This window comes from Rhinoderma darwinii, chromosome 13 (genome assembly GCF_050947455.1).
Source record: "Rhinoderma darwinii isolate aRhiDar2 chromosome 13, aRhiDar2.hap1, whole genome shotgun sequence".
NCBI lineage: Eukaryota > Metazoa > Chordata > Amphibia > Anura > Rhinodermatidae > Rhinoderma > Rhinoderma darwinii.
In genome coordinates, this window is record NC_134699.1 from 13,198,987 (window position 1) to 13,332,572 (window position 133,586).

The following is a 133,586-nucleotide window of genomic DNA, read 5'->3' on the forward strand; positions in this document are numbered from 1 at the left end:
AGAAGCGTCTCCCACTCTGACGAACTTGGCGCGTCCATGCATTACATACCATTTGCTGCTGAGGAAATGTGTGGCTGCCTGTGGAGAATCGCTAGAGGGGGAAAAGAGGAGCCGGACTTCCAATGATTACTTCAGTGTCCTATCCGTTTTTTTTGCGGGTAGCATACTGAACCATTCATTTCTATAGGGACATGCACATAAAGTTTTGTTTTTTTGTGGATCTGTGTGCCCGTTCTTCAAATTATAGAACAGGTTCCTATTCTTGTGCGTATTTCGGTCCGTCCCACTGAGTGTAGTGTATGGGTCCGCAATCTATACGAACAGTACATGGAAGCCACTAGGATCCGTGTTTTGCGGTCTGCCTAAGGCCTGATGCACACGATCGTGAGGGTTTTTACTATCCGCAAATACGGATGCACATCCATAGCCGTCCGCAATTGCGAAAGCGTCCATAGACTTCTGCGGGAGAGTCCGTGCCGCAATTGCGGACAAGAATAGGACAGGTTCTATATTTTGCGGATCATTTCTACGGCCCAGACACACATTCAGAAATTTTCCCCCCTCTGTTCAGCCTCCGACCCCCTGATGGACCATGGAGCGTCAGGTTACGTCCCACTAATCTGGCATAGGACTATTTTGTCGCACGATAGATAACTGCAATTTCCAAACCAGTGTGCCGGATTAGCGGAATTTCCCTATATGTAAGTGTAGGCTTAGGGTATGTTCACACGGCCTATTTACGGACGTAATTCGGGCGTTTTTGCCCCGAATTACGTCTGGAAATAGCGCCTCAATAGCGCTGACAAACATCTGCCCATTGAAAGCAATGGGCAGACGTTTGTCTGTTCACACGAGGCGTATATTTACGCGCCGCTGTCAAATGACGGCGCGTAAATAGACGCCCGCGTCAAAGAAGTGACCTGTCACTTCTTTGGCCGTAATTGGAGCCGTTATTCATTGACTCCAATGAATAGCAGCGCTAATTACGGCCGTAATTGACGCGGTGTTCAAGCGCCTGCACATGCCGTTACGGCTGAAATTACGGGGATGTTTTCAGGCTGAAACATCCCCGTAATTTCAGCCGTTACGGACCCCCGCGGTGTGAACATACCCTTAGATTTCCCCATAGAATAAAGAAGCAGGTTACACTTCACAAAAACAAAAGCTTTTTTTATTAGAAATGGTTTGACTGTTTTCAGCAAAGAACAGAGACGATTAAATAGTTTGCGGTCAAAAAAGCGTAATTTTTTCCCTTTACAAGTAGACGCTAATTACACAAATTAAGAAAAATAATATTAGCACAAAACACAATACAATGGTTACATATTTTCTTGGTACCAGCCCAAGATCGAAATACAAAAATGACATTTTTTTTTTAGCTTTGATGTTTAATATTAAAAACGACATAATAGACGGACATAATTCCGCCGCAGTTTATCGTCCTTGCCACGGCCGCAAGACATGGACACTCCATGGCTCAAGTAAACCAAACTGCAGTTTACTTAGAAGAATTCAGGTCTTCCGACCGTAACACCGATGCTAAAATGCGTCCAAATTACAGCCGTCTGGATGGTCAGGCAGGAGACGGGGTAAATGATTAATTAGCGGTTAATTAAATAGAACGACAATTGCTCAATATGTTATCAATGTAAATACGGATTCATCTAATCGATGTAAATCCATAGAAAACGCATCTTTTCTCTTCTACGGGCACCGACACGTGAGTGAATATTAGTGTTGACGATGCATTGTCAGCCATGATGTCGAAAGATGGAGGCCATTTTTAAGTACGCTTTTAATGTAAGATGGCGCTGAGAACTATAAGCCGTATTCATCAGTTAACCAGAAAGCATTGTGGGAACTTAGTGGACAGTTACACAATTAGAGCTCAGCGGTTAGGTCACATGACTGACAGCAGAGTGGCACTAAACTGCCGTCAGTTTCCAAGGGCAACCAGTTGAATTTTGGGAAGAAGTAATAGACAAAAAAACAACCATGAAATTAAATAAAGCAAAGCATCTACAAAGCTACGCATCATTTTTATTTCGATTTAGGCCTCGTGGACATGTGCTGGAGGCCGTATGGAGGCAGATGGAGTCTCCGTGGCTCGGCACTATGTGTGATGCAATATGTATAGTCCCGGATTTGTCATAATCCAACAAAAAACATCCATAGGCCTCCGTATAAATTCAAAGTCATAGGTACTGTACAATATGGCCCCATTATAAAGTCCATGGGGACAGTACTGCGGCTTCAGGTCGTACTAAGTAATAATACGTTCATATGAATGAGGCATTTAAAGGGGTAGTGCAGCCTAAACCATTGACCACCTATACACTGGACCCCTATCGATCACTACTGGACAGGTGATATATGTTTTAGGCCGGTACACCCTCAGAATTTTGGTTCAAAATAAAATTGCCCTTTGGATAAAACTAGAGAAGATAAAAAGTGTACGAGATAATCATAGCAACCAACCAGATCACTGCTTTTATATTCTAATGAAAGCTGGAATCTGATTGGTTGTCCGAATTCAAAAGTGTCTTCGGTGTCGTAAAATGCAGTAGATGATTTATAAATATGTCGCAAGTCACCCCTGCTAATTTCTAGGGCCCACCCGTGCCAGTTTTAACGTATATTAAATAAGCCGTTTCTCATTTTTACATAGCCTATAAGGGAATGCAGAGTTAGGGTACGTTCACAGGGTCTATTTTCAGCCGTAAACGCCCCGAAAAGCGGCTGAAAAATCAGAAACAGAACGCCTACAAACAACTGCCCATTGATTTCAATGGGAAATACGCGTTTTGTTCCGACGGGGCGTTATTTTATGCCTCATTTTCAAATAATGGCGCTTAAAAAGACACCCCGTAAAAAGAAGTGATTGTCACTTCTTGAGCCGTTTTTGGAGCGGTTTTTCATTGACTCAATAGTCAATGAAATGGAGCCCCGGTCAGGACCCTCATAACCAGCGGTTACATAGTGCGTCTCTCTCTGGATGACCTAGCACATCCGTATATTGATTTCAATAGGAACTGTGTAATGCTCTATTTTCCCTGTGGTGGCGCTGCAGGGAAATTGAACACTTCCTGCCGGGTTCTTCTATAAATGACAGCAGATATTGCGGGGTATCCTGTGATCAGATTACGAATTTACAAAGCAGACAACCCCTTTAATAATCTCCACCACTGTCACCAGTGTTTACCATGGTGGTCATTTCTGTAACCACTACCGATACTGTAGTGCCCATCTGGTGCTATGGCAACTAGGACGCATCTTGTGTAAATAAACGTGCGTTAAACATTAATAAGGTTACAATGGCAATAACTGATTTCCCAGCTGTTTACACAGAAAGGATTAGCACCCACAGACTGACTAAAAATGGCACCAAATATCAGCAAAACAAGTGTCATGTCGCTTCCACATGACGAGGACGGGCCGGCGCAGACCCACATGGTCCTCACTACCGGCGCTCAGCGTCTACAAACGCCAACACACGACTAGATTAATCCAATGTGTAAAATTCTGCAGAATTGGCCGTACTATTTATACCCCGAGCGCTCCGCTGTATTCAATGGAAGATTATGGGGGGCACACGCTTACCGACTCAATATAGAACATTATATTGGACATGAAATTAGAGCATTCGCCCCTTAGGCTAGACCGTTGTTTTCGTTAGTCTGCTATCCGTTTTTTTTAGGATATCACACTAACCCATTCATTTCTATGGCCCCATGCACACTACCGTGTTTTTCACGAATCCGTGTGGGGGCCGTGGGACATATTCCTGTCCGTGTTTGCGGCTCCGTTTCACCCATTCAAGTGTATCGCGAGGTGAAAACCACAGACGGCTCACGAATGGCACCTGTGGGCTGTTCGCGTTTTGCCGATCGGTTGATTACCGACCTCAAAATACAAACGGTCGTCGGTCTTGGGCCAAGTTGGCAAAAAAAAAATCGATTTAGCCATTTCTTTAGCCGGCCATACACAATAGATGAAAGTCAGACAAACCCGACAATCTGACGTGTATGGGGGCCTCCCGATCATTTGGTCTCACGGGTTATAAACTGCTGCCAAAGGGTCGGGCAACAGCTCATTCTCCTCTACCCGCTCGGCCAAGCAGAGCGTGCACATTTATGGTCGGCCGAGCATGGGTAAGGCCAGCTTTAGTCATATCTATTCCTGAGAAAGCCTGGCGCAAACCAATTGGGCAGCCATTTAAGCTCCCAGGGAAGCTGGCATGGTGTCATATTTGTGGTCACTCAGTTTTTCCAGAAGCGGGGTTCAACCAAGAACTTGAGAGGGCAAGCCCTGTTTAGATCCCTCATCTTTAATCCAGAGAGACTACAAAGAGTGTCTCTCGCATTGGAGGACCCAACAAATCCATGCATTACACATACCACCCACTGATTTGAATGAACTATGTAATATTTCATTTCTCCTGTGGTGGCGCTGCAGGGAAACTGAACACTTGCTGCCAGATTCCACCACAGATCACAGATGATCGTTGGAAGAAACGGGACACCCTGTCGGGGAACTCTTCTAACAAAAAGGAATTGTCCGAACTGGACAACCCCTTTAGGTTTCAATAAAAGGAAACATAAAATAGGACACACCAGGGCCAGCTTACCTAAATGTGTGCAACTTAGAGACAAACATTGCAAGTGGTAAAATGACATCACTTAAAATACGCACACAAGAGGAACGGTGTCCCCAAATAAGAGTGATACTTCCCTTTAAGAGGTCACTAAATGTCAAGAACACAATTCTAGTGTTGCAAACTGTACTGCTAAAATTATTCAGGAAATTCGCCCCTCCCCCAATACAGATGTGCCCTGTCCGCTCCTGTCCTTTGACTATTCGTGTCCGCAGCTTATCAAAATAGATCAATTGCAGAAATTCAAAGACTTTTTTGGGGGTTTTGGGTGGGCAGACTAGTGTAGCCCGCTATACTAATCTACCTGGTAAAAACACGAAACCTGACATTCTGTAAGTATCGATCATTTTTCCCATTTATATGGTTTTCCGGGTTTATATAAATAAATCTTAATCACTGTATAGATGAAAAGTTCTACAACTTTCTAATAGACTTTGTGTTTCAATTCCTCACCATTTTCAAGATATTTGTTTGCTGTCAGTGAATGAAAACAGTCTTGGTTACAGAGGCAACAAACCAGTGCATACTAGTCCTGCTCTCATTCGAGGGTTTGCTACAATTGTATCTGGTCTAGGCAATCTTCGACGAGTGGAATACATCATCATCGTCTGCAAAAAATTGCTGGTAGTTTGCTACAGTGTATCAGCCTGAACTCTATTTAGCTCATAGAGCATTGGCCTAGACTGGATACAATTGTATCCACCTCGGTTCAGAGCAGGACTAGGTATGTACAGGTTTGGACTCTCCGAATATAAATAAGAGTGTTTTCATTCACTGACAGCAAACATATCCTGAAAATGGTGTGGAATTAAAACGCAAAATCTATTTGTACAACTTTTCATTATAAAGTGATCAAGTGTAAACAGAGCCCTAATCATCGTGTAATACTTCACTGATCCAAGGCTTGTTAGCAGAAAGCGCTCTGATACATTGTAACGAGCCCTGCAGCTGCTTCAGACAGATTCGATCAGGACAGAATTCCAGCCTCTGGATGTACAAAATGAATGTTCCTATTTACTGCCAGCAAGTAGAGATCTTGAAAATGGTGAGTAAGTGATACATAAAATATATGTTAAAAGTTGCAGAACTCAATTAACCCCTTTTAACTGGGGAATTTAGTATTTGGAAAAAAATATATAACTTTTTATATTGAAATGGGACAAAACACTATTCAGGCTGTCTCTATGAATATTTCCTACATAAAAATAAACCTATGTGATTTAGATTACTAGCGGACAGTAATCCCCTACTATCCCATTGGCGTTCAATGTCCTCCTAGAGGACATACATGGTACTGCAAGATCTGATAGGAGAAGAGGGTGAGAGAACAGATTGTGTCGTATGCAGTAATACACCTAGTAAAAAATAAGATGGACGGTGTATATATATATATATATATATATATATATATATATATTTACAAACACAACATTTTCCCTTTAAAGTAGATATAGCCTGTGCAAAGCTTGTAGCGGAGGAAGCGTCCACACTGTGTGCATAGTGGTAATCAGTCCGGTGGAGGCTCGGCTGTCCTGTCTACCGGATCATACGCGTCTGGTCAACAGCACCTGTGATCGGCCTCTGTTGATTGTCTTCGAATCTTGAATCCCTTCCCAGTGGCAGCGCTGGCATTACTGGAGGGTATCCGTCTACCTAAAAGGATAAGCAAGAAGTTCGTTACTACTGCACCAACTCTGTTATTCCAGGAGAGCGGAGTATCTTCTATAATAATGGCTCTCCAACTTGTGAAACTACACCTCCAAGCATGCGGCTGTCAGGGCATGGTTGGAGTTGTAGTTTCACAACAGCTGACAAGTTATAGACTGTTGTTCTATCATAGATGGAAACCATCAGTTCCTATCCACCTCCCCCCCATTAACGTTGCATTCCTCTATTGTGGTTTAAAAGGACAAGTGCACCATTTTTCCTGGCTCCAATGCATCTAAAATAAAGCAATGTTTCAATAGTCTTACAAATCTCTTACCGTTTTGTGTACACAGCTCCTATGCAGACCTATGTGGAACCAAGATGATTCAGCTAAGGTTCAAGCCCAAACAAACCCTATGTGTAATCTTATCCTACCATGATTTATTACTCCTCTGCTTCAAGCTAGCCTACCCCTGAGCACTGTAGAAACATGTGTGGGTAGGAGGTCAGAGGAGGTGGGTATAATCCACACCTCACATGTTATATATCCCAGATGAGGCTTCAGAGCTGCATTTTCTCCCAGAAATCACAAGTGGCCCAGCCATGTCAGAACAATAGAGAGAAGGAGTAGAGGCGTAGGCACACAGGATAGAGCATTGAGAGAGCGTGCTTCTCAGGGAATGCCCACTAAGCTCTGAACTTGCAGCTCATAGGGTCAGTGGAGAGGGTTCACGTCACTATGAACACTGCGTCACCACACCGGCACCATCACACAGAGGAATATTCATATCCATACTGAAAACCATTCACGTAGCCACTTACTAATTTCTAAGAAGAGCTCATTGATGTTGATGGCATTCTTGGCACTGGTCTCCACAAACACAGCATTGATAGCGTCAGCATAATCCTTGGCATCTTTTTCCAGCACTTCTCTAAAAAAAAATGGAGGAAGAATAGATATGGTGTCTGTCACAGTTTACTCTACTTTAAGGACACAATTTAATGTGTGATCATGGGGGTTTGATCCTCACGATTTGGTGAAAATAGTGCCGAATACAGTGCCACTCACATCCATGTGGTTGTGTCTGGTACTGCAATGCAGCGTGACTGTGGCTGAGCTGCAATTCCAGACATAACCACAAGACATAGACTGCAGGCTGTTGGTTCTTGTAGTGACGAGGCCCCTACTTTCTGTGGATCAGTGGGGGTAGTGGATCTCAGACCCTCACAGACAACACGTTTGTGGTATATATTTTTTTAAAGGACCAATGGCATAAATAATATGCGGTGTTCCCTGATACACCTAATAAGGCTAGGGTGCTCCATGCGTTAGTACCCCCATAACTACTTCCATACCTCCATACTTGAAAAAATTTGCCTGCTGCCACCACTAGGGGGCTGATCTGCTGTATAGTAAAGACGAGACTAGTCTGAATAGGAGCACCTCAACCCAATTTTCTCGGTGTAGCGAAATTATTTATTTCCTGCTGCATTTATAGAGCAAACATGTGCTGCAGCGCTGTACACAGGTTAGGCTTCGTTCACATCTGCACCAGGGCTCCAATCCGATGGAACGTCTGAGCTTTCCGTCGGAATGGAGCCCTGACTGACACAAACCAGAGATTTCCGTTTGTGTCAGTCAGGGTCCCGTTCCGACGGAAAGTCAGAACGGGACCCTGGCGCAGATGTGAACGAAGCCTTAGAATCGCTCACAACCATCCCTGTCTGCAGTGTGGGCCAATTTATATATTGCTATGTTTTTGATATGTGGACATAAACCCACAGAAGCAAACCCAATGCATTTGCTCTTAGTTAGATTCGAACCCAGGGCCTCAGTGCTGTACAATGCTCTTGTCTATTTCAGGCCCAACACAATATAGACTGTTGTATAATACAGCCAGAAGTCTGTAGTCAGAGGGGTGCTTACTAAGGCCTGTTTCAGACGGCCGTGTTCAGTCTGTGAGATACGGACCATATGTCGGCCGTATTTTCCAGGACCGAACACAGTTTAGCGAGCCGGACTCCTAGCATCATATTTATCCATGATGTTAGGAGTCACTGCAGGGACTCACAGCATTATGGATGAATATCATGCTAGGAGTCCGGCTCCCTGAACTGTGTTCGTTCCGGGAAAAACAGTCGAAATACAGTCCGCATATCATGGACCGAACATGGCCGTCTGAATGAGGACTTACAAAGTATCAGCTGTCTTTTATCTGGTTCAGATTAGAAACAGAGTGATCAGACTAAGGCCCTATTCACACGACGGGCATTCTCTAGGAACAATAGACCCCAAATGGGGCTATTCACACGGCCGATTGTTTTGACGGCCCGAACCGGGCCATCAAAAAATGGAACATACCCTATTTTGGGCCGTTCTCCCGGTAGTCTATGGGGCTGTGCATTCTGCCGCTCGCGCTCTCCTCCTCCTCACAGTGCGAAGTGCATGTGAGGAGGAGGGTATTGTGTTGCTCCCTGTAGGTGCTGAATCCTCAATCCCCGGCCACAGCTTCGGCCGAAGCTGTGGCCGGGAATTCTACTCCAGAAGAAGTCCCTGACTCCACTGTCTATATATGGACAGTCACGTCAGGGACTTCTCCTGGTATTGTCGCCTACTCCTGAAGCAGAATCCCTGGCGTTGTGGCCGGTGATTCCGATCCAGAAGTCCCTGACTTCACTGTCCTTATATAGACACTGAAGTCAGGGACTTCTCCTGGAGTGGTGCCCTATGGAAAGGTAGGGGGGGTGCCATCTATGGGGGGGGGGGGGGGGTGGCGGCTATCTACAATGGTGCTGTGTAGCACTACCTACATGGGGGCTATGTCGAATTACCTACAAGGGGGCTGTGTGGCACTACCTACAAGGTGGGCCGTTGCAGTATCTACAGAGGGCAGTGTGTGGCATTATCTACAGAGGGCAGTGTGTGGCATTATCTACAGATGGCAGTGTGTGGCATTATCTACAGGGGGCAGCGTGTGGCATTATCTACAGGGGGCAGCGTGTGGCATTATCTACAGAGGGAAGTGTGTGGCATTATCTACAGAGGGCAGCGTGTGGCATTAACTACAGAGGGCAGTGTGTGGCATTAACTACAGAGGGCAGTGTGTGGCATTATCTACAGAGGGCAGCGTGTGGCATTAACTACAGAGGGCAGTGTGTGGCATTAACTACAGAGGGCAGTGTGTGGCATTATCTACAGAGGGCAGTGTGTGGCATTATCTACAGAGGGCAGTGTGTGACATTATCTAAAGAGGGCAGTGTGTGACATTATCTACAGAGGGCAGCGTGTGGCATTTGCTACAGAGGGCAGCGTGTGGCATTAACTACAGGGGGCAGCGTGTGGCATTATCTACAGAGGGCAGTGTGTGCCATTATCTACAGAGGGCAGTGTGTGACATTAACTACAGAGGGCAGTGTGTGGCATTATCTACAGAGGGCAGTGTGTGGCATTAACTACAGAGGGCAGTGTGTGGCATTAACTACAGAGGGCAGTGTGTGGCATTAACTACAGAGGGAAGTGTGTGACATTATCTACAGATGGCAGTGTGTGACATTATCTACAGAGGGCAGTGTGTGACATTATCTACAAGGGGGAAGGTGTGTGGCATTATCTACAGAGGGCAGCGTGTGGCATTAACTACAGAGGGCAGCGTGTGGCATTATCTACAGAGGGCAGTGTGTGACACTATCTACAGAGGGCAGTGTGTGACACTATCTACAGATGGCAGTGTGTGGCATTATCTACAGAGGGCAGCGTGTGGCATTATCTACAGAGGGCAGTGTGTGACACTATCTACAGAGGGCAGTGTGTGACACTATCTACAGATGGCAGTGTGTGACATTATCTACAGAGGGCAGTGTGTGACATTATCTACAAGGGGGAAGGTGTGTGGCATTATCTACAGAGGGCAGCGTGTGGCATTAACTACAGAGGGCAGTGTGTGGCATTTGCTACAGAGGGCAGTGTGTGGCATTAACTACAGGGGGCAGCGTGTGGCATTATCTACAGAGGGCAGTGTGTGCCATTATCTACAGAGGGAAGTGTGTGGCATTATCTACAGGGGGCAGCGTGTGGCATTATCTACAGAGGGAAGTGTGTGGCATTATCTACAGAGGGCAGTGTGTGGCATTATCTACAGAGGGCAGTGTGTGGCATTATCTACAGAGGGCAGTGTGTGGCATTATCTACAGAGGGCAGTGTGTGACACTATCTACAGAGGGCAGTGTGTGGCATTATCTACAGAGGGCAGTGTGTGGCATTATCTACAGGGGGCAGTGTGTGGCATTATCTACAGAGGGCAGTGTGTGACACTATCTACAGAGGGCAGTGTGTGGCATTATCTACAGGGGGCAGCGTGTGGCATTATCTACAGGGGGCAGTGTGGCATTATCTACAGAGGGCAGTGTGAGGCATTATCTACAGAGGGCAGTGTGTGGCATTATCTACAGAGGGCAGTGTGTGACATTATCTACAGAGGGCAGTGTGTGGCATTATCTACAGAGGGCAGTGTGTGGCATTATCTACAGGGGGCAGCGTGTGGCATTATCTACAGAGGGAAGTGTGTGACATTATCTACAAGGGGGAAGGTGTGTGGCATTATCTACAGAGGGCAGCGTGTGGCATTAACTACAGAGGGCAGTGTGTGGCATTTGCTACAGAGGGCAGTGTGTGGCATTATCTACAGAGGGCAGCGTGTGGCATTAACTACAGAGGGCAGTGTGTGGCATTTGCTACAGAGGGCAGTGTGTGGCATTAACTACAGGGGGCAGCGTGTGGCATTATCTACAGAGGGCAGTGTGTGCCATTATCTACAGAGGGAAGTGTGTGGCATTATCTACAGGGGGCAGCGTGTGGCATTATCTACAGAGGGAAGTGTGTGGCATTATCTACAGGGGGCAGCGTGTGGCATTATCTACAGGGGGCAGTGTGTGGCATTATCTACAGAGGGCAGTGTGTGACACTATCTACAGAGGGCAGTGTGTGACATTATCTACAGAGGGCAGTGTGTGACATTATCTACAGAGGGCAGTGTGTGGCATTATCTACAGAGGGAAGTGTGTGGCATTATCTACAGAGGGCAGTGTGTGACATTATCTACAGAGGGCAGTGTGTGGCATTATCTACAGAGGGCAGTGTGTGGCATTATCTACAGAGGGAAGTGTGTGGCATTATCTACAGAGGGCAGTGTGTGACACTATCTACAGAGGGCAGTGTGTGACACTATCTACAGAGGGCAGTGTGTGGCATTATCTACAGAGGGCAGGGTGTGGCATTATCTACAGAGGGCAGGGTGTGACACTATCTACAGAGGGCAGTGTGTGGCATTATCTACAGGGGGCAGCGTGTGGCATTATCTACAGAGGGCAGTGTGTGGCATTATCTACAGATGGCAGTGTGTGGCATTATCTACAGAGGGCAGTGTGTGGCATTATCTACAGAGGGCAGTGTGTGGCATTATCTACAGAGGGCAGTGTGTGGCACTATCTACAGAGGGCAGTGTGTGGCATTATCTACAGAGGGCAGTGTGTGGCATTATCTACAGAGGGCAGTGTGTGGCATTATCTACAGAGGGCAGTGTGTGACATTATCTACAGAGGGCAGTGTGTTGCATTATCTACAGAGGGCAGTGTGTGGCATTATCTACAGAGGGCAGTGTGTGGCATTATCTACAGAGGGCAGTGTGTGACACTATCTACAGAGGGCAGTGTGTGGCATTATCTACAGAGGGCAGTGTGTGGCACTATCTACAGAGGGCAGCGTGTGGCATTATCTACAGAGGGCAGTGTGTGGCATTATCTACAGAGGGCAGTGTGTGGCATTATCTACAGAGGGCAGCGTGTGGCATTATCTACAGAGGGCAGCGTGTGGCATTATCTACAGAGGGCAGCGTGCGGCATTATCTACAGAGGGCAGTGTGTGACATTATCTACAGAGGGCAGCGTGTGGCATTATCTACAGAGGGCAGCGTGTGGCATTATCTACAGAGGGCAGTGTGTGACACTATCTACAGAGGGCAGCGTGTGGCATTATCTACAGAGGGCAGTGTGTGGCATTATCTACAGAGGGCAGTGTGCGGCATTATCTACAGAGGGCAGTGTGCGGCATTATCTACAGAGGGCAATGTGTGACATTATCTACAGATGGCAGTGTGTGGCATTATCTACAGAGGGCAGTGTGTGGCATTATCTACAGAGGGCAGTGTGTGGCATTATCTACAGAGGGCAGTGTGTGGCATTATCTACAGAGGGCAGTGTGTGGCATTATCTACAGAGGGCAGTGTGTAACATTATCTACAGGGGCCAGTGTGTGGCATTATCTACAGAGGGCAGTGTGTGACATTATCTACAGGGGCAGCGTGTGGCATTATCTACAGAGGGCAGTGTGTGGCATTATCTACAGAGGGCAGTGTGTGGCATTATCTACAGAGGGCAGTGTGTGGCATTATCTACAGAGGGCAGTGTGTGGCATTATCTACAGAGGGCAGTGTGTGGCATTATCTACAGAGGGCAGTGTGTGGCATTATCTACAGAGGGCAGTGTGTGGCATTATCTACAGAGGGCAGTGTGTGGCATTATCTACAGGGGGCAGCGTGTGGCATTATCTACAGAGGTGTAGTGTATGGCAGAAAATTTACAAAAGAAATGTATCCGTTTTTAAAACGGACAGGGAAAAACACGGATGCAAAACAGGTCAAAATCAGCCGTTAAAAACGTAAACACGGCCCAGAACGGAAACGGATGCAAAACAGCCGAGAAAAACAGACCAAAACGGACGTTTTTATCGGCCGACACTCGGACCCTGCTGTGTGAGTAGAGCCTTAGGGCAACCCCTCCACTACTGTGCCCTGTACTCCTCACCTGACATCATTCAGGTCACATTTGTTCCCGGCTATTGCCACCACTATGTTAGGGGGTCCATGCTGACGTAACTCTTTCACCCAGTTTTTTAGTGTTGAGAATGTTTCCTGTAAAAGATACAATGATTTTGCATTAGTTATTTTCTTTTCAGCTCGGCCTCATATACTTGAGCATTATTTACAAAGCCATTGTCCAGAGTTAGAAAACATGTTTTTTTTCTTTCAGAAACAGCGCCACACTTGCCCATGGGTTGTGTCTGGTATTACAGCTCAGCTTCTTTGAAGTGAATGGGGCTGAGCTGCAATTCCATTCCTAACCTGTGAGCAGGTGTGGCACTGTTTTTGAAAGTAAGCAGCTATATTTTTCCAATCCTGGACAACCCCTTTAAATTTCCGTGCCACTGTCAAAACCGGAAAAGTCAGTCTTTTTAGGCGAGTGCTCCACAGCAACATATGTGTCATTCATAGTTGTGACAGTCGCACATGTGACTCTCATTCAACCACCTGACTCTTTTCTTCTGTTTTTGTTTTTCATGTGTCAAAAGTTAATTTCTTTCCAGCAACCAATGAAAAGTCTCCAAATGCAACTGTTCTGCTGCGCCAAAGTTAAATTATTGTGTACACATTACATTTCTATGAAGGCCTCTGTCACACGACAACACAATGAACACATTTCGGCCAAATGTGCATGCAGTTTTAATAGAGCATAGGAGATAAGCAGCTGCCAGACACATTTGGCGCCGCTTATCTCGAAGGAAGCAATAGTGTCAGACAGCTAGATTGATCCTGTCGTATCCTTGTTCTGCCTGATGGCAGTCCTATTCCAGGACCAAAAGACATATTAGACTGTCAAAATAAGGACGGACCCCAAATACTGAATAACCAGAAATACCCCGCATGGCGCAGCCATTTCCCACCTCTTTTGTGATGTCATAGACTATGATGGCTGCCGCTGATCCTCTGTAATACATCGGCGCTAAGGCTCGGAACTACATTCAAAAGAGAACAAACCAAATATAATTATCAGACATTTATCCCGAGGTCTTGCTGTTATAGATGAAGTTATATTATTATTAGCAGTGATATTACAGTCGCGGTCACACGTTGCCAGCACCCAGGTACATATCGCCGCAGATCGGAAAGCTCATATAACTCACAGTTCTCCGAGTGCAGCCGGCAGTATAAAGAATGGAGGTTTTTGTTCTGGTTGCCATGAAGGAAATTACCCACTGTCTACACTGCTGGCTGCAACTGGGAAGCGGCGCAATTTAGAAATAAGATTTAGCAAGCGTATCCGATTTGCGCGCGTAAAAAACGTTTCTACATTTTATATCCGCGTGCGTTGTGTATGAGCATCAGCGTGCTTTGCCTGCGTTTTTCACGTTTTTTTTAATTATTTCTCTGCTTTTCTATGTAACTGATGTCGTCCATGTGCTGCCCGTGGTTTTCACGCTCCCATAGACTTCAATGGGCAAGTAGGTGCGTGAAAACTCATGTATGTCTGAATAGCCCCATTGACATCACAGTTATTTCAACGCACAGCCCGCGGACGAGTATTAGGCTCGTCTGAATGAGCCCTTAGAGCACCTCTAACTGTGATTGGGCAGGTTGTTGATGAGAAGAGCGCTTTACCGTACACCGAGTACTTACCCGCTCCTGCCCAGCCGTGTCCCATATAAGAAACTTGTGCAATTCATTCTGGTACTGTACGGTCTTGGTCATAAAGGAGGCTCTGGAATAAGGAGGAAACATAAACCGGACGAGAAATGTATTGTTATGTGTGACGTATACGAAAAAAATACCATTATATCATATAAACCAATAATACCAAATATATCTCCTGCCCCCACCATCTCCCTAATATGTTCCCATGATCGTCTCAGTAATAGTAGCATTTCTGGTGGATTTTTCTATTAAGGTTGTTGTACCATCTGGACCTAAGGGTCAGTTCACACGGAGGATATTGAGTGGCGTGGCCCCACCGCAAAATCCGCCGCGGAATTATTCTTGCCGTCGGCAGGAAGATTCCTCCTCTCATTGACATCAATGGGAGGTTCAAGCAGAATCTGCCAGAAGATCGAGCAGGACGCTTCTTTTTCCCGTTAGCTGAAACAATCAATCAGCTAGAGGGGAAAAAGAAGCGTCCCATTGAATGAATGGGAGGCGGAATTTTGTGGCGGAATGCGGCGCAAAAATTATGCCGTGTGAACAGAGCCTAAAGGGCTGTCCTCTGCTTGAGCTCACCTTGGTATTACGGCTCATGCACACGACTGTTGTGCCACTCGGGCCATTTTTGACGGCATCCGAGTGGCACCCGATAGTCTTCACGGACCCATTCACTTTAGCGGGTGAATCGGGTCCGTGAAAAACGGTCCGAGTCTCCGATCCGAGGAAAGATAGAACATGCCTTACCTTGTGCCAAAATCAAAAAATATATTAAACATCTCTCAATAGTCCATTATCAACGGACTCTTACCCGATAGTGGGATTGATGTTGGGATCAAAGCTGTCTTCTACAAACCGCCAGACAATGCTCGATTTTCCAACACCCGTATCCTGAAGAAAGAGTATGAATAGTCAATGATCGATAAAGCTTACACGATGCCCCTATGACAAGGCTGCCAGGGCACAGGACAGGAGGTGTTGTCAGTGGGACAACGACATAGAAGAATTGTTGAATAGTCGCTTTTTAATCAATGATATCGAAGAACGTGAATACGGTTTTGATATGTAGTCATGCTTTTAGGGTATGTTTACATTTGCGTCGTGGTTTCGGTGTATAACGGAAAGCACACAGGGCCGAATTCGTTCTATGATAGAGAACACCGGTGCCTGACAGACCCTACTGACTAATAATGGGATCCGTTGAGTTTTGGCAGAAAAAAAAAATTCTCATCAAATCTGACGGATTCTGCAACGGACTAAGGATTCACGGCGAGATTTTGAGTTGTGGTAAAATCTCAGTATTACCGCGAGCATGTTGCGACAACATGGTCGGAAATCCTGCGACTTTTTTCCCCGTAGTAAAACTTTGAACATCCAAGCAAGTCGTGGTGATATGTGATTGTACCACAACTAGAAGGCGATCTAATGCCGCCATGGACCCCCCGCTTAATCATGACCCTACTCAGCCGGGCTGTATTAGGCACGGCACCCATCTTCTGACAGGTCTCAATGATATTTAGGGGTGAACCTTCATTGTAATATGGATTGTGAGTGCAGTGTGATCTACATGGTAGAATTAGATTCAATTAAATTCAAAGATGGCCGACCTCCTCGGCCAATGAGATAAATGAGCCAAATGACTACGAAGTAACTACCCTATAAGCGGCCATTGTTCCCTATAGATAATTGTTATGTGGGAAAAAACAAGCCTTGTTGTCCATATCAACCAATCACAGTGCAGCTTTCATTTTTCCAGTGCGCCCTGTTCACACAGCGTTTTTCAGTGCGTTTTTTTACGCGGAAACCGCACCAAAAAACGGGTGAAAACGCCTCCCATTGATTTTTCCACTTGCAAGAAAAGGAAGCGTCATGCCCTTTCTTTGGGCGTTTCCATCTCTGACCCTCCATTGACATCACTGGGAGGCAGAGAAAGCGGTCCTTGCTGCGTTTTTTGCCCGCGACACTCAATGGCCACGGCAAAAAACACAGCAAAGAGAGTGCAGGCAAGTCAAAATCTGCCTCTAGATTTTTCCGCCTGCAAAAAAGTCAATGTGAACAGGGCCTTAAAATTACTTCAGGAATTTTGAGGCAGATTTTGACCTGCCTGCAAATTCTTGCTGCGTCTTTCGCCCGCGGCCATTGAGCGCCACAGGCAGAAAAACGATTTCAATGGGAGGTCAAAGGCGAAAACGTGGCATGCCGCTTTTTTTACCGCGAGCAGCTAAAAACCGCCGCAGGAAAAAACACGCCTCTCATTGAAATCAATGGGAGGCATTTCGGAATTTTTTTTTTACGCCGATTCCGACACGTTTCCGCATAAAAAAACTCGGTGTGAACTGGGCCTAAGAAATGAAAGCAGCGTTTTGATTGGTTGCTATGGGCAACAAGGCCAGATTTTCTTTTTTGATAAATGAGGCCCAAGTGTCGGAGAAATCAATACATTCATACAGTCAAAATTAGTCAAAAAGTAGCGATGCAGAAGTCAAGGTGGAAATTCCCTCTAAAAATATAGTGAACCAATTTATCTGCCCGGGGTTATAGAAGTTTTAAACTTTACTATGAGCGGTACCACGTTGAATAGAGCGGTACCACGCATGCCCGGCCGCCGCTTCATTCAAGTGCCCCCAAGGATTCTAAAGCGATTTTTTTTTTCTTTTTAGGGTGTTTGGTGCAGCTTTCTAATTGAGACTTGTATTAAAAATGATGACATTTTTTTTCTTTTTGAGATACAGCTGCTTTGTATTCTCTATACACAGCAGCTGTATCTTGCATTGAGACCTGAATCCGCCAGGTTAGCGGTACTGACGGGTTCATTGTCAGCGGGTCAGAGACACGCAGGTTCCACCAGTTATGAACTTAGATGTGATCGGTAACACTTCGATCTGACACGCAGGAACCGCCGACCTGACGTATACACAATTCAGCGCTAGATACAGCTGCTCTATATACAGGATACAAAGCAGCTGTATCTCGAAAAGTAACAATTATTTTTAATAAAAGTCCCAATTAGAAAGTTGCACCAATCACACGGACACACATTTTTATAAAAAACAAACATATCTATATATAAAAATCGTTTTCGAAGGTGTGCATAGTCTTTAACCTAGATGATACGACTCGTCGTCACTTGACCGGCCCCGCTGTACTCTCTATAGCGAGTACATGGGGCTGCTCCAAACGTAATGGAATTTCAGCAGAAATTTTCGTTGAAATTGCGTTGAAAGTAGCAGACTTTCCGCTGCGGCAAAAACTGACCATTTCCTGCTTTTTTGATTGCAGAAAATGGTGCGGATTTTGCTGCATTTTTCTCAATGCTGGGAGATGGTGACATCTCCTCCGGAGCTGCAATTCAGTCCACTTTCCGCAGCAGGAATTGACATGCAGTCCAAAAAATAGGCACCCACTTTGCTGCTACTGTATTCTCCACAATTTTGGAAGAAAAAAGGGGAACAATACCGCTACGTGTGGACAAGCCCATAGAGTACAGCAGGGTCAGTCACATGGCGAACAGTCACATCGTCATCAAAGAAGACTGTGCCACTAGATTTCCGGTCCCCCGGCGGCGCTATAAAATCTATGAAAATCTCAGAATCCGCGTGACGGGGAGCGGAATGTATATTAGCGAGTGTACCACGCACTGCAGGGACTACACTGATTTTTTGGTCCCCGCATAACCCCTTTTAAGACAATGAGGGCAAATTCAGTGCACAATACTATACACATAGAGACAGCGCTATAAACCATATATATATATTGTATATAAGTTGTAACTTCTATCACCAGAGTCGTCGTGTATCTATAGAACACTTATATACTGATGTCAGAACGCGGCGTATACACAGAACCTCCGCCCTCGTTATGTGATAGGGCGACAGAGCTCCGTGCGTAATACTGCTTATAATTTACAGAGCATTATCCTAGTAATACATTAGAGGGGTCTTCAGATGCCGTCCCCGTCCCCTCAAATCTTGACACTAAGTGATCCTGGCACTGGGCAGAGGGCGCAGCACACAGGTGGTAACTCTATAGATATAAATAAGAAGGTGCTCACAATAACCATGCTGCCCTCTTAGAGCATACAGGTGGCAGCAGAATGGGCAGAACACAGGTGGTCACTCTCTATAGATATTAATAAGAAGCTGCTCACAACAGCCATGGTGCCCTCCTAGTGCATACAGGTGGCAGCAGAATGGGCAGAGGGGGCAGCACACAGGTGGTCACTCTCTATAGATATTAATAAGAAGGTGCTCACAACAGCCATGGTGCCCTCCTAGTGCATACAGGTGGCAGCAGAATGGGCAGAGCCTGTAAACAGCTGTTTTGCATGAAGCCAGTCATAGGGCCGCAATGCAATACACGCTTTATGCAAAACACATCGCCCTGAATGCAATGCAGCGATGTATGACATAGAAGTGGCAGGGAAGACATGGCCGGGACGTCATATACCCAGAATAATAGCAGGCGTCAGGGAGGGCGTATAGGGTATTTGCATGTATTTCCATATGGGCACTGTGCCCCTATACTCACCCCCAGCAGGCAGACCTTCAGCTCTCGTAGCGCCATGGCATCTATGCCCACTAGTATCTAGCGGCAGCACCGGGTACACAGGCAAATCCGCGGCCTCCTTGGGCCCTGCAGCAGCCGTGCCCGCCTCCCCATCCCGCCCAGCACCGTCTCTCCTCCCAGGGCTGTGCAGTCAGCCGAGCCCGCCTCCATTGTCCTCACCGTCAGTCCTGGGTCAATGCTGCCTTCCTGAGCGATGCCCTCTGTGATACCGCCTGCCTCCACCCCCTGTCTTACCAGTGCCCTCTGCCCTCATGTATTGTTCTGTATTTCATGGCAGCGCTCATATAGTTATATAGGGACTCACCAACCCCTTATAAATGACAATATCACGTTATAAATATAATAATAAATATAATACTTGCATTGGGGCAGAGCGACATGTGTTGATTTTCCCGTGACGTCATTCTGGGCACACGTCACCATAGGCCGTAGATCAGATGCCACCATAAATAACCCTGTGTGCCAACATTAGTGCCTTCCCCAAGTGCCCACTTTAATGCTTGCCAGAAGTGCCACTTTTAGTGCATCACCCGGTTCCTCCCTTTAAGTGTGCCCACCTGAGTAATCACCATAGCCACCGGCTGGCACATGTGAATGTCACGCACCCAGCAGATACACATGTAGGTGGCTGAACGGCGGTTCGCAGAGTACCTGCGGCTCCATAGCGCAATGACGTAGCACACGTGTCCGCTGCGTTGTTGTTCCTACAATGCCCTATTAGGGGGTTATTCTCCCCTAAAAGCAGTAGAGCCCTATAGAAGTCTATGGGTGCTGTATCATGTGATATGGCCACGTGTGAGGCCTTATTCGGGGTGCTCACTGGTTTGAGGCTTTGGTTTAATTTAAAAAAAAATAGATAATAAAAGATAATAGCGATTCAGCTCTTCACCACCAGGATCGGTCACTTGGAGGGTCTGTGATTGGTGGCGATTAATTGGGGACCCCCTCTTTGATGTCCATATGGCCTGATATAACAACTCCTTAAAAAAAGTGCAAATGCATAATAAATATTTACTGAGCAACACTGTCATACGTGTCCTGCCTGGCATCCATGGTGACAAAATAACGTTCTGATCTAACCCGGGGGAAATCTACCTCTGTATCTTCCAGTAGGGTGTTGTTCTACGGCGGGTCATAAACATCACATCCCTGGATTTAGTGGGACCATCTGAGGTTGCACTGAGATTGTCCCAGGTCGTTTCTGCCACGCAGACTTTGACACATCAGGAGCGCCCACTTACTGGGCGTCCACAGTAGTTTCCAGTTAGAGGACGACAGAATGGCGCGGGAGTATACATGAGTTTTTTTTTTTTAATGCGGCTGTTTCTTTTGGAGGCACTGCCCCTCTTATGAGGGCATTTAACTGTTATTACAATCTCTAATGGGGCACTACGGGGCACGGCGGTTGGATCTGTTATGAGTGCACTGTGGCTTCATAATCAAAGTTGGCTTACGGCACCTAACAAGAACAAGCTTAGACTGGGCATATACACTGGTTCGTCCAACAGCTGTTCCTCCTGACCCCCCCCCCCCCCCATTTCATGCCCACTCAGTTCGGTCGAGCGTGCATGTATTCTGAATGGGGAGAGGGCAGTAAGCCGCTGCCAGACACCTCTGGCGGCCACTTATCTCCACTGAGAAAAAAAGGATCGGACATTTTGAAATCCAACTGCCCGATCCTTCTCTCCCCTGACTTGCCGTAGGGGGAGAGTCAGGAGGCCCCATATACATTCGATTGCCAGCCGATCATGCCGAAATCGACAGGCTCGGCCAACATAATCTAATGTGTATAGTTACCTTAATGGGCCTGGCCAACTGCTAAAGTAGGAATGGGAACTAGGGGAAATAGCTATAGAGGTGCCGAGGCAGCAGTCACACCGGGTCCTGGTACTTTAGGGGAACTTCTGAGACATCTGAAGACACAAGTTTTATTAAGGCTTCATTCAGACGAACGGGAATTACGTCGCACGGACCTATATTAGTCTATGGGGCCGTGCGGACATGTGCGTGATTTTTACTCAGCGTGAGTCCGCTGAAAAAAAGTCACGACATGTCCGTACTTTCGTCGTTTTGCGCGAATCACGCACCCATTGAAGTCAATGGGTGCGTGAAAACCATGCATGCCGCACGGAAGCACTTCCGTGCGAACTGCGTGATTCGCGCAACAGCTGTCAAAAGGATGATTGTAAACAGAAAAGCACCACGTGCTTTTCTGTTTACAAACATCCAAATGGAGTGTCATAATGATGGCGGCTGCGCGAAAAGCACGCAGCCGCGCATCATACACTGATGACACACGGAGCTGTTAAGTGGTTTTTGCGCACGCAAAACGCCACGCTCGTGTGAATCCAGCCTAACAGTTAATGGGGGAATGCTGCTCATTAGGCCATCAATATTTCATCACTGTGGCACCACCGCCGATCAACTGTTTTGAAGGGGCCGCGGTGGTTGTGCGAGCACTGCTCCCCTTCATTCCTTTTACTGCTCAATAATGTCAAACGCCGACACACTTGTAGCGGCGGGTCACAGTGTTACAGCCTTCTCCCATTCAAGTTATGAAGGGGAAGCAGCGCTTGCATGAGCTAAGCGGCCCCTTCAAAACAGGTGATAGGCAGGCGTGCCGAAAGTCGTATCCCCAATGATCAGATATTGATGGCCTATCCTGAAGAAAGGCCATAATTTTTTTTCTCCCTGGAAAACCCCTTTAAAAGGTATATCTTAACTGGGCATCCTCTGTCCATATGCTCTTACACAGCCGAGTCACATTATTATGAGCAGCCGCTAATATCCAGAGTACCCGCCATGTGCAGCACGGACAGCAGTAGACGGGCAGGCAGAGACTCAATAAGGTGCTGGTCGGTGGTCTCCGATATCTGGCGCCATGCTGACTGCAGAGCATCCCACATTTGCTGGATGGCGCGTGGGGGAGGATCCATAGAGCGAACAAGACTATCGAGGTCCCACAGATGCTCAATTGAGTTCAAGTCTGGTGAATTAGGGGCCAGGGAAGTATTTGGAAGTCTTGGTCGTGCTCTTCCAACCACTGTCGGACATTTCTAGCCGTGTGACTTGTCGCATTGTCTTGCTGGAAGATTCCATTTGCCCCAGGGAAGACAATCAGCATGTATAGGGGGACGTGATCGGCAATGATGGATTCATACCCAAATTGGTTCAGAGTCTTCCACATGGATGAGTGGGCCCAGAGAACGCCATGAAAAAATCCCCCAGACCATAACGCTGCCGCCACCGCCTTGTGTTCTTCCAGCTATGGCCGCCGGGTGTTTGTTCTCTGATGTTTCTCGCCTGACACGCCAACGTCCATCCGTTCCATGAAGCAGAAAACGTGACTCATCGGAGAAGACAACCCTTTACCAATCATCGGTGGTCCGAGTCCGATACTGCCGTGCAAGTTAAAGCCTTTTTTTCCGATGCACGGAATCGTTCTGGTGATCTAAACTGGAAACATGAGAGATGGTGAAAACAGAATGCTGCACCAATACATTTATATATTTACTTGTTACATAGGAGCAGTGACCATCCGTCTGCCTCGGAGCCCCATACGCAGTAGGGTTCACTGATCTGTTGTATTAGACACACGTCTGGTACCCCTCTGGTTGATTTTCACGGTGAGCTGCTCGACATTCACCTCTCACATCAATGGCACGTGGCGCTCCGCAGTTTCCACATCGGTCTTTCCCAATGGTGCCATTTGTCCACTCACGATACACTTTCACATCAGCAGCACGCGAACAGTTCACGAACTGCGCTGTATGAGAAATACCGCCATCCTCGGCCCGACAGCCAATAATCATGGAAAATCGAAAAAATAGAAAACCCCTTTAAGGGCTCATACATTGGGCCGTATTACAGATCTGTAAGACGTAGGTCCAATTTTAGAGTCACACATAAAAAAAACGGATTTCGCGGAGAAAAAATTGTGACCTGATTAATCACTGCGGCGTACATTAACCTTACACGCCGGGAAAAACTCTGACATATACATTATACGAAGGCAGTGACTAATGCCATACACTGCATCCGTCATTCTCAAGGTCCCAAGGTAAAAACGTACACGCACAGTATACGTTTTTTTTACTGGATGCCTCTGTATAGAATAGTGCAGTCTGCTTCACTATTCCATACAGTAGAAAATGGTGTCCTCCACGCATACCGGCCTCACCCAGGCCAAATGACACTCTTTTGGCCTCCGTCGGGTGAATGGGGGCCTATGGGTTTGTTTAACGTATGTGCCGTCAGCTTACCGGTTCTATAATGTAAATGTACACGGCAAACGCAGTGTGAAATGACCACGGAGATATTCTCCTCCATAAGGCCCTGTTCACATCTGCTTCGGGGCATTTTGCTGTTCTGCTCCGTCAGAGAAGCAGAACAAGGGAATACCCGACGCAACATGAACACCAGTGGTGGCCGACGGAACCAATTGGCTTCTGTCGGTGGCCTGCCGAGGTGTCCGTGGTTTTACCGGAACCAATAGTACAGCATGCGGAGCTTTTCCTTCAGGTAATCTCTGCCCGATCTGTGACAGAGGCCCCTAACGGAGCCTCCAACGCAGGTGTGAACAGGTCCTTTACATTGCTGCGAGAGGAGAATACAATGAAGCCATCTTTACTATTAGGGTATGTTCACATGGCTTATTTCCGACCGTTTTTCGGCCTCCAAACATCTGCCCACTGATTTCAATGGGAAAAACGGCGTTATGTTCCGACGCGCCATTTTTTTACGCCTCGTTTTCCAAAAACGGCACGTAAAAAGACGCCCGCGAAAAAGAAGTGCAGGTCACTTCTTGGGCCGTTTTTGGAGCCGTTTTTTATTGACTTTATAGAAAAACAGCCCCAAAAACGGCTGTAAAAAACGCAGCGAAAATCACGAGTGGCATAAAAAACGTCTGAAAATCAGGAGCTGTTTTCCCTTGAAAACAGTTCCGTAGTTTCAGACGTTTTTGAGTTTGCGTGTGAACATACGCTTAGCAAAAAACAGGGAAAACAGCTACTGATCTTCAGACGTTTTTGAAGCAACTCGCGTTTTTTTACGATCGTTTTTGGAGCTGCTTTTCTATTGAGGGTATGTGCACACGGCTTATTTTCGGCCGTTTTTTAGGTCGTAAACGGCCAAAAAATCCGAAGCAGAACGCCTCCAAACATCTGCCCATTGATTTCAATGGGAAAAAAAGGGCGTTTTCTTACGTGGCCATTTTTAAAAACGTTCCATAGCAACGGAACGCCTTTTTTCCCATTGAAATCAATGGGCAGATGATTGGAGGCGTTCAGCCCCTAAATTTTTAGCCGTTTTTCGGGGCGAAAATAGACCATGTGAACATACCCTTATACTCATGGGGGTGTAATTTATCCCTGTATATAGCAGCCACCCATCACTCTCAAGCTGTTGGAAAACTACAACACCCAGCATGCACTGTTGTTTGTCACCAGCACTAGAGCTCCAGGTTGGCCACCACTGCCGTAAACTGCATCTACATCCCTGCATTGAGCAATGATCGGGAGCGCGCACGTCACTAGCTCTCATTCCTTCCACTGTGCTCGTCCACGTCCTGCAGTCTTCCTCTGTGGTGCGGCGCTCGGGGGCGCGCCTCCCTGGTTGCGGGGATGAGTGTGGTTGTCGGGGGCGCGCTTCCGTCCTCCCGGCTCAGCCCTCAAGATGGCCGGTAAGTAAAGAGACCGCGGCGCCCGGGGTTGCACAGGTTATTACCGAGGATAGGACGTGTGACACGGTGGCGGGGGACACGGAGGGGTTGCGGTGTGTGCAGGCTCCGCTTCGTGTATGGCGCCTCCTCCCCTCCTGTAATCACTGTGCGGGGGACATGCAGCCATTGTTGTTCCGGGGAACTTTCAATGCAATGTTGTTGTTGTGCATGTAAATGTGCCATGTGCACGGCTGTGTGTGCCAGTCTGCAGCTGGTAAAGGGGCATGACGTGGCATTGTGTCTGTGTTGTCCTATAGGTTGTATATATGATGTATACGTGCAGGTATGTGTCTCTCTATATAATTTGGCGCTACCCCCATCATGGTGGACCTACTACTCTCCTGTCCGCCACCGCTGTCGTATATGTCAATATATATTTTGCGCCAAAGTGGCGCTAGCGCAGAATTCCAAATGTTGGCCACGCCTCTTTGGTACAGGACGCGATGTAACGTGGCATTAGTTTCTCATATCTATGCCATTGGTCGCCTGTGCGCCATTTTTATGTATTTGATTAACGTGGATTTACATAGTGCGATACGTTGCGGTCTCTGCGTATCCCTCCCCCCCCATCTGGAATAAGGCGTACAAAATATGCACCGTTTATTCATAAATTGCGCCATTTTCTAGTAGTAATCCCAGCAGTTTTTAAAAAAAAAATTTTTTTTAAAGGAACAATCCAGGCAAAATGTATGCACTGTGTTATGGCTAGTGTCGGGTCTGAGGGGGCGGGGCATGACAAAGGAATGAAAAAAAACAAAAGGTGTCTGGGTATCTCTGGGTCATGTACTGTCTAGCGCAGGACCTGAGGGGGAGGGGCTTGACGCACAGTCAGAACACCAATGAGAGAATTCCTGTGATGCTCCGCCCCCTCAGGTCTTACACTAGACATGACACAATGTATCAGTTTTGCCCGGAATGTTACTTTTAGGCTATGTTCACACGGGGTATTTTGCCGAGTTTTTTGACGCAGAAACCGCGTCGCAAAACTCGGCAAAAACGGCCCGAGAACGCCTCCCATTTATTTCAATGGGAGGCGTCGGCGTCTTTTCCCCGCGAGCAGTAAAACTGCCTGGCGGGAAAAAGAAGGGACATGCCCTATCTTCAGGCGCTTCCGCCTCTGACCTCCCATTGACTTCAATGGGAGGCAGTAGAAAGCGTATTTCTCGCTGTTTTCTGCCCGCGGCGCTCAATGGCCGCGGGCGAAAAACGGCGCGATAATCGCCGCGAAAATCGGCGTGCAGGGAGAGGAATATCTGCCTCAAAGTTCCAAACGGAATTTTGAGGCAGATATTCCTCCCACAAAATACTCCGTGTGAACATAGCCTAAGGCTGCGTTCATACAGAATGATTTATCTGTTCGCGCGCACGCATCTGACCGTAATCTTGTTGTATTTGTGGGTTGATGCGGTTGCCATGATCTGGTCTCGTCATGTAAACGTTGTCTAGGATTAAACGAAAAATTGCGTCAGATCTCTGGCGAACTTAAAATATATATCTAAATCCACCGTGAAAATCTGCGTGTGTCGGTCCCCATTCACATCACGCCTTTGGCCGACGTTTAACGTACACGCCAGGGAACGTTCAACGTGTGCTCTAAATGTAGGTTGTGATGTCATTCGTCACCCATAGAATATAATAATATCCGTTAAACGTTTATATCATGAGCTTTTATGATGTATACATTAAACGGATACCATTATAGTCTATAGGTGACGGGTGCCACTGTTAAGAAACCGCCACTGGCATTGGTTTAATGTGCACGTCATGAAGAGCTCACGACTTATATGTTAAATGGAGGCCTGTGACGTATGCCGTACCGTGGCACCCGTCACCCATAGGCTCCCATGTAAAATAAAAAAAACTTGTACCACGCGGAATACGTTTTTTTTGTTGATTTCAATGGTAACGCTTTGGTTGCTAATGGTTTCCGTTTTTCACCGTTCTGTAAGGGTTTGTTTTTTTTGCAGAAACAATAGCGGCTGCGCTATTGATTCCGCCAAAACAACGGAAACCTTACGGAACAGAGAAAACCGGAAACCATTAGCAACCAAAGCGTTACCATTGAAATCAATGGTAATGATAGCGGAAAGCGATGGTTTCGGTTTGCCTATCCGTTGATGGGTTCCTCCCACGGAAAGGTCTGACAGAACCCATCAACGGGACCGAACGCTGATGTGAACAGGCCCTTTAAATAAGATTTCTGGTTAAATTCTGCAACTTTCTAATCTATTTTGTATTTAATCTCCTCAATATTGGCCAGTAATAAAAAATCATTGACTGGGATGTAAACAGTAATGTTTACATTCACTGACAGGAAGCAGGGATCTTGATCATGGAGAGGAAATTAAATACAGCATAGATTAGAAAACTGTTACGGTTTACATTGTGCAATGATTAAATTCCGGAAAGTGACGTTTTTTTTTCTTAGGGGCTGCAAATGAAATAAATGAACCAAAAAAAGCAATACTCACCGATCCTTGTCCCCGGCGCTGAGGCTCTGGTGGCACTCCCGGTGGTTGTATACATGCACGTAGCATGTGACCGCTGCAGCCAATCAGTGGGCTCAGCGGCCCTATGTTGTATTTCTGGCATTATACCATATACGATGCGTCACCACTGAGCCCTCTGATTGGCTTCTGTCCTAGTCATCTGATAATCACACATGTGCACGGCTTGTTACAGGGTCATGTGGTGGACACACAGGTGCGTGGCTCGTTACAGGGTCATGTGGTGGACACACAGGTGCGCGGCTCGTTACAGTATGTGTAGCTGAGCTGTTTCACGTAACGATCCCAGCACCTGTGTCCATCACATGACCCTGTAACGAGCCGTTCACCTGTGTGTCCTATACATGGCCATGGACAGAATTTTGTCAACAATGAAGGTTCCTTTTGAAGGACTGCAAGCAGAGATCTTGAAAACCGAGAGGAATTGGTACAGAAAGTATATTGTAAAGTTGTATAGCTTTTCATGATACAATGAATAAGCTTTTTGTTTGCTCTAACCAATAGACCCCTTAAAACTTAGGGGGGGTTAGAGTGCCCACTATAGCCGGAGTTCAGAGGTATAGACGCTGCTGCCAACATCCTGCTGATTTCTCCATCACGTCAGTGCATTGTACGTTATAATATTCAGTACAGAAACCTCTTCTCCATAAGGCCTGTAGTTACCGTAGAGAGCGATGCTCCGGCCTCATGCGTCGTTCAGCAGTTTATACGTAGCGGATGACTATACACACAATAGTACAAGAAATCAAATATCCATTCAACTCCCAACACAGCATAGAAGTCCCTAAAGGGTAACTAAATGTTCAACAAACCTCTGACATGTCGTAGTGACATGTCAGAAGTTTGATTGGTGGGGGTCCGAGCACTGAGACCCCCACCAATCGCTAGCACGAAGCAGCAGAAGCGCTTATTGGGCAGATGTCAGAGCATTCTTTATTCTTTTTCTATCGCTAAGACAGATGTATTGACTTCCTGTTCTGCTTCCTCTTAGGGATCCCACTGTATTTCGTGGACCTGCAAGACGATCTGGATGACTGTGAGTGTGCGCCGGTGTCTTCGCTTCCTCCCTTCCCCACTTCCTGTGTGTTTTCTCTTCACTCGTTCCATAATACATGCGCAGTGTAATCATCTCGGGGAAACGTCACCAGTATGGACTCGTGATGACAACTTCTGAAATCTGCTTCAGTAATAAAACAGAACATCACCCGGGACTGGGTATACCGGTGGTATTGGATCACCCCGTTATTTGAAACTAAAAGGTTTTTTCCCACAAACACATGTATCCCCCCATACACAGTGTGTGATCACTGGGGATCCAGCTGCTGTGATCCCCACCGATGAGGAGAACAGGGGACCGAAAGTCTCCCGTAGAGCTTCACGCGACTCGAGGGCTGGTGCGTGTGCTCAACCAGCGCTCCATTCATTTCTATGGACCTGCCGGAGACAGCGGTCCCGGAAGTCCCATAAAAAATGAATGGAGCCTGGGCGAGCGCGCGCACCAGCACTCGAGTCTCGTGGAGCTCTACGGGGGACTTTTGGTCCCCCGTTCTCCTCTAAGCTGTGGGTCCTTGCAATCGGACCCCCAGTGATCACACGTGTCCCCCATACGGTGTATAGGGAATACGTGTTTTGTTGGAGAACCCCTTTAAGTGCCTTTTACACCGGCCAATGATCTGGCATACCAGAATGCATACGAATGCTTGTTACCCTGTGTAAAGAGGGCAGCGATCAGCCGTCAAACGAGCTAGTTTATCGACTGATCGACTCTTTTATGTGGCCCCAAAAAAGTGGTCGCTTGTTGGCAGTACAGCTCCTCGTGTAAACAGGATGTGATGCAGACAAGTTGCAAAATGTGTGGGGACGAATTATCGTATTAACGATCATTGGTCCCCATACAATTCCGATCATTGATCTGTTAAAATGGAGCAAATGAGCACCGATCGACTTGCTTTCCTGTGTCGTTACCCTGTAAAATGAGCTTTACCCCTGGAAATCCTTCTGATCTGAGCTGTCATGGCCAAAGCACAGAGTGGACCTTGCTCTGGAAGACCCAAACCCACTGACGGCCCATTGATTACAGTGGGTACCATCTAACGCTTCGTTCCTGAATGGGGTAAGAGAACTTAAAGGGGTTTTCCACAAGATAGGTGATAAATATCTGATCGAGGGGGTCCGACCTCTGGGACCCCGACCGATCACGAGAACAGGCTCGTATTGCCTCTCCTAGGAGCCCCATATGAATGGAGCCGGTATTGTGCGTGCTTGGCCACCACTCCATTAATTTCTGTGGAGCTGCTGAAGATATCGCTTGGCCGCCTCATAGAAATGAAAGGCGCGGTGGCCGAGCATGCGCGGTACTGCTGCATTCACGTGGGGCTCCAAGGAATGCCAAGTTAAGCTTGTTGTGATTGGTTGGGGTCCCAGCGGTCGGACCCACACCGATCAGATATTTATCACCTATCAAGGGGTTTTCTGTGATTAAAAAAACATGGCTGCCTTTTTTTTTAGAAGCCGCACCACAGCTGTCCATAGCTTATGTCTGGTATTGATTGCAGCTTGGCTCCATTGAAGTGAATGGGGCTGAGCGGCAAAATCACACACAACCTATGGACAGGTGTGTCGCTGTTTTTGGATGAAAGCAGACAAGTTTTTCTAATCCTGGACAACCCCTTTAATAGCGGCTTCCCCTGCCAATAGCAGCTGAGTGGGGGAAGTGATAATACTTGTATCATAGGAATCCGAGTTTTCTTCAAAAGGGACTGACTGTTTATTGCAGCCTGTACCTACAGCATCACAGGTAGAGTTCAAGAGCCTGCCACTTACTGCTATCACATCACTCTACGGCCCTGTTCACACAGAGGTTTTGTTGACGCGGAAAACGCGCCGAAAATGCGTCCCTTTGATTTCAATGAGGCGGAGGCATTTTTTTCCCGCGAGTGGAAAAAACAGCCACGCGGGAAAAAGAAGCGACATGCCCTATCGTCGGCGTTTACATCTCTGACCTCCCATTGACATCAATGGGAGGCAGAGAAAGCGGTTTTCGCGAGAAACGTGGCAAACGGCGTGCAGGCAGATCAAAATCTGCCTCAAAATTCCATACACCATTTTGAGGCAGAATTTTCTGCCTGCGAAAAACTCAGTGTGAACAGGGCCTTACTGTTAAAGGGTACAGTTCCAATGATAGAGCTATATGAGAGCATTGCACATGCAAATTCCTATCTATAATCATAGGTCACCCCACGAGCGAGCATGTGATGTCATCAGTTAGAATTAGATATGGGGTTTCCAGCAAGTCCCTGATGTCATTATAGGGTAGTGTATTGTAGAGTTGCTTTTCTAGGGCATTGTGACCAGAGCTAAATGCCAGGGTTACAGGCCCTGCTGGCACTACATACAGACTCCCACCGTACAGTCATAGTTTCCAGATTTACTAATTCTCTTATTCGGTCAATGTCCTGAGACGCTGACCTACCATATAATGGGTTATTTATTAACATGGGTCCGCCATGTACAATGGGGATGATTAGTATATCAGCCAGGACAATCTAATGTCCAATCCTCCCTCTATATAGTATAGGATTTCCTTTTTTCCTCTTGGAAACTTTGTCGAGCGCAGCCACCTTATCCTACTCTTGCAGTATTGTCTTATTATCCCTGGCAGTAATTTCCACTTCTAGTCACAAGTCTATAGGTTCTCTGGTTAATCATTTACCATCCGTGCTCCAACCATGGACATTGTAGAATAACTTGATTACATATATAGAGTGGAAAAGAGCTCAACAACGGGTCTGATTGGTGAAGATGAGTGATATTTCGGGATGAGGACACCCTGGAACTGGATATATAAGTAACATACAGTACGTGTAGGGTGATCACTCCAGTTTGGACAATCCCTACTTGTTAGACGGGTCCCTTGACAATATACAGATCACAAAGTGTCCCCCAGTGATCAGCTATAATCTGTGGGACAACCTGGCTGTAAGTGTTCAATTTTCCTGGAGCGCCACCACAGGGGAAATTAAACATTACACAGTTCTCATTCATATCAATGGGCTGTCTGTAATGCAGAACAGGGCAGGTCCTCTAGAGCGAGAGACTCTATGTAACCGCTCTCCATGAGAGTCCTGAACAGAGGACCCCCCTCTATCAACTCAAAATTCCCTAATAAGGTGTATGAAAATGGGTTTCTAAACTGGACCACCCCTTTAAAGAGGAAGTGTAATCTTTATATAAGGGCGTCTATAAGACAATAGTGCCAAATTGGTGGTAAGAGCCAATCACATCATACATAGGATTGCTTATTTGTCACGTCAAAACCGGAGCAGATGACCAGTATTGGGGACCCCACTCTGTCTAAGGGTGCTCTTACAGGTCCTGACGTAGGCCATGTAAACGAGCGCCGATCAACGAGACCGCTCGTTGATCGTCGCTCGTTTGCCCCTTTCACAGGAGCTATGTATGGGGACGAGCGGTCGTTACTCGGATCGCTTGTTCTCATACATTTCTATCATATCGGCAGCGCGTCTCCCTGTATGTGCTGCCGACAACTAGAATATTTTCGGCTGCATAAACGATGCGATCAGCCGATGATCGAGCATTTGCACAGGTCGGTGATCGGGAACAAGCGTTCTTTGAACGCTCGTCTGCCCGATAATCGGCCCGTGTAAAAGGGCTTTAAGACTTCTGTGTAATTATTATAGAGGACCTGTGCCCTCCGCAGTGTTTCTTATAGACAAGGTGGGGACCCGTCCTGTTTAATGTCACATCAAGCTAATTATATGTATGCTGAGTTATATAAACAGCGCTACCAGTGTAGCCCTGGAACAAAGAGAACCCTCAGTCCTGCATCGTATGCCCATGACCTAGACGTGTGAGCCGAGATGATATGACAAGGCAGCCTGTGAATTGACAAGTTGTATGGCATTTCATAGCTTCAAAGAAGGATGCCCGCATCATGGGTAATCAGTCTAGAAGCCAAGTGAAATCTTCAGTCTGCCAAGGCTTAATTCCTCTTGAGATGGAATTAATATTCTGCTCACACTTGAGGTTAGAAGAGATTAGTGTCCTGCTCTCGGAACCTGTGGAGCATCTTAACCGATCGCTATCTCCAGGCTGGAAAGAGGCCTGTACCGTCCAATGCCATTTATTATTCCGTAACCTAAGCATTCAGTGAGACGCCCCATATATATCTCTGGACACATGAAACGTGCCACCTGACTCGCAGGGTCTCGCATGACACCTGTCCGGGTTTGCTCCTTGGTAAACGGAGAGATAATGTGTCGCCGCCTTCTTTATCTCCACAGTTGGCTTTGAGGATTATGGACCAGACTGTGAAAGCATGAGGATAAGCGCTTTTCTGGATATTCCGGGACAGGACAACCTGACTCCTCTTGCACGCCTGGAGAAATATGCATTTAGTGATAATATATTTAACAGGTAAAATGACTGGACATTTCATTGTGTAGAAGACCTTCATAACTCGGCTAGAGGAAAAAACCTCAATAAGGCCCTGTTCACACTGAGTATTTTGGTGCTGATTTTGACTTGGAAGCCACGTCGGAATCAGTGGCAAAAATCAGCCGCAATCACCCCCCTATAGGCAGAGGCGTTTTTGGTTTTTTCCCGGGCAGCTTTTAGCCATTTGCGGGGGAAAAAGCGGCATGTCCTTTCTTGCCACGGTCCCGCCTCTGACCTCCCAGTGAAATCAATAAGAGGCAGAGAAAGACCTGCGGCGCTAGTGCTCCGAGCGTTTTTTTGTGACTTTTTTTGCCCTTTTCCTTGCATTTGCTTCAACGGCCGCTGGTGAAAAACGCAGTAAAAAGCACAGGCAGGTCAAAATATGCCTCAAATTTCCTGGAGGAGTTCTGAGACAGATTTTTTTTCTGCCTGCAAAAAAACCTCAGTGTGAACTAGGCCTAAACGTCCTCGTAAAGTGCCAGTCGGGATGGATTAAACGGCGCAATATATGTACTGGTGGGCACATGGGATTGCTCCTCTCATCGAGCCCTTTTAGTGTGTCCGTACATAGTTCCATGCCCCCATTAGCATTTCCATTCTGCTCAGGCAAGCAGGCATGTTATTTCTATCAAGGGACAGTGATGGCAGAGCTTAACTTCCACCCTGTCTCCCCTGACTGAGAACTATCAGGCTGTCCCATAGACATGATGGTGTCAGATTATCTCATTGGGGTCTGCGCCGATCTATTGCCTCGTGTAGTCAACAACACTTGAGTGGGATCATTAAGACTCCTTAGAGACCTACTACTCATTATGTCATGTGATCGCGTTCAGTGCCGCTAACTCGCCAAATGGCATCGATTGTTCATTGGTCCTTAAGACAAATTCGGGTTACGTAGACGTGCAGTTGGGAGGTTGAACTTCTTATGCTAGGGCTAGACATAGACCATTTGTCGCGCGATATCTAAGGTGGCGCCACAACCTCTATACATAGGGTTGTATTAGACTGCCCTCGATCCCCTATGTGCAAGCGTATCGCAGGCGTCAGCAGTTCCTTCTCCTGAGTCAGGGCTTTGCTTGAGCCATTTATTGCTAAAGCTCAATCTCCAGCAGATAAATCGCTCCGGCAAAGTCTAGGTGTAGCCCTAGCTTTAGTTTTGCCAATACCAGCGCCTCTTATATGCCAGGGCATGCTGGGAGTTGTAGTTTCTGGAGAACCACAAGTTGCAGATCATTGACCTGGAGATTACAGAGGGAGGCTAGTAGGGGAAAGCCATATTATATGACTGCACCACATACACTGGATAATCCATGTAATCCTGTCATTGACTCTTCTCTCCTGCAGACAGATAATTGCTCGTGGGTTGTTGGACGTGCTGAGGGATTTCAGCAGTACTGAAGATGATTTTTTGACTGTCATGGAGATAGTTGTCCGCCTCTCTGACGATGCAGGTCAGTTCGCCCGTCTTCAAGTATTAGTAAAGTTTATTATTAGTTTCCTAATATCTTGGGCAGTCGCTCTCCTTCCAGTAAATAATAGATTTGGAATCAAGCTGGGAAACGGCACCTTGGCACCCTCATTCTCGGGATTGGGGGAGGGTGTTTCAATTTGCGCGTCGACCGCTTCTTGGGAAAACTTTATTAACTTCAGTTGCGCATGGATTTGAATGGAATTAAACTTTTTTTTATCGAAAAAGAATGTTGAATTACGGCAGTATGAACTATAAAAGATCTAGGACAACATCGTCCCTATAAATGTGACGGAGCGCGCGCGCACACACACGTGCCGATTATGACATTGTAGTTCTTCAATCGCATATGAAAGCAAAATGGACTTGGAAAATAACAATGGGCGTAGGAGAGATCAGTCAGGTTGTGCATAATAAAATATTTATGCAATTAGACAATTATGCAAGAGGTCCAGGGGAACAACACCAAGCGTTCAAAAACATTGACTACCGCCCCACACCTCCAGTAATCGCAGCCACTGCTAAGTCGCAGAATCTGGAGATCTGCACCACGAGTCCCAAATCAGGGCAATTTCTATGTTTGAATATAATACGTTCGTACGATACAGTAGAATTAGCAATGTTTTTCCAAATTGAAACATTGGGCGGACGTCCATCCATCGTATAGAGATGACTTCACGAGCCAAAAACAAAGTCTCAAGTAAAATAATTCTTGTGTAATTAGGCCATATTTCCTCGTTTAAAATGCCAAACAAACAAATTTCCGGTGAACCAATTATAGGCGAATTTAATATCAAATTAAGGAAGTTAACAATGGCCGACCAATATGACTTTATGGAAGACACATCCACACCATATGCCAAAAATCTGCTGGAGTGTAAGAGCATTGAGGACGAGAAGGTTCAGGCATGCGACACATTTTAAACAACCGTAATGGCGTCCGGTCAGCTTGATGAATGATGTACATTACGTTAATAAGCGAAACCTATTCTGTGCTTTTTGCTTTTCTTCCAGAACCCACAGTACGGACAGAGCTCATGGAGCAGGTCCCACAGATCACCATCTTTCTGCAGGAGAGTCGACCTCAGTTTCCCAAAGCCTTCTCCGAATACCTGCTACCCATTCTCCTCCGTTATCTCACTGATCCCAATAACCAGGCGAGTGTCGGCGCAGCAAAGCCATTTTTATACATATTGGAGGTCATATATGTATCTATGGCGTGACTGACATTAAAGGGGTTGCCTCATCAGACAGTCAAGGCATATTGCTAGGATATGTCCAATCGGTGGGGGTCTGATTTTTGTAACCCCCCACCGATTTATTTATGTTTTATTAATTTATTTCACGTGCGAAAAAAGCGCTGTGCAATCTAGTCTCTTGTCGGCCCTACTCGGCTTTTTCCGGGAGGTTCCTTTTAGCAGATCACTGATTACAGATTATTTTCTTTCAGCAATAAAATAATGTCCAAATGAAAAATCACCTTGGTAGCCGTCTAAGCTTCTAGATACAAGTCCGTATATCACTTTTCCCGTCACGTACAGCTATGAAATGTCTGTGCATCCCGGCAGCGAGTTTTGTCGTGTGACCCAGGAACCGGTTTGCCTACTTGATTCTAAAGGGCAACTCCTAAGCTATTCTCTGCCTGAGGGGCAGTTTTCACCGGTGACATAAGTGAAGTAATCTTACCTGCCTCTGCATGCGGCAAGTCTCAAAGTTTTCCACAGTAAAGATTCCAGTAAAGATCACCCCCCCCCCCCCCATTGTAAAAAAAATTAAAATACATCACTATGGACGTACCATCAGTGTAACTTTGTTTTTTAGAAAATTCTAGGTAGTAACTTAGCCGGAGTTTAGGAATCCCTGTAAATAATTGCAGATTTTCTGCAGCGGATTTAGTGTTAAGCAGTGATTGTAGCGCACTGTGTGTGTATCTGCGGATTTCCAGTGGTATTTACAGCGTTTCGGCTACGTAAACGCTGTACTAACCGCAACCAAACTCAATTCGCATATTTTACGGCAGGACTTCTGCTCCTCATTTAAATCTATGGGCCAAACACGCAGCAACTCCGCTCAGAACCCGCAGCATAAATGAACATGCTGCGTATTTGATAGTCGCGCTGCAGAACACTTTCCACGCGACTTTTCGGCTTGTTTTTTTTTTCCCGCAGCATGTGACTGAGATTTGCATAAATCTCTTCCACTTTGCTGCTGCTCTAATTGCTGCGGAATTTCCGCACCGAATTCCGTTGCGGAAATTCCGCAGTATATCCTGCCTGTGTGAACGTACCCTTAGGCCGATGAACCGATCAGTATCATGACTCTTGACAGGCTGCTTTTCCATTGCCCACTATAAAGATTATGCTAATCCAGTCATTTGAGACAGACTGGTTGCTAGGGATACGTTGTATAACAAATACAGCCTTTTATATGGGGTTGTCAGGCAGCACGTCCCTAGCAACCAGTCTGTCTCAGATCTTCATCTCAATGTAGAAATGCCTCAAAACAGGATAGCAAAGTGGGAGGGATGTTTTGCAGAAATATGCCATAGCTATGTATTGCTGCTCAGTCGCTGGCACAGGAGGTTTTACACATGGAGGTTCGTATCTTTGACATCATTCACCAGCATGTTTCCGTGGCGATCAGTGATCTTTTGCCTCTCGTTGTTCTACCTGTCAGGACGGAGCAGTGGCATCACGTAACAATTGTGAACGCACTAAATTACCGTGATCCTCTTTCTCTCTCTCTGCGCTGTAGGTGAGGAAAGCGAGCCAGGAAGCTTTACTGATCCTTCTAGAACAAGACCTGATCGATCAGAGCGATCTGGAGAACAAAGTCTGCCCCATTCTGCTGGAACTCACCGCCCCGGAGAACGATGACGAATACAAAGTGGAAGCTGTGAATGTGCGTAAAAGGGCAGGAATTAGGGAGCTCTCTCCTGCGTGTTTACACAAGCACCTACGATCGGCATAGTTCCTATAGAACTCAATACATTTCACATTCCTAACCTGCACTGAGCTTTACATAACCTGCATGACTCAACCTATACACACACACACACGTGTCATGTCCGCTCTGCCTTCTTATGTCAGCCTGAATGACTTTTCTCTCTCCCCCAGATTATCTGTAAAATGATTTCCATGCTCGGCAGACAGACAGTGGAGCAGATGTTACTTCCACGATTCTGCGATCTCTGCAGTGACAGCAAATTGTTCCAAGTCCGTAAGGTACAGCAATGTCTGTGTGTGGAGCCATGAACCTTGCAAGGTTTTTTAAACACCAAGTACCCTCCCACACCAACCAAGAGGATTCTGGGAATTTATTTTGAGTTATCAAGGAGATCTAATCCATGCTCATTTACTATATTCATTACCGGATCTAATTTAATGCAGCACAATCTTTTGTCTGGTCTATCTATAGCTCTCCTGTCTGGCGCTCGCTCTCTTGTCTGGCGCTCGCTCTCTTGTCTGGCGCTCGCTCTCTTGTCTGGCGCTCGCTCTCCTGTCTGGGAATTTATTTTGAGTTATCAAGGAGATCTAATCCATGCTCATTTACTATATTCATTACCGGATCTAATTTAATGCAGCACAATCTTTTGTCTGGTCTATCTATAGCTCTCTTGTCTGGCGCTCGCTCTCTTGTCTGGCGCTCGCTCTCTTGTCTGGCGCTCGCTCTCTTGTCTGGCGCTCGCTCTCCTGTCTGGGAATTTATTTTGAGTTATCAAGGAGATCTAATCCATGCTCATTTACTATATTCATTACCGGATCTAATTTAATGCAGCACAATCTTTTGTCTGGTCTATCTATAGCTCTCTTGTCTGGTCTATCTATAGCTCTCTTGTCTGGTCTATCTATAGCTCTCTTGTCTGGCGCTCGCTCTCTTGTCTGGCGCTCGCTCTCTTGTCTGGCGCTCGCTCTCTTGTCTGGCGCTCGCTCTCTTGTCTGGCGCTCGCTCTCTTGTCTGGCGCTCGCTCTCTTGTCTGGCGCTCGCTCTCTTGTCTGGCGCTCGCTCTCTTGTCTGGCGCTCGCTCTCTTGTCTGGCGCTCGCTCTCTTGTCTGGCGCTCGCTCTCTTGTCTGGCGCTCGCTCTCTTGTCTGGCGCTCGCTCTCTTGTCTGGCGCTCGCTCTCTTGTCTGGCGCTCGCTCTCTTGTCTGGCGCTCGCTCTCTTGTCTGGCGCTCGCTCTCCTGTCTGGCGCTCGCTCTCCTGTCTGGCGCTCGCTCTCCTGTCTGGCGCTCGCTCTCTTGTCTGGTCTATCTATAGCTCTCCTGTCTGGCGCTCGCTCTCTTGTCTGGCTCTCCTGTCTCGCTGAATGCGCGCTCTCGCTCTAATCGTGCTTCTATCTCAACTCATATCTATCAATCTATCTTACAGGCCTAAAGCCTGAGGCTGCACTGCTGAGAGATTCTGATGTCCGGTCCTCTTATGGATACAGTGTTGCCATGGATACCTCGTGTACATCCATTTAACACTACACTTGACAGTAATCAAAGGGGATATGTTGTCATCAGATTATGCAGTAGTGCGGCCTCAGGCTTTGGGCAGTCATATCTTAGCATAAAAGTAAGATATTACAAAACTATTATCACAGGACGTTTATTTATGTGTATTTTATATTTTTAAATAAAAACACGGAATAAAAACTACCCTAATTGATGGCAGTCAAACAGATGTAAGCTCTCACTTTTTTAAAGGGCTTGTCTGTTCAGAGAGACACTGCAGTGATCTGCTAATTTTGCCATTTTCCAGGCATTTCCCCCGCAGCAGCCGCTAATGTAATATTAAATTGCGGTTATTCAGATCTTATAGACAGAGCAACTCTCCATTCCAGCTCATAGATCAGGGTCCCGGGCGGGGACCCCCCCCCCCCCTCTATGACGTCCATATTCCTTAATAGGTTGAATGGACACCAGTTGTCCTCGTAAGACAACACCCTTTAAAGCGGATCTGTCACATATTTATGCTGCCCTGTCTGAGGGCATCATAAAAAAAAGTGACGGACATGAATGATATTTTTTTGACATCATGTATTATCTTATTTTTTTTCATTTTTATATAGGTTTGCGCAGCAAACTTTGGAGATGTGTGCAATGCTGTTGGCCAGGAAGCTACTGAGAAGTTTTTGGTAAGAGAATTTGTCTCCCACCTATACTGTTTTACCAGTAGGACTTATTTATTCATATCTTCCATGCAGCGGATGTCTCGTCACATGCAATGTTTTCTTGTTCAGCATAATAAGTCGTCTGTCACATAGGGATGTGTAAACAGGGCAGCGATCAACTGACAAAGGAGCAAACGCTCGTAGGTCGGCTGATTCCAGCTTTCATGCCGCCTTGAAAATCCTCGTTGTCCGCAGCACGTCTCCCCGCGTAAACAGGGAGTGAGCTGCCGACATTAAACTGTATGGGGGACCAAATGATCATGGTAACAATGGTTCGTCCCCATACAGCTTACACTGGCCCATGTAAGGGGGCTTTAAACGAGCTCCGTTCGACCTGTAATTATCGGCGATCGGCACTCGTTCTTGGCACATATCTCTCCGTACAAACACATTTATAGACTCGCAAAATCCCAGATTAATGTAACATTTACATTGACGTTTGCAGATTCCGAAGTTTCTTGAGCTGTGTTCTGACAGCGCCTGGGGGATGCGTAAGGTGTGCGCGGAGTGCTTCATGGCCGTGTCCTATACAACATCCAGCCAGGTCAGAAGAACCAAGCTCTCTCCTCTGTTCATAAACCTGATCAGCGATCCCTGCCGCTGGGTGAGTTGTACTACATAATCTGCTCCGCATCTCTTCATGTAGAGGAGTTCCTATGAAAAATGGTAAAGATTTGTGTATCCGTCCGATCACTAGAACAGAAGTCCTGAGCCTGCCGTTCCTCCTCACTGGACTGCCGCAGTGAGGAGTTCGAATGGCGCGGCGGTTGAACATTCGCGGTGCCGCTCCTTTTAAAAGTCTGGGACTGAGGGAGAGAACTAAGAACTGTTCTCTATCTCTGTTAGTCCTTTTCAAATTCCTCCTCCCCGCGGTTGTGCGGTAAGGAGAAATGGGGGGGGGGGGCTCGGTGGTGCATATCGGTCAGACATTACCTTACCTGTGGATAGGTGATAAATATCGATCCTGGGACAACCCCCTTAAATGACTGATAAAACTAGCATTATAGCTGGGGAATATACATAGCAGTTTGGCATTACATTAGCATAGAAGATTCGACCGTGATCAGCCAGACGACAGACTATGTAGTATATCCCATCACTCTTTGCTTCAGTGGAGAATTCAATTCCACTACTATGGGCAGACACTCCAAGCCGATTGGCTTGTCTACCAGTGGGCACCAGGTCTGCCAGTGGGTAGGAGGGAGGTTTATTGTGCAGTTTGTCTGTAATGGGAGCGCTGTAGAGCAGCTGTAGTCCGTCCCCACAACATAAGTGCTTCCAAATGGCAAATTGCTGACAGCAGGCAAGATATTTATAATGCTGGCGACAGAGAGATACACACGTTAATAGGAGATACTGCTCAGATTGAAGACACTAAAAGGCTCATATCACCGAGTGAATTGGAAACCTAATGAGTCAAAGCTGGTTGAATGTGTTTACACTCGAGACATTGTGGGCTGGCAGCGCATCAGTTCTAATTCTACTTAAAGTACGAATTCTGTCCCTTTGTATTATTTTATAGTTGTTGTTAATTCCCCGTTCAAAAAAAAACGATATCAAAGGGGTTGTCTGGGCATGGGGCGGTTTTGCATACTGATGACCTATCCACAGGATAGATCATCAGTATGTGATCGGTGGGGGTCCGACGGCCGGACACCACACTGATTAGTTGTTCCGGCTGCCTCCGGGCACCGGATGTCCGTGCCAGAAGCAGATGGCTCCGGTCCCAGTAAGGCGGCTGTACTGCATCTCTGCTCCTTGTCAAGTGAATACTGCAGCACGGCCGCCATACAGTGTACGGAGCCATCTGCTTCCAACACCGACCACTGCATAAAATCCGCTACCCGGAGGCAGCCAGAACACCTGATTGGTGCGAGGTCAGGGTGTCAGACCCCCCACTCATTATATACTGATGACCTATCCTGTGGATAGGTCATCCGTATGAAAAATCCTGGACAACCCACATAACAATGTTTCTTGTTTTTTTTACTTTTTCCCCGTTTTCTTTAATCTGCTGTGAAGTTTGCATATACAGTGTTATGAGTTTGCATTCTGGTCACTCGGCCATTAACTTTTCTACGTTTTTATGTCGCAGGTTCGTCAAACTGCATTTCAGTCTTTGGGACCCTTCATCTCCACCTTCGCTAACCCATCATCTGCCGGTTTGTACGTGAAGGAGGATGGGACGCTGAGCATTAGACCACCTACAGATGACATGCTTACAGGCTGCAGTGCTGTGGACAGGGCACATTGCAGCTCCAGGTAAGACCATGGAAAGAGGCTGTGCTATTCTACAATACATTTTGGGTATTGATATTCTTTGTTTCTATTACTAGGGAACCTAGTCCACTGCTTCCAGCCCATCTGGTGGCCTTCAAAAAGACCACGCAGAATCATTCTTTTTTGCATTGCGTTACAAAATATCAGTAAAAAAAACTAATAAAATCTTACTTATCCATAAAGAGGTGCCTTGAAGGCCTTGGTGTATGATTTTGGGGATATGATGAGGGTGATTGAGGCCACTAAAAAAAATTTGGTAGTCACATTAAAGGGGTATTCCTATCTCAGATGTTTATGGCATATCCACGCAATATGCCATAAATGTCAGATCGTTGCAGGTCCCACCTCCGCGACCTGCACCTATTGGAGAACGCGGCCCCCTAATCTTTGTCCTGCCTGATGAGGTGGCTACTGCATCAAGGTAGAGAATGAATGGAGAGGTGGAGGCGCATGCCTGCTGAGCTTTTTCCGAAACGTAGTATACGTAAATGTCTGAGATCGGAAGACCCATTTTAAGGTTAGGGGCAACCAACAGTTTATAAAATAGCATTATCGGGTCCAAGATCTGACTTTTATAACACATGGTAAAATGTTTTTCTGAAATATTTTATTTATGAAACTCATAGCAACGCCCCCTGTTGGTGACTGGATATTACACAGCTGCGTTGACTTTCCTTTTTTGATTTCTGGTTTTGATAACTTTATTAATATATGTAATAGCGTAATGCTTGATTGCTAAACTAATCTTTCATTCATATATATATATATATATATATAATATATTTCCTATAAGTGTTTGTCTTAATGACGTTCTCTGGCTTACACCATACCTGTTTCCAGCAGCGAAAGGTGTGACATCTACACCAAATCAAATCAGGCCTGTCCTAAAAGTGATGACTCCAGAAACAGTAGAGATGCCACATTCAGTCCTACAACAGAAGGTGATGGGAGCAACAGCAGGAGACCACCACCCAGCCTGTCTACAGAAGGACGCCCTGCTGATGTATTTGACTCCTTTCTGTACTGGAGAAGCCCACTACCCGACATAAGTGAAGAACTTGATTTACTGCCTGTAGTTGAGTCGTGGAAAGATTGTGACCCGGAATCTGAATCCAACCCAATCTGCAAATCCTACATGGCCAGTAGTGACATCGAGAAGGTCCTCCAGAGCTTACAGGGGCACTTGGATGATCCAGATGTTCAAGGTAATCTAGATCCCGAGTGCATGGAATGGTAGCCTGTCATCTGTCACCTACACATTCTGTAGATATTGTGGCCCCAGTTACATATAAATATATGTAAATTCTTATCCATCATCTATCATTGTTCGCATGCTTCATTAATAGGAAGTTATTCATTTATTTTAGTCTGTACAACTCCCTAGTCCTCTATATGGTCCCTCTGTGATCTGCTGCAGCTTTCCGTAATACTTCATGTGTACATAATACTCCATATATACTCCAGTCGCTGCCTATTGCTGCTGTCCTCTATATGTCCTTCATCACTATTAATGCTGTCAATCATATGTTCTACGCAGGATGCACTTGTTTACATTACAGCTTTTTCTTTAGAGGGTTATTCCCGTTATAGACATTTGTGGCATATCCACAGGATATGCCATAAATGTCTGATAGGTGGGACTTGCACCTATCTCCAGAACAGGGGACCATAGTCCTGCCTAGTGTAGCGGCCGCTCCATCCGGATATTAAGTGACTGTGGAGGGGCAGGTGCACGATTCTCTCAATTCATTTCAGTAGGAGTTAGGAAATTTCTGAACAAGTGTAAATCTCCATGAATGTTTGCATAGTAGTACATGGACTGAGCATGTAGCCATATGAACAAAGCCGATTTTATAATCCAGTCTTGATCTTGTCCTTTTTAGCCCAGGTTCAGGTTTTATCCGCTGCCCTACGAGCAGCAGAACTGGACTCTGTAACCCCAGAGGAGACCGCAAGTACACAAGAAATCAGCGAGCAGTCCGAAGAGACCCCGAGTAGCGTCTGCACTCAGTGTCCCAGCCCTCCGCATCAAGAACAAGAGGAGACGGACCTCGCCTCTCAAAGTCCAGTGAGTGTTTCTTCCCAGCGTTACGGATAATATTACGTTACATCATTATTTACCACAAACCGTGACCATGCGTTGTTGTTTTTTTCATGCTGTGATTTCTCTTAAAGGGCAATCACCGCTGCTAAAATGTTAAAATATCAATGGCAGAGTAAACATTCTCCAGTAAAGACCTTTCAGATAACAGGTTTTGCTAAATACCAGTTCTTTTTGTGAATGTCACAGCCGTCATTCCTCCAAGGTGGGGAGATTTCATAATAGTGAGGGGTTAATACATATTGTATGATCAGTCAAGGAGAAATTTGGGAAGGAACGTGACCAGCTCTATCGGCTAGAACACTGCCACCTATAGACCAGATTAATTTTACACCTGACTATTATCTCTTGTTACACTGACGTCAGTGGTTGCGTTTAGCATCGGATCCTGACAGGTCCAATCGACTCATAATTGGTCCTGGTAGAAGAGTTCTGCAGACTATGTAAATCTGCCCATCAAAAAGCAGCAGAAACCTGATGGAACAGAACCAGTGTGAACATAGCCTAAGATTTCATATGGTTTCAGAAATTTGTAGAGGACTAAAAAAAAAACTAAAAAAAACGCAGCTTGGTCTATTCATATCCAGCATGTATGAGAAAATACAATCACAATCTCTTATGTTTTAGACTTCAGAGGATGAACCTCGGCTTCCTATCGTCTCCTTCCAGGAAGAGGAAAGCTATGAAGATGAAAACATTAAAGTCCAGGTTTGTACTTTTCAGACACTTGTTTGTATCTGTCTTTTAATCCCTTGCCGCATTTTCACGTACATGCACGTCATGGGATCGGTCACCTTCCCACATTCAGACGTGCATGTACGTGAGGGTGATCGCATGGGCACAGACGCTGTGCCTGTGTGAGCTCAGCTGTGACTGACAGCCGGGCGCCCGCTGCAACAGCTAAGATTGGAGAAACCTTCAATCTCAGCCGTTTAAGCCCTTAAATGCCGCGGTCAAAAGCTACCACGGCATTTAAATGTTTTGACAGAAGGAGGGGGTTCCCTCTGTCACTCATCGGTGGCCCGCGATCACCGACAGGTTGCCGTGGTAGCTGGGGTCCTAACAAAGGCATGGCCTAATAGATTGCCTGTCCGTTTTTGTGTCAGTTCACACGTTGCGTAAAAACTGCGGATTTTCCGCAGCAGCGTAATACAGTAGCAGCAAAGTGGATGAGATGGAACAAATCTCATCCACACGCTGCGTAAATACTGAGCAGGAAAACTGCTCAGAAATTTACATGCGGTGCAGAATTTTATTGCATGGCATGTCAATTGTATTTGCGTAATCACCGCTTAATTGTTGCGGGTTTTCCCCTTTGAATTCAATGGGGAGGTAAAACCCGCAACAAATAACAGTTATTGAGCTCATTCCGCCGCAAAAAGCGTAACTCAGAAAAAAATACAAATCTTATACTTACCCAGAAGTCTGTGTTTCTTCCTCCATGACGGCCTCCTGGGATGAAGTTTTATCCCATGTGACCGCTGCAGCCAATCACAGGCCTCCTGGGATGAAATGTCTTAATGCTGCAGTTTTCCACATTGGACATTCTGGGCGAAAAACTGCACCACAGTTATGGAATTATGGAATTCCCTGCGGCCACCGGGGAACTTTACGCTGCGTATCCGCCCTGGGTGTTACACTGACAGGCAATAATGCTTTAATATACTAAGGATACCTAAGCATTATAGAAGCGATCAGAAGATCGCATGGTGAACAGTCCCCTAGTGGGACTAAAAAATAAAAATAGTGTAAAAACAGTCCATTTGAGTAAATGAAAAAAAGGTTGACCGTAAAAATAAAACCATTAAAAAAAAAAAAAAATTATTATTTTTTTTTTTTTTTAATAAACGTGTAAAATAAACCTTCAAATATACAGATACATGGTATTGACACGAAAAATTTAATTGAACACATTAATTAAACCACATGGTGGACACCGTACAAAAAAAATGGCAAAATCGCTTTTTTCTCTATTTTCCCCCATAAAATATAACTAAAAAAAGTTTATAATTACGGCTCTTGGAATGCTTTGATGCAAAAATGTATTATTTTTGTCTTAAAATGTTTTTTATTGTGCAAACGTAGTAAAACGTAAGAAAACCTATAGATATGCGGTATCGCCGTAATCGCACCGACCCATACAAGAAAGCTAACCTGTTGTTTATGCAACATAGTAAACGGCGTACATTTAAAACGTGAAAACCCATGCTGGAATAGCTGTTTTTTTTCTTTTGTTTTTTTTTCAATGTCCTCCCAAAACAAAGTTAATAGAAGTTAATCAATATAATACATGCACCCAAAAATGGTCCCATTAAAAAATACTTGTCCCGCAAAAAACAAGCCCTCATAGGGCAATCTTGATGGAAAAATAGAAAAGTTGGAATGCGGAGATGAAAAAAAAAAAAAAAGAGAATGCTTGGTCATTCAGGCCAAAATAAGTCTGGTCATTAAGGGGTTAATCGTTGTTCTAGTTGGGGGTGATTTTTGGTGCTTTTTTTTTATTTTTCCTCAGGATGTTGTTCCACAGCCATTACTAGACCAATATCTCTCCATGACCGACCCAGTGCGTGCCCAGACAGTAGATACAGAAATCACTAAGCACTGTGCTTACAGTCTGCCAGGAGTGGCTCTGACCCTGGGAAGGCAAAACTGGCACTTCCTGAAGGACACCTATGAGACTCTGGCTTCTGATGTCCAGGTATGACGAAAAACTGCTCTATGGGGTATGACAGATGTCACGCGTGGTCTTCTGCCAGGGCAACGTTACTTGGCTGGTTGGGTTTTTTAACTGTTTGGCTGTAGATGGACCGCACTATGGAGAGAGCTCATGTCCCCCTCTCTCCATGCCATTAACTTGCATGGTATTGGGGTTTGGGGGCAAGTAACAATTGTACGTTTTCGTCCAGACTCTAATAATATCCTTATAATAAAAAAAAATAATCAAATGATCTCTATTAAGTTGGGGCAGCACATTGTAGAAGTCTTTCTAGACGCCGAGCTGAACTCTGCGTTACTTGTCGTCTTAGTGGAAAGTACGACGGACGCTGGCGTTTTCCATCCACGAGCTTGCCGTCATTCTGGGGGATAAGCTGACCGCAGCCGATCTGGTTCCCATTTTCAATGGATTCCTGAAAGACCTGGATGAAGTCCGCATTGGCGTCCTGAAACATCTGTATGATTTTCTTAAGGTAATTTTAAAGTTACAGATGGACCATGTGGGAGAACGGTCTCCGAGAGAAAGTGGCCTCGTCGCCCATAGAAACCAATTAGAGTCCATATTCTTCAGAAATATTAAAAGGGCCACTTATTTCTCAGGGACTGTTTTCATACAGAGGGTTATTATTGTTTTTTTCGTGGGGGCTGCAAATGAAATAAGTGAAACAGAAATGCAATACTTAACTATCCCTACCCCCGGCGAACCAACTTCGGCAATAGTCCTGGTATTTGTTTACATGCATGTGGCCGCTGCAGCCAATCAGAGGGCTCAGCTGCCATATCTTGTATCAGCCTTCTGATTGGCTGCAGTAGTTACATGCTACATGCATGTAAAGAATCATCGGGACTGCCACCGGAGCGTCCGCACTGGATAGCCAGGGGCAAGGATAGGGAAGTAATGTTTTTTTTTTTTGTTTCATTTGCAGCCCTTATAAAAAAAAAAAAAAAGATTTTCACTACCTGGATAACCCCTTAAGGTCAATAGTTGGATGATAATAATAATCTTTATATGGCACCAACATATTGCACAGCCCTGACAATTGGCAAAGCAACTAACAAGTAAAATTACAAAATATCAAAACAAGTGAACAAACAATGAGACAAAAGGAGAGCGGTCCCTGCCCGTAAGAGCTGACAATCTAAATGTACTGGAAGGAATGCTCGTTTTAACAAGAGAACCAGCTCCTTGTGTTGGCAAAGGGAATATAAATAAACTGATGGTCTAGGGCCGTGAGTTCCACAGAATGAGTGCAGCACTGGAGGAGTCCTGCAGACAGGAGTGAGCGGATGTAATGAGGGGGGATGGGAGTCGGATCATTGGCTGAGCGAAAAGTAAGTGGGTTGTAGACGGGAATGAGAACAGAGACGTAGGACGGTGCAGCATTGAGATCTAGTGAAAAATGTCAGTGATGTATTTCTGCTTCTCTGCAGCTTCTCCATTCAGACATGAGGAGGGAATATCTATACCAGCTGCAGGAGTTCCTTACCACAGATAACATCAGGAACTGGAGATTTCGATATGAGTTGGCGGAGTGAGTATGACATAATTTATTTTTTTTTATCCAGATTTCATAGGACAATCAGACCAGAAAGAACAAGGTTCTAGATAATCTTTATAGAAGCATTAGTAGCGGCAGACGTGAGGTTACAACGATGGCGCGGGATCATGTTTTACTATCCATGCTTCGTTTTTCTTGGTGACTTCCTTCTCCTAATGTTAAGTCCAGGCTTCGTTTTCTTATTGCTTAGTAACCCCTTCTGCAGTCATAACCCCTGCAATGTTTTATATGCTTCAGCAGAAGGTGCAACGCGTTTATGTAACTAACCAGGAAACGCGTGGGTGATGTGTACATACATCGCCTTTGTGAGTGTACGACATGAGGTACAGCAGCACTTACCAGTCATCCAGGTAAATCGCCTGAGAATCGATGCCTGAGTTACACCTTGAGTTGGTCAACACTTTTCCATATGCCATATTGGGGAATATGAACGTCATGGAGTTAAGTCCCTCATTCGGGATACCTCTCTATTAGCCAAAAAGGAGATCTGCTAGTAGCAGGATAAGTTATATATATATATATATATATATATATATATATATATATATACACATACACAGGTTTTCACCCTCTGAGTGTATACAAGAAAGTTTCTATTCACTGACAGCAAGGAAATCTATTTAAATGGTGAGGTATTGAAACACTACATATGAAACGTTGTGGAACTATAAACTATACAGTGATAAGGATGTATTTATATAAAGCCAAAAAGTCTTTTTATTGTCGGTTTAGTCAGGCATTACATAAAACGGCTTTTACGGATATGTCGGTAGAAACCAAAATTCTGTTAACGCTTTACTTTCCAGTCTGAGAACACCAAACTATCCAGCAGGGACAGAAAATGTTGCTTTACTTTTGTTTTATTTTATTTTAATTTTATTTCAGGCAAATGATTCTGATCCTTGATCTGTACAGCCCCAAAGACATCTATGACTATTTACGGGTCATAGCGCTGACGCTCTGCTCCGATAAAGTATCTGAAGTCCGGTGGATCTCTTTTAAATTGGTAAGTTGCAAATCCCTTCATGACTGCGAGAACCGTTGTAGCAGAGCAGGGTTTGTCATTTGGCACATGTGTATATATTCCACGCACTTACTAGGCGCCTGTGTGATAAGTCTTCTCTCTCCTCACAGATTGTCGCAATGCTGCAGAAATTTTACGCCAACGGAGAAAACGAATTGGGCATTAACTTCATTAATGAGCTCATTGTGCAATTCCGACATTCTTCCAAGTGGGTGGGACGTCAGGCATTTGCATTCATCTGCCAGGTAATATGACCGTTGTGGATTATAGACACTGCTATTTATTCTGTTATGTAGCCCCTTACCCTATGGGTGTCACTGATGACTTGGCACCACAAGACAGAGCCATCTTGGGCCGCCGTGCCCTCTGCGTTAGATTTGTATATACCAGTTATCAGATGGGTATGAAACCTAAGTCCATAATTTGTGGACCAAGACTTGATCAGTATGGAGTTCTGTATAAAACTATCTTCTAATCAGTCCGTTCCCTTCTTGCAGGCGGTGGTACAGGAGGAATGCATGCCCGCTGAACAGTTTGTGACCCACCTTCTCCCCAATCTCCTGAGTCTTGCGTCTGATCCTGTACCCAATGTACGAGTCTTACTTGCTAAAGCTCTGAAACAGACGCTCCTGGAGAAAGGTACCCCATCCGCTTAATATTTACTGCAATGTTTAGGCTTCAGCAGAAAGCTTAGCCATATGGAGACTGGACATTGCGTGGTGGTATTGGATTTGAGCACACACTTGTATTCAGTCATTATGTCCAGCATGTGCAGGTTAGTGAATGGTCCAGTTTCTGGGATAGGGACTTATATGATTTTGCAAATCTGTTAAAGGGGTTTTCCGGGACTTTGATATTTATGGCCTTTCCTTAGGATTGGCCATCAATATCAGATCGGTGGCCTTCCGACTCCCAGTGCACCCAGCGATCAGTGAATAGTCAGCGGTCAGCTACTTCATTAATTACCAGGCACAATGCTATATATTTTGTAGTGGCTGTGTCTGGTACTGCAGCACTTTGCAGCTCAGTCTTATTTAAAGGGGTTTTCCCATCAGAGACATTTATGACCTGTCCACAGGATAGGTCAGATAGATGCGGGTCCCAACTCTGGGACCTGCGCCCATCTCTGGAACAGGGCCCCCTAAACCCCATTCTACTGCTCTGTGTTGTAGCTGAAAAGTGTGATTCCTGGCCATTAATTACGGAAGCAGCGTACCTCGCTGAGCTACGCTGTTTCCGTAAGTCCCATAGAGTGGTAGTTACGGAAATAGCTTAGCTCATACGCTGCGTCCGTATCTGCCAATCACTACTATGGGAGTTACGGAAACAGCAGTACCAGGCACAGTCCCTACCAAATGTACAGCGCTTTGTCTGATAAACAATGAAGGGGTCAGCAACACTGCCCCTTCACTCAGTTGATCGGTGGGGGTACCAGGAGTCGGACCTTCACTAATCTGATATTGGTGGCTTATCCTATGGACAGGCTATCAATATCAAAGTCCCGGAAAGCCCCTTTAAATGATGAAATGGCTGCAGGTGTTAGGGAGCCGTATCATTTGAGGAGAGAAATGGAGACCAGTGGGAAGATCAGACTTAAAGAGTCTCTGTCACCACATTATAAGTGGCCTATCTTGCACATGATGTGATCGGCGCTGTAATGTAGATCACAGCAGTGTTTTTTATTTAGAAAAACAATCTTTTTTGACGGAGTTATGACCTATATTAGCTTTATGCTAATGAGTTTCTCAATGGACAACTGGGCGTGTTTTACTATATGACCAAGTGGGCGTTGTGGAGAGGAGTGTATGACGCTGACCAATCAGCGTCATACACTTCTCTCCATTCATGTACTCCCATACAGCGTGATCTCGCGAGATCATGATGTGCTGTCACTTACTCACGCATAACGTTACTGAAGTTTCTTGACAGTAAATAGACATTACCTCCAGCCAGGACGCGATGTCTGTTTACAACCCCGACACTTCGGTAACGTTTGTGTGGGGCTTACAGTACAGCACATCGAGATCATGCTGTGCTGTTATTTACAGCGTGATCTCGCAAGATCACGCTTGCTGTCATTAAGTACCACACAAACGTTACCGAAGTGTCGGGAGTGTTAATAGACATTCCGTCCTGGCTGGCAGTGATGTCTATTAAGTCTCGGTACACTTCAGTAACGTTAGTGTGTGTTTATGTGGCTGCACATAGTGAACAACGCAGGATCACTATGTGCAGAGTAAATGAATGGAGAGAAGTTTATGACGCTGATTGGTCACTGATTGGTCAGCGTCATACACTCCTCTGTACAACACCCACTTGGCCAAAAAGTAAAACACGCCCAATTGTCCAATGAGAAACTCCTTCGCATAAAGCTGATATAGGTCATAACTCCGTCAAAAAGGATTGTTTTTCTAAATAAAAATACATTGCTGTGATCTACATTACAGCGCCGATCACATCATGTACAAGAGAGGCCACTTATAATGTGGTGACAGAGCCTCTTTAAGCTGGCCATACATTAGGGATTTCAGAGGGCCGTTTTCTGAAAGACTTCATGGTCAGTTTTTGGTTATTCTGGAAAGCAGAAGCCATAAGTTAAAATGATATATCGATGATTGCTCTTTGACTTGATGTGTGGCCTGGACTGGACTTTCATTGATGGGATTCAGATCTGTCGTTTGGCATGAATGACTTCACAAGAATGCACCTGACAACGTATGAAATAATCCAACATGGTGGACCAACCTTTCCATAGATATGTCTTCGGTTGGTATCTGTCACACTCGTTCGTGTTACGAATGGCGCCAAAGGTCTTCAAAATCGTCCTTACCAACCATCCAAAATCTCTGGCGTATGGTCCGAGTAGGTCCTAGTAGAGAAAAGCTCTTTGCAGATTCACCTACGGACTATATTCGTCCCTGCATTTCGTCCCTCTAAGACCATGAAGAATAAAAAGATCTAGATCTTTACTGCTCCATTTAGATTGGGCAAATACATTTAGGAAATGTGTGACTGAGTAGTGACTTTTTAAGGGTTGCCTTATCTCTGGTCCCTAGCTGCACAGAGTATTTCAGGAGAGTAGTGTGTTGGTCTTGTGGGAGGCAGTGATCTGTCCACTCGTGAGGACAAGGCTGCACGTCACAGGCGCAGTGTCACGATGTGAAGAGGCTGAAGGAGACTAAAGGTCATATAACATGGCCTGCGAAAACGAGCGCCGATTAACGAGTCAGCTCGTTGATCGGCGTTCGTTTGCTCCTGAGCGATCGTTACTCGTCCCCATACATTTCCATCATGTCGGCAGCACGTCTCCCTGTTTACATGGGGAGATCTGCTGCCGACAACGATAATATTTATTGCTGCATAATCGAGCAGATTGGCCGGTGAATGAGCTTTTGCTCGGTCATCAGCTGATCGTTACCCTGTTTACACAGGTCAGTGATCAGGATCGATCGTTCATATTTGCTTGATCATTGGCCCGTGTAAAAGGGCCTTAAAAGTAACGCCCTCGTATTAACGTATCCATTCATCTCGGTAAACCGGCTCATGGTTTGTATGGATGAAGGGGTAAGAGATCCCATTCAGGGTAGCGAAGGATTGTTCCGGTAAATGTCCTGACCGCTCCATCTTTCTCTGGACGCATCCTAAGGCCCCATGCACACGAACGTAATTGCGGCCCGTAATTGCGGGCCCATAGACTTCTATTGGCCACGGGTACCTCCCCGTATGCTTACGGGAAGGTGCCCGTGCCGTTAAAAAATATAGACCATGTCCTATTTCAGGCCGTAATAACGGCACGGGCAGGCCCATAGAAGTCTATGGGGCTCCCGTAATTACGGGAGCGTTGCTAGGCGACGTCAGGGGATAATCACTGTCCAGGGTGCTGAAAGAGTTAAACGATCGGCAGTAACTTTTTCAGCACCCTGGACAGTGGCTACCGATCACAATATAGATAAAGCTGTAAAAAAAAATAGAAGTTCCTATTTACCCAGAACTCCCTGCTTCTTCCTCCAGTCCGGCCTCCCGGGATGACGTTTCAGCCCATGTGACCGCTGCAGCCAATCACAGGCCAATAACAGGCTGCAGCGGTCACATGGACTGCCGCGTCATCCAGGGAGGTTGGACTGGATGTCAAGAGAGGGACGCGTCACCAAGACAACGGCCGGGTAAGTATGAATTTCTTTTACTTTTACTACGGAAAGGGCTGTCCCTTCTCTCTATCCTGCACTGATAGAGAGAAGGGGCTGCCGATTACTGCAGTGCAATTTTGCAGAGAAAACGTGCCTGTAAATACGGGTGGAATACGGGTGACGAAGGACCCGTATTTACAGGAGGGAAAAAATAGGTTCGTGTGCATGGGGCCTTACACATTGACAGCTGGGCGGATCTTGTTGTAATCGGGGGGGGGGGGGGGGGGGGAACGCCTTATGTAGTAGAGGGTACAGGGTCTCCTGCAGCACATACAATTCATTCTGTATCATTCAATATAATTGTGGAATGATTCTTCCAGCGTACTTCACCAGCCTGGGTAACCCGCATCTCGACGCTGTGGAAAAGACGGTGCAAGCTATGCAGCTGGACAGAGACCAAGACGTGCGATTCTTTTCTACGGCAGAGCCAAAGCGACACCTCCGGACCACTCCTTTGGAACAATCTGTTGACTGATCCTAAATCCAAACCCGTGTGTATGGATTTTTTAATTTTTTTTTTAATCTTTCCAAAAGGTCTGCCATTTTTATGTTGTACATTTTATTTTTTGACCCGTTCCCATGACTGCAGCATAACCCAACGTTTTTCAATGGCATGAGACGTATTATATAGCAATTTTTTAATAGATCCACTTAATACCGCTTTATTTAAAATAACGAAATTGCATGGTAACGGCAAAGATCATTCCGCTTCTGTCTCTGACACCTCTCTGTACCCCATTTATTATAGAAACCTGGTCCGTGAACCAAGGGCTTTAATCATAACGGCTTGAGAAGAAAAAGAAAAAAGCCAATGTTCAGTGTTTGTATATATTCCTGTATAAGATGGAAAGCTGTACACTATCTACTTCTGTAATATGTTTTTGAATATATTTTATATATTTTTTTAACAAAAAAAAATGTGGTTGAGTAAATTTTGGGGGCGACGGTTGGATATATGAATAATAATGGAGCCTGTCCACGAAGTGTAGGTCATACGTTCTCATTGATCTCTATGGCTGCAGAGCGAGAATCATGGGAATGTATCATGAGGTTAGAGAAATTGTTGCTCCATCGGTTTCCATAGATCTGCCAAAATGAATTTCCACGGCTTGTAACTGCAATACCAGACACAGCCCAAGGACAGGAGTGGCGCTGTTTCTGGAAAAAAATCGTTTTAATTCATCCGATGAAGCGCAGATGATCATATATGAAGCGCATCTGTCTCGGGATTGGTGAGCCCTTGTACTATGGAGACACCTCCTACGAGGTTCTACCATCTACAAATTCTTGGATAGAAATATTTAAATAATTTTGCAATCTCTCCATCCCCAATAGTTTTATCTTTGCGTCAAACATTTTTATTTATTTATATTTTTTAGGATGAATCTATTGGGGGGGGGGGGGGGGGGGGGTGAGGAATCGGCAACCCTCCATAACCTCAGGGAGGGGAGGCTCCCAGCTTTATATGCAAGATGCCATCCCGCTTCTGGTATCTCCAGCAATGGGCTATAAATTGCAGAGCAACTGAGCAGCCAGTGTTTAATTTCCCTGCAGTGCCACCACTGGTGAAATAAAGCATTACATGGTGCTCAAATTAAATTAATGAGCTTTCTCATGCATGTGGCGGGTCCTCCAGAAGGAGGGGGGACACTCTTTGTAGCCAACATGGCTTATATATAAGGATCCTGAATGGGGCAGCCCCCCCATACCTATTATTTTAACTCCGATTTTACTGGGTTCTCTAAACCAGACAACCCCTTTTTAAGTAGAAATCATCAGACAGAAATCCAGTGACTGGCTGCTAGTGAGATTTTAGTTATCTTTCCTATGACAAGTTCGGTGTATATATCATTACTCTTAATCACACATTCCATGTACTGTATATAGTTCATTAGTCCATATGGAATAATAGGAGACAAAATCACCATTAAATGTTGCGTTCTAAAGTTTTCATTAACCCAGACATTGTAGATCGCCTCTTAGTTCCTCTAAGGTAGTGCTCTGCAACCTGAGACTCTCTAGCTGTGGTGAAACTACAAGTCCTAGCATGCCCTGACAGCCACAGTGCCCCTGTATTGCCTGTCTGACCACATCACTGACCCATCAGATCTTCATTTCAGATTATGCTGCTACAGCCGGTGCCCTCTTCTACTTGTGAAGTTGGGAACTCCACCTATAAGGTGCAGTTTGCTCTATGTCCACTCCCCTGTAATTAATGTGTCCACAATGAAATCTTGTATAATACAAAGCACACACCATTAGTAATGTACTAAGTCTTATTTATTTCATAAGCACATTGTATAAAGTAAAATTATTCAAGTTTAACTAAACCTTCAACAAACTTCTGACATGTCATATTGACACGTCGGAAGTTTTGATTGGTGAGGGTCCGAGCACTGAGACCACCACCGATCGCTAGAAGCGCTCGTGTGAACGCTGAGCCGCTTTGTTTCTGTTCTTCTTTTCTTGGAAAGCCGATGTCACAGTGTACGCGCTCGTAGACTTTCTATTGAGTCCGTTACATCAGCTTTCCGAGAAAAGCAGAATAGAAACGAAGCGGCTCAGCGTTCACACGAGCACTTCTGCCGCTGCGTTCTAGAGATCGGTGGGGGTCTCAGTGCTCGGACCCCCACCCATCAAAACTTCCGACCTGTCACTATGACATGCCAGAAGTTTGTTGAAGGTTTAGTTACACTTGGAAAAAAAAAATTGCACTTGCTCAGAAGTCTCTGTCCAGTCATGTGTGCAAGTAGGGTCATTGTGACCCTCGCCCTTTTTCTTCCCTGAACAACGTACACTTCCACTTCCGCAGCCATTGAACTTCTTCCCCAAGTGTAGTATCTGCATTATGTCAACCCATAACATAAACTATAATTGTTAAATGTAAACTCGAGCACCTTTGTAACGTGTGGTCATTACTTTTTTTTTTTTTGCGTTACACTTGTTTCTCTCTTTCTTTTTACTCTGCACAATGTAGAAAAAAAACATGGAAACCATCAACAAGCTGGCCAGTTTCTGTTGATGGATCTTTATTATGGCTTTATTTTAATTGCACCACATCTCAATAGCCCGATTTTAACATATGAATACTTAATAATTATACTGGATATTCATGTGTTAATTAGTTTGGCTAATGAACAACACGACACCATTGTACAACAAAACTAGAAACACATTATAAAATGCGCAGATCCGTCATCAGCAGCTTGTTGACAGTTGTCCGATAGCAGCAATACTGACTTTACGGACATCTATGGCCGGCGGTCTCATTTTAAAGCATTAAAGGGACACTCTGGACGAAACTGATGCACTTTGTTATAGATAGTAAAGGTACTGTGGGGGTGGAGCGTGACACAGGGATTTACACAGGCCCTGCACAAGGCATAACACTCTATTAGTCCCGTCTTTAAAAAGTTTACTATCCAAGGAAAAATAATACTGGTTATTCCCATATTTCAATTATTGGATGTTGGGACATTTTTAGAGCCATATCTTTGTCAGGGATGCGGAGGGTACAGGAGTTTTTCAAGGGGCTACATTTCTTCCGAACAGTCTTGATCGCCGCACACCCCACTTTGTTTAGGTCACTAGTTCCACAGCAATTTATCTTCCAGCATGCCATGATACTGGGGTAATGTCCTTCATGTAGGTATATGGGCATCTGTATATACTTGGCACTGATTTTATGTACATACTCCCACTACTGATAATTGTGCTTTGCATCGGTAGCCTGCGGTTCTGACCATTATTTTGTTGCTTGAGCTTTTTCACTTGCAGGCTGAGGCAGTTTATACATCAGTTTATCGGTCTGAAATGCTGTGCCAATGCTTATCTTGTACTGATCTGGAATTATGTCATTACTCCAGTTACATCCAGAGCTGCAGAAAATATTCTGATGCCTGCCCTTGGAAATCTGTCAACGCTAAGCTGTCAGACACACCCCTAATAGCGTGGCTTATGATTCACCCCACACAATGAAGGAGGCGTTGTGTTTTTAAACCCCTTTGGGACAACCGCTGTGCATTACTGATTGTCTGCTTCATTGGCCAGGATTGGCATCATCTCCGATCCTGGCCAATGGTGACCACAGCATTTAAATGGTTCTATAAGGGAAGGTGCTCACGCTGTCACCCAATTGGCACAATTGCTGGGTGCGGATCGGTTTACATGGTAGCTGGGGCATGAATGAAGACCCCCGAGGTCTGCCATATCTCTTTACCTAATAGGAGGCTTGTCCGTTTTACACAGACAGGCATAAAGCACTGCAATACAGAAGTATTATATTATATCAGTGATCACGTGTTCACATAGTGAAGTTGCCTAGTAGGACTAAAACGAAATAAAAGTGAAATAAAATGATAAAAAATAATATATAAAAGTGCATTGTTATATTTAAAAAAAAAATAAAATAATATATATATATATATATATATATATATATATATATAAAAAAAAATAAAGTAATGACCCGTACTATAAAACGAACGCGTTAATTATTCTGCGTTGTGAACGACGTAAAAAAATAAAGCCAGAATTGCTGTTTTTGTTCATTCTCCCTCCCAAAAAACATAATAAAAAAATTGTCAAGAAGTCTTAAATACCGCAAAATGGTACCGATAAATACTACAGCACATCCCGCACAATACAAGCCATTTTGGCTCTCCGAATATGGTAACGCAAAAACAAACGGCTTTTGTTTCTTAGTGTTTGAATTGCGGAAAAGTAATAAAACAAAAAAAAGCAACACAAAATCTGTCATTTATATCGCACGGTGAATGCTGTAAAAACAAAACCCAAATAACCATTGCAGAATTGCTATTTTTTTCTAAAAAAATAAATCTGTGTCCTCAAGGCCCAAAGGGGGTTAATTCACAGGCTTTTGTATCAAAACTCGGCACGCTCCGTACGGGCACCAACATTTGACTGCAGCTTTGAGTGTGAATGGTGCATGTCTACGCTAAAGATTAGTGCAAGAAAAGCAAAGCGGCTTCAAACGGATCTTGATAATCTAATGTAGGGTTAATTGTCCTGGCTTGCAAGGGGTTATTTTAAGCCTCATATATTCAATGTCCAAAAAATTGAGAATTTTTTTTTGTTTATATTGGACTTTTATTATGTGTTTTTTTTTTTTTTTTTATGACCACATTCTCTGCGCACACCGCTAGGGATCATGGGTAACCACATGCATGGCTATTCGTTGGCATGATTCTGCTCATCATTCCGGTAATGGTTTCCTCTCTGTATGTTTTGGGTTTGCGTTAACCCTTATTTCTTGGTGTTTTCCTGTGTTTATACAATGAAGAACAGTGTTTTATGATAATTTATTCACTGTAGAGTAGTTACCAAACCGGCAGCTATGACCTGGTTACAGTGTTGGCACCGCACTTTGCATCGGGCAGCATCACCTCACTCGTTGATCTAGCAGAGTCTGCTCAGTGTTGGGAACGCTTTTGTACAGTTATTGTCTTTCGTCTTCTTTTTACTTGATATAGAAAGTCAAGCACTTAATGTTTCTTTCCCTGGATCGAGAATGGACTGTTCCTTGCAGCGGCCGTGTACGCTGTCCCTTTAAGACGGACCCTTTAGGTGATGTGCACTTCACTTTAATAACCGTGTATAATACACCGTGTTCTGGAAACCAGTTTGTATTAATCTCAATAAAACTAGATTTCTATTTAACAAACGTATGTGACTGTGTTGTTGGGGGTTGGGTATGACGTCTGTTTTGATAGAAGACCCTTCCATATTCCTCTCTGTTAAATGATAGATTGTATTTAAAGGGGAATTACGATTTCAGCAAATAAAGGTTATTCATTGTATAATTTAAAAAAATTGCATACACTGTCTGTATTAATTTTGCTCCGTTTTCAAGATCTCTGCTTGCTGTCATTCATTGGGACCCTTCATGGCCAAAAGCCGCCCGGGAGAAAAACACCTCTGCCTCCCATTGAAATCAATGGGGAGCAATTTCGGACACTTTTTGGCGCTGATTCCCACGCAGTTTCAGCATAAAAATCGGCGCCAAACTGACCCTACGAAGTAAACTACGAAGATGCCTATTGAATTACATCAAGCAGAGATATTGAAAATTGTGCGGAATTGGCACAGAAAGTTTTTGCTAAATTATATAACTTCATTATGCAAAGATGTTGATTTGCAAATAGATCTAATACCCCTTTAACGTAAAGGGGTGCATATGGGCATCATAGATGAGGGTCTCATGCTTACAACGGCCCCCTCTATGAGCCGGAGTAGAGAGTCGCTGCAGAGTGGCTTCAGCTATGGAGGACTCAGCCCGACCACTTCTTACATGGCCGATGTGTAATACCGAATGTCTCCTGCAGCGGATGGGGCGATGTCTCCTGCTGCATCTGTATATGGTCTATATCACCGGGGGAGTAGGGAATTTTAAGGATCCCCAGCGGCCAGGTAAGTCATTTTAAATTGCCTTAGCATCTAGTAGTAATAGAAATAAATGAATATAATGTTTGTTGATTAATTTTTGCAATGTAGCTCCCAAATTGTGGCCGTGTTTTTAAGCCGTGTGCAGTTGCCAGACTGTAGAAGAATATAGAACAAGCCATTGCAAGCTGTAGCTGTTATACATTATTCAGGTCCTCCACATTATCTGCCATGAATAATTGTAGAAACAGTCAGTCGCCACTAGGTGGCGACATTGTATCACAAGAAGTGTTAATAATTGTAATGTCAGCCGGAGGCCTAAGATCCGCTGCTTTTCACTACTTTGCAGGTTTTTATATGCCTAATAATGAGACCATCAAAACAGTAATACATGAAATGCCCAGTAGGGCTGACCGGCGGAGGATGAGGGTCACTGGGCCTGCAGCACTGGTTTTATAGTCACAAAGAGAGAAGAAATGGCAATGTAACCAGGTATGAATGACCCGTGTTTGTCATGTAGCGTAGTGACCGCTGTGACCATTGATGGGACAGAAACCACTTCTAAAATAAGCAGGATCATTAGAGGCTATGCATTTGAGGGCACTGTTGCAGCTCCTGTAGCGGTGGTCACCCAGCTTTCCTAGAATCCTGAATCCCAAATGTGCTCCGTTCCACTTACACTATAATAATAAGTTATTAAATATGTATTTGTATCCCCCCCGCCGTAGGGACTGCTGAAACTACTACAACCCCTATGTCTACACTGCGGCCTGTTGTAGTAAGTTCAGTAGTCCGTGTATTTTGCGGTGTCTGGTTTGACCTGTTGTAGTTACTCAAAGTTCTGGAGAAATAATTTTTACCATCGACACTAATCTCAGTATACATGTAAGACCGGGCATATTTGCCCTATTATGCCTCCTAACAACAGTGCCCGTATAATGCCAGTCATAATGTGCTCTTTCATTTTACCAGGCACTCATGAATTAGATATGTCCAGCTTTTGAGCACAATTTTACAGTACATATAAATATAGTTGTCATTGGAAACAGTCAACAAGATTGTCAGACACACCCCTAAGACTTTAGCTGAACTCCTATAAAACAGTAGGTCAATTTGTTTTCCCTTTTTTTATAAGATTACTGTGCAGTGTCAGAACTTTCCAGAACGCAAATCACCAAAACAAGTGCAGCAGGCACTGAGTAATGGTGGGAGATTTCAGCTCTGAAACCTGCAGAATAGTGAGTGTAGCTCTGTAGTATAATACAGGATGTAACTCGGGATCAATACAGGATAAGTAATGTAATGTATGTACACAGTGACTCCACCAGCAGAATAGTGAGTGCAGCTCTGGAGTATAATACAGGATGTAACTCGGGATCAATACAGGATAAGTAATGTAATGTATGTACACAGTGACTCCACCAGCAGAATAGTGAGTGCAGCTCTGGAGTATAATACAGGATATAACTCAGGATCAATATAGGATAAGTAATGTAATATATGTACACAGTGACTCCACCAGCAGAATAGTGAGTGCAGCTCTGGAGTATAATACAGGATATAACTCTGGATCAGTATAGGATAAGTAATGTAATGTATGTATGTACACAGTGACTCCACCAGCAGAATAGTGAGTGCAGCTCTGGAGTATAATACAGGATGTAACTCGGGATCAATACAGGATAAGTAATGTAATGTATGTACACAGTGACTCCACCAGCAGAATAGTGAGTGCAGCTCTGGAGTATAATACAGGATGTAACTCCGGATCAGTACAGGATAAGTAATGTAATGTATGTACACAGTGACTCCACCAGCAGAATAGTGAGTTCAGCTCTGGAGTATAATGCAGGATGTAACTCAGGATCAGTAATGTAATGTATGTACACAGTGACTCCACCAGCAGAATAGTGACTGCAGCTCTGGAGTATAATACATGCCATAACTCCGGGTCGGTACAGGATATGTAATGTATGTACACAGTGATTCCACCAGCAGAATAGTAATTGCAGCTCTGGAGTATAATACAGGATGTAACTCCGGATCAGTATAGGATAAGTAATGTAATGTATGTACACAGTGACTCCACCCGCAGAATTGTGAGTGCTGCTCTGGAGTATAATACAGGATGTACCTCAGGATCAGTACAGGATAAGTAATGTAATGTATGTACACAGTGACTCCACCCGCAGAATTGTGAGTGCAGCTCTGGAGTATAATACAGGATGTAACTCCGGTTCAGTACAGGATAAGGTAATGTTACAATGTGACTCAGCTTTACATGTAGTTTAATTCTGTATGTACCAATGATCGGTTCCATTTGGCATGTTTTTAGAGGGAACACTTTTATGAATAATCCCACAATGGATCTGCAAGTTCCACTCGCTTTTTATCTATTGTGTGCGACTGACTTAAAGGGAAAGCTGTGCTACAAAACTGCCTGACTGCTCAAACCCCTTTTCCCCCTAGCCCCGGACCCCATAGTTTACCACCCTGCTTCTATGGTAGCTCCACCATTGTGTAGGAGTCAGGGTCTGCATAACCACATACAGAGCAAACTTTAATAAACTTTAGTTTTCAAAATCCTGAACGTCAGAAGGATTTTGCCAAATATTCTATAATTCTAGTAAATGAAATCCACTGCAGCCTTCTACATGAGGTTGTGAGCGCAGTGTCCTAAATATTGGCTGAGCCTATAAAGTTCCTGGTCCTAGAGTCTATAGGATGGATGAAGTTTAGAATGTGCTCTGCAGCCTGAATGAGGACACCCTCCATCATCTATCATTTATCAACACCCCCCCCCCCCTTACTGAGCACCCATCCCCCCATGATTTCCTGTTTTCAGGATCTTTGGAGTTACTACTCCCACTTTAGTAAGATTAATAGGATCGTTCCAGAAATCCCATTGGTATGTCTGACGATATTACATCTCATTCCTATGGAAATCTTTTTGCAGACGGTGGATTTTTCTAGGTTTTACAGCTCAGAAGATGCAGTAAATCCTGTGACTCACTGATGTTTTTTATTACCATCAACAATCCTGGACTGAAAGATTAGACGTGATTGTGGAATGAAGGGTTAAATGTCACCTGGTGAGTACCTGATGATCCACCATGGTGTATACTGACACATCAGATGCGTCTCGCATATATTATGGCTGCACTTGTTATTCCTATAAATGATGTCCTAATTTTAATATTTTTGTAGAAACCGTGTATAATGCCCAGTAGCGGGCCGGAGGGGGCGGAGCATGACACAGGGATTCTATCTTTGGTGTTTTTTAATTTGCTGTGGCATGCACCGCCCCCTCAGGCATAAGTGTGTCAGTATTACCCAGAGTCTTCCTTAAAAGGGTAACTAAACTTTCCAAAAACTTCTGATGTCTCATAGTGACGTCAGAAGTATTGATCGGTGGGGTCCGAGCACGGAGACCCCCACCGATCGCTAAAACGAAGTGCTCGGTGAGCGCTGAGCCGCTTGGTTTCTGATCAGCTGTTCTTGGAAAGCCGAGCAATTGGTGTATGGGCTCAATAGAAAGTCTATGAGCTCGTACACCTTCTGCTCGGCTTCCCGAGAAAACCCGATCCGAAACGAAGCGGCTCCGCGCTCACCCGAGCGCTTTTTCTGCTTCATTTTAGCGAACAGTGGTAGTTTCCGTGCTCGGACCCCCACCGATCAAAACTTCACTTGTCAGCAGTTTTTTGAAGGTTTAGTTACCTTTTTAAAGCAGGGATGGAGATAGTCAGCAGAGGGCCCCTGCGCAAGAACAGTATATGAGCCCCATACTTTATAATCATGGAGCGTCCCCCTTATCATAGACTATCCTCTTATGTGTGTCCAACAAAGAGGATAGTCTATGATAATTGTCGGCTATGACATGCATTTTTAGGATCCTTCTTTTTAGGTGTCAGAAGGCCCCCTACCTGTTGCACATATGGCATGTCTCTCTCTCTTTGCTACACTATGGCAATATTCCCAAAGCCTCCCTCTCCGTACACATATTGTACAAGCCGTACAATCGTTCTGCACTTTTCCTCCTGGTCTTACATGTTTTATAGCTGAGATCTGCACGATTTTTTGTATACTGTCACACTTTCTGCTGCCTGAGTGGGAGGGACCTAAAACAAGTCTGTGCAGCATGGAGAAGGCAGTCTCTTGTATAGCAAATAGAACAGACTGTGACCGCTTCAGTACTTTTTCTTTATTTAGGAAATCGACTGAATTGATCACCTACAGAAAATACTAAGTAGGAACTGTGAAGATGGGAAAGGTAAGTAATCCTCATGTGTGTCCAGTTAGTGTAGTGATGTACGGCTTATGTTTTATTGCTATTGTTTATTCATGGGCGGAATTTTGCATATTTCGAATATATTTTGTTTTAATTACCATTTTTAGGATCTATGTTTGCTGTCAGTGAATGTGAAAATTATACTTTACCTCCAGAAGCTAAAAAAAACAACAAAAAACATCATGACTTTATGTTCTCACAGCTGAGTTTTTGTTACTAGTCTAGACAATGCTCTCTGACAGAAATAAATCAGCAGCACAATTCCCTCTTCTGTCCTGAGAGTTTGCTACAATGTATCAGTGCAGGTAAAATGTATCAATCTGGAGTCAAGACCGTTCAGCTCACAGACGCTCTCCACCGCTAGACTGGATATAATTGTAGAGAACAAAGTCGGTACAGGGTTTCAGCCTCTGGGTGTAAACAAGAGTGGCTTCATTCACTGACAGCAAGCAATGGTCATGAAAAAGGTGAGAAGTTTAAATACAAAGTATATTAGAAATTTGCAAAACTTTTCGTAATACAGTGACTAATCTTTAGATACATAAACCTGGAAATCCACTTCTGTCACAAGCACTTGATTTGCACAACCGGTTGGAAAGTCTCGGTACCATCATGAGTTCCGTTCCTGTTCACGTAGAGCAATTATTGAGCGTAAATTTCACATTAATCATTTCAGATGTCAGCGGCTACAAATAACTATTGTTGGACTGAGTGCGGGGTCGGTATAGTCACGTTGTTAAGCAGCGATTTCCGATTATCCTGCTGAGTACATAAAAGTGTGAGTCACACTCCTCTGTATTATTGGTAATGATGTGCGAATTTACTGCCCCTATCTGTACTGTAAATGTGACCTCATTAGCCGTTCCCAAAAATAAGTGGCGTATTGAAACGAGACAAATTAAGGTTGTATGCAGAAACAGCGCCACTCTTGTCCATAGGCCGTATCTGGTATTGCAGCTTCAGCCCCGTTACAATGAATACTGCACACAGCCTGTTGACAAGTGGTGCTCTTTCAGACAAGCAGCCCCTTCTTCTAATCTCATACTATCCCATACTGTGCCAGAGACCACCTTGGTCTTAGAGACCACCTCCTTGTTAATTTCCTGTTGCCATTTATTACAGTTTCCCTTCTTTTTGGGAGACTTCATTCTGGCTTGCTCCAAAAATGTTCAGGGATATTTTCCACGCTTCCTGTAAACCGCTCGACGTTAAGACTTGGAAGTTGGGGGGCATTTTGTGTTTCTCACGATCAAAGTCAATACTGAGCGGAAAAAAAACGCTCAGAAATGGACCTGCGGTGCGAAATTTTCATCCGCAGCATGTCAATTGTATTTGCATAAACGCTTATTTGTTGCAGGTTTTCCCCATTAAATTCAATGGGGAGGTAAAACCCGCATGAAATTCCCTGCGGCGCACAGGGCGGATACGCTGTGTGCTTTTAGGTAGCGTATCCGCCCCGTGTGAACTCAGCCTAACAGCTCATTCCCCTCTCCCCATTGAAAACACGTGCTCGGTAGGGCCGAGCATGCATATATGTAGGGAATCCGGAGGAATAGCTGTTACCTAAAGTGTATGGGCAGCTATAGACCCCTCAGTCCAGAAAGCTCTTTTCTACATCTGATATTGAGTTTCTAGTGGCAGTTGTGTGGTTTTTTTGTTTTCTTGACCGCTGGGCAGCCGGTCAGCACTGCGTCCCCTTCATAGTCAGGCACAGCCGGTCCAAAATGTACAACCCTGCGCCTAATACCGCAGCTCAGTCCTATTCAAAGGAATGGGACTGAGCTGCAATACCAGGCACAGCCACTACCAAATGTAAACCATGACAGTGACGCAGCGCCGCTGTCCAGTAGGGATCCGACTTGCGACAGCCCCACCGACTGGTATATCAAAGTCCTGGAAAAGTCATCCTCTTTAGTCAACCAAAATTACCGCCATATGACCCCCTCATGGGTTGTTACCCAGTTTTCCCAGACCTATAAGGCTGGGTTCACACTGCGTTTTTATCATTCTTTTTATTTTGTTTTGGTTGATGAACTCCTGTCTCTCAATGGTTGTTTATCTACCAAAACAAAAAAACGCACCATGTGAACCCAGCTTAAAGAGGCTCTGTCACCAGATTTTGCAACCCCTATCTGCTATTGCAGCAGATAGGCGCTGCAATGTAGATTACAGTAACGTTTTTATTTTTAAAAAACGAGCATTTTTGGCCAAGTTATGACCATTTTTGTATTTATGCAAATGAGGCTTGCAAAAGTCCAAGTGGGCGTGTTGAAAATTAAAAGTCCAAGTGGGCGTGTATTATGTGCGTACATCTGGGCGTGTTTACTACTTTTACTAGCTGGGCGTTCTGATGAGAAGTATCATCCACTTCTCTTCAGAACGCCCAGCTTCTGGCAGTGCAGATCTGTGACGTCACTCACAGGTCCTGCATCGTGACGGCCACATCGGCACCAGAGGCTACAGTTGATTCTGCAGCAGCATCAGCGTTTGCAGGTAAGTAGCTACATCGATTTACCTGCTAACGCCGATGCTGCTGCAGAATCATCTGTAGCCTCTGGTGCCGATGTGTCCTCACTCGTCCGACACGATGCAGGACCTGTGAGTGACGTCACAGCGTGATCTGGCAGAAGCTGGGCGTTCTGAAGAGAAGTGGATGATACTTCTCATCAGAACGCCCAGCTAGTAAAAGAAGTAAAAACGCCCCGATGTACGCACATAATACACGCCCACTTGGACTTTTACTTTTAAACACGCCCAGTTTTACTTTTGCAAGCCTCATTTGCATAAATAAAAAAATGGTCATAACTTGGCCAAAAATGCTCGTTTTTTAAAAATAAAAACGTTACTGTAATCTACATTGCAGCGCCGATCTGCTGCAATAGCAGATAGGGGCTGCAAAATCTGGTGACAGAGCCTCTTTAAATGACAGAACATCCTCCCACCTTAACTGTATATTTCAGCAGATTAGCCAATCATGACTTGGTGACCACTGCTGTATAAGGCTCCGTTCACATCTGCGTCAGGGCTTCGTTCATGGGTTCCGTCTGAGCTTTCCATCAGGGGAACCCATGAACGGAATCCAAATGGAAACCATAGGTTTCAGTTTGCATCACCATTGATTTCACTGGTGACGGATCCGGTGCAAATGGTTTCCATTTGTCACCGTTGTGTAAGGGTTCCGTCGTTTTGACAGAATGAATAGCGCAGTCGACTACAGTATTGATTCTGTCAAAACGACGAAACCCTTAAACAACGAAATTGAAATCAATGGTGATGCAATCCGTTTGGATTCCGTTCATGGGTTCCCCTGATGGAAAGCTCAGACGGAACCCATGAACGGAGCCCTGACGCAGATGTGAACGGAGCCTTCGCTGTAGTGGCGGCCATTAAGGTTATTAATCTACTTTCCCAGAAGCAGAGCTAGACAGAAGAGCGTGATTGATAGATGTAGATATATTTTTTTTGGCCTTAAACCCCCCAAAAAAGATGGAACGTGTCTTGGTGCGTTGCCTTGGATTCTATTCTATTGGTGGAATTTTCATACTGTAAATCAAAGGTTGCAACGTTTTCTGGGAATTTCTGCATATTCAGGGCTCCAGTATGGACAATATGTTCTTTACCTTTATCTCAGTATGTCCTTATCGGAGAACCAGCAGATAAGACGGAGGCGGAAGGGATATCACTTACATAGTGACATGCACCAGCTATTGCTTTATGGCATCTGAGGCAGTCACACTTCCATAGGTACCGACATTCTTCTCTTAAAGGGATTTTCCATTTTCATATAAATAAAGCTGAATCATCGTATTATCAAAAGTTCAGCAACTTTCTAATATTCTTTCTGTATCCAGTGTAGTCAAGCCTTCTGTGAGCCGAATACATCAGTAGCACAAATCTGCCCTGATAGTTTGCCGCAGTGTATCAGTGCAGTAAGAATGTATCAGCCTGGAGTCCAGACCGTTTAGCTCACAGAGGATTGTCTAGACTGGATACACTTGTAACAAACTCTCATCTGTGAAAGGTCAGGATGGGGTTTCAGTTTCTGAATGTAGGCTAGAGTGAGCCTATTAATTTAACAGCAAGCAGTGATCTTAAAAAAACAAACAAACACTTTTAAATAGTCCTTCAGTCATCTTGTTAATTCTTAAAAAATTCTTCAGGCAGTTTCTTAGTAGTTTATGGACGACCACACAATATTTTAGCCCTTATAGCTCTCTCGTTTTATCACCCAGCTTTCCAAAGCTCCTGAATGGCCCGTATGAGGGCAGGTGATGTATCTCTGGATAAATAGGGTGGTATTGCACTTTTGGAGGCTAGGAGCTAGGATCTAACCCCTGTAGGAACTGTATTATTTGTCACATATCTTTCCCAGAAACCGATATAACGGAGCAAGATCTTGGTAGGAGAGGACAAGGGTTTATATTTATTGGTGACTTTAAGGTCCATATGGTTTAAACTGAACACAGGTCTTTTCTGGGGCCCTGTCTAATAGTTGAGATGATGTGACCCATAGAAAAACCCCTTAAAAAAAACACCTTTGTGATATTCAGTTGTCAAGGAAACCTAGCAAGTAGGGATTGTCCAAAGTGCTAAAACCTTGGTGATCAGTTGTGATCTCTGGGGAAACCTTGCAGTCCGTGTTCAATTTCCCTGCAGTGCCACCCCAGGGGAAATGAAGTATTACATGGTGCCCATTTATAATAATGTGTTGTCTGTGTAATACAGGACAGGTCCTCCAGAACAAGAGACTGTCTTTGTAACCGCTCTCCACTCTGCCCAAGAGATGAGAATCCTGAACAGGGGACCCCCCTCAGAATTCACTAATAGGCTGTATGGAAATTAGTTTTCTAAACTAGACACGTCTTTGAGGAACAATCAAGGTCTACAGCAGTACCCTGCCTCTAGTCTCCAACAGTTGTGAAACCAACTCCCAGCATGCCCTGACAGCCATATTTAGAATAACTTCAGGCCCATTGTAGATAGAATGTTCTATCTACAATGTTGGTTGTTGTACTTTTTTTTTTTTTTTGAGGGGAAATTGTGAAAGCCAATTCAAGAGCGAGAGACTGAAAATCCCTGGCCGGCCGTCAGACAATTTCCTGGATTATCCTGCAACATCTTATTATTAATGCCGGTGGCTCTTTGTCTGTGTCGCAGCTTACTCTGTAACTTAAAGTGACACTCCACCTAAATAAAATAAAAAACTCATAGCGTTGTGATCTGAACCACTGCAAAGTGTTGACCACCTCACCTTCGGAGCAGTGGATGTCCTCTTTCTTCTACATCTGTGAGAAGCAATGAAGTCCTGGCCTTGACCCGCTCATGCTTACGGCAGCTCCTTGCCACAAAGGCTCATGTGCACATAGTGCCCATGTCCTCCTTCACAAATATCTTTTATTATCCCTCTGTATCTTAAATTGGAAAAAAACAACAACCTCGCAATAGCCATTGATTCAAAATCTACTATTTTGTGACTACAGCTCCTAAACAGCGCTATGTCTCTCCATGGTAACAGACTACAAACAAAGCCTGTGTAGTCAGATCCTTCTTTCCATCTGTCTCCTACAGTTAGCTAACATACATTTAAGAGTACGACTGCAGGATTGAACCACACAGGGTTTGTTGGTAGTCGGTTACCATGGAGTCAAATGGGTCTGCATAAGAGATGTATACACAAAACGATTCATTTTAGATGCACTGTAGCAATAAAATGATTGCAAAGGTAGAAACAGCCTGATTTATATATGATATATTGGCATATTGAACTTACTATGGGCAGTCTCCGCCAGTTTCCATTGATTTCTGTGGACATCGCCTTTAAATAACAAGTGGGGTGGGTGCTTAATAACCGTATGGAAGGTGTTTACAGCATGTTATTCGCACAAAATACACTAGTGGCATATCATTTATGTAGAAATTATCTATTCTAATCCTTCTGGTAATTCTATTCTACATCTCTAAATGCACATAACAATAACTGCCAGCAGAGTCCCCAGTGTCCCTTACTGTACCTTGGTTTAATTATCCTGTTTGTTGGAAAGTTTGCAGTCCCCCATGGCGCCATGCCAGGCGTCACCTCCCCTCCCCCTTCTCTTTTACTGTGGGATTTGTTCCATCTGCACTAAATCTATTGGTTAGGAAGGTGGTGTTGCACATTGGCGCTTTGTTGTTCTACGTGGTCTTGGCATCGGGATGGATTACAAATTATTTTACAGTGTGTCGCGCCTAATGGACTTAATGGCAAATTATTTCTCTTTGTTTTTTTTCCTCCTTCGAATGGCACAAGAACAAAAGACATTGGATTTAGTTTGTTGATAAAAAGAAGTTTCCATGAAGGTTAGCATCTCCCAGCAGAGTAAAACGTGTTTGACCACGTACCATTAAAGCGGCCATCTTGTTTACTAGCAGCCACCACTAGGGGGAGCTCAATGTATACGGATTTACACAGCTCCCATTAAGTTCAATATTTTTTATAAATCCATATGCAGTGTGCTCCCCCTAGTGGCGGCAGCAGGCAGCCAGAATTATATCCTTTATCAAGTCAAAAATAGATTGCTGTTTTCTAAAGATAACAGAAATTTTGACTGTATGTAGGATCCCAATAAATGTTTCTTTCCTCAGATTGTCTTTTGAGCAACTACTGACCCGAACCATACCATTCAAAATACTTTCAGAGCTTATCCACGAACTCCAGAGTCCTTTCTTCTTGACTATATGACTTATTGCTGCAGACTTTTGAGAAACTCTAAGAACAGGTTTGATTGTTTTGCATTTAGATCACTCAAAACAAGTTGTACTGAGATTTGAAGCCTATATAGGGGCTCGTGCGCACTGCTTTATTATGGACCCATAATAAAGCACCCGTAGTCTGCTATGGGCCCAAACTGGGTACAATTTTATACCGAGCCACAAGGATCTATTACGTGCCGTAAGGATGTCCCCTTTGGACAATTTTTTTTTTTTTTACCTTAAACTGATCACTCAGTGATCAATTGTAAACTGTTGTGGAACCTGGCAGGAAGTGTTCCATTTCCCTGCAGCGCCTCTACAGGGGAATTGATGTATTACACAGTTCCATGTGAAATCAATTGACCGTGTATTGCACTGACGTGTCGGGTCCTCCAGAGTGAGAGTAGCTTTTTGTAGCTGCTCTGGCTGTTAAAGGGTCCAGGATGGGGGAACACCGTTTATTAAACTTCGAATGCCCTAATAAAATATTTGGAAATAGGTTTTCTAGACCAAAAACAAGGATATTCCCATAAATAACATTTATGGCATAGATCGATTTAATCGCCAATGTTCAGACACTCAACAATGCTGAGATTGGGGGTGTCTGCTCCTCTGTCCCTGAGTGTGTAGGCCCAGTTTTGCGCAGTCACTCTACACTAAAGTGTATCAGAGAGGAACAGCCGTTGAGCACTCGGAGTGATTGATTGCAACTTTCTTATTACTTTTTATTAAAAAATATTTTAACTTTTTAAGATACAGCTGCTTTGTATCCTGTATACAGAGCAGCTGTATCTAGTGCTGAAACCTGAATCGGTCAGGTCAGTGGGACTGATCTCTGTTATCGATCACATCTAAGTTCATTACAGATATGACCGATATCCGTTGGATCCTCTATGTCAGAGACCCACAGGACCCGCTGTCACTAACCCGTCAGTCCCACTGACCTGACGGATTCAAGTTTCCTCCTTTTAGATACAGATGCTCTGTATACAGGATACAAAGCAGCTGTATCTCAAAAAGTAAAAAGATTTATTTTTATATGATTACAAAAATAAATATAACATTACATCTTTATATTACCCACCCATCCTTCCCAGAAAGAGAGGAGTACTGAAGAGGAGGAGGAGGAGGAAGGAAAAATAAAGAAAATTGTGCTTTTATTTATTTTTATTTTGTTTTTTAGATAAAAAATATAAACGGATTAACCCATTGTGGTCCCGTATTCGTCCTTAGTTAGAGGTTAACCATGGATTCTGGCCAGACAATAAAAAACAAAACTGCTGATTTTTCTTATTTTCTATCCACCTCACTCTAAATATCATAGGGTTAAGCAGATTTTTCCAGGTTGCATGTGATAGAATATTATTGGGCAACCAAAATCATAGAATCAAAATTTTTTGACACTGTGAATGCATTAGTAGTAAATTTATTTTTATACACAGAGGTCACCGAGTATAAATAGGACAGGAGACATCTGGATTGTGTATAGCTTTTAACTTTTCAATCACTTTTGTTACAAAATAAATAAATTTTTTAACATTAAAATAGTTTTTATAAAAATTATTGTGAACGTTGCACCAAACACACTGATTGAAATAATTTTTTAAAAATAAAAATGTCTAAGGTGAACATAGTTATTAAATGACGAAGTTGCAGTGCGGCGCCCCCATTCACTTACAATGGAGTACGTCTCTATTCCTAGTCATGCCAAATGCAACATTATCATGAGTTGTACAAGGTTGGACCTTCGCGTTTATCTATGAATGCGACTGGTGCAAAACGTGCCCCTCAGGGGTCGTCCTTTAGTCCTGACCGAACACAAAAAGTATTGAAAAAAACGCTTTTCTGGGTGCGCTGCAGAATAGAAAGTGTGGACTGTACATAGAAAAACGGAAAAATCTTTCTCCTATCCGCTGTCCGCGTTATATGCGTCACTTCAGAGACTTTGAAGTCGTTGGGATTTCTGGGAACTAATAAAACCTTTGCTGATACTACAGCTGGGAAATTGCTATCTAGAAAGTTACTCATTTAAGAGAATTAATAGCGAGATGCTCTGATTAAAGGGGCTCCTCTCTCCAGCTGTATTTACATTCCCCAAATATTTTATCTCTTTTTCTACAAAACGTAGACCTAGCGAGGCCGGGTTATCTCTATACTTTGTTTTCTGACCTATTATTGTGACGTGTGTGGTGACTAGAAGAATACTTCGGGGGAGCACGTCAGGATAGCCTGCTCCGCTGAGCGTGGGTAATGGCGGCTGACCTTTGGTTGTTGTGCATGGATAGGCGCAACACTATTGCAGAGCGAGATATTAGGAAGGACGCTGCCGGTGTCGTTTTCCCTAGGGCGTCCGGTGCCAGCCTTGCCGGGGAGTAAAAGCAGATAGATAAAAGAAGTGGAAACCAGTTTGGGGTCCACTAAAAAAAAATTAGACCCCCACCCCCCATCCAGGCGCAAAACTTCTCAGGTGCCCACGACTCGGTAGGATAATGGTAAAATATATTTATTGTATAAGACACAAAAAACAGGAGTCTCTAAAATCCAACGCGATTCAGCGCAGCATCGGTGGAAGAAAAAGGATGGGAGCCAAGGCCGGCAATCGGGAGGAACCACTGCCGCTATGCCACCACCATTCTTCCCGATTGCGGGCCTTGGCTCCCATCCTTTTTTTTTTTTCCCACTGATGCCATACTGGTGCAGGGACATACGCCCCCTGTCCCTGCACCATTTATACACATATTCCAGATTTTTACATTGGTAAACTCAACAATGCCCCCAAGGAGGTCCCTATAACTGGCGCATACCAGCACATCTGTCCTCGGACTATACACTCTCATGCTTACTTGAAAAAGGGCTTCCGTTTCCCCGAAACGCATTGTATTGTGTGTCTTATTTACAGTGGACCCCAACCTGTTCTCCACTTTTATCTACCTGCATGGGTTAAGAATTTAAAGAGCCACTCTTCTCTTAAGATAGCAATACCAGCAGGGCCGGGCTTCGGGGTGTGCGACCTGTGCCGTTGCATAGGACACGCCACACATGACCTAGCACAGAAGCCTGAAACCACTACAAACCTTAATATTTCTTGTATAGCACTGTTAGATGTCTTTATACATGGCGCTGTATTGTGCTCCCTGTATGTTGGCATTATTTGAGCACTGTATGGCGGTACTTTACAGTATACGGTGGTAGCGGCACTGTATAACATTGTGATTTATGCAATTGTGTGGCTATTTCGCTAAAATACGGCCCTGTTCTACAGGCACCATACTATACGGTATGATTATTTCTACACTGTATCACCTACACCATGTGCCGGCAACAGAAGGTGCGCGGCATCCTCCACCATAAGGTTGGCCCTGAATACAAGGACACAATTGCCATTATAAATTTAGCATTACTACAATGTAAAGCAATAAAACGCCCCTACATTTTTTTTGTTTTTTTATGATCTCAGATTGGCAAAGACCCAAGTGCAAACATCTACTATTCTTGGAGAATCTTCAGCCTGGGTTAAGTAAATGGGAAGGGGAATATTAAGTGTAGTATCTGTTCTTCTCAGCGACTTGGGGGGGATTGCTGGATGATCTATTAATGCACAGGATGTGTATATCTTAGCAGTGGCATATCTACAATAGGGGGTAAACCATGCGACCGCTACGGTGGGAGGTGGCACTTCTTCCCGAAACATAGTCCTAGTATATGCCAGCAGCTACCACTAGGGGGAGATCACTGCATGCAGATTTATACATCTCCCATTGAGTTCCTAAATTGTATAAATGCATATGCCGTTTCCGTTTCCTAGTAGAAGTACTCTGGAGTTCGCTCTATGTAAATGCTCACGTGTCACTTTTCTCTCCCCGGCTGGTGGAGGGTGATCTGCGTCTTGCTATGGGGTCCTATCATTTGTGTTTTTCTGTATGTGAGACTGCGGAGTGGTGACCTGGGGGTGCTGAAATGGTCATTTTGGATGACTATGGAACGCACCTTTTCTTTCGCGTCTATTTGGAATGTGCTCTAGTTCTTCTGGCTAGGCTTTAATAAGAGGAATTTTGAGAGACCAACCCCAAGAGATGCTTGTTAGTTAGACACTAGGGCACAGGATACCTCCCTTGAGGTTGGCAAAGGGAGTTTAGTGTTTGACTTTCTGCATTGCGTGAACAGGATTTTTGTTTTATCGCATTCACTAGTTGCGCCTGGTTCTGTATTAGCTGCTGCAAAAACCGCGATGTGTGAACGTGGTCTTAGCAGCAGCGCCACCTACAGGCTGCATTCAGGTACTGCAGGATGTTTATTGCATTGTGTCCTTTTGCAAATAATTAGCAATGTTTAGTTACATTAAATTTACAAGAATATGTTCACACATTGTATCCGGTGCAGAGAACTGATATTTTACACAATGAATGGAAATAAACTCTAATCAGCCGAGTCAGGACCGCCGCAAACAAGAGTGTAACCTGCCAGATGTGTCCTGTGTGTTGTCGATGGCCACAACAGTCCCGTGATGTAGACCATTTCTAGTGGGTTTTGTGTGAGCGGGTGTCCAGGACAAAGGCCCCGGAGTCCCTGAGGGGTGACAGCAGGACTTTCTATTATGTTATTATAGTCTATTACATTAGATAACGGCTCTCCGATGTCCTGGAGGGGATAAGAGGAACTATTCTAACAAATTGATCTTTGTATTAACTCCAGGAAGCGTTCTCTGTTGATTTTTGTTAAATATTGTGATTGTAGCGCTGGCGAGCAGCGTCCGTGAATCCGATTTGTCTGATGAATTATTTCAGTGACGAAACATTCCTCCATCGGATGGGAAGAAATGTAAGAAAAACGAGAGCAGAAACTGTAATAAAAGAATAATTAAAAAACATTATTCACCTGGTAAATTTCTCACCGTACCGGAGCGGTGATGTCCGTAAGTATGTCATGTGAACGCTGAGCAGCTGGAACGTAAATAAAGATCGGCGGGGAACACAGGAAGATTGGCGCTGGAGAGACGAGAAATGTATCAGGTGAGTAATGTTTTTTTGGTTTTTTTTTTCGGCATCCAGTTGTATCTATCTATCTATCTCATATCTATCTGTCCGTCCGTCCGTCCGTCCGTCCGTCCGTCCGTTTGTCTGTCTGGCCTGTCGTCCGTCCGTCACTCTCATATCGATCTATCTCGCACTCTCATATCGATCTATCTCGCACTCTCATATCGATCTATCTCGCACTCTCATATCGATCTATCTCGCACTCTCATATCGATCTATCTCGCACTCTCATATCGATCTATCTCGCACTCTCATATCGATCTATCTCGCACTCTCATATCGATCTATCTCGCACTCTCATATCGATCTATCTCGCACTCTCATATCGATCTATCTCGCACTCTCATATCGATCTATCTCGCACTCTCGCTCGCACATCACCTAGGTCTGCACAGCATGCTGCAGTAAAGCAGTTCAGGGGGGACACATTGTGACTTTTCTGTTATGTCATGTAATTTCATGATTATATAATGCTGCAGCGATCAGAAGATTATCAATGATCAGCTCAGGCCGGTAAGACTGTAATGACCCTCTATAAATACTGTGCCGCACACATTGATCCATGCAGGTTATTGCACTGTGCTCTTTATCTCTGCAGGGTGGCCTGTGTATATGTAGTCCATGCTCCATAGGCCCGGCACTGGGGCAGGCATGTCTACAATGGGCTGGGCCAGCACAGGGGAGGGAGGGCTGGAGAGACCTGACAGTATTATCTGTCAGGCAGCAGGCAGCACAAAGGGAAAACTCTACTAGCAGAATGGAAGGCAAGACTTGCTACTTGAATAAACCCAAGGTAAATGCATTGTTACATTGTATCTGGTTTGTGTTCTCACTTACATAGGACTGCAGCAGGAGACCTTAATGCTTGTGCATAATACAAAGCCGCTATCAGTGCAATGAGATACAGACACATGAATTAAATCTGCATTATCCCTGATAAGAGCGCATGGACTATATTACTGCCTCCAATTACCGTTATGGTACTTACATTGCCAATATGGCTAATGCTTGCCACGGGTTTAGCAGATGACACTTCGGCGCTGGAAATATTATTATTATTACATTATTGTAATATTTGAGCGTGGCTCCTTTAAATCGTAACCTTTTGCAAAGTAAAAGCAACTTGAAGCAGAAGTGCTTAACCCTTTCATTGCTAGCTGGAGTTTGTCATTTGGCACAACTCATTGAGATCTGACGTGGTTTTACATAGGACTGTAGGCACAACTAATGCGTTATCATATCCTGCTAGCCGTACCAAGCTGATGGGTGGAAGGATCCCCCTGATTCGGACCCCGCTCTATAGCTCGGAGCTGCTTCTCCGCTCAGGAAGGACGTCCGTTCATCTGGGCAGCGGTGCGGAGGCTTAAGTGGTTCACACAGCAACTTCTGTATTGAGTGTGTGTGTGTGTGTGTGTGTGTGTGTGTGTGTGTTGCATTGTGAGTGGTTACATGTACGGCGCTGCGGAATAGGTCGGCGATATACAAGCAACGTGAAAAAAGTTAAATGGGTATTGTGTATTGTATGATAAAATGGGGCATCTACATTGTGATTCCCCTACGAATAATAATTAATCCCAGAGGGACCCCAGCGATCCCTGGTATCGTTAAATTTGGTGGTGTTCTGTTGTAAAAGCGCAGCAAAAAAATAAAAAAAGTTAAATTAAGAATTGTGAGTGTATGTTCACAGGCTTATTTTCAATAGTTTTTCGGGCCATAAATGCCCTGAAAAAAAACGGAAGCTGAAAGCCTCCCAACATCTGCCCATTGATTTCAATGGGAAAAACTGAGTTTCGTTCCGACGGGGCGTTTTTTTACGCGATCGTTTGAAAAAAATGGCGCGTAAAAAAAAATCCCATAAAAAGAAGTGCATGTCACTTCTTGAGCCGTTTTTCATTGTATCAGTAGAAAAACAGCTCCAAAAACGCCACAAATAATGTTTGCGGTTTCAAAAACTGCTGAAAATCAGAGGCGGTTTTCCCTCGAAACCGCTCCGTATTTTACAGCCGTTTTTCGTGTGAACGCGGCCTTAGAGTAACCCCTTAAATGATGCAGCCTAAAAGAGTTAAATGAACGTGCTGGTCTTAATGGCCACTGTTATGCTCAGTGCAGGGCTTTGGAGGGCGGAGCATGACACAGGGATTCAATGAACACCAAAGAGAGAATCCCTTTGTCATGCTCCGCCCACTCAGGCCCTGCACTAGGCATAACAGTGTATTCGCTTTGCCTGGAGTGTTCCTTTAAATGTCAAATTCGGCACTGCTTCATCTGTCTATATGGTGCAGTACGTTACATTATACCAATTGGTAATTTAGTTTTATCATGAATTTCTGAAGTCATAGGAGGGGATGAATACAAACATTTATATATAATACCCTGTGATATATTTCTGGGATACGCCCAATGTGGCTGCCGGTAACATTACATAACACGATTACATTGGTAGAAATGCTGCGAGCGGATATCTGCTCCACTGAATATCATTTTTCAGGAGGCGGATAGTGAATCCTTAGTAATAATTGAAAGCGACAACACAACTTGGCCAATATTTAAGATTCAAAATTTATCGAAACCATATACTGGCCTTGTTGCCCATAGCAACCAATCGGAGCTCTGCCTTAATTCCTAACCCTTGGGGGCATCCGATGTACTATTATGTAGGATGTACGCTATCGCAATATGGCGTGGTCTCCGAAGCTGAGCACGACCCACACGTGGCAGGTGTCGACTGTTTCAAAAAGCTGACTCCCGTCTGCCATGTCCTGGGTCCGGAGTGAACGCCGATCCCGGCCGTTTAACCCCTCAAATGCCACGGTCAATAGTGACCACAGCATCTGAGCGGTTAGAGGGAGGGAGCTCCCAACAATCCCCCCCATTCTGCTTTTGGTCACCTCGCTTTTCCCAAAAAGTTGCATGTACTACAATAAACAATCCGTCACACAGCTCCATTGAAAAAAAAACAAAAAACGTTATGGGGCTCATAACATGGCGAACGCAAAACAATTTTATTTTTTTAAAAATACGTTTTTTTTTCTTCGTAGAAGTCGTAATTCATAAAAAATTTATACATGGGTATCGCCATAATCGTATTGACCCGCAAATAAAGTTAATGTCGTTTGTACCTCATGGTAAACGCAAAAATTTTGAGCATTTTCAGCACACTTTACGTGCCAAGAATTTATGTTTTTTTTACGGAACGAGTCATTTAAATCCGCTTGCGTAAAAAAGCACGTTGTATGCACTGCATGCTTTCCTAGTATTGTCAATGGGGAGCTTAAATATGTTTTTTTGTAATGCGCATTTCGGCACGTAAAATGTGTGAACAGGACCTAAAAAATGAGTCTCAAAAGCACTAAAGGAATCGCTGCAGTTTTTTCTATTCCAATAATTTTTTTCGGTTTCCCAGTACATTAAATGGTGCAAAAACGACAACTCGTCCCGCAAAAAAACAAGTCCTCATAAGGCAATATCCACAGAAAAAAAAACCGTTCTGGCTTTTTGAATGTGGCGAGAAAATTTAATTAAAGAGAAGAAAATGGTTTTGCCTCTCCAAGGGGTTAAACTGCGCTGGAAAAAAAAAATAGCTGCGCTCTGGTTGGTTGCTATGGAGACCAGACCCGTTATGGTCTGGAAATGAAATTGTAACGTTATCTGTTTATTACGACATTATTAGAGGTAATTAACATCAGTCAGATGAGGGTGATCGTATATTTCTATATAGGCGACTTATTGTATTCTAGTCTTGAGAACTGTGAGCATTATATATATATTTATTATGGATGATTGTGATAGTGGAGAGGGGGTGTAGATTTGATTGGATAATCGATTGTGATCAGCTGATTTTGCTTGTTGTTTAAAGGAACACTCCAGAAACTAAGGGGGAGGAGCACAACAAAGGAGAATGTCAAGCACCGCCCCCTCAAGTGCCTCCCTATCCATTGCATAGTGTATAAGTTTTGCCCAGAGTGTTACTTTTTAAAGAGGTATTCCACTCACAAACATTCACCATCTATTCACTGGAGAGATTATAAATGTTAGATTAGTGGGGGTCTGAACACTAGGAGCCCCTCCTCCAGCTGCACGACCATGATAAGGAGTTTGAATGGAGGGTTGGTTGAGCATGCCCACTGCTGCTCCATTTAGAGTGACCGAAATAGCCGAGAGCTGCGTTCAAACACCTACTTTGAGGTTGTCCTGCTGTGTGGTGGGGTCTGGGTTCCCCATTATAGCCATCATTGGAAATGCCTGCAATAAAACCCCCAATGAGCTAATATTTATCACCTATCCAGTGGATGGGTGATAAATGTTTGTAGCTGGAACATCCCTTTATAAAGAGGGAAATAAGCAGCTGCTGACATGAACAGCACCGCTTATCTCCATCGGAAAGCAACTTATATTCCAACTTTTTGCACCCACTACAGAGGCGCTAATCCTTTTAATAGTTTGCCCCCCCGTTGTCATCCTTATCTGTTTTTAGGGAAAACGGGCACCGAGAATAGGAGGAGGAACAATGGCGCGGGCTAGGAGAGTTTAATCATGATTTTGTGTCGTAACGAAATCCTCACTTGTCAGCAGAAGAGGAAATGTTCACGTGCAATGGGACTTCTGTGTGAACTTATTCCACCTGTTGGCATTGAGGGGGAAGCACCAGAATAATACAGGAGCACGAGATAAAGCGGCGGGCAGAGGAGTGAGATTATTGTAGTAGCCAACACGACTGGTGCCGAAATCCAGCAACCTGAAAAAGTCATCCCAACAGCAACCAATCAACCGGTATTTTGTAGACTGACTGGTGGTGCCTGTTCACACTGGCCACCAGCAACTCGTCCTACTTGCCAGGGAGAGGAAGGTGGGGGCTGGGATCCAGCAGTGGATCTCATGTCGTTTCTTTTGTTTTTTGGCATGGCCCACGGTGAGCTGGCAGAGACTTTAAACTGTGGTGGTAAATTGAAAAACTCCAGAAGGAATGTAGTGATGTCATCAGATATATTTCTGTTATACGGGTGGCTTTTTATGTTTTTATTTTTTTTTCAGTGTGAATTACCTCCAACATGGACAAGAGGGCTCTGTTTTCAAAGTGCTGTTGCCCATGGCCCATGTAGTAAAAGGACTGGTGGTGCCTATTCATACTCTCCACCGACATTTCTGCTACTAGTTGGCACTAAGTGAAAAATGGCGGCTGAGATCCGGTCCTGAACAGTAGATCTCTTGGTATTCTCTCTGATACCAGAGGGGCCCGGGATGGGGAGGTGAAGGTGGCTTCATTTAGTTTATCTTTTAAGTATATTATTTGTGAGGGCGGTTCAGCTCCATCACATTGGGACGCTTCAGTCTTTTGTATCATAAATGCTATGCAATCTGTATCTTTCTGACCACAAGGTGGCACTATTCCATTGGAGCCTATGGCTGATACAAAGATTTTTTGCTAATCATACCCAAAAATATTTTTTGGGGCTAGAGCAATAGAAAAGGCCGCTCCCGATGCCAATTGTATAGATCGATCACCACAATCAAATTTTTCCTTCCTTTTTTTTTTTTTTTTTTTTTTTAGTGTAGGTTTGAAAATGAAATCCGTGATCCAATAAGTAAGAATTGGTACTACTCCCATTATCCATTTGAGAAATGACCTCCAATATATCTTCCAACTCAATATTCAATCCTTGAAGATGCCTCTAAAGCATGTGTGCCCGATAGGTATGCAGCCTGTGAGAAGGTAGCCCAGCTCCGGCTAGCCCTATCCTCCATTGCTATGAGCCGTGTACAGCCGCAAAGGGCTCCCCCATTGCAACAAGTGTGAGGTAAATCGCCAGATGGTCATCTACTACAAGGTATGGGTAGGGGATGAGGGCAACAAGTGTAAGCCATCTTGTCCTGAGATGATGAGGTGTGATGATATGGACCACCAGGGGGCATCACTTTTTGGTATTGGGTCTTCTGCATTGTTTTGTGACGTCCTCCATCATCCAGACTTCTTGACATCATTGTGTTCTTAGTGCAGGAACCTGTATGGTGAGACCTTGTATCATCTGCCAAGCGACTCTGTACTTATCACGAGAGCAAACAACGCGTCTTTATACCAGGCCGCTTGTTAAAGGTATATGGTCACCTTTCTTTAAGTTATAATACAAACGCTATGAGAACACCGTCGCTCTTTGTACACAGTAACGTTTAATATTTAATCGTACCGCCATACAGTGTTATACAGTACTTAAAGTGGTATTCGTAATTTGCAACTTTCTTATCTTTTTGTATCCATTCCTCATAGTTTGCAAGATCTCTGCTTGCTGTAACCTTCATTGTTTATTTCCAGAGCGAAAAAAAACAAACTGTCCTGGTCATGTGATGTTCACGCAGCTGCATGGCACGTTACAGTACAGTTATCAGAGAGCTCGTGACCAGGACAGATTTGTATCCCTGGAAGTAAACCGTGAATGACAGCAAGCAGAGATTTTGAAAACCAAAAGGGTTCATAAGAGAGTACAGTGAAACCTTTTTTGAGATGACAACCCATAAATGCAGTAAGCCTTTTTAGAGGGGTGGTCTTCTAAAAGAAAAGGGGGCTCTATACCAAGGATACAGAAGAATTGAAAAGCTGGGGGGTGGTCTTCTGTATTATAAAATTGTATAACTTTTTATTATAAAATGATCACTTTTTTTTTGCTAAAGCCATAATAAATAAACCCACCATACAGTGCCTACATAATGCTGCCATAGAGTGCCAAGTAACCATATCATACAATACCACACCCAGGGCCATGACATCAGCTGGAGATCGTCTGCCAGGGAGGACGTTTAGAGCGGGTCATGCATGGTGGGGGGACAGGGATGTGCTGACACATAGTGACGTTTCATGGCCGCTCTGCCCTTGTTGCTCTGACTTAATTTATTTTTGCAACATACATCTTCATAGGTATTTAGCAGCCTGGGCAGTGGCGGACACAGACTGCAAAAGGCCCCTGTGCAGATAATGTGCCAGGGCCCCCCCGCCCCCCCCCCCAATACCGACAAAGTTACCTAAACATATATATGCATATAAAAATAAACCTTACTAATAAAAATTATGAAGGAAGATTTATATTGTACATTTTATTACCAGTTTAGAACACAAGTAACACATTTTTTTCCGGGTTAAATTCTTATCTAAACTAAGTCCCTAAATGTGGGCAAAGAAAATGAAAAACCTATACTCACCTCCTCCGGCGCCTCCGTTCCCCCTCCGCAGCCCCTATCCCTTTCTGTGTTTACAAAGCTGCTGTGGTGACGCGCGGTCGATGGCACATGACCGCTGCAGCCAATCAATGCCCTCAACAGCGATTTGCTGTGGAACTACTGTCCTCAGCAGCACACCAATGAGGAGTTATTGGCAGCAGCGGTCACGTGCCATCGGCAGCGCGTCACCAGTGCAGCCTTGTACACTTGTAACACAGACCGAGACAGGAGGATGGGGGCTGCGGCGGGTGAACGGAGGCGAGGGAGGAGGTGAGTATAGTTTTTTTATTTTCTTTGCCCACATTTAGAGACTTAGGTTAAATTGAATCATTGAATATAACACAAAGCACTCATGCAACTGAGATGCAATAATTTAGATGATCTTATCATGCTTAGCTTACTGCACTGTTACCTATCAAGCAGGACTGAATCTCAAGATATCTACAGAGGGGGCTGTATGGCGTTATCTACAGGGGGGACTGTATGGCGCTATCAACAGAGGGGGCTGTATGGCGTTATCTACAGGGGGGACTGTATGGCGCTATCTACAGAGGGGTCTGTATGGCGCTATCTACAGGGGGGTCTGTATGGCGCTATCTACAGGGGGGACTGTATGGCGCTATCTACAGGGGGGACTGTATGGCGCTATCTACAGGGGGGACTGTATGGCGCTATCTACAGGGGGGACTGTATGGCGCTATCTACAGGGGGGACTGTATGGCGCTATCTACAGAGGGGGCTGTATGGCGTTATCTACAGGGGGGCTGTATGGCGTTATCTACAGGGGGCTGTATGGTGTTATCTACAGGGGGGACTTTATGGCGTTATCTACAGTGGGGTCTGTATGGCGTTATCTACAGGGGTTCTGTATGGCGTTCCCTACAGGGGGGGTCTGTAGGGAAAGTCATACAGCCCCCCCCTGTAGGGAACGCCATACAGACCCCCCTTTAGGGAACGCCATACAGACCCCCCTGTAGGGAACGCTATACAGCCCCCCCTGTAGGGAACGCTATACAGCCCCCCCTGTAGGGAACGCCTTACAGCCCCCCCCTGTAGGGAACGCTATACAGCCCCCCCCCTGTAGGGAACGCCATACACCCCCAATCACTCAAAAAAATGCGACCTACAGTGTGAAAAGACAAAAGACATGTATCCCCTATCCACAGGATAGGGGATACATGTGTGATCGCTGGCATTGATAGGGAGAGCGGGGGACCGAAAGTCCCCCGAAGTTCTCCATCACTCACCTCTGACTTCCGGTGTCTGCGCAGCTCAAGTGTGACCGGCGCTCCATTCATTTCTACGGAGCTGCCGACACAGACCCCGGAAGTCCGAGGTTTGTGATGGAGAACTTCAGGGGACTTTCGGTCCCCCGTTCTCCCTATCAATGCCAGCGATCACACACGTATCCCCTATCCTGTGGATAGGGGATACATGTCTTATGTTTAATGGCAGAGCGGGGAGATACTCCCTGCTCTGCCGTAGTGTTCCGTGGCATCGCGCTGTAGCAGCCATAGCGGCAGCTAGCGGAGATTCCGGCCAAGGTGGGGGCCCGTGCCGGCAGGTGACGCGGGCCCCTTCATGCCGCGGCCCCGTAGCAGCCGCTACGGCTGCTATAGCAGTAGTTACGCCCCTGTGTTAGGGGGAGTTCACACTGAGGTTTTTTTCGCGAAAAACGTCAGAAAGTGCCTCCCATTGAAATCCATGAAATTTTTCCTGCGAGCAGTAAAAACCGCATGCGGGAAAAAGAAGCGCAATGCCCTTTCTTCGGGCGTTTCTGTCTCTGACTTCCCATTGACAACAATGGCAGGCAGAAAATGCGTTTTTTGCTGCGTTTCCCTGCCCACGGCCCGATGGCCGAAAAACGCCACAAAAAAACGCAATGAAAAACGCGGGAAGTGTTCTACCGGCAGGTCAAAATATGCCTCAAAATTCCGGAAGGAATTATGAGGCAGATTTTTCTACATAAAAACTTCTCCCTTCTGACATGAACTTTTTAACTTCATCTACCTGTCCTCTGCAGTCTGCACGTCCTCCACTCGTCCTGCGTCTGTCCTCCGCTCATCCTATGAGTTCTCCGGCAGTCCTGACTGTACTGTCCAGCCGCCCGAAGTCTTACGTCGCACCGCCCCCTGTCCTCTCCCCTGCCTGAGCGCTCCTCCTACCACCAGCATCGCCGTCCTGTCCTATTCATCTGTGCCAGATTGGCAGTGCAGTGTAGCGGCTATCACCGGGCCCGGGCACCCGCCCCCTCCCTCCCGATTGGTAGTGCAGTGTGGCGGCTATCACCGGGCCCCCGCCCCCTCCCTCCCCTCATGCCTAGTGTTGTGATGCTACTAGGCATGAGGGGGCCCGTGCCGCCAGGCCTGGTACATAAAATGTAATGTGCCTGTCAGGGCGACACGGGCCCCCCCATGCCGCGGGCCCCGTAGCAGCTGCTACGGCTGCTACTGTGGTAGTTACGCCACTGAACGGGCCCCCTTCCCACGCGGGGCCCTTGTGCAGCTGCACCGGCTGCACATGCGGTATGTCCGCCCCTGAGCCTGGGACATAGTGAGGGAGGAGCCCCTAAAACCAGGACCCCCACTATAGCCCTCATGTCTCTGCCGGTTCTATTACCTGAGCACAATATATCAAATTGCTTAAACAAATCTATGAGACGTTCACAGAAACTTCTGTTCTGCATCTGGAAAAAGAGAGATTTGTCAGAGCAGAAAATACCTGGGAACTAATAACTCCACAAATGACCAGAAGAGCTGACAGTCTGAGTAATGTCTGTATAACAGCGTCTACTGTAATATATACTGCTCTGATAATGACCGCAACGCCCCCTATGTAAATACCTAGTATATAAATAATAGTGTGTGTGTGTATACATATCTACTGTCAGTTGTATGTGGCTGATCTTGCCGGGGGCGTTCACCATGGTCACCCGCTGTTTTGTCAGGAAAGACCCATATTTCCACTGAGGAGGGTACTACGTTAGAGATTGAGTACTACCTGGCACCCATTCATATAAAGAGTCCACCAGAGTGACATGGGCAGGAAAAAGCAATCTGTAACGTCGAATTCCCCTAATAGGGCAGATGGGGCAACCCCTTTTAGCAAATCCCTAACATATGCACCAAGTTGAGGTTTTATCAGAGAGAACCCCCTTAAAAAGTGGCCGTAGCGGCGATTAATTGATTGCTCTGGGTCCTGCACCTGGCAGCCCTGGAACACAGCTGATTTTGCCGAAAAAGTTGTGGCCAGGCATTTGGAAATGTAGTAATACAAGGACGGCTCGTATAGAGCAGCTCTCTGTTCTGGCTCACAGCGGGGGTCCCGAGTGGGGATTCGGATCCCTCTATGATGTCATATGCCCAAATAGAGTAGTGTGATTCTCTTCATATGAGAACCCCTTTTAAGCTGAGTATTCGTTAATGTTCACGACTGTTTTTTGCTACTTTAGCGCTGTATGTAGTTTGTTGATGCCATCAGATTGTTCTCTAAACCGGTCCTGAAAGTGATGATAGTGATATTTTATCCTACGCGATTGCAACATATTTCTTCTCTCTTCTCTTGTTGTGGTTGCTGACTAAACAGAGATCCAGTTTGTTGTGGTCACTATTGTTGGCCTTGTGCGCCTGATGAACGTTTCCTTTACCATTGTAGGGCATGTTGCTATGATGGGATTGTATCTGCAGGCGTCTTGTAAATCACTTATATTGGTAACTTGGTAAACGCTAACATTTATTTCTCCAGTATTCTGGTAACTTGTTAATGTGAACCACTTCCTAAGACTGAGGATGTCCTGGACGACACTTATTCGCCAAGGTCTTGACCACCACATTACGTGAATGGAGATGATTGCACTGGGTCACCAGGGACTTGACACAATATCATCAGATCAATAGAGAATAACGAACGGGTCACTAGAGACTGGACACATTCCCACTCAGCGCTGGAAGATAGACCTCAAACCACTAGCTCACCAGGGACTTCACACCGCACTGGAGGATGGTCATCAAACTACTGGGCAACACTTTCAAGCGAATGGTTATATCAACCAGGGGGTCACCAGGGAATGGTCATAGCAATACCAAGTCACTAGTACATGGGCATAATACCACTGGGTCACCAGGACACATGACCAATTAACCTCCAGAAATGGAACACATTAACACTGCACCACTGGTTCACTAGGAGTAGACTTTTAGGTCACCAGTGGATATCCACAAACTGTACACATCACCACTAGGAACTTGACACCGCAACATCAGATCAATGGAGCGTAAACATATGACTACCCGGTCACTAGAGACTGTGGACACATCCCCCATTCGGCACTGGAAGATATACCTCAAACTACTAGCTCACCGGGGCTTAACACAGTAATAGAGGATGGTCATCGCACTACTGGGCAGCACTTACTCCCAAGCGAATGGTTCTATCACCAGGGAATGGACATAGCACTACCAGATCACTAGTACATGGGCATAATAACACCACTGGGTCACCAGGACACATGACCAATTAACCTCCAGAAATGGGACATGTCAACACTGGGCCACTAAGGAGTCAACACTACAGCACTGGGTCACTAGGAATACACTTTTAGGTCACCAGGGACTTGAATGAACACCATTGAGTCACCAGGGATGGGTAAAACACTACTTCATCACTAGTGGATGGACATGGAAACCATGAGTTGTTAATAGCACTGGATCATCATGGACTGTACCCAACACCAGTTAGTCAATTGGGAGTTGGCAATGTGTCACCAGTGACTTTGTCATCAATTTTAGAATCTTTTTTTGGATCTGGAGTGAATGTTTATGACTAGTTTTAGCTCCTATCGGGAATTACGAGGCAGGAGGTGGAAGGAGAGAATTCGTTTACCAAAGGTCATGCTTGTGGATAGGGGCCTGAGGCTCTTCGATGCGGCTGCGTGTTATATTTGTTTATATACGCTCTAGAAGGGAGGCTTATACTTAGAGGAACAAAGACACGTAGGTGATATTTACATAGCTGGGTCCTTTCTGAACATGCTGACCCTGAAGTTCTTGACTAGATGAAGCCGTCATGACAGGCCTGTAGGGAGAATGTGCCTATTATTTACTTTAACCCGTGAAGCACTTCTCACTTTCTGGTTTGATTCCAATGTAAGCGCCCCGAGGTACACAGGACATCCCCCGCAATGCTGCACCTGGAATATTGTAGGGGTCCGGATTAAATAGTGTTAGAAGGATAATAATTCCTCTAAATTGCTCAAGTATTAGTTCCCCAGAAGTCCTGAGGGTCACTGGGTGCCCAGTCTTTCATGACCAGACTAATGAAGAGGATTTTCCTATAGGCTGACATCCCGGTACTATAATAAGGCTCAGAAATGGTACGGCCAGTGTGGGGCGCAGACTTATCACATATAACCTAATAATCTTCATTATTATATGGCTTATAGGCAATGAACACAGCAGAGTTTACAACGCATTTAAAAAAACATGGATACTTGCTACATATATATGGATGGAGGAACCTCGGATGTTTTTCGCTTGTAAACATGACTGCTTTCTTGGAAAAACAGCGCCACACCCGTCCACTGGTTGTGTATGGTATTGCAGCTCAGCTCCATTCACTTCAATGGAGCTGAGCAGCAATACCAGAAACCTCCCAGGGACAGGTGTTGTGCTGTTTTTGGAAGGAAGCGGCCATGTTTTTCTAAACTTGGAGAACCCCTTTTAATCTGAAGTTGCAATGTTCATTACAGAGGTGGTGTAAATGTGTTCCATCTGTTTCCTTAGCAGCCCCTGCACCCACCACCCATAGGCCAAGTATATTCCTTACCTAGTATCACTTTGCAATTTTATGGAGCATTGTCAAGAAGGTGACTGAGATCTACGACTGAATGTAACATAAAAATGACTCCGGATTACTACCGGTAAAAAAGTAGTAATTGAGTCATTATTATTCAAGAACTATATTAAAAATTGTAATATCGGCTCCCTGGCGTTCTTAAAATATGGGAACGGAATCCAAAATTCACTAGATCTCCTGTCAAGTTTAGATGGCAATGTCAGGGTCGTGCTTATTTTGCTTTGATTTCAGAAACTGCGCCGCTCTTGTCTATAGACCAAGTCTGGTATTGCAGCTTAGCCCCATTAAAGTGAATCATGCAATACCAGACACGGCCCATAGAGGCGCTATTTCTGGAAAAAGCTTTCGGGCCCTGAACTTGTTCCCTTGTACTATACAAAGGATCGACCTCTTATGTCCGTCTTTTGAGGTAGTGCCTGCAGCCCCTTACAAGACCAACATAAGACGTGCGCATCATGCTCCTTCTTAAGACTTTATGGATCTCGGAGTATGTAGGCACGGACCCTGACCGAGGACATCAGATGTTTCAGTGACATGTCAGATGATGTTTGAGTACCATTAGTGGTGGTCATCCAGCATCTGTTACCCGTCTGTTAGACCAGGATCTCGAAACTTCTATTTCAAGTTTTTTTTACAATTTTTATCTTAACCCTTTCCCGTCGCTTCACAGGCGATTTACGTCAGGAAAAGGTATTTAAATATGGCGCCCCGAATTTCTGATCGCAAGTATTTAACCCTTCAGATGCTGGTGTCAGATGCGACTACTGCCCTTTCACTTCGGGGGCAGTCACTGGCTCCTGCGCGGCAAGATCGCAGGAGCCGGTGTATTCCGATAGCAGCTGGGAGCCTTATGAACGCTCCCACGCCTGCTATAGGAAGATTGCTATTGAGACCTGCCTGTGGTCTCCATAGCACTGCACTAATTTTGCCTTAGACTACAATTCTGTAATATTGCAGTCTGTGGCATAAGCGATCTAATGATCGCACGCTCAAGCCCCCTAGGAGGGGGGGGGGCTTAATAAAAGTAATAAAAAAATTAAAAGTTTTTTTTTTTTTAAATATAAAAATTCAAATCACCCCCTTTCCCTAGCTCACATATAAAAATAAACCATAATAAAGATAAACACATTAGGTATCCCCACGTCCGAAAATGCCCGAACTATAAAAATATTTAATACGGTGAATGTCGTAGCGGGAACAATAGCCGAATCGCCATTTTTTTTGCCACTTCAGCCCCTTAAATTTTTTTTAATAGAAAGTGAAATTTCAGATGGGGCCCCAACGGTATTAAGAAAATCTACATCTTTTCACGTACAAAAAGATGCCTTGCGTAGCTCTGTACACAGAAATCTAAAAAAGTACGGGGGTCACAATATGGCGATGCAAAAAACTTTGTTTCTTTCGAACTTTTACATTTTTTTAAAGGAACTAAAACATAACAAAAACGATATATGAATTTGACGTGCAGAATAAAGGTAATGTGTAATTTTCACCGTAAAGTGAACACCGTAAAAATTAAACCCATTCTGAATCTTTTCCCAGTACATCACGCATAATATTAAATCGTAACATTAGAATATACCACTTGTCCCATGAAAATGGCTGTGTCAACGAAAAAATAAAAAAGTTATGACCTTTTGAAGGCGGGGAGGAAAAAACAAAAGCATAGAAATTAAAATTAGTCTGATCCGAAAAGGGTTAAAGGCAACAAGGCTGTTGTGGAAAAATGAAGGGCCATGCCAGGGGGCAAAAATAAAGAAAATTGGGCTTATTCCCATGAATTAACGTAGATGTTTATTACATTTCAGACTATGCAATACAAGGTTTCTATAAATTCCTTTTCTCATTAGAGGTCTACTTATTTATTATCCTTTACCCTTTGGTCTTAATTGATAACTAATCATTTAGCTGTCTTTTATGTGTGACTCCGCAAACAATTGTGTTTTTGAATGTGAAGGGGGTCATAGTCCATGGCAGCTGAAATACTGGGGAGGTTTCTTATGGCACGTGTGGGGATTAGATATTGGAGACTGTTACCTAATACCATGCCCCAGAATAGAATAATAATAATAATCTCATTGCTGTAATAATTGTGTCAAAATTGTAGTGAGAATCGGGGTAATCTATGGGAGTAATATACATGAAGGTGGGCACATAATGGGGCCACCATACCCCTCCAACCGAAAACTGGAGAGCTCACACGTATTCCATCACTTGAAGGAGAGAAGGAGTGCACAAACCTAGGCCGTTTACCCTTTCCAAAAAATTGCTGTGCCGGTGGACCCGGAGAGCCCTGGATAGGTCTTTGCTGTCCATGGTGGAGGTGGGAACCCAAGCTTAAAATTTTACGTACGGAACCCATAGCATCTACAGAGGCTGCCTCTTTAATACATGTCCTCTCTAACCTCAGCCCGCCAAGTACTAAAGGGTCTAAAATCAAAAATTTACAGGTATTTTTGAATACATGTAATAAAAAAGATGACCTAATTTTGTCTCTCCGCTTTCCCCTGGTCTACAAGCACCTGTCCCAGAGGACCTCACCACCAGATTCATCCTTTGTATTGTTGTTTGTATATGAGAGGTTATGAAATAATGTTGCCTGGGAATACGCAAGCTCTTAGATCATTTTTTTCTCGCTATAGAGGAAGCCAGCTGTTTTTGTTACTGGGAAAAACAATTTAACATCCAGGTATGCGGCGATGCTCTTGATGGAAATTTAGTGGCTCCCAATGGTCTGAATAGTCTTTTCCTCTTTGGGAGCTGTGGATGTAATTATAATGGCAGAGCTGTATTCCCTAAAGAGGAGGTGGAACCCGATCCAGAATACACAATTTGGCAGGCAGAGGCCCGCACAGCTTTTTTAATATTGTTCGTATGTACAATAAATCTTTGTGAAATTCCTTGGGAATTTTTTTTTCTTCTGCAACCACCAAAAATGTGTTATTTATCAACTGAGGTCATAGCCGTCCTGGAGGAGTTCATTGGCCAAGTTCTATCATGGAGATATTTTTGGAAATTACGGTTAGAGGTAACTAGATAAAGACTCGACTCGAATGTGCTGTTTTCTGTTTGGGACTTCAGGCCCCTCAATGTTCTTTTCATGGTTCCTGTTGTTGTCTTCATTTGGCTTGTTGCAGGTCATCCTCTTCTTTTTCCTTCATCTCTATTATGTATTATTGTCTTCTCTAATAAGCTGGGTCTTCTCTAATAAGCTGGGTCTTCTCATAATATGTCCACATTGAGGTAAAGGAGCTGGGTCTTCTCATAATATGTCCACATTGAGGTAAAGGAGCTGGGTCTTCTCGTAATATGTCCACATTGAGGTAAAGGAGCTGGGTCTTCTCGTAATATGTCCACATTGAGGTAAAGGAGCTGGGTCTTCTCATAATCTGTACACATTGAGGTCAAGGAGCTGGGTCTTCTCGTAATATGTCCACATTGAGGTCAAGGAGCTTGGTCTTCTCGTAATATGTCCACATTGAGGTAAAGGAGCTGGGTCTTCTCGTAATATGTCCACATTGAGGTAAAGGAGCTGGGTCTTCTCATAATATGTCCACATTGAGGTCAAGGAGCTGGGTCTTCTCATAATATGTCCACATTGAGGTAAAGGAGCTGGGTCTTCCCATAATATGTCTACATTGAGGTCAAGGAGCTGGGTCTTCTCATAATATGTCCACATTGAGGTCAAGGAGCTGGGTCTTCTCATAATATGTCCACATTGAGGTCAAGGAGCTGGGTCTGCTCATAATATGTCCACATTGAGGTCAAGTAGCTGGGTCTTCTCATAATATGTCCACATTGAGGTAAAGGAGCTGGGTCTTCTCGTAATATGTCCACATTGAGGTCAAGGAGCTGGGTCTTCTCGTAATATGTCCACATTAAGGTAAAGGAGCTGGGTCTTCTCGTAATATGTCCACATTGAGGTCAAGGAGCTGGGTCTTCTCGTAATATGTCCACATTGAGGTAAAGGAGCTGGGTCTTCTCATAATCTGTACACATTGAGGTCAAGGAGCTGGGTCTTCTCGTAATATGTCCACATTGAGGTCAAGGAGCTGGGTCTTCTCGTAATATGTCCACATTGAGGTCAAGGAGCTGGGTCTTCTCATAATATGTCCACATTGAGGTCAAGGAGCTGGGTCTTCTCATAATATGTCCACATTGAGGTAAAGGAGCTGGGTCTTCCCATAATATGTCTACATTGAGGTCAAGGAGCTGGGTCTTCTCATAATATGTCCACATTGAGGTCAAGGAGCTGGGTCTTCTCATAATATGTCCACATTGAGGTCAAGGAGCTGGGTCTTCTCGTAATATGTCCACATTGAGGTCAAGGAGCTGGGTCTTCTCATAATATGTCCACATTAAGGTAAAGGAGCTGGGTCTTCTCGTAATATGTCCACATTGAGGTCAAGGAGCTGGGTCTTCATATAAAGTGTTAACATTGAGGTAAAGCTTCTGTTTGGTCATTTCACTTTCAAGTGGAAGCTTCACTTTTTTGTTTGCCCTGCCGCCCATAGTCCTCTTCTCGAAAGTCTCAAGAGTCCCTACTGTTCCGGTTATACTTCTTTATTGTTACGTCCATAAAGCGCCACAAAAGGTACCATAGCCTCAAGATTTTTGATTTTTAGATCTACCAAAGGCCAGTCTGTCTTAGAAGACTTGACTGGTAGAGAAAATTGTACCTTCCAATTGCTTTTTTGCCCCAATTCTTATATAACAATTGCTGTAAATTTGGTTTGGATAACTGGAAAAATACAAGAATTGAACAGAAAACTACGTCATGTATGTTTATCTTCACGTAAGTTGCGGCTTGTATTTTCCAGGCCTACTGTGTGAGTACCGTAATAAGGACCCTACAGATACAGGGAGGGTCATAACTCTGCATCTAGGGACCTCTCGAGAACTGTTCAGAAATTAAAGTGCAGTCAACTTTAAGAAATCCCTCTACCAATATCCCGTACATCAGCTAATGGGCAGTAAAAAGGCCATTCACTTATTACAGTAGAATACTTTTTATCTAGAATCCGATAGTCCAGATTTCCTAGTGATCTGGCGCTATCAAAAATAGTCCTAAACCCAAAGAGGGTCCTTCATGGGGGCACAACTTAATTTGTCTCCACTACTGGCCCCAGAAAAGACCTCCAGACTCTACTGCCATATGTCCGTAGCGGTGCCATTTTGTGTTTTTTTTTTTAAGAACTGCTGTATAAAGTTTTTGTGTTTTTTGTCTTTTTTTTATCCCTCTTTATTTTATTTTTATTTTTATTTTTTTAGGTCGAGCTTCACGTTCACCTGGATGGAAGCTTCAAACCAGAGACAATCATCCATTTTGCAAAGTAATTATCTATTCATGATGTATACTGTTGTTAAATTATTTCATATATTTGAGGACCACTCGGCTCTCCTGACATGTCTGTTTTAGTGTAAATACTTGTATGTACCGTGAAATAATAATTCTGGAGCGTCTTTTCTTAGAACTCTGTGTTGAGTCGCTCCTCTGTTATTCCTCCTGGGAATACATTTATAACTGGGTGTTACTATTCCCCTTGTCAATGTGTTGTGTACACTGACCATACCTTTCTAGGAGGAATAACAGAGCATCGGCACAATTCCTAGTTCTAAGAAAAGATGCTCCAGCATTACTGTTTCATAGAAATACATGTAAGACAGAACTGTCCAAAAAGCAAATGTCCCACCAAAAAAAAACCCCACAAAAGTTTTTTATTATTATTTAAAGAAGCTCCCCACCTAAATGTACTTTACTGAAAAAATTAAATTAAGAACATCGGTTAAGATAATTGCTGTCAAGATAATTTATCCTGAACAACTCGTTTTTGAGACAGACTAGTTGCTATGGATACTCTGCTTAACAGCCACAGCTTGTTTTATGTGGTTGCCAATCACTTAGTCCCTAGCAACCAGTCTGTCTCACATTCTTCAGATCTTTACCTCACTGGGGTAGAAGGATCAGTAATACTAATATATATAATATATATATATATAATATTTAAAAAAATTAATACGATTTTTGTAATAGGCGATCATAATCTTAAGGCTACATTCACACGTCTGTTTGTATTTTGCGGCCGGCAAAACATGGATCGCATCCGTGTGCCATCCGTGGTTTTCACGGGGCCAAAGACTTGAATGGGCGAGACCGAGCTGCAAACACAGAGAGGAATCGGACCTGCTCTGAGTTCTGCGGCCCGGTCCACGGCCCCTCACACGGATCCATAAAAACATGGTAGTGTTCATGGGGCCATAGAAATGAATGGGTCAGTGCGCTATCTGTTAAAAAAAAAAAACGGATAGCGCACTGACAAAAACAACGATGGTGTTCTGAAGCCTGACGTAGCTCTCCACAATACTGTATCATACTAACGGAAGTTCAGGAAGCTGAGACATGAGGGGTTGTATGGTGGGATCGTCCTCTGTTCTGTGTTCGCTCTGCCTGTGTTTTTATTAGATCTCTTCTCATCTCCACATTTTCTCCATCCAGGAAAAGGCAGATTAAAATCCCAGCGGACACCGTGGAAGAACTCCTTAAAATCATATCCTATGATGAACCTCTAAGTCTCACCGGATTCCTGTCCAAATTTGACCATTACATGCCGGCCATAGCGTGAGTCACCCGCTCCGCCAGTCGCGGTCATTACAATTTATTTTTTTTCATTTTTCTTCCATTCTAATCCCATGTGTAATGATTTATAAACCAGATGTTCCCAGATTGCGTAGTTTGGCTGCGAGGATCCCAGTGGTCCACGAAGAAAACAAGTCCTCAGGCGAACGCTTGGTTTGTTTTTTCGTTTTCTTCTGGGATTATTGATACAGAGGAAAAATTAGGAGAACATAATAAGGTCAGGGCCGATACAAGAGATTGATGCCCAAGGCTTGGGTTATGCAGCTGCTGCAGCTTTGTTGCATTGGGTCATCTTGTGATGGACTGTCTTTAGAATAGGCCATCAATGTTTGATTGGTTTGGGTCCAACCTCCGGGGCCCCCACCGATCACCACAATGAAGAGGCCAGAGGAGCAGGAGTGCCGCTTCCTCTTTATTGTTTGCACAGGAGCTCGTACGTCCCTGATTCTGCAGCTCCTCTCATTCACTTGAAACGGGACGAGCTGCGGTACCAGGCGCAGCCGCCCTTAGGGTATGTTCACACGGCTTACTTTCAGCTCCTTTTCGGGCCATAAACGCCCCCGAAAAACTGCTTAATATATAGAGACTGAACGCCTCAAAACATCTGCCCATTGATTTCAATGGGAAAAGCTACGTTTCGTTCCCACGGGGCGTATTTTTACGCGGCCGTTTGTAAAAGCGGTGCATAAAAAAAGGGCCCATAAAAAAGAAGTGCATGTCACTTCCTGAGCCGTCTTAGGAGCCGTTTTTCATTGTCCCAATAGAAAAACGGCTCCAAAAACATCCGTTAAAAACGGCTGAAAATCAAAGGCTCCGTATTTTACAACCGTTTTTAGTTTAGCCTGTGAACATAGCCTTACAGACGAGCCCCTGTGCAAACAATGAAGGCAATGCTGCGGCCCATTTTTTGTGGAGGTCGGACCCCCACCAATGAAACATTGATAGGCCACAAATGAGTGACTGATATTTAAACAGGTCATAAGTTCCTGGCCCGTAGCAGTCCCCCCACTGATCCTGAGGACGAGGGGGTCCTTTAACCATGTGTTTGAGGTCTCTATTGAGGTTGGGGTACTCTCCATTAAATGAATGGTAGTCCGATAAACTTCGGCGTGAGATCAGGGCACTATATGTCCTCTCCTTCTGCTTTACACACATTTTTTTCTTGACCGCTGACTTCATTTATTGTGCACAGAATTGAATTTGACTCCTCCGCCCATAACCAGCATGTGATGAAACCGATCGTCCATCATGTGATGTTGTAATTTAGGTATTTCCCGCGAAGATGAGAAACCACCAGGGTTTTCAAGTGCAAAAAAAGGACATATTAAGGCCTGATCTATCCAAACCTCACCGGAGCCGTATTAAGAATATTTTTAGATTTCTTCATATTCGGTAAAGCAGTTTCCCCCTTATCGGGGCTCATTTGACTCGGTCTATATGGGGACGTTATCTGGTAATCCTCATCTTCTCACTGTTTAGTTACTTGTAGTTTACAATTACATTCATTTTCTATACACTGACTTCCTCGTAGAGCTTGCGTTTATACACAGAAGCCAATCTGAGCAAGCAGAGCTGTAGTGTAAAGCATGGTGGCTGAACAGAGTTGAAGTCTGAGCCACTGATGAGTATAGGAGTAGAATTTAGACTACCAATATCATCCATTAGTGAAGCTAAGCTGATGTCACTCTTTAGGGATGTGCTATAACATAGCAGAGCTAAACATCGCTATAACATAGTAGAGCAGCCGACACTAGAGGACATACATATAAGCTAAGGTCAATCTAGGTGGTGCTTACCTACTATAATATTATATAAATAAGCAAGAGATAATTATATTGTGTTATTCTTGATCGGAATTCTTATAACTGACAAATCGCTGGAATAAATCTTTCTGAACTTCCCCCTCCTTTCATTATTTTCATTAAAGTTGTAAGGGAATATAAAAACATGGCTGCTTTCTTCCAGAAACAGCGCCTCTCTTGTCCATGGGTTGTGCCTGGTATTGCAGCTCCGTCCCATTCAAGTGAATGCTGCAATACCAGACACATCCTATGGACAAGAGTGGCGCTGTTTCTAGAAGAAAGCAGCCATGTTTTTTTTAAATATCATACACCCCTTTTAAAAACGTTTAACCTGTCTCTGTATTTGATTGATTTGTTTCTTCTTTTAGAGGTGACCGAGAAGCCATTAAGAGGGTCGCCTATGAATTTGTCGAAATGAAAGCCAAGGAAGGGGTGGTGTATGTAGAGGTCAGATACAGCCCTCACCTATTGGCCAACTCCAAAGTAGATCCAATCCCTTGGGGACAGAAAGAGTAAGTGGACTTTTTTTGTGTGTGTGTGTGGATCGCTGTGATCGTGTTTGGGTTAATGTTATAATCGTCCACTAGATGGCTGTATATATTCCTCACCTCATGACACATCCACCTGGTATAGAGACCCAGAGATTTATCACACATCCTGATGAAGTGATCATTGCACAATGTACAGCGCCACAAACTTTTGTTCTTAGGGTGGCGCTGTCTTGGACGATGCTCACATTTGAGTAGTGGTCTACAATACAAGCCCCTGTATCCAATATAGAGGAAAGTTATCCACAGTGCCACCTAGTGGCGGCCATAGCCATTGCAACTGAATTCCTTCGATCCTTCATTGTGGAAATTCTTGCAGACTTTTTCCGTACTCTAGCGTAGACGGCATGAATGCCATGTTGAGAAGTACTTGTACTACTTTTGTCTCCGCAGGGGGGACATCACTCCGGATGATGTGGTCGACCTTGTTAATCAAGGATTACGGGAAGGAGAAAAAGCCTTCAACGTCAAAGCCAGGTCTATTCTATGCTGCATGCGGCACATGCCAAGTAATGTATTCCAGCCCCCCCACTGCTGTGTTATCTTATATCCTGGCATAGATTGTATTGTAGATATCCGCAAATGAACAGGATGCGGGCTCCGCTGTATGAAGTATAGACACTAACCACGTGTCCGTCACAGCGTTATATTTGGCGCCCGATATGTAAATAAACCCCTGAACTGTCAATGGGGCGTTTCTATCTAACTAGATGGCAAGGGGGCGTGATTTCTTCGCTCTGACACCGTCCAATCAGCTACGGACAGTGTCAGGGCGGCTTGCGCTGTGTTCCCTCCCGCGAGAACGCACACAGACTGGTGGTCCTGCAGAGAGCGCTCTCTGTCTGTGCGCGTTCTCGCGGGAGGGAACACAGCGCCAGCCGCCCTGACACAGTCCGTAGCTGATTGGACAGTGTCAGAGCAAAGACATCACGCTCTCTTGCCATTTAGTTAGATAGAAACGCCCCATTGACAGTTCAGGGGCTTATTTACATATCGGGCGCCAAAAATAACGGCACCGATATGTAAATAACGGAGGAAGATAGGAAAAAAATGTAAGGTGAGACGGTGTTTGTGAAGCCCGGCCTATTACATGCTGCACTCAGCTACACATGTATGGGCAGGTGAAAGGTTCTCTTTAAGCAAATATGACTGGGACACCGAGAGAATTAATTGATTGTATAATGCATAGTTCTAAGATGGATCTCCGATAACTTAAAGGGGGTGTCCACTTTCAGCAACTTAATGTTATTTTTTTGTACAATAAAAAGTTATACGATTTTCCAATATACTTTCTGTATTGATTCCTCACGGTTTTCAAGATCTCTGCTTGTTGACATTCAGAAGGAATCTTCATTGTTTACTTCCAGTGGATAAAGTTCTGTCCATGGTCGTGATGGACACACAGGTGCTCAACTCGTCACGGTATGTGTATTAGAGCTGTGTCTTCTAACGAGCCATGCACCTGTGTGTCCATCACATGACTATGTAACGATCCCAGCACGTGTGTGTCCATCACATGACCATGTAACCATCCCAGCACCTGTGTGTCCATCACATGACCAGGACAGAGCTTTATCCACTGGTAGTAAACAATGAATGTTCCCACTGAATAACAACAAGCAGAGATCTTGAAAACCGTGACTAATGACTACAGAAATTATATTGCAAAATTGTAAAACCTTTATTATACAAAAAATAACCTTTTGTTTTCTGAAACTGGACAACCCCTTTATTAACTGTAACGAACCATGCACCTGTGTGATCATCACATGACCTGGACAGCTTGTCATCCTCTGCTGAAACATGAATCCCCCAAATCTGGGAGTGACGTTATGAATAGAGATATAATAGAGAGCAGTTCCTGGGTAACAGGACGACACCTCTCATTTACCGGGTGAGGATCTAATCCATTGTTCTTATATCCACCTGTCATCCGGCACCGGAGTCTGCTGCTGCTGCACTGACTGACCGTCCCCACCTAGACGTGTCAAACACAAGGCTTCGAAAATATCGTGTTGTGTTTGGGTGTGTCATGTCAGCGGCGTTACCTGTCAGCGGCGTTACCTGTCAGCAGCCATATTTTTCTCCGATATAGTAAATCCCTCTATAGCAACAACAACATTGAGTCATGGATCTGATCGAGCAGGAAAATCTGCAACAGGATTCGTTTTAGAAGGTAGAATTTCACTGCTGCTTCAGTCGTAGATAGAAAAAGTGCTTTGTTTCAAGAATAAGTTGTCAGAGCCCCTCCCCACTTAGGATGTCACATTGACCTAAATGGTTAACTACACATGGGAAGGGACATCGACAACCATTCACCCTAGTGGTTGTCGGAGCCCCTCCTTAATAAGGAATGTTACATTGCCCTAAATGGTAACCACATATGGGGAAGGACATCGACAACCATTCGCCCTAGTGTTTGTCAGAGGTGGTGCTCTGGGGCGCAGAGGTAGCAGTCGCACCTGGACCCTAGTACCTGCGGGGGCCCAAAGGCTTCTCTGCGACTTCAGTATTATAAATGACACATGTCCGGTGGGGGCCCTGTTACAGATTTTGTATTGGGGCCCAGGAGCTTTAAGTTACGGGGAGGGACATTGAAAGAGAGAATGGTTGTCAAACTGGGTAAGATGTGGTAAGCCGTCCTTCGAGGGCAGCATGGGAAGGAATGGTGGCAATGACTTTCATACGCCAGGAATGTGCACAGAGCAGTTCCCTTCACATTCACTTCACTCTTGGTAAATCATACAGTGAGTTTTACCCAGCAGAGGGCAACAGTGAGCACAGGAGGAAGCACCGCCCATGCTTAAGAGAACTTCGAACGTTTGCCCCGTCCTGAGGCATGATGGGAAATATGACATTTAGCCAAAGTTCCTATTTTTATATCATTTATAATTACAGGTAACATTGACGTTTATCTCAGTTGTGACTGTGGTTGTGCTTTAAATTAACCCTTATATTTCTATGATTTCTGCATCTGTAAGGCCTCTCCTCATACTGGACACCTCCGCTATAGTCACATATGGTTTATTTGTGGCAGATTCCTGTACAAGAAGAGGGACGTGAGGGAGGGGGTATCATCTGCGATCACATGTAAATCATAGGAAGATGCTGGCGCCCCTCTCTACTTAAAGGGGTTCTCCAGGATTAAGTATTATTGTGCACTGGCCATAAGTGTCCCTGTTATTAGATGTAAAGCAGTTTTGTGATTGATTTTAGGACAATGCTGCTTATCTTATGTCTGAGCTTCCCCTTCTGGCCACGGCTGTATGCCATCATGGTGGCTGAGTATATGTGACCCCCCCCTTACATTGTACGGGCACGGCTCTGTACAGTGGGCACATTCCCGGGCATAAATCTCCCCTCCGGGACCCACCTGATCGCAGCCACGTTGGCATCCAGCAGTGCAAACCACGGGTCTCTTCTGTCCTGTCTGTGGCTCTGGGCAGACTGGTGTGATAGTGCATCATGGTGGCCTGGGTAGGTCAGGTGGGTGGTGGAGGCCCCCCGGGGCATGTGCCCTATATTCTGGCCCTCATTGACCCTATGATGTGGCACCTTCTTACGTTCCTGGTGGAAGGTCTGATATGTAGTAAAGTCTCTTCTAGTTATACATTGAATGTTTCCTTCTGATCTCATTAACAGACTGGTCCTCGGAGGTGGTGGAGCTCTGCAAGAAGTATCAGAATGACACCGTAGTCGCCATTGATCTGGCTGGCGATGAATCTCTGAACCTTGAGGCGGCTCCGGGGCACAGGAAGGCGTATGAGGTGAGCGGCGCACAGTGACGTGGATGTTACCATATACCACGTCCTAACTAACATCGCTGTATACAATGCCGGCACACACTGAAGAGCGGACTTATTGGGGGGGTTCTAGAATAAAATCCATCAGAGAAGTCCTTACCCCTCCGCACCCCCGGGCAGAGAAATGAAGACCTACTACAGTCCTCAGTGTCTTCTAATGAAACCTGTGAGTAGATAAAGCCTCACCAGGGTAGTAGTCATAGCGGCTGCTATTCATGAGTGAGGGGAAGTTATATATCCCTGTAGATCAGTAGTCCCTGACCTGTGGCTCTCCAGCTGTTGTAAGACTACAACTCCCAGCATGCCCTGACAGCCGCAGGTCATAGTTCCGTACAGCTGGAGAACCACCGGCTGGTGACCACTTGTAGAGGACGGAAGGGACACGTGCAGAACCACAGGCTCGTCATGACTGCTGATGAAGGGAGTGGGGCCCTGTTTTGCTCTGGGGGCCCTGGTCTGTGCCTTTTATATATTTCTCGTGTGTATATACATATATATATATATATCCATTGATGTATGATATATATGATTATGGGCAGTGCGTTCCGCGGCAGTCGGGGCTTCAGTTCTGTGGTCTGTATATTTCCATATCTCTTTGCCACGGCCGTGTTGTGTTTGTGTATTTACAGTCTCTGTAAATCCTCAGTCCAGTCCTGCAGCATGTTTTCTAGCGGTCCTCTGCTCTGGTTTATAGACTGGGTCCCAAGGGCCCTAATAGGACAGATGGCAAGGAGTTCTCATGATGGGACCACTACTTTAAAGGGGTATTCCCATCTTAGAAAGTTCTGACATCGCTGGGGTATGCTATACCATTCTGATTGGTCTGGGTTTTACCTCCGAGATGCCCATTTATCCCAAAAATGAAGGGACACTGCTGAAGGGAAAAACGCTGAAGGGGCGACAGCGCTGAACTAGGGATTGTGGGGTCCCAGCTGTAGGACCCCCACTGGTAAGGAAGTATTGGCATATCCTAGTAGTCGTCTACACAGGATGATAGTAATGCAGTCCGGAGGGGTTGCGCCACCTTTTAGTGCTGGGTAGGACCCCCTCCTTTTCTCACCTTACCCCCAATGAAGGAACGAACATTTCCCTGGGGTCCATCTCCAGATGTCAGTGACAATACAGGGGTGTCTGTGGGGGAGATGACGCACCGGCCTAGTAAGGCCCTGTTCAAAGAGTTTTTCGGCGCTGATTTTGACGCGGAAACAACATCTGAATCGGCGCCAAAAAACACCAGAAACCGCCTACCATTAATTTCAATGGGATCTAGAGTTAATTTTCCCCACTCGCGTTTTTAGCCACTCGCAGGGAAAAAAAAAGCGACTTGTTCTTCCTGCGCTTCCGACTCTGACCTCCCATTGAAATCTATGGGAGGCAGAGAAAACGTTTCTTGCCCACGACACTCCACGGCCGTGGCTGATAAAAACGCCGCAAAATCTGCGGCACGAGAGTCCAGGCAGGTGAAAATCTGCCTCAAAATCCCTGAAGGAGCTTTGAGGCAGATTCTTCTGCTTGCAAAAAAAACTCAGTGTGAACAGGGCCTAATTGTCTATTGCAAGTTACACCCTAGGAAACCAGTGCGGCGATGTCCCGCTGTCCAACTTCCTATAATCTTTGAGCATCAATTCCTCACTTGATCTCTGCTTGCTGTTAGTGAATGGAAATATTCTTGTTTATATTTGGAAGATGATCTGCAACGTAAATGGACAGCAATACTGCACCTGGTATGTAACAGTTGGACAGGGGGCCGTGGGACAATTTTTGCCGAGGGTCCTGGGAGCTTCGAGCTTTTCACATTGTGTGAGCACATCTGCAGGATTTCCAAACAGATCATAAGAAATGTGACGGGCAGCGTCCTCCCATGTGTTTCCATACTGGAAGCAGCTGGTATCCATCCTGGAGAACACAGAGCAGCACAATAACACTGGGGACTCTAGCTCAGTGGTCTCCAACCTGTCACTCTTCAGCTGTAACTACAACTCCCAGCATGCCCTGACAGCCGTAGTTCCTGAGCCATTATCTTTAGGACTTGCACTTTGTACATAGAGGCAGAGTATTGTAGTCAGTATACAGTAACCGGTTCTGCAGATCTGTACGTTGCTCCTTTAGATTGTCAGCTCTTGCACTTTTCGTTTATCCATTTGTTCCACAGTATTTCTCATTGTGTTTGGATTCTGACGCGCTGTGATATATGATGTCCATATATAAAGGTTGATCATATTGGTTCTTGTGCTCCGTCATTTCCTTGCGTCTGACTCACCAGGACGAAGGCAGATTTCTAATCTGTGTCTGTATAATCATTTACCAAAACAATAGTGCCACCTAGTGGCTCAAGGTATACATTGCAGTGTATAAAAGACGTTAATATTTCCTTCATAATTTTATTAACCATGCAATATTAAAGGGCTTGTCTGAGATTAGAAAACAGCATCTCACTTGAATAGGGCTGAGCTGCAATACCAGACACAGCCCATTCCCAGGAGTGGTGCTGTTTAGGCAGACTCTATTCTCTAATCTCATACAACACCTTTAATTGTGTATAAATTCTGAAGTCCGTGCTGGACTGAGGCATCATCATCATCACCATCATCATCATCACCATCATCATCATCATTGTGCCATGGTGCCAACCTTCTCCCGTCACTATCTCAGGATTGTGCTGTGAGAAGTAAGCTATATCTGCTGACACCAGAGTATACGGCTCACATTCCAGTCGTTTTATGGGATGGTTGTAAATTCCTCGTTCACTGCAGATAAGTCCAGGTGATATTATAACCGCTGCGTTCATATTGAATTGTAAATGGTTCAAAGGTTGAAGTTGGCGGAATCACCGTATTATAACACATGTATTCTTTCCTACAATGGCAAAAATCCGAGCCCGTCATTTCTGGCGTCTGGACGGTCCGTGCTGGCGTCTGGACGGTCCGTGCTGGCGTCTGGACGGTCCGTGCTGGCGTCTGGACGGTCCGTGCTGGCGTCTGGACGGTCCGTGCTGGCGTCTGGACGGTCCGTGCTGGCGTCTGGACGGTCCGTGCTGGCGTCTGGACGGTCCGTGCTGGCGTCTGGACGGTCCGTGCTGGCGCCTGGACGGTCCGTGCTGGCGCCTGGTCGGTCCGTGCTGGCGCCTGGTCGGTCCGTGCTGGCGCCTGGTCGGTCCGTGCTGGCGCCTGGTCGGTCCGTGCTGGCGCCTGGTCGGTCCGTGCTGGCGCCTGGTCGGTCCGTGCTGGCGCCTGGACGGTCCGTGCTGGCGCCTGGACGGTCCGTGCTGGCGCCTGGACGATAGTGTTTTCCTCGTGGGTCTGGTTAGGAGATATTGTATCTGGTAAATGTTCCTTTTTTTTGGCTGCAGGAAGCTTTAAGATGTGGAATTCACAGAACCGTGCATGCCGGAGAAGTTGGGCCCCCAAGTGTCGTCAAGGAGGTAAAAATGTATAGCAAATTGAAAAACTATGGGGGGTATCAGCGGTGGGTGGGACATATAAGACCCGATCAGGACTTGTGGGGGTCACTATTGTATTGTATTCCAGGCTGTGGAGGTGCTAAAGGCAGAAAGGATTGGACACGGATACCACACCATAGAAGACCCGCACTTATACAAGGAGCTGCTGAATCAGAAGATGCATTTTGAGGTGCGTCGTGTAAATATCACAGACTATAATCACTAATGTAAAATATTGTATAGAATGCATATGTGGTGATGTAAGAGATAAGTGGCGTTGGATGTGCTGCTCATCTCTTCCTTCATAAGAAGTTCCTTCTCCTGTGCTAATCACTGGCTGACATGTAGTGCTCCCTCTTTCTTTAAGAAGAGGTTCTGCAGCAGCTGCAGTGTGTATTCTACAGTCCTGTGCCCCAGCTGCTGCAGAACCTCACAGCACATACCTCCGCTGTTAAACGCCGGAATTTCTGGTTAGATTTTCTGTGCATAAATTCAGCAGTATTTTTGCAACAATTGACAGGATGAGGATCCGCACCGCAGGCCAATTTCCCCGCACTTCTTTTGTGCATATTTTTTACGTAGCGTTTGGATGGAATTTGTTGAAATCTTTTCTACTTTGCTGCTTCTGTAATATTTTTCGGAATTGCTGCACAGAAATCCCAGACGGAAGTTCAGCTTTGTATATGCTACATGTGAACTCGGCCTCAAGCCGGGCGCAGCGTAAATACTGCGGATTTTCCGCAACAAATTATTTAACTTTTTTAACGTGCTGTACTCCGCAGTGGACATTCTGGCCGAGAAACTGCACCACAATTTGGTGCGGTTTTTCGTCTGGAATTCCCTGCCGTCACCAGGGCGTGAACACTGTGTGCTTTTATTCAGCGTATCCGCCCGGTGTGAACACAGCCTAATAGTGTGGTTACATTATGTTGTCGTGGGCGTCTTTACATGTCTCTCTCTGAATGTTCATTTACCTTGTGTGTCTACTTTATAGACTTGTCCATGGTCCAGTTACCTCACCGGCGCCTGTCCCCCGGACTTTACCAAACATCCTGTGATCCAGTAAGTCCTGTAATCCCACCGCCATGTGTGACCAGTGACTGTGAGGAAAATCTACTGACCAATGAAGAACACAACAATATGGCTGCACTAAAGTCTCATCCCGGGTGATATCACATGACCACGTTGTCCAACAATTCTAGCGCTGTGTGTGTGGGGGGGGGGGGGTACAGTACTAGAGCCATTGGACAATCCTGTCATGGCGGCCATGAATGACACAACCCTGCGGCCGTATGTTATTGGTGACACAATAATACAGCTAATGAGTGCTCAGTGCCCATGTAACCGCTCTACACAGCCTAAATAACTGCTCTACTGTGCCAACCTTATGTAGTGCCCAATTGGCGCCATGGCGTGCCCTATAAAATGCTACATAGAACCTAAATAATACTGCACAGTAACAGTGCAACACTAACAGCGCCCCATAATGCATTGCAAATACTTCCTTAGACCGGCTTCCCACGGTTCGGATACGCTGTGTAAAAACTATAAAAACAAGGGGACATATATACAAAAACACCGAAAAAGGCCATACTTACAAATGGACACAGCCAGGTCAGAAACGCTGATGAAGGAGAGTGAGCTTGTGTTTGTGTAAAAACTATGCAGCGTATCCAACCTGGATCCCACAGCACATTCTGTCTGAAAAACCGCAACACGTAGTGGTGTGGCTTTTCCGCTGCGGTAACAAGCGTAGAAATAAAAAGTCGTTCAACATCCGGCAACATCGTCTGGCACCCGGAGTGCCGGATTTGTGCGGGGTCCAGGTGTCGGACACGCAACGATCATATACTGATGACCTATCCGGCGGATAGGTCATCAGTTTTCAGAAAGTGGAAAACCCCTTAAGGGTTGTATACGATTAGAAAAACATGGCAGATTTTATTATTTTTTCCCCCCCAGTCACCGCACCACACCGAGATGCAATACCACACACAACCAGAGGACCGGTGTGGCGCTGCCATCGTCCTTACATGACATTTTATACAGATTTTGATCTGGAGTTGGTATATTTAACCTGTATAAATCTTGTTTCTCCATTTCCCCAGATTTATGAAAGACAAAGCAAATTACTCCCTGAACACAGACGACCCGCTGATCTTTAGATCGACTTTGGATGTAGATTATAATATCGCAGCTAAACACATGGACTTTACCGAAGATGAATTCAAGCGAGTGGTAAGTGTAGATCTCTAGACGGGAATCACCAGGAACTAGAAATCCTTGCGCTGTCCTCGTCTGTCCGGATGTGTCCCGTTTTTTTATTTCTTCCTTCGCTCACAAAGCATCTAAAAATAATGTTTTATGTTGCGACTAAATATGCGTGAAAACACGCTGTTCGTATATGCAACGCGTTTTTTTACGAGGAGCGTTTTTTTTTTCATAATTGTCAAGTACAGACAAGTAAAAACAGATATGCACATTACAAGTCCTACTTATTACTTTCAGTAGCAACAAATAGAAATATGTAGTAAATTAGTGCAATTTAGTGTAAACCAGGCCGCGCACCGATCCTCACATATAAACGATGTATTATAATGGCGGCGGGGTACAATCAGACATAAGTTACAGATCATAGAACAGGTAAAAGGAGAATGGAATAAGAATACACGAGTAATAATAAGAAAAGAAAATATAAGAAGATTGAAAAAGAGAAGGTAGGGAACTGAAATGAGAGAAGCCATCCCAATACCAGATGAAAGTCTCGACCACAAGGTCCACGTGCGTGTCAGGATACCCATAATCAGTGGCGTAGCTATAGGGGTCGCAACTGCGACCGGGCCCCGTAGCTAGGGGGGCCCGCGGGCCACCCTCACCACACTAGCGCTGCAATGATTACTCTACATTGCTGGGTCCCTGCTGTGGTACAAAAGAGACCCAGTAATGTAGCTTAAAGCATTGGTGGCAGCTCAGCTGTCAGAGAGTCATTGCGTGGAGGGGGAACAAGAGGGTGGAAAGTGATTAATAGATGAATCCACTCATCTTACGAGACCCAGCCCCGCCCACTGTACTGTCCACCCAATCAGCTCACTTCTTGCTCTTTCCCTCTGACCTGTTCAGAGGGAAAGGAATGGCTACAGCAAGAAGATGGTGTGCGTGTCTGCTGCTCCCCTGCAGTACGAGCTGCTCTCTGACCCCACAGCAGATGTAAGTAGCAACTAGTAATCCAGCTCTTAACCCCTTCACTGTGTGTATGTATGTCTGTCATGCTGAGCAGTCACACCTCAGGGCTGACAGTTTAGCATAACAGACAAAGTATCTATCTATCTATCTATCTATCTATCTATCTATCTATCTATCTATCTATCTATCTATCTATCTATCTATCTATCTATCTATCTATCTATCTATCTATCTATCTATCTATCTATCTATCTATCTATCTATCTCATATCTACACTGGCGTAGCTATAGGGGTCGCAGAGGTCACAATTGCGACCAGGCCCCGAAGCCAGGGGGGCCCACAGCCCCCTGCACCACATCAATAAAAAGTTACTATAGTAACTCGGGCCGCGGGCCCCTGTTACTATAGTAACAGACTGACCTTACCTTCCTGGTTCCGGATCGCAGCGGAGGTCCTGACGTCACAGCGCTATGCGCCGCGCACAACATCGAGAGGACAGAACTCCCGCCGCGGCTGAAGAGGAAGGTAAGATTAGTTGCCCTGACTGGCGGGGTCCGACTCCTGGGACCCGCCAATCAGCTGTTTTGAAGGGGCCGCAGCACTCGTACGAGAGCTGCTCCCCTTCATTCCGGTCACACTGTGAATCGGTGTCGGCGATTCACAGTGTGAGCGAGTAGTGAAATGAAGGGGAAGCAGCTCTCGTACGAGTACTGCGGCCCCTTCAAAACAGCTGATTGGCGGGTCCCGGGAGTCGGACCCCGCCAGTCAGGGCAACTAATCTTACCTTCCTCTTCAGCCGCGGCCGAAGTTCTGTCCTCTCGATGTTGTGCGCGGCGCATAGCGCTGTGATGTCAGGACCTCCGCTGCGATCCGGAACCAGGAAGGTCCCGGGAGTCGGACCCAGACACATCAGCTATTGATGGTCTATCCTGAGGACAGGCCATCAATGTTTAGGGACTGCACAACCCCTTTAAGCCTACGATGTAGCAAGCCTAGAGGGCCCATGAGACAGGATCACAGATTGTGTGATCCTGTCTGCTGGGCCCTGTATCTAAGACAATCACATGGTAGGCTTAGATACATGGCCCATGTGTGATCCTGTCTGTGGGACCCTGTATCTGTGGGACCCTGTATAAGATTACTGTCTGCTGGACCCTGTATCTAAGCCTACCTTGTGGTAGTGTCAGGTCCGTATTTCACACCGAATAACCACCTCTGTAAATTGAAAGCTGAAGGCATGCCTGGAAAGAAATAAACCAGATACAGGGTCCCACAGACAGTATCACACATGGGCCCTGTATCTAAGCCTAAAACATGTGTTACTAATAGTTTTTGTGTGTTTTCTTACAGGTTCGGTCGATGGACTACGTCGGATTCCAGGACTACTTAGATGACGGCTTTTTATATTATCAATAAAATGGTTAATGAGGGCTGTGTGTTTTTTTTTTTTTATTTCAATAAAATATTTTTTCTATGTCTTTGTGTTTTTTTTTAAACTATATTACTACCGCCTTAGTAATGGCCGCCGGCTGATTGACAGCATCCATTACTAAGGCGGGGCTTATTGTTAGCCGATGCAGAGGCTAATACTAACCCCCTTTATTACCCCGGTACCCACCGCCACCAGGGGTTCTGGGAAGAGCCGGGTACGATCCAGTACCTGACCATCTGTAGTGATGGTCGGCCACTGGGGTGGTAGTATCAGGAGGAGAAAGGCCAAAAACAGTGGCCCTTCCTACCCTGGTAATGCTAGGCTGCTGCTGCTTTATTGTATCTGGCTGGTTATGAAAAATGGGGGGGAACTCACGTCATTTAAAAAAAAAAAAAAATTATTGGAAAGAACGATGTGGGGTCGCCCCCCCAATTTTCATAACCAGCCGGATACAACACAGCAGCAGCAGGCAGCATTACCAGGGTGGGAAGGGCCACTGTTTTTGGCCTTCCCCAGCCTAATACTACCAGCCTGCGGCCACCCCGGTGCCTGCCCGTCACTACAGATGGTCGGGTACTGGTTCGTACCCGGCTCTTCCCAGTACCCCTGGTGGCGGTGGGTACCGGGGTAATAATGGGGGTTAGTGTAGCCTCTGCACCTGCTAACATTAAGCCCCGCCTTAGTAATGGGGTTTGTCAATCAGCCAGCGGCCATTACTAAGGCGGTGATAATAAAGTTTAAAAAGATACAAGCACATAGAAAAAATATTTTATTGAAATAAAAAAACACAACCCTCATTAACCATTTTATTGAGAATAAAAAAAACGCCGTCATTGAAGTCCTCGTATCCGAAGTCCAACAACCGAACTAAAAAAACACAAACACACAAAAATAATCAGTAACACATAAAGAATAAATTATTATTCTTACCTATCCTGGGTCCAGCGCTGGAGCTGCAATGTCAGCGAGCTGAGCCCTGTATCTAATCCAATCATGTGTGATACTGTCTGCTGAGTCATTGTATCTAATCCTATCCATAGTTTATAGGGTCGTAGTGTTATACATATTCTATGCTGTCTCCTATACACACATTTTTTTGGGCAGACACATATGTATTGGTGCTATTTCCCCTGACATTTTAAGCCCTTAGTGATGCCCCGGCTGCTAGTTCTGCATTGTTGTGTCGCTTAGCAGACCCAGGGATGCAGCTGAAATCTGCGGACCGTCGGCCATGAGAAGTTTGCGGGGCCCCTGCCCATAATCTTAATTTCAACCTAACCAAGTAGTTAAATGCAGGCTCAGTTTAAAGGAGGACCATGCTTTCCATGGAAGCATAATACGAGCGGAGTGTTCTCTGTCTTCCGCCATCAACGCTTCCATTCTATGGATCCACTACCCATTCTCTGATTGTGGGGGGCTCAGTAGATTTCCAGTGCCGGGGGATGACTGTTCGAGCTGCAGTCAGAAAATGTCGAAGTAATCCCTGTTTAGGGGACCCGGGATCAGAGACAGGAGTGCAATCTGTGGAGTGGGTACCATGGGAGATCCCTCAACCAATTCATAGATATCAAATATAGCCTTCCAGAAGGTCTGTAGAACCGAGCATGACCAGATATGTAGCATCGTTCCAGTCTCCATGTCGCAACGCCAACATTTGTCAGGCACATTAGGATATATTTTGTGCAGGAACAGAGGGCAGTGATACCACCTAGTCAAAATCTTTTTTTTTTTTTTTTTTTTTTAAATCAAACCAGTTTTTATTGATAATACAACATATATCATACATCTCATGTACATTAACTTGGTTCCAACCGTCAATACATTTTCAGTTTTGTACAACATATACAGTTATATGTATCATAACTCCCACTTCCCTCCATCCCAACTCCCCCCCCCCCCCCCCCCGCAGTACCTCCTCCTTTCCCTGACTCATATAACCATTCTCTCTCCTGCCTCCTACTGATATATCTATACTTGCCTCCTGATCATTCCACCTTAAGGTGTATTCTACCTCCCTGCAGACACCTCCGGGGGATCCGCATTCAACCAATATTTTGCTATTAGTTTCCTAGCATGATACAAAACCTTTTTTATGGCCAGTAATTCAGCTCCATCTCCTCCCTCCTCCCCCATGCAGCCCAACACATAAATCTTAGGTTCCAACGGAAAAACTCTCCCAAATACCCTCTCTGCCATACCTCCAACCTCCTTCCAGTAATCATTCAGCTTCGGACAACTTCAGAACATATGCTTTATGTCTGCCCCCTCAAACGAACACCTGGGACACTCCTGCATTGGTCCGAGTCTCATTTGCATTAACACCTTAGGCGTCCTGTACACTCTATGTAGGAGAAAAAGTTGTGACCTCCTGTGTGCTACATTAATGGAGAGCATTTTGGGCGATTCCAGTATCTCCTCCCACTCATCATCAGTTATATTCCCCACATCCTCTTCCCATTTGCATCTGATCACCCCCATCGGATCTCCAAGGAATTTGGAAAGTAATGTACCATAGATCACAGAAATAATCCCTTTAGTGTCTTTTGCTCCCAATACCTGTTCCATCACTCCCATAGTAGAGCAGCCCAAGTCCACCAATCTACCCTGGGCCTGCGCCGCATGCCGCAACTGGAGGTATTGATAAAACATCCGATGTGGGAGTCCGAACTCCTCCTGTAACTGTGAGAACAATTTGAGACTTCCCCCCTCATATACCTGGTATACATATCTGACCCCAGCTTGTTCCCACTCCTGAAAGCCGTCCCAGATATGGAATTCCCATAAGTATGGATTATCCCATAGAGGCATATAATTGGAGCACCCAGTAACGCCCAGTATTTTTTTGCATTCCCACCAGCAAAGTCGGTTTCCCTTTCGCCTCCCTCCTCAGTTTATGAGACTCCATTGCCTCTAGTATATCCTCGCCCCGACTCAAATGATGCACCAGTTTCCCACTCTTCCCTATTCTTCCAACCTTTAAAATGTTGTGCTTGGGCTGCTAAGTAATATATCCACGCATTTGGAATAGCTAATCCTCCCTTTTCCGTTGGTAATTGTAATTTTTCCAATTTAATCCTGGGGATCCCCCTTTTCCACACGAAGTCCCTAAACAGATTATGTATTCTCCTGAACCAGTATTTAGGCAACCACACTGGGGCATTATGCACCACATAAAGAACCTGAGGCATCAGAATCATTTTAATCAGGTTTGCTCTTCCTAACGCTGAAAGTGGTAGTCCACCACCTAGTCAAAATCTTAATTAATTTATTTCTTGAGCATGACATGCGATAGTCAGTCGAATGATGCGGTCCCAGTCCGCTGTTGTCAGACTAACCCCAAGGTCACGTTCCCAGGCGCTGACGTATGCAGAAGGATGATCCGCTGAGATCTCCAGTAGGAGAGAGTATATCGTAGATATGACTCGGTCTGGGACTGACGATTGGAGTAGTATGGACTCAAAGTCGGTACGAGAGGACCATTGAAGCCCCCCGGTTATGAAGAGTGGATGAATGTGGATAACTGAGCATATGCAAACCAAGAAAGAGTCCTCCCAGGGCAGTTCTCACGCAGCTCAGAAAGGGAGGGTAGCAGTCCTTCACACGACAAAACCTGACCCAATCGAGTGTCGTCAGAGGAGGGCCAAACCAAGAAAGTATCTTCATGTACAGCTAGTGGAAATTCCGGACTGCCAAAGAGGGGGCTAAGAAGCCCAGGTCTATGTGATAGGCCCCTTCGAACTAGGATTCTATCCCAGAGAGTGAGAACATGTTGGGTGAGTATTGGGAAAGTAGATAGGGCCGGTCTATAATCAGGCAGAATCCGAGGCAAGGACCTGAGAGGGACTGCGGCTATGGTCTGTTCAATCCAGACCCATTGTTTGTTAGAGCTATTGTGAAAGCAGTCGACAATTCGCATGAGGACAATGGCCTGATGGTATAAAAGGTCAGGAAGTCCCGTGCCGCCTTTCAACTTGAGATGAGACCGGGCCTTTTGGTTGAGGCGTGGCCTCAGGGTGCCCCAAACAAATCTGGTAAAGGCCCCTTGAACACTCTCTTAAAGAACATCCCTGGAAAAAGAACTGGAACCGCCTGAAATAAGAATAGGAAACAAGGTACAATATCCATTTTGATGACATTCATACGACCAAACCAGGAAAGATGGCTGCGATTGTAAGAGTGAAGGTCTTTGAGAGTACGTTGGAGTAGTGGGGGAAAATTTAGAGACTATAGGTCTGCAAAATCTCCCGGAATCTGAACCCCTAAATATTTAATAGATGGTGGTTGCCATTTAAATGAGAACGAATTCTTGAGGCCTTCCAGTACAACATCCGGCAAAGAGATATTTAGCGCCTCCGTTTTTTTCTAATTCACTTTGAGAGGTTTGGTCGAGTAAGCAACTTAAAACTCCTTTATGAGGACTGGGAATGAAATAGAAGGGTTCGATACGAAGAGTAAAAGGTCATCAGCGAATAGAGTTAGTTTATGGTGTGCCTGTCCCATCTTAATCCCAGAAATGTCCGGAGAATTACGTATAGCCGTCGCTAGATGTTCCATGGTAATAACATAAAGCAACGGAGATAAGGGACAACCCTGTCTGGTTCCGTTTGCTATTGGTAAGGAGGGAGAGAGCACACCATTGACCCTCACCCTAGCTGTAGGCTACTGATATAGAGAAAGTATCCGTTCTAGCATTGTGGGGCCAGTTCCTAACTGCGAAAGGGCAGAACGCAAGAGCGTCCATTAAACACGATCAAAAGCCTTCTCTGCATCTACCGATACCAAACACGATCGACATTTTCCTGACGTAGGATATTAATAAGATAGTCTTATTAGTCTTATCTCGTGCCTCTCTACGTAGGACAAATCCTGCCTGATCAGAATGTATAACCCGTGGAAGGAGAGGGGCCAACCTATTAGCTATAGCTTTTGAGTAGTGTTTAACGTCCACATTTATCAAAGAAATTGGGCGAAAATTTAAACAAATAGTGATCTTTTCCTGGCTTCGGGATGACTGTGATCGTTGCCATCAGAGTTTGTGGGGTGAACGGGGTCGAAGTAGAAATAGTGTTAAAGGTCTTGGTCATAAACGGAAGTAGCTGAGGAAGAAAGGCTTTATAGAAAGTTGCCGGGAATCCATCCGGGCCTGGACTTTTACCAGCTGGAGAAGACTTCATAACCACCTCTACCTCTGATTCCGAGAACTCTTCACTCCAGGAGGAGGTGTCTGATACAGCTCTGCCGACCTTAACGGCAACAGAGACATAGGAGTCGATTTTACGCTGAAGATCTAAAGGTGACGTGTCTGCCAAGGGACCCCTAAGATTGTATAGGGAGTGATGGTAATCTCTAAAGGTATTTACGATCTCCTCCGGTCTATGCCTTGGCTCTCCCGATGCGCATTTAATCATGGGAATATACGATTGAGGAGCTCGTGGATGGAGCGTCCCGGCTAGAGCTCTACCACATTTATTGGACTGTTCGTAGGAGTAGCGGCGACCTCTATCTCGATAAGAAGCCTGTGCCTGATGGAGTAAATCTCTCCGAGAGTTGCGAGCTGCCCTCAACTCAACCAATGTCTGGGAGAGTTGGGTCTGCTTATGTTTCGATTCTAGGTCATGTATTTGAGACAGGAGACGTGTAATTGTTGAGGCTTTTTCAGTCTCGCTCCCTGTTGTATAAAAGTCTGCCGCAGAACACTCTTTAATGCTTCCCATAGAACGGGGAGAGGAGTGGAGTTTGCTACATGGTGATCGAGAAAGTCACCAATGGAGCGCTTGATAGCAACCTGACAAACTGGATCCCTTAACAACTTCGGATTCAACCTCCAGTGCCGCTCTCTCAGGGTAGTGTCCGGGAGAGTAAGGGAAAGAAATACAGGCGCATGATCCGCCCAAATCATTGTACCAATTTGGGACTCTGGGGTCCACGAATGTAAGTGATGACTAATGAGGAACAGATCATGTACTGGAGAATAAAAGGTATAATCTCTCCCCTGAGGGTTAAGAATCCTCCAAACATCCACCAACTGCAAAGAAAAAAAGCTTAACTTTGAGGCCGCGACCGATGACCTGCCTGAGGAGGAGTCCAACACCCGATCCATAGTACAATTAAAATCCCCTGCAGCAATCAAAGCCCTCAGTAAATTCAGACAACTTGGTAAGATAACTCCTGCGCACGCGCGCCAGAGCATGGTCGGGTAAGTATAAATTATCTATAGTGTAGCGCTTCCCCGAGATGTAGAGCTTCAGAAACAAGAAGCGTCCCTGAGGATCACAACGCGTTGCTACAATGGAGACCGGAAGGGATTTATGGAGTGCAATGCTCCCTCCACTAGACTTTGCATCCGGGTTCGTACTATGAAACCACTGTCTATGGTTCATGACTGGAACATGCTCTGCCCTAAAGTGGCTCTCCTGTAGGGGTAGAATGTGGACGTGTTTGTGCATATGGTAAAGAACCTGAGAGCGTTTCTGTGGTGTGTTAAAACCGCGCACGTTTAACAAGCTCAGTTTCGAGGATGCCACCTGGGAAAAGGAAGCGGGGGTGGGGGGGGTTGAAATTAGGAAACCGGGAAGAAGACCATAGTAAGTGTTCGTCGGAACACGTCCTAAATGTGGGGTTCGACTTGACAATGGAGGAAGGATATTCCTAACCCACTTCCATAAGCCCAATATCAATATAAAAGTAACACAAATCGCATGAAAATCTAAAGAATATCCGAACATGATGAGATGCAAGAACCACAACAATCATGAATATGCGAGAAAAATGGAATGTACTAAACAATGAGGCATAAATGATATCCTATACATAAATAAATAATGCATGGCTCCCTCTCCAAAAAGCTACTAATTTGCTTAACACCCTGTGGTATGAGAGAAGAGACATGGAGCAATGCAGGAATAATATTTCCAGAAGCCACCAGGCGAATGTATATGATCTGATAATTATCCTTCAGAAAGGAGAGTGAATCATGGGGTGCTACCATCCCCAACTGTGTACCGATAACTTTTCAATGTGTCAAACAGAACTCCTCGGGTTGGGAGGGAAATGACCAGGACTAACACTTTTGCAGTGTAACAACTGTAGTGTCACCCCAGGGAAATACCCCATACAGGTTATGTCCGGGACACATCAAGTATACGTGGTCATTACTATAAAGATGAACAGGGGATCAAGTGTGGGAGTCGTCGTGCACACTGAGTTGGATAACTAAATTATGATGAACCTGTAACGACTGTTTACAAGTCCCCTAATAATTAAAGGCCACCGAGTGGTCAGGAAGAGTAACCTGCAGAGAAACATAAATACAGATGGGACGTTGATAGTCGACTCACGTGTGGCCAATACAGAGTCCACTGAGGCATCTCCCGGAGCAGTATGTATAGAAAAAGATCATCCAAAGAAGCCAAGCAACCAAACTCCGTTATCAGAACCAATCAAGTAATCACTCCAAATTACCGCTTCCATAGAGGTATGATCTGCAGCTGTAGGCGTCCAAGATCTCCCACGACCCGGCAGAGTTGGAGGAGCAACACTTCGGTGGTTCCTTCAAGAAATCTTCTGTGGTAATAGCGGTAAAAACGGCCAATCAGATATGGAGATGGATGGTAGAGCCAAGGCAGCAATAAACTCCGGTATATCTTCTGGAGGGTAGACTGAAACAGGTATCCCCAAGAGTAAGGAATATCTTTTTCCCACGAGTGCCATAAGTAGGGGTCTTAACGCCTGTTTAGCCGATGTAGTACGGGCGCCCCATCAATGTCCAGCACGCCTTTATCACGGGCTTGTCACATGATACTTTTCTTAACTTGGAAGTAATGGACTCTGCAAACCACATCACGTGGCCTAGCGAGATCTGTGCTCCGTGGACCAAGGTTGTGGTGGGCCCTGTCAATTTCCAGTGGGGAAGCAGCATCAGTGTTGGTATAAGATCATGGGGTCCGGTAGCTTCCGGAATGCCCCTGACTCTTATATTATTCCTCCTATTCCGGTTTTCTGCATCATCGCCCATATTAAACAGCATACGGATATGCGAGGAGCGCTGATCTAATATGAGTTGCTGTGTGTCCTGTTGTTGCTGAAGTTCTTGAGTCTTCGTGGCTATAGCGCCCACATTTAGCCTGTAAATGATTGATGTCTTCCTTCAGGGACCGTATCTCTTTTTTGCATACAACCTCAAGGTGGGAAATGTAACCGACCATGTCTGTTTCAGTGGGGATAGACGCCATGTGAGTAGTAAGCGCCACTAATTCTGATCCCAGCTCCGCTGCTGGGGAGAGGGCAGGAGGAGACTCACCCCGCGTTGGTGGGTTCCTCACTGCTGGATGACAATTAGCTGCCGAGGCACTCCGGTCCGCCATATTGGATAGCTGGGTTTGAGAGTCAGGGGAGAAGGAGTCGGCAAAATAATGTGGGATTCTGCTCCTCGTCCTGCTATTGTCTGTGACATCTGTGTGCTGTCCGTGTTGCTAAAGAAAATAAATGTAAAAAAATGTGCACCAGCACCGACATAAAAATCTGATGGCACACGGACCTGCAAAGCATGAAAAACACTAACCTAAAACGGACACGTTTGCGTGAATCAGGCCTAACACTCAGTTTTTTTTCTCTGATTTTCAGAACCTTAATGCAGCAATGTCCAGCTTTCTACCGGAGAAGGAAAAGCGTGAACTTGTCTATAAATTATATGAAGCGTATGACATGGTGGTGACTACAGGGCTCTGAGCAGAATGGAACGCAGGACAGATGGAAGTTGTTGCCTTCTAACAGATCACATTATAAGAATGGGATTTTTTGCGTGACCGGCCATACTGGATGAGATTATGGAAAAACAACATTTTTCAGAAACCGCGCCACTCTTGGCTATGGGCTTTGCCAGGTATTGCACCTCAGCCTGCAGTACCACACACAGCCTATAGACAGGAGAGGTGCTCTTTCTGGCACCCTAAAAAAAAAAAATCGAATCTCATACAACTCATTTAAAATATAGAACGTTGGTGGCACGGGGGCCGGGAAATCATTGGCTTCTGTCTGAGGACATAGGAAGATCTGCTCGGTTCCAAGAAATCCTAACTATAATGTTACTATACCATAATAACCGTATATACAGCCTTATCTTTACTTCTCAACTGTGGTGCTGCACTACGGGGGTGTCTATCCATCCATACTGGATTATAACCCCCAATCACAGGTCTATAATCATAGGAGTGGATTAAAACAAAGGACATTGGACATTGCTGCCATCTGCTGGAGGGGAGGAGTACTATTTGTGTGGGAAAATGTGTATCAGAGCAAAGCAAGAACCTATAGGTCCAGCAGTATATACTCCGCAAGAACAGTCTGCAGCGCAAGTAACGGAGCTTTATAGTCAACCAATGATTGATATATTACCTCACAAACGTGCGCTCCTACCAGAGAGTGACATCGATCTGGTGAAATATGCAAATGGGAACATAATTTCTGTAACAAATATGCATGATGAGAACTGCTATACCAAAAAGTTTAATAAAATGTTTTGTAATAATTTATCAATCTTTTATGTAAGGCATAAAAATTACCGTAAAAAAAACGATTTTCACTATCATTTCCGTGGAGCCGCATGCGTAAAGTGATCTGGTCTAGTATCGGGAACAATTGGTATTGAGTTTGAAGATGTTCCACTTTTATCAGAGGTCGTGGTAAGAAAACCGTAGATGTAATATCGGGGCGATGAATTGGTAAGAGGACGTTTCAAATCGAGCAGGAAGAAAGAAAACCGCTTCCAAGAATCCATGTTATTCTACGATGATCTGATCCTGATACATAATGTTCTTTTTTTATTCTGTACTCTGGGCAGTTTTTCACGTCCGAGTTTGACCCGTGCGAGACCCGTTTTTACGGATCCCTCATAGACTCTAGTTTATTGAGGGATCCGTGAAAACAGCCCCATTGAAATACATGCGTCTGTGTGACGGCCGTTAAAAACAACGATGTGTGAATAAGCCCTAAGTCTGTATTTTGGAATATTAATGATATAGTAATTGTTAAATGAATGTAGTTCACATATCCTGCATAAACGGAACTCTGAGGATTTGGCGAAGCGCGTGTTTAAACAAAACGTCCGCGGGGCCATTTTTCTAACATCCAATAGACCAAGACCATTGAAACATAGGAATCCTTGCAGTATCGGTGAGTGCCGCGACAATCGTTCTACTATCAAATACATTTACATGCTTTTGTGCTGCGGAATAAATTATCCGGTGCACTTGCCGTGGAGAAACGCCGTTCGCGTGCAGCGTCTTTTCTGGGATTGAGCGGTGCAGTAATTAGGAGAAGTGATACTGAATCATCTATAGAGCGGTGTCCATCCAATGGGAAAAGTATATTGCATGAGGTGTGGCCGGGCTCACTCAATAAATGTCCAAATCGCCAGGGATCCTGGATATGGAGCTTCCGCGTCGCCTTCTAAAACCCACACTAACGCCGATCCAGCAGCATGGCGGTAACCTCGGAGATCCGCATCTTCACTGAACTACTTCTACCTTAATAATCCTAATACTGAAGAGACCCCCACAGGTCGGGAATTTAAGAATTCTTCGGCTACAATCTAAATGTCATCATTACCAAAATCCATGTTCTAGTAAGGAACGGTGTGATGGCTCACAGGGTACCTGCTCTACGTATCACGCTGAGGACCCTGGTTCGAATCTCCTCCTGTTGCTTTATCAACTGCGTTCTGGCTGGAGAAAAAGCCCTACTGCTCAGATTTCAAAAGTGAGAAGAAAGTTGCCCATTTTTCTATAACCCCCATCTTCCACTCCAGACAGCTGCACTATAGCTGTACTGTATTTAGCCTCCTGAACTACTGAGCTGCTATTCCAAGCCGGCCCTAGGATTCGAACTATGGTCTCCAGGATCACTACTGGTTCTTCTGACGCTCTGCCCTCTGAGCCAGCTCCAGCTCTATAAATATAAGAGTACGTTTCTCAATGTCATTATCGGAAAAGAGAAATTCGGTTCTGAGCGGTTTTGACCCTCGAGGGCAAAAAAATTTGGAATCCGCTCAGAATCTGCTCAGAATGTCAGGAAACAAATGAAATAGCAGCAGATAGGGCTAGAACCCATGACTTCTTCTTACTATTCAAGCCGCTGCACTTACCACTGACCCACGGCCAGATCTGAAAGTCATAGGTCATTTTTGTAATTATCACTCTAAAATAAAGGAAAAGTTACACAAAGAAGAATCTAAAAGTCCTAAGACTGTTCATCAGGGGATGGGACATTGAGAGGCAAAAAAAAGAAGACACTAAGGTCAGTCGGCTGTAACTCAGCCCAGGAACATCGGAAGTCCGGAGCTAAGACTTTTCATACTTCATAAAACAACCTCCTAGATCAGCCGTCCACCCGGTTCCTAACACCGCAGCTTCAAATTATTTGTGTAGCACTCATCATCCCAAGCAAAGAGCAACATGGACCAACTATATCAAGGAGCCAACATCAAGTTCAACCATGGGCATCACCCGAGTCGTCCGTCTTCTTACCAAGGCTTAATAGTCAATACTGTGAGCAAGATTAATACAGTTTTAAGAAAAATTGAGGCCAAATCCATTGGCCCCACCTCATGACCCCTGGCCACCTTTGCCACTTCCGCATCGGTCACCACAGTCATGTCACCTTTGCCATCTCCACTTTGGCCACCACAGAATCATAAAGTATGCTCATGGGGCTAGAACTCCAGGGCACCACACCATAGTCCTGTGTAATTTCCCCTATACCATGGACCAGATCATGACTGAGGAAGCTGACCAGATACATACAATGATCTCCAATGTTCTCATAAAGCAATATAATGTCCTAACAAGAGCAGTGGGACTAGAACTTGGAAGCCGTAGTATAATCCACTGGGCCAACACTAAGCGCCGTGACGATTGCTAGAAACCATAACAAATACCAGATGAATATAATCTACCAAGAGGCAGAAATGGGAAAATAAACAAAAACTCTAACACATGATTCATCTCCGCGGCGCCACCCTGACTCTTTACAGTCGTCCCAATTGATTTCTGTTTTCAAGCTACTCCCTTAGCAAACACTGGTCTGAGATTGTAGAAAAAGCGGTGGTCTTCTTGACTTTGCTCACTAAAACATTGAAAAAGCCTCCATAGAAGTAACCTCAAGAAGCCCACAGGGGACTTGAACCAGGAGCTCCTTTGCACCATAGCAATGCTAACTAGTCTCCTAAACCACAAAGCCACTCTCACCAAGCAATGCAACCAGTGTCATATTCCAGTCTATGCCAAACCTAGACATGAAAAGAAAAGACCAATCTTGGTGGCTGCCGTGTTAGGCTTTTGGCTTTTGGTCTTCAGTTGGCTCCATTCGTTTAATCCCTCCGAGCCGATGAAAAATCAGGGTCAAATCTTTCCATCTATGAAGACCTTTATAGGAACTTTATGAATAGGCCTCAATGAGGTTTACTACATTTTTTTTACCCAAAAATACTAGCCACGTTTCCCAGGTAAAAAGGGATGTGGTTTTGGGGTGTGGAATGTGACTTGTAATGTAGGTCGATTTCAGATGGCCGTAATACCACAGCATTGTAGCATCCGTATTATGCCACAAAACACGGTTGTTCAGTAGGTTTGTGCATCAGGATCTCAGTACAGGATGAGTAATGTAATCTATGTACACAGTGATTCCACCAGCAGAATAGTGAGTGCAGCTCTGGAGTATAATACAGGATATAACTCAGGATCAGTACAGGATAAATAATGTAATGTATGTACACAGTGAGTCCACCAGCAGAATAGTGAGTGCAGCTCTGGAGTATAATACAGGATGTAACTCAGGATCAGTACAGGATAAGTAATGTAATGTATGTACACAGTGAGTCCACCAGGAGAATAGTGAGTGCAGCTCTGGAGTATAATACAGGAGGTAACTCAGGATCAGTACAGGAGAAGTAATGTATGTACACAGTGACTCCACCAGCAGAATAGTGAGTGCAGCTCTGGAGTATAATACAGGATGTAACTCAGGATCAGTACAGGATAAGTATTAACCAGTTTGATCGATCATCATTGGGTTCTTGATCACTACAGCGGACAGGTTTTCTCAGTAACACTGGTAATTATTTAATAATTTTATAAATACGAAGGTTAATTCTCTCCTCATTTCTTCTTGTGGTATTTGTTACATATTTTTGGATGCAGCTTTTATGGTTTTATTGCAGACCTATTAGATATGACATTCTGAATGTGTGTGGCTTTGTAGCATGACATGTTCTTCCATGTGCTCCTGTGCAGTCATGGCGCCGTGATCATTAAACCACGGAGAACGTGTTGTTTGTGGATCAGATAATTATTGTAGGTCCTGAATTAGGCCCCATGCACACGACCGTAAAAAAAAAAAGTGTTTGCGGACCGCAATAGCGGTCCGCAAAAGCTGACCCATTCACTTCCATTGAACGTGGACACCTTTTCGTAGCGCTACGGATGGGTGTTCGTGCCATAGAAATGTTCCGAAAATTATGGAGCATGTCCGTTCTTTTGCATTTTGTGGGCCGTGCTCCGATACTTTGTATGGGAGCACGGTCCGAAAATGCGGGTGGCAGACGGCCGTATGCATGGGGCCTTACTGATGGATGTGTCGCTCAGCATGGGTGGAAGGCTGGCAGACCTGCTCTATACCCCGGAGACCAGACCACAGATGCTCCCCATCCAATCCTTCCATAAGATAAGGCTCCTGAGGTCACTCCACATCATGCCAGGCCTGACCCCTATTGTTGAGCTGTAACTAGAAGTCGAGGCCAGGACGCCGCCGCAGTTCTTACCGGTAGGCCTATAGAAACATTTACAAAACTACAGAAGATTCTTTCCAGTTACTGAGATTATTGGAGGTGTTGAAGTTCAGTGGTGACATGAGCTGCGCTAAACGGAGCCTGTAACTCGCCCCCTCGTCTTCTAGGGGCTGATTCCCGTACTTTGCTGTTGTGCCTGTAAATTAAAGTGTAAACTAAAGTGTAAACGTTTTGAGATCTGCAGCGGATCATGGAAGACCGAGGAATAGCGCAATGTTAAGTTAAATGTTGTTGTGCAGCTGGGGTGTGATATTGTGAACTAGTCTGAGAAGCAAAAGTGACCCCATGAGCTGACACTCTAGGCCAGTGGTCCCCAACCAGTGTCTCGCCTTAGGTACCCCGATTTCAAAACATATCCTTGTGCTACAATATGTCGTCCATATTAACAATCTTACAGACATGTCCTATTCCCAGAGAAGGGCCGGTTTGGGTCTTGCCACAGCGGTGGGTTCAATTACAAACTGAAATATTTACCTGCAAATTGATATTTTATGGTTTTGTGTTTTTCCTACATTTAAGGCCTCGTTCACATCTGCGTTGTGGCTTCCGTTCTAGCAGATCCGTCAGAGGACCACAAGAACGGAAGTCAACGTTTCAGTCAAAATAAAACATTGATTAGGGCCTGTTCACATGAGCGTTGGCATTCCGTTGAGGTTTTTTTTTACTGAGCTTTCCGTCGAGGGAATCCCTCAACGACAACCTCAGCTTCCCTTTGCATCACCATTGATCTCAGTGGTGACGGAAACTTTGCTAATGGTTTCCATTTGTTACCGTTGTGAAAGAGTTCCGTTATTTTGACGGACTCAATTGTCGACTACAGTATTGATTCTATCAAAGCAACGGAGCCCTTACACAACGGTGGCAGACGGAAACCATTAGCACCGGCTCCGTCACCACTGAGATCAATGGTGATGCAAACTGAAGCAAAGGTTTTCGCTTGCATTTCTGTTGAGGGATTCCCCCGACAGAAACCTCAGAGGGAACCCCTCAACGGAAGGGCAACGGTGAGGTGAACACAGCCTTTTAATGGGTCATGTTTTTGCATCGGTTCTGCTGTTAGGTTCCGTCAGGTTTCCATTTTTTGGACTGAAGTAATAGCGTCATCTGCTGCGCTATTGTTTCTGTAAAAAATTACGGAAACCTGACGGAAAGGACTTTTCGTGTTTTGTTTTTTTAACATTGAAGTACAGGGATGACTGATACAAACCGATATGCCATCCGCTTGTATCAATTATGCATTACATTTAACAGATCCGGTTTGTTTTTTTGCACATGCGCAGACTAAAAACGAAAGCAAGAACGATGCCAAGATAAAAACGCATCCGTTACAACTGACGACAAACTGGCACAAAGGGAAAAAAATTAGTCCGTTTTTTGACAGATCCGGTAAACCGATCCATAAAAAAACCAAAACATTTTACCTTCTGTTGCATTCAGTCTGGCATCCGTCAGCCTGTCCATTTTTAAAAAAAAAAATTCTTCAATTGGATGTGCTAAAAACGGATGCCACAACGCAGAGGTGAATGAAGCCTAATATGTTAAAAAATGTTACTTAAATGTGGCTCCTGGCCATCAATCAAAATCGAACGTGGCTCACAAGATATAAAAGTTTGTGGACCGCTGCTCTAGGCCATGGTGACTGCACTGGGTCCTCTTGGGGTTTCTAGCATGTGAGCCCCTTGTTTTAAAGGCTATGTAAACCTTTGATTTTTTTTATTAAATGAAAAAAAATAATGTGTATCAGTGTGATTGGTGCAACTTTATCATTCGTTTTTTATTAAAAAATATTTTTACTTTTTGAGATACAGCTGCTTTATATCCTGTATACAGAGCAGCTGTATCTAGCACTGAGACCTGAATCCGTCAGGTCAGCGGGACTGGCGGGTTCAGCGTGTCTCGGATACACAGGATCCACCTGTAATCTATCACATCTAAATTCTGAACTCAGAGACACGAAAGACCCGCTGTCACTGAACCCGTCAGTCCCCCACCATGACGGATTCAGGTTTCAGCGCAAGATACAGCTGCTCTGTATACAGGATATAAAGCAGCTGTATCTCAAAAAGAAAAAATAATTTTTAATATGATTACGACCAATTAATAGTGATGACAATTTTTCGAACAAGCAGATGAATTTAGTAAGAGATTAAAGTCACGGGGTCCTAGTTGCAGACTAGTGGGATGTCACATAACACGTATAATGTATTATATAATAGTATTTTACAATATACTTTGTCAATTCCGCATGGTTTTCAAGATCTCTGCTTGCGGTCAGTCAATAGGAACCTTCATAAACACCCCTCATGGTTATCACATAATGGACACGCAGGTGCTTTACTGTAACTCCATATAGCCTTGTGCCTCCATCACATGACCAGGACAGATTTGTATCTGCTGGAAGTGTCAGGTCCGTACTTCACACGGTCGCTTAGAATTGTGACACTGCCGTCAGTTCATGATAAACGCGTTGTACTGGCTCCGGCTGCACCTGCCGCATCTCAGTGATGGAGTTCATCGTGTTAAAAGTCTTCTAATTCATGTTTACTGGCACTTGGTGGGGACCCCCAATTCTTGTCAATTGTTAAAATAAATACTAATCAGGTGATAACATCATCCGCATACACTATAAACGTTGTTCTAAGTACATACAATAATGGCAGGCCCTTAAATGACATCAAACACCTTTATATAAGGAAAAACTTTTCTGTTACAATGGACAGGGCACCTAGAAGATGTGCAATTTATTGGGTACATTTCATTTGCACTTGGTGATACCCTTTCAGCAGGATTTGTACCTTGATCTCAGCTGATTGCCTAGAACATTTCCACCTCACAGAAACATACACAGATTCCACATGTTTATCTGACAAGTATCTTAAACCTATTTTTTTTACTCTAATCTGGTACGTTCTACCTGGGAAGGCCTCTCAAGGTCGGTTCTCTTCGTGGGAGGCGGGTATGATAAGGTTGGCACCGGTCTGCCAGGACTGTTCTGTAGGCAACTCAAACAGAATTTAGCAGCATCAGCTGTAAAACCTGGGGTATACCAATTAGATCTTACCAAATCGATCCTTGCAGTCTTGGGGCATATGTGAGGTCATACACCATCAATGCAAGTGCCATCAAGAGTGCCTTGGGTGTTACCGGTTCACCTTCCCTTATCCGTTCACATTCTGTTAGAATCTGGTTCTCACGCCTTCCGCTCCCAGTTGGACTCTTCCTGTGGAGAACAAGCTTTTTCATTGTATAAACATTAATTGATCTTAATCAAATAATTAATTTGAAGAAAAACATTAACAAATAGCATCTTTACATCAAACGTTCACACTGGTCAGTAACTAAAACTTACAAACTGATTCTTCTTCTTTATATACATATCTATACATACACATATACACTGTACAGAATTCTCTGCGCTAAAATTTCCCTTTCACAACAAAAATAAAAAATAAAAATGTTTTCTAATGGGAATATTCCGCTTCTGTACCTTTTATCTGACGCATGACTCATAGTCCAATGCTAAGGCTGGTCCAGAACTTTACATAAAACTTAACCTCAGTATTTAATATTCCCACAACACTTCTTAAATACAATTATTAAACAAACTAACTTTGGAATAACATCTGGAGAACTGCTGACATCTTATCATTGTACAAACATCAGGTCAATACTTGGGAGAACACTGATCCCCTGTCACTTACACACAACGTCTGCAGTGGGGAAGATACAGGCCGGGCTTCAGGCCCCCCCTGAGAACAGATCTACACACACGAGCACATTGTCATACACTTCTACCTCGGGTAGTTGTATGTTCTGCAGTCGCTGGGGCTGGTAATCTGGCCGGGCTGCACTTTTCACAGGTACCTTTGCAGTTTTACTTATGTCATGCCGTGCGCACATCATGCCGGCTGCTACAAACCTAGTGGTGGCATTATTGTATCCAGGGACAAGCCAATTTACTGACACCTGGCTGCACATATCCTTGTTGTCAGGTCTGTCTTCTCTCGCTCTCTCAATTGGCTTACCCGATGATCCAATAAAGTTCCTACTACCAATGGGCCCATAATTGTGGGCGATGCCAAAAGCATACCTAGAGTCAGTGTAAATGTCGGCCATCTTACCTTTTGCCAGGTTACAGCCTCAGCGAGCACCTCCAGCTCTGCTCCGTGAGATGAACAAGAAGGTGAGAGTGGTTTCTGGGTAATTTACCTGGTGCCTCGTATCCTGTCTTGTACATACTGTATAATAAAATCTCTTTAATACAAATTTACATTAGAAACCCATGTCACATATAGATAGAACATCTCAAAGGGGTGGCGTCTTCATCCTCTAAAATAAAACCAAATGTTATACACTTCTCCACACTCATCTGATAATCCAGAATACTTTGAGAATCTCACTTTTATCCGATTCTGCAAATACTTGATTAATACAAAAACAAATTAAAAAATTCCTAAAAACTTATCAAATTAAATGTCCAGACAATTTTTGTTTTTTTCCTTCTCCCCCATCTAAATCTGTAAAGACCCATCTGTGAGTGACGTCACCTCTGCCTCCTGTGTAAATTTGCTGGAGGGGGATGGTCTCTTACACAATACCTCATACTGGGTGGAGACTACAGCACAGCTTACCCAGTGCCATATTCACCGTTCTGGAAGGATCTGGAACCATCTACACAGAAAACCCTCAAAATGTAGGTTACTGTCATACACATTTAATCTGGATTACTCATTGGGGTCTCTTACACATTTTTAGATCTCCTGAAACCAAATTAATTAATTCAAAACAAACCAAAATTGTACCTGATCAGTTCCTTCACCATTCCCCCCTTTGTGGACTCTGCGAAAGTAATGTAGCAGAGTTCAAAACTACATCTCAACATAACACTAGTTTAACCCCCTGTAATGTACAACAGCCTGAAACAAAGATGACTTTTTCCTGACGAAAATACATTTTATCTTTACAATGACATAACTCATGTGTGAAATCAAAAACAAAACAATTGTAGTTATTCAATGAAACAGAAAATATTATATCTGATAACATTAATTACTGCAAACCAATAAACTGTATATAAAAATAGGGAACGGTGGGGGGCACATACATTTTCAAAACCCTGTGTCTCACAATATCTGTAGTTTAATACATCTGAATTAACATCAAAACACATGAAATCTGATCACATCATAACACATAAATATCGTAACTTTTATAAACAACAGCGCATGCGCAAAGATAAGAAATTTATTTAGGTTTGTAGACATTACTGATATATATATATATATATATATCTCTCAGCAGTGCATATTGAAATCCCTTTATCTCATCAGCCCTGCAGACTGCACCCAATCAGCCCCCCCTCCTCCTCCCAAACACAGCATACTACACTACAGGGAGAAGGGGGGGGGGGGGTGTCCCACACTCATTTCTCACAGCGTCTAGTCTCACAATCTTAACACTTTCAATGCCGGCAAAACAACATACGTATCTGCAATCATTCATCACACCATTGTATAGGAATTATCTACGTTCAAAACATCAAACACATAATCTGTAACTGTGTCCAATCTGTCGGCCACCATCTCTATATTATGATGACGTGTTGCTTCACTAGCATGGAACCTAAAAATAGAAAAAAAAACACTACAAATGACAAAATTAACAAGGCGATTATTTCATACTGATTTGGTTGGGCCGGGCGTGGCCACATCAGGGGTGGGTGGTGGGTGGGCAGCCTCTCCCATTGGAAACACATTGTGCAGCTGTTTTGGGGGGGGGGGGGAATTCCCACCCACAATGAGGACACACTCAACATGAGGTACGGACACCATTACCGGGCGTCGGCTGGTCCTGTGTTTTCTAATACATACAATACCTTTCTTATTCCTAACTTCCTCTTCTGCAAATCCCTCTAAAGCACTTTCCATCAACTTACTACCTTCCAACTTCCCTTTGTTCTCCAGAAAACCTTTTGCCCAATCTGCGGCTTGGAGCCGCCCTCCTCTATGGATCCCACACACTTCCATCAATTTCTTCATTTTACGGACGATCCTGGAGATTTGAATATGGACCGTAAACCATCCATTCTAACAGTCTATATTATACACGTAATTTATATATCAATTTTCGATCTGCAACTCTTGGTCTGGCAGGAAATATTATAATTTCACAGTCTCCAACGCTAAGTCTCGCCGAAATAGTATAATCTCTAGTCTGCAATGTATTTATTACATCTCGCTAGGATATAAAAATCTTTATTTAGACTTTCTGGCCTCGCTGGAAATATTAAAATTTGCAGTCTGCAGCTCTCCGGTCTCTTATATAATCTTTTATTTCGACTCTAATTACCCAGAGGATGGTTAGTCGGGCGCGACTAAGGTCTCACAGGTTTTCAACCTCACAGCGGAAAATATCACCTCTGTTGCCTGAGATAATACAGGAAATCAACAAAAGGGTTCTACAGATCGCCACAAGACTGTCCACTAACACAGATAAGACGAAGATTTATAAAATCAATTCGCTTACCGTGTTATTGCGGAGGTGATCAAATTCCTTCAGTGGGCAACTTTGAGTTCTCTGTTTCACCCTGTGATTGTCGATTTTGATATTTCCTCGAGTGAGGCCCCACGTTCGGGCGCCAAATGTCAGGTCCGTACTTCTCTCCAGGCATGCCTTCAGCTTTCAATTTACAGAGGTGGTTATTCGGTGTGAAGTACACCACAGGTACAGCTTCCCTCTGTCAGCCAGGAGGAAGACTGAAAACTTTTTATTCAGAACAAAGAAACACAGAAAGAGACACATGCCTCCTCCCCAGAGATGTGGGAGTGCCCCAAGTTTCTCAGCTGTAACTTCTCAGACTCACTCTTCTTGCATTCCAGGGGGCGGTGTCTTCCATAGGTGTGTCCGACATGAACAAGGAACTTGTTATATATAGATCACTATATTACACAAAGAACTGGAATGTATATACATATGTGTGAGGATAATATTTTTCAAACAATATACATGGTAATGATCCCTGACAGAAGCAAACAACAATTCCTATTGAATGACAGCAAGCAGAGATCTTGGAAATTGTTAGGAATTGATACAGAATGTACAATGGAAAATTAACCTGACGTTAGTACAGATATGACGCCTTACCGGGATCCACAATACGGGTGCCTGTCTGACAGTATAGTCATGAGTCCGCAGCTGACTCTGCAGTATCGGCACCGCCGTCCATTATAAATATATGGTAGATGACCGATATTACATCACTACCTGATCATTAACAAGGAGCCAAGTGCAGCAAACGCTCACAATAATGGCGACGCGATGACCGGTAATCAATAGTCCATTATAAGCTCCACATCCGGCTGCTGAGTCCCCAGTGCCAGCACCGAATTACCCAGAACCAGTCACAGGATCCGGAAATAAACTTTCTTACAATCCAACCAATGATAGTGGAGCTGAGCTGGTCATTGTGGTACGATAGCGGGTAATCTGTGCTTTTACTTAGGACTGCAAGAACATCTAATGCATCATTTTAGGCCTCACGCACACAACCGTAGCCATGTGCACGGCCGTGATTTTCGGGTCGGCTGGGGGCGGAGTTTCACCCACGAGCCGCCCACAAATCGGGGGCCGCACACATGGGCTCCGGCGCCATGTACGGACTGTGGAAACCACGGTCGTGTGCATGGCCCCATAGGAATCAATGGGGCCGCAATTCTCCCGTGGATTTTCGAGGGGTCTTAGTATTACAGTAATAGACGGCAATTACAAAAAGATCTACAAAATAAAAGCACACATATTCTGTGCATTAAACAATTGGCGGTGTACAAGGATCTCCCAACAAAGGAATAATAGAGAGCAGCATATCAATCACACTGCAGAGCTGCCCCCTTACAGCTGCTCAGCTTGTAAACAGTGGGAACAACAAAGTGGTGATCAGTATATAATTAGACACCACCATTAGTGCCCCTAAGATGAACCACGACAGGTCCAGCTCTTGTGGTCACAAACCAGACATACACACAAATACACACAGTGGCGTCCCATTACTATGACCAGCAGCGAATATCCAGAGCAACCGCCGCATGAAGCACCGACAGCAGCTAGACAGTCGGGGAGTGACTCAATGAGGTGCTGGTTGGTGGTCTCAGGCATCTGGATTCATACCCAAATCAGTTCAGAGTCTTCCACATGGAAGAGTGGCCCAGAAAATGCATTGAAAAATTCCACGACCATAAAACTGCCGCCACCGGCTTGTGTTCCTCCAGCAATGGCTGCAGGGTGTTTGTTCTCTGATGTTTCTCGCCTGACACGCCAATGTCCATCCCTTCCATGAAGCAGAAAACGTGACTCATCGGAGAAGGCAACCCTTTACCAATCATCGGTGGTCCGAGTCCGATACTGCCGCGCAAGTTAAAGCCTTTTTTTCCCCGCTGCACTTTTGTTACATAGGAGCAGTGACCGTCCGTCTGCTCCGGAGCCCCATACCCAGTAGGGTTCACTGAACGGTTGTTTTAGACACGTCTGGTAGCCCGCTGGTTGATTTTCACGGTGAGCTGCTCCAATGTAGCGGGTCGTTCGGCCCTCGCGCACCTTATATACCGAGCAAGCCAGCCCACCACACATCACTTCCTTCATAGGCTACGCTGATGACGTGGAAAATAGGAGGTGGTCATAATAACGTGACTCGCCTGTATAAACCGTCTTCAACATCGAAATTGCAACACCAAGAAGGAAAAGTTTTGGAATTGTGGAAATCACAGGATGGACAGACATGTTAATGATCTGCAAATGATAAAAAAAAAATGGTAACAAAATATTCAAAACATCGTGATGTATTCAGGATCGAGTATGAGCGACACGCGCGGAAATACACGCACTTCCACGCATCGGCACGCGATCAATGAGGTTATTAATGGTTGCCTGAAGAACGTTATGCAACGCTGATCATTAAGATTGGCTGCTGGCAGTTCCCTTTACAACTGCCGACCAATGACGTCCCAGATGTGCTCGATGGGAGACAAGTCCGGAGACGCTGCAGGCCATGGTAGCACGTTCAGGCCACGCGGGATGCTCACAGTAGCACGAGCAACATGCATCCGGTCGTTGTCCCGTTGAAAAACGGCTTCTGGGACACTTTGGAGGAATGGCTGCACCACTGGTACCACGAACAAATCAATGTAATGCCGAGCTGTCAGTGGACCTGAAATGAAGACTAGAGGGGTCCGGCTACCGCACATTATACCACCCCACTCCATAATCCCGGGAGTAGGACCAGTGTGAAGGCCTCTTCATGCCATTACCGACGTGATTTTCAGACCAATCTACGGCTGTCATTGCGTCCGAGACAAAAGCAGGCGGGACTTCCCGCTGAAGAGGATAGACCTCCAGTGCAGTCTTGCTGTGCACCATGGTAGCCTTCGAGAGCGGTGGCATGTGATCTATGGAACACCTGTAGCTGGAAGTCCGGCTCGTACAAACGCCTTCCGATGATTTGTGGCGACACTGGTTGCCGCCCTAGGCTTGGGATGTGACGTCCAATTTCACTTCCAGTACACAACGGATCACTACGCACCATTCTTCCAATCAGACGATCCGTCCGTGCAGAGATTCACCTCCCCGCACCTCTTGCAGTCAATCCCGTTCGTCGTTGTTCTCCCAACCTCTGGGACACACAACATTGAGCAGTGCTGACATCTCGGCCTTGGCGCGTAGCGATCCGCCAGAGTGATAAACCAAGATCTCTCAGCTCACGGATTCTGTCCCTCTCAAGTTTGTGACAAGTGGCGATAACCGACACGTTGGCGAACAGGAGGCATCGCACATTCATCAC

At 44.9% G+C, this 133,586-nt stretch overlaps 3 protein-coding genes across 4 annotated transcripts; 2 read left to right on the top strand and 1 right to left on the bottom strand.

Moving 5' to 3' along the window:
* Window positions 1–1,149: 1,149 nt before the first annotated feature.
* RAB22A (RAB22A, member RAS oncogene family) lies at window positions 1,150–19,498 on the bottom strand. The gene is made up of 7 exons (XM_075846680.1): window positions 19,351–19,498; window positions 15,635–15,714; window positions 14,809–14,890; window positions 14,076–14,147; window positions 13,160–13,266; window positions 7,124–7,233; window positions 1,150–6,307 (listed from the first exon to the last, which is right to left on the bottom strand). The coding sequence occupies exons 1-7, from the start codon at window positions 19,384–19,386 to the stop codon at window positions 6,213–6,215; spliced, it is 582 nt and encodes a 193-aa protein (XP_075702795.1). The 5' UTR covers window positions 19,387–19,498; the 3' UTR covers window positions 1,150–6,212.
* Window positions 19,499–24,965: 5,467 nt separating this feature from the next.
* LOC142666714 (serine/threonine-protein phosphatase 4 regulatory subunit 1-like) lies at window positions 24,966–54,965 on the top strand. 2 transcript variants are annotated; one of them, XM_075846865.1, is made up of 20 exons: window positions 24,966–25,069; window positions 28,607–28,651; window positions 32,919–33,051; window positions 34,417–34,523; window positions 35,555–35,697; window positions 37,295–37,441; window positions 37,657–37,764; window positions 39,594–39,659; window positions 40,141–40,299; window positions 41,791–41,957; window positions 42,816–43,180; window positions 43,859–44,043; window positions 44,704–44,784; window positions 46,589–46,774; window positions 47,103–47,264; window positions 48,223–48,323; window positions 49,236–49,356; window positions 49,485–49,619; window positions 49,872–50,013; window positions 53,882–54,965. In XM_075846865.1, the coding sequence occupies exons 1-20, from the start codon at window positions 25,063–25,065 to the stop codon at window positions 54,034–54,036; spliced, it is 2,715 nt and encodes a 904-aa protein (XP_075702980.1). In that variant the 5' UTR covers window positions 24,966–25,062; the 3' UTR covers window positions 54,037–54,965. The 2 variants fall into 2 exon arrangements, with proteins under 2 accessions (XP_075702980.1, XP_075702981.1); XM_075846866.1 differs by having other exon boundaries at window positions 42,819–43,180.
* Window positions 54,966–76,673: 21,708 nt separating this feature from the next.
* ADA (adenosine deaminase) lies at window positions 76,674–119,443 on the top strand. Its single transcript, XM_075846801.1, is given in 12 exon segments — window positions 76,674–76,730; window positions 76,732–76,806; window positions 94,344–94,405; window positions 95,569–95,691; window positions 97,880–98,023; window positions 98,453–98,568; window positions 101,702–101,826; window positions 105,212–105,283; window positions 105,390–105,491; window positions 106,296–106,363; window positions 107,410–107,539; window positions 118,540–119,443. Coding segments are annotated over 12 exon segments (1,179 nt in total). The 3' UTR covers window positions 118,645–119,443.
* The last annotated feature ends 14,143 nt before the right edge of the window (window positions 119,444–133,586 follow it).

Excerpts from the sequence above, each read along its gene's own strand:
- RAB22A (XM_075846680.1), bottom strand. The coding sequence starts at position 19,386 with ATGGCGCTACGAGAGCTGAAGGTCTGCCTGCTGGGG. Across the intron at positions 14,148-14,808 it reads ACACGGCTGGGCAGGAGCGG|TTCCGAGCCTTAGCGCCGAT; the intron begins GTAAGTACTCGG and ends TTTTGAATGTAG. Across the intron at positions 13,267-14,075 it reads TCTATGACATCACAAAAGAG|GAAACATTCTCAACACTAAA; the intron begins GTGGGAAATGGC and ends TATCTTTTACAG.
- LOC142666714 (XM_075846865.1), top strand. Across the intron at positions 37,442-37,656 it reads ACAAAGTGGAAGCTGTGAAT|ATTATCTGTAAAATGATTTC; the intron begins GTGCGTAAAAGG and ends TCTCTCCCCCAG. Across the intron at positions 49,620-49,871 it reads CATTTGCATTCATCTGCCAG|GCGGTGGTACAGGAGGAATG; the intron begins GTAATATGACCG and ends CCCTTCTTGCAG.